This window comes from Myotis daubentonii, chromosome 2 (genome assembly GCF_963259705.1).
Source record: "Myotis daubentonii chromosome 2, mMyoDau2.1, whole genome shotgun sequence".
In the NCBI taxonomy this organism is placed as follows: domain Eukaryota; kingdom Metazoa; phylum Chordata; class Mammalia; order Chiroptera; family Vespertilionidae; genus Myotis; species Myotis daubentonii.
In genome coordinates, this window is record NC_081841.1 from 208,808,863 (window position 1) to 208,953,041 (window position 144,179).

The window sequence follows — 144,179 nt, forward strand, 5'->3', positions numbered from 1 at the left end:
TCCCTCAGCCCGGCCTGTGCCCTCTCGCAGTCTGGGACCCCTCGGGGAATGACCACCTGCTGGCTTAGGTCTGCTCCTCGGGGGATTGGGCCTAAGCTGGCAGTCAGACATCCCTCTGGCAGCCCAGGAGCCCTCAGGGGATGTCCACTTGCCAGCAGGGAGCAGGCCTAGCTGCAGTCGGACATCCTTAGCGCTGCTGAGGAGACGGGAAAGACTCCCGCCACCACCGCTGTACTGGCAGCCATCAGCCTGGCTTGTGGCTGAGCAGAGCTCCCCCTGTGGGAGCACACTAACCACCATTTAGAACCTCCTGCATTGAGCATCTGCCCCCTGGTGGTCAGTGTGTGTCATAGTGACCAGTGATTCCCAGTCGCTCTGCTGTTAGGGTCAATTTGCATATTACCCTTTTATTATATAGGAGGATTTCTATGCTTGAAAGTCATTTATTGATTTTTTTTAGTGCTTGCAAACAATTTTTCCCTGGCAAAAAGGTGTGTAAATTGATATTTGATTTAAACAAACTACTGTGATCATAAGGTTATATGAAAATTTCTTTTTGCACTGATTTATCATTGGTTATTTATTAGTACTACCCAATTGATAAAAATAACATATTATGACTTTGAGAAAATATTAATGAGCTAAATTTTATTATGACATTACTTTTAGAAATGATTTAGGTTTTTAAAAATCATTTTATATATCTATGGATCAATATTATTTATTGCTCAAATGAGATAATATTCAGCATCACTTTATATTATCATTTTTTATTTTTCTTATATGCTAAGAAACTATTCACAATGAGTAGACAGGAATAGGAGTCTATTATTAAAATATCACTCAATCCTTTGAATTCCTTTTGAGTAATGTGCCAAAAATTACATAGCATTTTATGCCCCAAATGATTTTTAAACTGTCTATAGGACCACAGGATTATGTCCTCCAGTTGGAGGCAAAATATTGAAAACCTCTGATTAGCAAAAAGGTTTTTGCTAAGTCACTAGAATCACTCACTTTTTCAACATCTATGCAAACATGTAGACTGTCCTCTTGTCTGCTGCCCTGGATTGGTATTATTATTTTTATCACTAGTGGGGACAGCACACCTCAGCTCACCACTCAGGCTGGGTGGAGAAAAGAGAGAAAAGGCAATTGCCCTAAGAAAGGTGTGGGCAAAGAGAACAATTCATAGCCTTTGCCTCAGGTACTTTCCTAAATCCACCAATTTCAGGAAAGTACACATGACAGTTGAGATTTTGGAAATTAATTCTGGTAAAACCAATTGTCTGTATGGTTCCTGGTGCACACTCCAGTTTGAAGGCTGCTGTGCTAGAGCAGGAATAAAGGGTTGGATGTGGCTATGAGCCACGACCTATAGTTTAGAGCTCCATTTGAATCTAGTGAAGAGCGACGGAAAGTCTGTGGACTGAAAATAGTGACTCAATCAGTGCTGTACTATAGCGAATGAACTCGCCCAATCATTCAACAAATGCACCATTCTGTGTAGTGTGGATTCAAAAATGAAGAAAAGAAAGCCCCTGCCTTCCTGTAGTTTACATCCTAATGGGAAAGGACCGGAAAATGAATACAAAAGCATAATGTCAGTGAGTGATGGAAACTATAAAAAACAAAAAACAGGGATGATTCTGGACAGTGTGCATACACAGCCCCTGTCTCATGGAGAGTAATTCCTAATGAGGGAGACTGGGAATAATGAAAGCAACAGCATAATTTCAGGTAGTGATAAGTTATATAAAAAAATTAAAGGAGTATGTGTATTTTTTTTGTATTTTTTTTCTCGAAAGGGTAAAGAGTTTTTTTAAAAAGAGCGAATAGGAGATGACATTTTAGGAAATCTGGGGCTGGACTTGAATAAAATGATCAAGTATGCCATGGGAAATCTAAGTAAAGAGTTTCACCAATTAGAACAGGATAGAGGCAGAATATACTTGACATACTTGAGGAAAACAAGAAAGCTAGCCTGGCTGGAGTGGTTAGAATGTGCAAGAAAAGTAGGAAATGAAGTTGGAAAGGGAGCCAGTGGCAAAGTAATGTAGGATCCTGAGGGCATGGAAAAGACTTTGCTTTTTATGCTTAAGGACAGATAAAATACTTTGCACTGATTTATATATTAAAAGTATCATTAGCTGCTCTACCAAGAATAGAATGTAAAGAAGCAGGATTAAGAAGTCTTGGATTAGGCTGGTAGAGAAGGGTAAGATTATAAACAAGGGGAGGAAGAAGACAGACTAATAATGATGTCTGATGTCTTTTTAATGAATGGTGGAGTTACAAAGTGAGGACAGGAGGTCATATTCCTAAGACACTGGAGTTGGAGTAACTTCAAAACCAAATACAGGTGGCAGCATGACTGGAGAGAATGGGGAAAATGGAAGGCATCTCTGAGGCTCCGAAAATTGGTAGTTAGGGGACGGTGGTACCCTTACTAGTAATTACAATAAAGAGATTAAGACCAGTTTGGGAGAGAAAGGGGCTGATGGTACATTTTGATTATGGTAAGTATATATCAATGAAGATGTTTAGCTGATATAGATCATACATTTACTGTTGTCTTCAAATAGAGAAAATTTGAGGCCACTTTTAAAGGCCCAAGGAAAAAGCAAGAAGCTATTCTTTGGGCAGTAATAATTATTATGGACAAAAATGCTCACTGACGAGTGGGAAATTAAAAGCCTGGGAGATAGAGAAGAGACATTTACAGTGGAACCTCAGTTCTCGTACTTAATTCATTCTGGAAGGCTGTTCGAGAAGCAATTTGTTTGAAAACCAAGTCATTTTTACCCAGTAGAAATAATATGAATTGAATTAATCTGTTCCAGACGCCCAAAGATGCCATTTTAAAAGTTCTTATATACTAGTACAGCGCATGTCCAATGTACTGTTTAATCTATAAATAAACACTTCTTTCCTTAAATTTATTGAACCACCCCCTACTACTCTTAAACAAGTCTCTTTCAAGCATTCAGTCCAGAATGTCTTTCAGGTCAGCATGCAACATCTTTGCTTATTTATACCAGATATATCCCTGCTTCCAAAATGGCTGTCGCTGCCTGCTTTTCCTTTATCCAAATCAAGTTTTTCTACCTCTTCAATTGTCTGTGATCATTGTTTCTTTCACACCCTTAACAACATTAGCACCATTGACGGCCTCTTTGTTTTAAAATTATGCTACAAAAGCATTCTCTCCTTTGTTGCCTCAGAGATGCTTTTCTTCCCGCTGAGGTATCAGCTTGAAAGGGTTGTCAGTTTGAAAACCAAGTCTGGTTCCACAGCGGAGATATTTTTCTGTGAACAACTTGGTAGAGAATCGAATTGTTTGAGATGGGAGACGTTTGAGAAAGGAAGTTTGACTGTATTTGTAAATTCCTTTTACAAAGGTGGCATAGCACAGTCTGTAAGAATGGCAATGGGGCTAGGCTGCCAACGTTCAAATTCCTACTCTCCTCTTTTCTAGTTATATGACTTTGAGTTACATCTTCTGACCTTGATTTCTTTATCTGAAAATTGCTATGATAAGACCTATCTGATGGGGTGGTTGTGGAGCAGGAGTTGCTAATCTGGAGTTCATGAAATTTCAGAGCATCTGTGAACCTTGAATTTTTTTAAAAAAACTTTTTTTCTATTAATCTTTCATGAAAATCTTTTCTTCAATCATGAAGTTAGGCAATAAAACATAGTAGTATTAGAAGTGCATATGGCTTTGTTTCTTGTAGAAAATGACAGATATTTTCATGTTACAGTACAATGGTAGCAGATATTTCAAAATATCATCATCACTGCTTCAAAATTACTGTTTCTATTAAAATTGCTGTTAGGTAGGCTGCTAGATTACACATCTTAATCACAGTGTGAACTTTGAATGTTTATACATCGGTTCTCACATCTACATTGCTTTCCAGGATTTCCAAAATACAAATGTTGGTTGACTACCAGTTGGAAGAACTGTTTCAATTTTGATAATGGTATTTAATGATAATTGATTCCTTTGGAATGCTCTGTATTTAACTTATGCATTTAGAAGTACTATTTTAAGACCGGGTCAGTTGGCTTCCTCAGACTATCAAGATGTGTTCATGATCCAAATGAAAACCTCTTGAGACAGACCAGAGGAATACAGGGTACCTAGGAAGCATTGCAACAGTACTTGATTCACAGCACACATTCATGAACAGTCTGCTGCCCTTGTTCTTGGAGCGTTAGGGAGCAGGAACTGAATTACGTCCTATTCCCTTCCGCATTGCAAGTGTCCAGTACAGGGCCCTGCAGCTTGGCGCTCCACGAGCGCTTAATGAGCGAATTAGAGGAAGGTGTGCAGCCTGGCCCCTCATTTGGAGGTGCAAGGAAGGGCTGTGCAGTTGGGGGCGCCTCCTGGGCCTCCAGGTGCTCCGGCTGAGGGCAGAGGCGGTTCAGAGGGCGCCTAGGTGAGCCACAGCTGTGTCCCTACAAAAGGCATCGGGAGCCCAGCTGGCGCCTTTGCCTCGAGTGGCCAGGTCCCGACTAATTATCCTAAAGGCTCTGCCACGCCATCCGATGGGACGGGTCCGTCCGTGGGTCCAGGTAGTGCTGGGCGCCCGGGCCCGGCGGACCCCTAGGACTAGCGTGGGACTCAGTGACCGGACGGCCCCGGCGCGGGTCCCGGAGCCAGAGACGCACGCTCCTCGCGGAGCGGGTCTCCATGGAAACGGCGGGGCGCGGGACCCGCCCCCTCGCCACGCCCACTTCCTGCCCCATCCCCGGCGCCCGGGCCCCTCTCCCCGTGAACCGGATGCTCTGTCAGTTTCCTCCTCCGCGTCCTCGGCCGCCGCACGGTCCCCGGCGAAGCCGCAGGCACCCCGGAGGGCACAGGCGGGAGGCCCCCGGCGGCTGGCGGGGCCGCTGTCGGGCGCCGGTCGGAGCTGGGCGCGCACGGTTACCGAGCGTGGAGGAGACCCCCCGCGGCGATGGGTGCCAGGGGCGCTCCTTCACGCCGCAGGCCGGCGGGGCGGCGGCTGTGGCACCTGCCCACCGGGAGCTTCCCCTTCCTCCTCCTCCTGCTGCTCCTGTGCATCCAGCTCGGGGGAGGACAGAAGAAAAAAGAGGTAGATGGGCTCCGCCGGCTCGGGCGGGCGCGCGCGCGCGTTGCTAGGCAACCCAGCCGCCAGGCCTGGGTGATGTTGGCCTTGGGGTGGGCCCCGGGGCGGGGAGCCTGGGGCCCAGGCCTTTGGGTCCCACCGGCTCCGAGGTGGGGTTGGCCCCGCGCTTTCTCAGGAGAGGAAGCCTCCGTGGACGATGCCCCTCGGCGTCTCACGCCTCCCAGACCCCGGGCGCCTTTGACCCCAAATTGGAGAAGGACCTTGAGGCCCTGGCGCCACGCACTGTAGTGTTTGGGACGTGAACACACTCTTGGGGATGCATTTGTGCTTATGCCCCTGCTCCCTTCCTTATCCCCTTCAAGAGGCCACGGAGCATAATGAGGATGTACGCTCTTCTGTATTCTTCATTATACATTTTTATAGCTGTATGTCTGTTTATTTTTTTGTATGTTGAACTCACTGTATAATTAATTGTGAGAGTAACCTCACATTACGTTATGCAGATTTCTTTGTAAAGGTCAGATCACCTGATTTCAGTCTTAGGCCTCTTAATAACTTGGATGAGGGCGAGGGTTGAAGTTAACTGGTTTTGTTTCTAGTGGAGTCATTTGCAAACTTCAGTCACCCTTCTTTACCTGGGATCTAGCAGGATCAGACAAATATTTATTTTTGGAAATGTGAGTAAGGCCTCTAATTGTACATCACTGGAGTAAGAGCATTTTCTTTTACATAACTCAAGATGGTTTTTCCTGGTGAAGTTTTACACGTGGCTCCAAAGATAATTCGGGTTTAAAATATTACACAACTTCCTTGATAGCTGGGTAGAGAGAGTGAAAAACAAACAAACAAAAACAAAAAAACAGCCACACACAGAAAATAATTCTGATTCTCTTTCGCTTTGCCTGAAACAACTCTGAACTCAAGCTTAACTTCTTCCCTTTAACTTCTTTAAAAAATATATTTCATTGATTTTTTACAGAGAAGAAGGGAGAGGGATAGAGAGTTAGAAACATGGATGAGAGAGAAATATCGATCAGCTGCCTCCTGCACACCCCCCACTGGGGATGTGCCCGCAACCCAAGGTACATGCCCTTGATCGGAATCGAACCTGGGACCCTTCAGTCCGCAGGCCAACGCTCTATCCACTGAGCCAAACCGGTTAGGGCTCCCTTTAACTTTTTTATTTTAACTTGAAAGTGGTCCCTAAAAAATTCTTGGTGTAGTTCTGGTGAGAGGTTTAGAAAAGAACCGTTGTTAAATTAAAACTGTACTTACATATAAATTAAAGATATATCTCCTAGCATTTGGTATTTATATGCCATGGTTCAAGAGTTTTAGATTCCATAGTCAGTCTTAAGAAAGTAGTATTTTTGTGTGTGTGTGTGTGTGTCTGTGTGTATTACCACAGCAGACGACAATTAAACGATGAGGAAATTCTGTTTTATCTCCTAGAAAGAACACTGTGATCACAGTAATTTTCAGTTGAAAGAAAAACTTTAAAAGAGGCCTAAAAAGTGTACATCCTCAAAACATCTTAGCATCTCCAATTATGCATACTTATATGAAAGATGTTGTGAATCTAACATAGTTATACATTACAATAACATCTCAATTAAAAATATTTTTAAATGAAAAATTAGGGAGAAAATTGTTGAGGATTAAAAACAGTTGTCTTCCACAACTGCTTTTATTTATTTTAGACAGGAGAGTCTAATACAGACATACCTCATTGTATTGCACTTCACAGATGTTGCATTTTTTACAAATTGAGGGCAAGCCCCTCCACCAGCAAAAAGTTTAGAATGTGCTTTCTTGCAGTAGTCTGGAACCAAACCATCAATATCTCTGAGGTATGCCTGCATTATATGATTGCAGAATGCACTTGTTTTATTTAAGGGAAAAGTAGAGCAACATAACAACTTAAGTAGTTGACGTTTTAATACTCATTGAGCACCCGTATCTCTGAAATCTTGTTCAGTTCTCTATCTGGTACTCAGTTAAAAAACTGATCTCTTCCAATGGTGGAAGAAGAACATTTTTTATTGGAAATGTTGGGAAATGGTTGGTTACCAATGTGGTACTTTTTTGACCATATGTCTGTCTTTGCTGAGTTTAGAACCGCATGCCCAGTGTAAAGTTTGACACCATTGAACCAGAAAGTAAGGCAGTTAGAATTTCATTTACTACATTACGTATTACTGACTTATGTGCCAGAGTGGACTTGGCATGAATGATGTATTCCTTTGTTCTGGGGAAGCCAAACTGATGTCTGAAGTTGAACCTGGAATCAAGAATGGACCGTAGTCACATTTATTTATTTATTTATTTAATATATTTTATTGATTTCAGAGAGGAAGGGAGAGACAGAGAGAGATAGAAACATCAATAATGAGAGAGAAAATCATCAATCGGCTGCCTCCTGCATGCCCCACAGGGGGAGAAGTGGGAATAGGGAAGGGGGGAATAGTAGTGCACCAAGTCTTATATACAGATATAAGACTATCTAAAGTGCTTAGTGCAATGTCTAGAACATGATGATTAATAATTGGTAGCTAATATTATATGTTCCACATTTCAATGAAAGCATTATACATGATGAGGTCCTAAAATGTGATAATATTCTTAAAAATTATTTTGCTAAATACACTGACTTTATAATAATTGTAAATTATATAGTTACTGGAATAAATTGTCTAGTATGCTATCCTATATAATAAAACCCTAATATGCAAATCAACCAAACAGTGAAATGACTGGTCGCTCTGACATGCACTGACCACCAGGGGACAGACGCTCAATGCGGGAGCTGCCCCCTGGTGGTCAGTGCGCTCCCACAGGGGGAGCACTGCTCTTCCAGAAGCCAGTCTCATGGCTGGCGAGTGCAGCGGTGCTGGCAGGAGCCTCTCCCGTCTCTACTGCAGGTGGGCAGTAAGAAGTGAGGGGTCCCAGACTGCGAGAGGGCACAGGACAGGCTGAAGGACCACCTTCCAGTGCAAGAAATTTGTGCACCAGGCCTCTAGTTTTATTATAAAACAATGAGAATTCCAAGCTCTTGCATTGTTTGAGAACTTCCCAGTTGGAGATTTTGCACTTTGCATCATGAAAGAATTGGTGGCATGTATGGATTTTTGTATATATATATATACTAGGGGCCCGGTGCACGAAATTCGTGCACTGGGTGTGTGGGGGGGAGTGTCCCTCAGCCCAGCCTGCCCCCTCTCACATACTGGGAAGCCCTCAGGCATTGACCCCCATCACCCTCCAATCGCAGGATCGGCCCCTTGCCCAGGCCTGACGCCTCTGGCCTAGGCGTCCGGCCCGGGCAGCGGGGACCTGCACTGGCAGCGGGTGGCGCCGCGATTGCGCGGGCTCCGCCTCTGCCCCTGCAGGATGCCTCTGGCTGAGGCGTCCGGCCCGGGCAGCGGGGACCCGCAGCTGCAGCGGCCCCGCGATCGTGGGCTTCGCTTTAGGCCCAGGCAAGGGGCCCCTAGCTCCTGAGACTGCCAGCTTCGACCGTGCCCAGCTCCCATCGCTGGCTCCACCCCTACTTCCTGCTATCACTGGCCAGGGCGGCAAAGGCACCTGATTCTCCGATCATGGCTGGGGGGCAGGGCAAAGGCGGTCCCAGGGCCGCCTTTGCCCTGCCCCCCAGCTCTTAGCTCCCCCCTGGGTTTCCGATCACTGTCAGTGGCAGGGGGCTTCTTCCTGCTTTCCCTTTCACCTCCCTGCATTGTGCCTACATATGCAAATTAACCGCCATCTTGTTGACAGTTAACTGCCAATCTTAGTTGGCAGTTAATTTGCATATAGCCCTGATTAGCCAATGAAAAGGGTATCGTCGTACGCCAATTACCATTTTTCTCTTTTATTAGTGTTGATATGTGTGTGTGTGTGTGTGTGTTGATGGAGATATTTACATTCATTAAAAAATAATTAGTTTTTTTATATTCTCTAAGAATATAGTCAAGAGAAATAGTTAAGTGAACAGGCAAAGATAATTGACTAGAGATTTTTATAGTCACTTTCCTTAATTATGTTGAATACAGTCATTAAAAACTAATTTTTGAGTCCTTACTCATGTTGTCATATGACTGTGGGAGACTAGCCTCTTAGTGGTATGCCATTTGCTCTTCTGGTATGTCGTGGAGTTTCTTTATTTTGATGGTGTTTCTATTTCTTATGTCATTAACACTTATCACCTAATCAACTTCATTTAGAATTGTTTTAATCTGTCATGACCACTTCTGATAATATAAAAAGAGCTCAAATCCTGTAATTATTTCCAGTGGACTTACTGACTTTGCCATCATCAAAAGCAGCTATTATAATAATTTATCCTTTTTTTTCAAGAAAATGATCAGTTACATCAATTAAGAAAGTATTAAAGTAAGTTTCTGTTTCATCTTTACCCCCCTCCCAAGTTGTGCCTCCTACAGTTCCTAACACTAGCTAAAGCGTTTGTATGCATCTATTTGCCAAAGCCAAAAATGTGGGCGCATTTCACTTAGTCTTAAGCCTTTACTCACTTGTGCCTTTCTTTTTACCACCCGTACCCCCACCTCAGCTAAAGATACCCCCTGCGACTTCTCTGACCAGTGCTGTCTTTGAGGAGTACTGTTTAAATTTGGTTGAAATGCCTGTAGGGTGCAATCCAAGCTCTTTGCTTGCCTTTTAGTGCTTTTCCTGAGTGCGCCTTTGTGTAACTCGCCTGTTTCATATCTCACGACTCCTACATGCTTCCCTCCAACCTCACCTCAGGCAGGTTACTACCCCTTCCTCCTGTTTCGGATGGGGATTCCTCCTCAGTGCCCACGTGGCGGGATCTCTGTGCTTCTTTAGAGTGTAGACTAGAGCACTGATGTGAATTTGCGTCCATTGTTAGTGCCGGTGAGACCCTGGGAGTGGGTGGCTGAGGTGGTGGGGACGTGCACTGTGGGAACTGATGGGGACATGGAGCTGAAAGGGTGGGTTTATGTGGACTTTACTCAACACTCGGAATAATGGGATGGTGAAGGGTAGTGACCAAGAGTTCATTAGATGACAGTGTCTGAACAAGGTTAGATAATGGTATGTTCTTCAGGTATGATTCCTAAAGGAGCAGGAGTTTTTATGGGACGATACATAAGGAATTAGTTGTGATTTTGAAAATTTTACATAAGTTTTCCCCTTTGATATGATGTCAGTATTGCAGTCTGAAAATGAGAAATTGGTAGCAGTTAATGGTAACCTTCATTTTTTTTATATCTTGCTTTCAAGGCCTCAAACCAATTTTCTGATGTTATGACATTTTTATGAATCAGATAAACTTTTTGCCTTTGCAATATTTCATAGATATATGGAATATTGCTTCTGTTTAAATGATCTTGTAGAAATTTGGTAACATGATATTTTACAAATTGCAGCCTTTTGTTTAGCAGTATCAACATTAGCTAAATTTCTTACAGACTGTTTCAGCTGTGGATCATTTTATAAGCTATAAGCCAGTATGAATTTAAATAATTCATAGTTCTCTGATTAAAAATGTATTAATACTGTATGATTCCGGCATATAAATGATCAAAACCATTAACAAAGAGAGGTAATAATAAACTTTTCAGTAAGCTTTCATATCTAAGAAGCAACTGGAAAAAACAGAAGTAACAATGAGGCAGGAGTCTCTGGCTTCAGAGATTTTTGAAGAGAAAAACTCTTCTAAGCATTTTCTTATTATCAAGGTGTCCAGAATTACTGCCTGAAGTTAAGAACTGCAGTGATTTACCAACCACTGTAATCTCATGGATTTCTTCTGAGATGTTATTTGTAGATTGTACATAAAATGTCCTGGTCTAAAATAATCTCATCTCTTAGAGAGTGTGGTATATATAGCTAGCAATAGAACCAATAGAACTGCTTAGCAATTTATCTCTCCATCACTCTTATATGCTCCTTTTAAGATGAATAATCCATGTGAGCATTTAAGAAATGGGATATAAATACAAAGATGGTTTGTATGTTAGCTTTCTATCAATGCATCACAAATTACTTCAAATTTAGTGACTTAAAATACGCCCCACCCCCCACCCCCTTTTTTTAATCTCCTCATTTCTATAGGTCAGAAGCATGGCCTAGCTAGGTTATCCATTCAGGGCCTCACAGGCTGAAAGTAAGGTGTGGCTAGGCTGATTCTCATTTGGACCTCTAGGTCCGCATCATAGCTCATTCAGGTTGTGGCAGAATTTAGTTTCTGGCAGTCATAGGACCAAGTTTCTTATTTTCTTGCTGGCTATGCTCTCTAGGCTCTTTGACCCACCCTCCATAGGCAGTTTAAAACATGGTGACTTGCTTCCTTCCAGGCCAGCAGGATCGCCTCTCTGACTTTTTTAATTGCTTTGAAAATGCCCATTAGGTTAGGCCCACATGATTAGGTTAGGCCCACCCAATATAATTCCCCTTTTGAATAGCTCAACTGATTAGGGACTTGACATTTGCAGATCTTTGCCATATAAGGTAACATAATTATGGGAGTGCTATTCTGTCATATTCACAATCTTGTCCATGCTCACCAAGAGGGAATTACTTAAGGGTCATTGGGATTATTTTAGAATTCTACCTACTAAAGTGGGTAAGCTCACATTTTTGAGATTTTTCTATATATTTAAATGGTAGTTTACAAAGTTCAACATAAACAGGTATGATAGTGTATAAAGCTTATAATTCTGAAATTGCATAGTACTAAGAAATAGTTATTCACAAAAATAAGTAGTTAGAAATGATAAGAATTATTTTATTATTTTAAAATATGTTTTTATTGATTTCAGACAGAGGAAAGGAGAGGGAGAGAGAGATGGAAACATCAATAATGAGAGAGAATCATCCATTGGCTGCCTCCTGCATGCCTCCTACTGGGGATTGAGCCCACAACCCAGGCATGTGCCTGGCCAATGTGGCTCAGTGATTGAGCATCAACCCATGAAACAGCTTTTCTCAAGATACCAATTAAACTGTTAAAGAAGTTTGGAATAGTAATTATATTTTCTTTTTCACAGGGGAAACTAGCAATTATACATTAAAAAGGAATTAATAATTTTATAGAAATGCTCCCTCCTCCCACCCATTATAGCATAAACCACTACCGTTCTATCAGATATTTACTTGCGGTTTCAAAATAGCAAAATTATTTATTTTGAATAGTAAGTTCAGATGTTTTCTCATTTTTATGGATCGTTGTAAACCTCATAGCAATGAACCCTACATTTCCAAGTTGTGCTCACTAATATTACAGAGAATATTAGGAGCATACCTAAGTTGAGACAACTATATTATTTTTGAGCTCACATTGCTCTATCAGCTAAAATAAAAAGTGATTTCTTGTCTCCTTTAAAATATTCGTTGTAGCACCTTACCTCATTCACCTGCCAACAGACTGATAGTATAAAAAGTAAATTATGAAATCCATTGTTCACATTCTCATTACTAAGTCTGAATAGTGTAAGATTTAAATATAATGCCATAGTAAAATTGACACTGTATATGGCATTATTCTATAGTAGTTTGAAAGATGCATACATCTTTTTAATAGCCACTTTTGTTAGTGCATGCACAGTGACTCTGGACTTATTTGTCAACAGCTTCTAGAGAGCTACTTCTGTTGCTTTCCGGCTGTGGCTTTAATATTTTTTATCAGACTTTTATTTTTTCTACATTCTTTGATGGTGTGCCAGAGTTGTTTACTACATAAGTTTTTTCTTCTTCATAGACACAAGCTAGACTACACTCCCAGCTTCCTCCACATTCATGTAGGGCCATGTGACCAAGTTCTGGGCAAGGGAATGTGACTGGAAGTGATTCGAGACATCTCCAGCCCGGCCCGTAACGATTTGTCTGGTCTTCTGCCACCTGCTCAGAGGACTCCTCTGCATTGACTCATCCCCAGCTTCCCTGCGAGGGTCTGTGCCAGGGTGCCCCTGAGGTTGAGAAGGCAGGAAAGGAGGAGAAAGCCACCGCGCTTCAGCAATAGGAGAGGTGGATTCAGGAGATCACTGTATTAGTTTTCTGTGGTTGCTGTAACAGGTTAGCACAGATGTACTGGCTTAAAACCGCACATTTATCTTCCCTTTAGAGATCAAAAGTCCAAAGTCAGCCTTACTGGGCTGGAAGTTCCTTGTGTTTGTCAACTTGGAGAGGCTGCCTCAGTTCTTCCTGATTCCTCACCTGCATCACTCCGGCCCCTTGCTTGCACCCTCACATCTACTATTGACTGATCCTCCCTCTTCTGAATCCCCACTTGGCTAATGTAGGCTAATCTTATTTCAAGATCCTTAGTCACATCTCCACAGTTTCTTTTAGCATATACTGTAATATGCTCCAAGTTTCTGGGGATTAGGATGTGAACATGTGGGGTGGGGCATTGTTTAGCCTATCACAACTACCCAGCAGTTGTAGACCAGGATACTTGGTGGAAGTCTTTAAGATCTATAAGAGGTCCAGGTGAGCTCGTGAGAATCACCTACTTTGGTGATGTATGCTGAGATTGTGGGTAGCTGCTTTCCTTATCTTTGTTTTTCCTGTCTCCCCAATGATGTTCTAAGCTTCCCCTATTTTTTTGCTACAGTACTATAGTCTGGTTTACCCTTCATAATTAGAGATGCTAAAACTAAATACTAAAATAAGTCTCGTCTCCTTCTGTGTATTTGAACACTTGATTTAGGGCAGTACTTGTTCCTTGTATTTATGTTTATGAATATACTAGAGGCCCGGTGCATGGAATTCATGCAAGAGTAGGCCTGCTTTCCCTGGCTTCCGGCACCGGCTTCCCTCTGGCACCCAGGACCTGGGTTTCCCTCTGGCCGCAGGCAGCCACCCTGGACCCTGGCTTCCCTCTGGCCCTGGCTTCGTCCGGAACGATGTCTGGTCTAATTAGCATATTAACCATTTATTATTATAGGTTATACAAAGAAAACAGACTCCTAACATTTTGTCCATCACTTCTTAAGAAATTACTATCTCTCCCTAACCCAGTGGTCGGCAAACTCATTAGTCAACAGAGCCAAATATCAACAGTACTTCTTCAAAATAGATTTGCCCAGGCCTAAAACCGACTTCTGTGCATGGGCCATGAAGTTTCAATCGCACTGTACACACGCCTGCACATGGTATTTTGTGGAAGAGCCATACGCAAGGGGCCAAAGAGCCGCATGTGGCTCGTGAGCCGCAGTTTGCAACTGGTTTGGCTCAGTGGATAGAGCGTCGTCCTGTGGACTGAATGGTCCCAGGTTCGATTCCGGCCAAGGGCATGTACCTTGGTTGCGGGCACATCCCCAGTAGGGGGAGTGCAGGAGGCAGCTGATCGATGTTTCTCTCTCATCAATGTTTCTAACTCTCTATCCCTCTCCCTTCCTCTCTGTAAAAAATCAGTAAAATATATTTAAAAAAAAAGAAATCACTATCTCATCCTCTGAACTAACTCATTAGTATGCATCCTCATTTGCTTCCATCGTCTACATTATCAGATGCTGCTGCTGTTTTCATATTTAGAACAGTCTGCTCATGTAATATACTACTTGCAAGGTCTAGACTTGCATTGAATTCAGTAGCTATTCTTTGATAGTATACCCTGTCTCTTATGGGATGCAGCAGTTGGATTACTGGTATATTTCCACCAGATTTAAAATGTTTCTAGAGCTCAGAAGCAAATGTCAGTGGCTGGTGTCTCTTGGAACATAGCTTTAAAACCACATCATCATCTAATTTATTTTTCATAGGATTATTTTGAATAAGTGGTATTATTATCTCTTCAAGATGAGAACCTCACAAAGTTCAAGGTAGCACAGTTGGTAAGGGACAGAGCTGTGTCTCAAATACTGGCCTCTTTTTCCATCAGGTATGCCTCAGTGGAGGCATATGTACTTGTTTACCTTGCCTCACAAAAGATACATTTTCCTGAAAGTTGTAGCATGCATCATAGTTTGTTTTAATTTGGATCGTGTCCTCTTTTGGTCTTCAGTTTGTAATGGCTACCATCAGGGGCTTTAATGAGTCTGCTCTTGGCACGGCCAATTGGGGACCCACAACAAAGGTTCTAGTCCATAGCTGCTTTATCTTTTACTCTGTCCTCTTGGTTAAGCCAAGCCATTCCATCTTTTTGCCACAATACCTTGGTAGCTAAAAAAAAAAAAAAAAAAAATCAGAGTTGAGCTAGATCAAAGATGGCTTTCAACCCTCACATCTTAGCATACATTTTAAGGAAAGAGTTGAAAACGCTATGACAATAGAAAGTGCTTTATTTTCAAAAGAGCACAAAAGTTAATATTTTTTCAATTAAAAATATGCTCTTACTGTTTTTTGTTGTTTTTTAATTAGTCACCATCAATCACTCTCTGGATGTTTTCATAGCACATTTTAATCCTCTCAAATCCTATGTAATAAGAGATGAATATGCTAATTAGCACGTCACAACCAGATCACAGATCAGCAGGAGGGTGGGCCAGTGAGGTACAAGCTTCAGGAGGGGGCAGGGCAGCAAGCTATGAGGCGGGGGAGGAAACGGGGGAGCTACAGGAAGGCGGAGCAGCCAGTAGAGAGCTATAGGAGGGCTGAGGTGACCTGGCGCACAGATTCATGCGCAGGGATACTAGTAGCATAATGTCTACTAGTATATTATTATTATATACTATTCATCTTTATATTATTCATCTTCAAATCTTAGAACTTAGTCCAGTGTCTTGCTCAGATTAGATACTTAAGTTGTTTTTTTTAATACTTAGAGTAGTAGCAAACATTTCTGAAATGTACACGCTCCCTCAACCCCCTTTTAACGCAAATAAATAGTACTTGGAAAGAGGCCAGTCTATGAATCTAGTTAAAATGATGAACAGTATTTCACAGAAATGAAAAAAAAGCTTTGAGGTCATCTATACAAAATTAAGTCAGAATGATAAAAATTCAGTCAGTTGCTTATATGCTACAATTTAACTTTTAATTTCAAGTAGTCATAATCTGTTAGAATGAATAATGAATGAATACGTGATGGTTTTGTGATTTTTCTCAATAAAATCATAGCATGATGGACATCTTCAGTTAATGCTTGACCTTTGAGCATAATTCTGGAGGTCATTTTCACGAAAATATTCTTAGGTTTACCAGTTTTTTCAGTGGGCATCTTTCAGTTCTTGCATATTTATATCATTCTTTTTTGAAGTACCTACTGCCATTTTGTCTTTCTCTTTTCATATGTTAATTGTAATAATTCTTACAGGTCCTCATTTGTCATTGGTTTGGCATATAATTTGAGCAGTTCTCCTGTATCAGTTTTAAAAAATAAAATTGTTGAAAACCTTTCTTATTTACAAGATTGCAGTCAAATGCAAGAATGACCAAAAAATAGTGTGACATGGTGTGTAGGGATAGATGCTTGGGTGAAATAAGAATGGATGTCTGCATAGGTATTACTTTCATAAGTGGTTGGACATTAGTGACTATAACATAAAGAGCTTTTGCCTCTCTGTGCATCTTTGTATTTTTGCTGGGCACATACTGAATACTTAGATAAGGAGGGTCTACTATGGCTGAAACCTTTGATGAAATGCTGAGTTGAGTGGCTTGTTGGTGTTCCGGTTGCTGGTAAGGAAGGTCTCATTAAATAGAGGTGCAGTCGTACTTTCCACTTTTGTTCTCTGTAGGCCTCCCTCCTTTCCCTCTTTGTTTTTTTCTTAACAGCCCCTCCTTTATGACCACACAGGTGAGTCTGTTACCAGTCCAGGCTACTCATACTGCGTATTCCACTTGTCATATTTGGTACACCGTTGGGCAGGTGACTGAGAGTCATTCATTGGGATTTTTCTCGGTGGAACCCGCAGCAAGGGTATCTTACTGCTAATTGGCGCATGAAATTGGAAGGATGTGATTTTAGGTTGCCTGTCACTTCTGGCATGAAAAACTCTGATGTACAGAAGCTAAGCCGATAAACAGAGATTTTCACTGATTCAGTAAATGTTTGAGCGCTGACTCTCTTGTCAGTCTTTGTTCTAGGTGCTACTGATTCAGAAAATAAATCAAGCTCTTGGATCTAGTCTTCCCTGAAACCAGATCTCCCTCCTTCCTTCCTTGTTGTATGTTCATATACAGTTCCTTTTCAACCAAGCTAGATTGAACCAGGCTTATGTCATTTTTAATTAAAGGAGTTTTGATAAATATGAAATCCTTTTATCATTTTTTCAGCTTTGATTAAGAAGGTAATACAGAATTTAATATATATATATAATATATATATATATTTATATATTCAAATATTTATATATTTGAATATATAAATACATTCAAATTGGTGAAATACACACTTATCTTCATAGTACAGGTACAGAACGAAGAAGCTGGCTAAGCTAATCCTTTCCTTAGGTGATTTTAGCTTTTTCCATTGCTACTTTGCGGTGATATTTTGTTCCTGGAGTTTTCCTGTCTTTTTTTTTTTTTTTTTAATCCTTTATCAGGCTTAGGTGGACAGAGTAAGGAAATTAAGCATTTTCCTGTTAAGGGAGCCTAACTGGCATTCAAATCCTTAATCCACTTCTTAGTAACTTATTAATTTTTGCCACTGGATAGCTTCTTCCATCCCTCCATCCATCCTTCCATCCTCCACCACCACACTCCTGCTGCATTCCTCATTGTTGTTACTAAAATGGTATAACTATGATTCTAAGTATAAATACAGGACATGAGGATGGGGAAATTGCATAGGAGGCATCATTCTTTCCCTAGTGGTCAACTTCCTTTTTTCTATGCTTAGTTGTCGCCTGCCCTGCTCTCATCTCTTCCTTTAGGCAGTTAGAGGTCATCAGGTAGTCTCTTTTGCTCAGGTCCTTTTATTTTTTTAAATCTTATTTTATTCATTTCTGAGAGGAAAGGAGAGGGAGAGAAACATCAATGATGAGAGAGAATCATTCATCAGCTGCCTCCCCTTACTGGGGATGGAGCCCGAAACCCTGGCATGTGCCCTTGACCGGGAAGGAACCGGGACCCTTCAGTCTGCAGGCCAACACTCTGTCTGTTGAGCCAAACCGGCCATGGCTGCTCAGGGCCTTTCTTAAAACTGGAGCTTCTTTTCCTCGTTGAGCAGCTAGAATAAGGTGGGTGTGGAAAATAGATGGGGCTTAGGAAACCATTGGCTGCCTCTTAACTCCAGGAGAATAATGTCTGTGTTGGTTATTTCCTCTGGTAACTGCCTCTTAAAGCTTGCTTCAGGGTTTTGAGTCACAGTTGTTTCTCTCAGAGCTAGAGCTCATGTTGTAACTAATGTCTCAATCCTCTTGAGAATTTGGGAGGGTTTACCTCATTGTCTCAATCAGTTTGGACTGCTACAACAAAGCACCATGGCCTGGATGACTTACAAGCAACAGAAACTGATTTTTCTCATTTCTGGAGGCTGGAGGCCCAATCAGGGTGCCGGCAGAGTTGGGTTCTGGAAGAGCCTCTACCAGGTTGCAGATGGCTGATTTCTCCTTTAATCCTACAGGGTGCATAAAGGGCAAGCGAACTCTGGGGTTCTTTTCATAAGGCATTAATCCAGTTCACCCTCATGACCTAATCACCTCCCAAAGGCCCTACCTGTCAGTACCATCACAGTGGGAGTTAGGATTTCAACATGTGAATTTTGGGGAGACACAAATATTCAGTCTACTGCAACCCCTGAGAGAAGTAGGTCAGTAAAACATTATTGTAAGCTAGATGTTACACTTTGTGTTCAAACGGGTTTTCATGTAGGTGTAAATCACTTGGAAAACATTTAGAGGGATCAGCCAATTAGAAGCTAATAAGCATGTCTAAACTCATACTTAGAGTTGGAAGGGATGTTTCCAGCTGTGGAACTAACTATCCTGGTGTTATTATGTGTTAAGATTTTTTTGAAGGAGCAAAGGTAGTTTAACTTTTGGGATTTTTTTTTTTACTGAGCATTTAGTTCTTATTTAAATTTTCCTTCATTTGTTGTTTTGAAAAATTTTATACTTACTGTAGGCTTAGTCATCAAAAGCAATGAGCATTTTTTAAAAATATAATATACTATCATCTAAAGTATACATTTTATGGGACATATTCAATCAACTGAATAATTTTTGCATATATACATATTTTTGTATATAAATATATTCTGTATTGAGAAACAATAGTTGTGTAAAGTTCATTTTTTGTGTGTTTGATACTTCACCTGTTCTTAGCCAGAAGGCCAAGAAGCAATGTGTTTGATTTTTAACACTTTGTTTTAAAGACGACAGAGGCTCCCTTGTAAAGTGGCCAGTATGTTATTAAAAGGCTACTGAGCTGTAATAATTTGATTTCATTTTGCAGTGATTATTTAAAATTGTCATTTTTTTTTCAATGAAATGGAATCTCTTCATGGAAACTAATTTTAATATTAAGAAGTTAAATATATTATGTATGCATATACATATATTGTTTCCTTAATTATGAGACATATATATATATATATATGTATATATATATATATATATACACACACACACACATTTAAATTTCTTTGAGGCATACTTCTTTCACAAATACATAATTTACTAGGCGCCCAGTGCATGAATTTGCACCTTGAAAGGAATTGGGGGCTGCAAGGGTGTGGTGGGCACAGGGGCAGGTCTCGGCCCATCCTCTGTGCCCCCAGTGTTCTGTCTTCCAGCAGCTCTGCTCCCGCCATCACCACTCCCACGCGCTGACGGCACTGGCCCTGCTTGCACCCGCTAACCGCATGGAGCAATTGGGGCTGGCGCCAGCAGTAGATGCGAGTGGGGCCGGCAGCGGGTGCGAGCAGCAGGCGGGACCGCAGTGCACAAGAGCAAAGAATTTCAGTAACCACCAGAGGCTCAGCCCGATGACAGCGACCAGCACCCTGCCTTGGTCTGGTGCCCCCTCTCACCTGCTCCACCATCCGAACGTGGCCGACACCCGCCATGTTCTCTGCTCTGCCGCCTGCTGCCAATGCCCGCCATGTTTCGCATTCCCCTGGTGGTCAGCGCACGTCATAGTGACCGGTTGTTCGGTGGTTCTGCTGTTCGGTCTATTTGCATATTAGGGTTTTATATATAGAAGATATTTTTGGTAGAAATGATACATATTTTAGACTTTTAAAAGATACTTTTAAACCCTAGATCAGTGATGGTGAACCTTTTGAGCTCGGTGTATCAGCATTTTGAAAAACCCTCACTTAACTCCGATGCCGTGTCACATATAGAAATTTTTTGATATTTGCAACCATAGTAAAACAAAGATTTATATTTTTGATATTTATTTTATATATTTAAATGCCATTTAACAAAGAAAAATCAACCAAAGAAATGAGTTCACGTGTCACCTCTGAAACGCGTGTCATAGGTTCGCCATCACTGCCCTAGATTAATGTGAATTTTAAATCTAGGGAAGGGTTATAAAAGTGAATCAGAAATTTATGATTTATATCCTATATAATAAAAGGCTAATATGCAAATCAACTGAAGGCAGAATGACCGGTCGCTATGACGTGCACTGACCACCAGGAGGCAGATGCTCAACACAGGAGCTGCCCTCTGGTGGTCAGTGCGCTCCCACAGGCATAGTGCTGCTCAGTCAGAAGCCCTGAGCCTCTCCCAGAGGGGATCGGGCCTAAGCCATCTTTCGGACATCCCCCGAGGGTTCCCTTACTGCTAGAGGGCCAGGCTGAGGGCCTTCCCCCACCCCCAGTGCACGAATTTCATGCACCAGGCCTCTAGTATTAAAATAATTATTAATTGCAAATGGATATAATAGCAACTGAAAATGATTACCAGTTTTGGATTTTGAGACTGATCTTAGTATTCTTGTTGAAATTTAAAAGTAAGTATGCTTTGGTTCTCTATTTATTTGCTGCTACTTAGCACAAAAGTTGTCTTTTTAATTTTTCTTTTAAATTTTCTATTTGTGTAGTGGCTTGCCTGGATTAATTCTGCAGTGATCTGTTTTTTCCTGCAGGGATCAACCTCTGATTTTAAGGCTTAGTTTTTTTCCTCCTTGTTTTTATTTTCAAGCCTAGTTCCCTAGGAATCGCCAGGTTTTGGTTAGAGGTTGTGATTAAGAGCCCAGACCCACTCAGTCTTCCATGCTTGCCAGTGATCTGTGTGGGGTTTGAGGGATGTCTTCGAATCTTGGAGTTTTCATGTCTGCCCTGCGTTTAGCCAGGGCTTAGCAGCTGGCAGGCACTTTTTCTAGTTGTTCCTGAGCAGGTGCAGTGTTCCAGACCACGAGGGGTGCGTGTAATCTGTGCAGGGCTCTTTTCGCCCTTTTCTTTCCCTGAATCCCTCAGTTAAGTTTATGTGGAGGACATCATTTTGCTTGCCGTTTCTAGTGTTTATTTTTTCTCCAATTGTTTGCCATTATGCTCTCTCTTGTTTTGCATAATACCTCAGGCAGTGCTGTGGAGCACTGGTTCTCTCTGTCTTGCTTCTCTTCCCGAGGGCCTTTGCTGAACTGTCTTGGAGCTGGGGATGGGGGAGATAGGTGGTGGCCTGTCTCTCCCTGAGCAACATCTCCCCTCTGGGAGTGGAGTTAGAAGAAATGGTAGCCCCTAGTCTTCTCAGCTTGCCCCTCCAATTGTGGAACCCCCACCTTCTGCCCTATGAACAGGGGCTGGGTGAGGGGAGGGAGTCTCCTCTCTTAGATGCTTTGCCCAGAATAGAAAGTCTGCAAAACAAAGCATTTCTGGCTTACATGCCATGGGTTCCTGCTGTTCTGACCAAGATTCCTTGGATTCTCTTGAGTAAAGGCTTCTCAAGTTTTGCATGCCCTTACGTTCCAGAGAGTCGGAAGGATTGTTCTTGGTAACTTTCACCAGTTTCCTTCTGTTTTGCTGAGGAAGAGGAGCTGCCCAGCACCTCTCAAGGCCATTTTGGAAATCTGACTCCAGAAAACATCTTAGAGATACTTTATGCACCTGACAGATGATGAAATTAATACATGGTAGGCTAAGAGACTTCATACTATGAACTATTTGATGAAGAATCTGACCCTTTTTTTATCTTTCTTCCTAATTTTAGATTCCACACATTCTACAATTCCAGTGGCTTCTAAACTGTTATTAACTTGGTATAAAAATTTAATTTTGAGATAGTATGACATGTTTTGAAACCAAACTAGCTAGGATGTGGTTGACACGGCCGTGAAATCTTTCTCTCCACTGATACCAGGGTTGATCTGTGTGAGAGATTGATGAGTCCTCCTCCCAGATTGTTCCATGTGTGTCTGTAGCTCCTAGATGAATTCCCTTCCAGGTAGGAGGTCAGTTCTTTTGTGAAGAATATGTACATATGGAAGTTGTTCTGCCCCACTAAAATTGGTAGTACTTATTAATTAAAGTTATTTGTTTAATAAATGACAAAATATTTGTAGTGATTTCAAATAGGAAAAGTAACAACTAATGTGTACCCTCTTACAGTTGCTCTTTTTTTACATATTATTTCTTAGGTTTAAGGCATACACAGTTGACAGGCTGTAGTTAAGGTTTTTACTGGTTCTTGAAATTAAATGTAATAATGTTTGAAAGACAAGCAATATTACTTTACCTTCTCAGATTGATTTGACTGTGGTTTCTGTGCTTCTGTATTAATTGTAGAGTTTTGTGTTTTTTTCTTTCTATTTCTAGAAAAGAATGCCATTGGGGTTTTGATAGGGATTGCACTGATTCTGTAGATCACTTTAGGTATTATGGACATTTTAAAAATATTAAGTCTTCCAGTCCATGAACAAGATTCTTTCCATTTGTTTGTGTCTTCTTTAACTTATTTCTTCAACGTTTTGTAGTTTTCATTATGCAAATCTTTCACCTCCTTAGTTTTGTTTTTGTTTTTCCGTAAGTATTCTGTTATTTTTGGTGCTGTTGTAAAATGGGATTAAATTTATTTTTTACATGGTGTGTTGTTAATGTGCAGAAATGCATACTGCTGATGTGAATGCAATATGGTGCAGCCACTATGGGAAACAGTGTGGAGGTTCCTCAAAAAACATTAAAAATGGAACTGCCTTATAACCCAGAGATTCCGCTTCTGGGTATTTATCAAAAAGCAATTAAAATAAACATTTTGAGGAGATAACTGCACCCTCATGTTCATTGCAGCACTATTCCCAATAGCCAATATGCAAAAACAGTACGTGTCCATCAGTTGATGACTGGATATAGAAAATGGAGTATATACAGCCAGCCATAGAAAGGAAGGAGTATGTGACAACATGAATAAACGTTGAGAATACTATGCTAAGTGAAATGCAAGTCACCAAGAGAAAATACTGCATGGTTACACTTACATGAGGCATGGAAAATAGTTAAATTCATTGAATCAAAGAGTGAAATGGTAGTTGCTGGGCACTGAGGTGGGGAATTGGGGAGTTACTACTAATCAACGGCTATGAAGTTTCAGTTAAGCAAGTTGAGTGAGTTCTAGAGATGTGCTATCCCACATTGCAGCTATGGTCAACAATAATTCAGGTGACTTAACATTTTATTAAGAAGGTAGATCTCATGTTAAGTTCTTACTAAACTAAACTAAAATTTTAAAGAATTATCCCCCCCCCCCAGGTCATTTTAAACACCAGTTGCAAATAATTATGAATGAAACAAAAGGTGGCAATGATACTGCATTAAGATACATCCTAAGGTACATGTACTCCCTCACATCCCCGAAAATTTCTGACTTCTAGCCAGGGAGCGTTTGAAATGTCAGTTGAATAAGTTCATGGCTTTGAACATTTCTGGGAGGAGGAGGAGTCACTGCTGATGGGGTCTCCCTTCTCCTGCCACCTGCACTACACTCCATCCCATGCTGGGAAAATAGGAGAATTTTTTTTCTGAAGACGGCATGGCTTCTCTTGTTTCTAATGGTTTACTGATCCTAATTTGGGTTCTAACTACAGATTGGGAATAGTGCTCTATAATTTTTGGCAGGTTTTTAGATTTCAGTTTTTGGCAATTTGATGTTGAAAAAAGTAAAAATGTTTTTAAAAACTCGAGTATTGAATAGGTTAACTATTTTTACATGTGATCTTACACATTTCATATATAGGGTTGGAAAAAGTAGGTTTACAGTTGTGAGTATGCAAAACTTTATTCTTGCATTATTATTTATTAATTATTGTATTATTCTCCATACAAACAAATGTATCAGTATAAGTATAATGAACAATGGATCAGTTAATGTTATTTGTCAAACACTTGTTTACCACTACTATGTGAAAGATGCTGTTTTCAGGACTTTACAGATAGAAACTTAGTGTTGTGATTTTCTACTCATTGTAGGGCATTAAACATTTAGTATTTAATCACAATAATTATAGGATTCAGTACTATTTTGGATTATTTTCTAAGGTGTGTTATAAATTCCTGGTCACTTTGTAATAACATCAAGAATGAATACAATTCACTTTAGATGTGAAAGCGAGAGCCAATGCAGAGATTGACAGAGATCGACAGGGATGTTAGAGGTGAAAGCAATGTCACATGGGGGATGATGGAAGTACTAATTTGACAAGTTTAGCTTAGAAAGATAAAGGCTCGTTGTTGTTCCCTCTGAATTTTTTAATGTATCTTCTATGGTTAATACTTAGGCTCCAGAGGGCAAAAGTAGTTCCAGTAGATGGGTGTTACATGTGTAAACATGTACTCACTAAAAGGAAGAAATGTAAAATATTATCACAGTTTTGAAATGAAATTGGCCACCTGGTGAGATAGCAAACTAATTTTTACCAGAAGTGTTCACCTTTGGTCACCAACTGTCAGGATATTGTACATGCCATATTGTGTGGGAGATTTAATTAAATTACATCCACTCCAACTCCAAGTACATTCTTTAGGGAAAGGAATGGTAATGGATTTTCAAAAAAAAAAAAAAAAAAGAGGGGGTGGATTTTTTTTGTTTGTTTCCTTTCTTGGACAATTCCTAAAAGAGTACATTTGTAAGAAGCATGGACCATTTATCTATTCTAAACAACAAAAACATCCCTCTTATTTGATAAGAGACTCTCTTCAATGAGGATATAGTTTTAGGATGAAAAACCAGGAGAGGGAAGAAGGAAGGGGAACATCACCTCAGTAAGCAGATTGCTGAATCAGGGCTGAAGACAGATGGTATAAGGAGATTGCCCTCTACTAATGGGGCCATATTTTGCAAGAAACTGTTAAAAACAGCTACTCATGGGAAGTATGATCAAACACAGTAGTATAACTGCTTAATGTTTTTATGGAAATTAAAAATATTTAGATCTTAGTCGATGTTAAATTTATTTAATATTTCTTGAACATATTCTACATTTTGAACCTCATAGACATAGTTAATTTGAGTAATTAGGTAGAGGACAATGTATTGATGTGTCAGTGAATAGCTGTAAGATTGTTCACCTCAGCAAAGCATTGACTTAAAGGCAGACGGGTCAAGGAGGATGGGAGTGTCTTGTTTAATTTCTCTTTGTATTTTAAAGTGTGGGAAAATTCAACTGGCAAATAAGAAAGTTTTAATAGTATTTTCTCTGTTTTGATTATTTATTGATAATTTTATCAAATGTGTACTAGCACTCTAGCAGGTGTTTACAGTTTTAGGGGAAATTTGAAGCATATCCTATTCAGAGACTCTGTTTAGTGATGGAGATGTATATAAAAACCAACAAAAATAATATAAGTATAGGTAGGTTCACTTTATGATCTATAAGGGTATGTCCATGCCTCTGTATGGTAAAAACTGGAAAGGTTTCAGAGTTAGGTAATTGACCGAACTGAGTCTTGACCAATGAGGAGTTATACATGTTGATGAAGGCTGTGTGCTGGAATATGGAGTGTGTGTGTGTGTGTGTGTGTGTGTGTGTGTGTGTGTGTGTGTGTTTTGTGGGATTGTGATGGTGATGGTGGTGGTGGGGAAGGGAGATGAATGGAGAACCCCAGGTGGTACAACAATCTGAAAATATAATGCATTCAGGGACTGTCAAGTAGTGGGTCCTTTTGCATTTGCAGGATTCTGTTGGGATTAACATGAGTGAGGCTGGACAGCTATAAATGGAAGCCAAGGCTTGAAGGTTCTGAAATGCTATTCAAAGCATTTGAAATTCATATTGTAGGAGATGTGCAGATATTGAATTATAAAATACAGATATGTGAATCACTGCATATCTGCATTTAGAAAGATAACAGTAGAATTTTAAAAAAGAGGGGGGCATATGTACTACTTTCAACAATAAAGATAAATTTTAAAAAAATATATTCATAGCAGCACAATTTACCATAGCTAAGATTTTTAAACAGCCTAAATGCCCATCAGCAAATGAGTAGATTAGAAAACTGTGGTACGTCTACACAATGGAATACTATGCTGCTATAAAAAAGAAGGAATTCTTACCATTTGCAGCAGCATGGATGGAACTGGAGAGCATTATGCTAAGTGAAATAAGCCAGTCAGTGAAAGAAAAATACCACATGATCTCACTCATTTATGGATAATAAAGACCATTATAAACTGATGAACAAAAATAGATACAGAGGCAGAGCAGCATCAAACAGACTGTTAAATGACAGCGGGAAGGCCGGGGAGGGTTGGGGGGCAGGAGTGGGTGGGGGTAAGAGATCAACCGAAGGACTTGTATGCATGCATATAAGCATAACCAATGGACTCAACACACGGGGGTGGGGTGGTAGGGGAGCCTGGGGGAAGGACAAGGGGGGGAAAAGGAGACATATTTGTAATACTTTAAGCAATAAAATAAAATTTTTAAAACTACAAATGGGAAAAACCTGTATGACCATTGTTAAGAGAAATAGAAAATAATATGAAGGGGTTCTCTACAGCAATGGAAATGAATGCAGAGGTTTTAAAAATTATGATGTAAAAGTTTCAATATGGTATTGGAGGAGGACATTAGACTTTAGGAGTTGTTTCTGTTTGCTTTTCTATTGGGATTGTGAAAGTAAGCCTTTGAATAGTGGTTGATGTTTATGGTGGCAGAATGGGAACTCCATTAATGTGGTTAAAACTGTATTACTCTGCAATATTTAATTTGCTCATTTCTGGCATGTTTATAACCAGAAAAACTCAAAACTGTATTTTGCTAGAGCCAGGAAAATAGTTTTAGTTTTTGGGCTTATATTGATTTCTTCTATCCCTTTACCTTACTGTTTCACTAAATTAGCCTTGAAAAATCTGGGATTGCTTTCTTCAGTTTCTTAGTAAAGAGATACATAAAGCCCTGGTTATTGAAGAATTTTTTTTATACATACTCCCTTTTTCTGAAATGAGGGTGTTCATTACTAAAGATTAATGTGGTAGTAACTGCACGTTAGAATATAATGGAAGAGTCTCATTTTCTCACATACCAACCTGACCAAAAGTAAGGATTATATTGAAGTGAAGTGAGTGTAGATTTCAAAATACTCATCGAATCAATCAATAGACGGGAAGATGAGTGTAGGAGCAATCAGTAGATGGGAAGAGTAGTATAGGAACAGCAAGGAGGCATAGGGTAACTGATGCACCCCTGGCTGGTTAAACATTTCTTCCTACAGGAATCACAGTATCTTATCTTTTAGCTGCTCTTTTTTGAAGATTTTTCACTGTCTTTGTCCAGGGGGCAATGACTGTTCTGTTGTTTACAGAGTAATATAGGTAAAAATTTAAAACAACATGGGAATTTATGAAGTAATCTTCTCTAGAGATAAACCATTAGCAGTTTGCTGTATGTCCTTGCAGATATTCAGCATGTATATAAAATAAGTTGAACAAATAGTCACACACATCTATTTTGAAATATGAATTAGTACTTTACACAGTATTCTGAAAAGTAATCCTTTTGAATTACGTAAAGGTAAATTGTGGCTATCCTTTTCGGTAAGTCTGTCTCATCTTGTTATTGCCTATGATCCTGTTCTTTTCCATGCCATGTTATGATCTAAGCCATCTTCTCTTTATGGCACACATAAGATTAACAGGCATTTGCAGTTACTAACAGTGCTGCAGTGAATGTCCTTATACCTAAGCACATGTGCCTTGGCTGATGATTTCCTCAGACACACTGTTAGACATGTTATTGGTGTAGAAAGGGTGTACGCATTAAAATGTTATGTCTTTTTAGGGTGATTTTGAAAGATTTACCATTGTATAACATATTACCCTTAACATTTTATGTTGGTATTTTTAATATAGCATATTACATGTATGTGTTAAATGAAGCAAAATATTTATATAATATTTTTAGCAAATGAATATTCGCACTAAACATGGGACCTGATGTACAGACTACTTCCAAGTTTTCATGATGAACTTTAGCCCTGGACCGCTCTCTCTGATCATAATAGCAAATGTTCTAAGACAGCGGTTCTCAACCTGTGGGTCGCCAACCTATGGGTCCTGACCCCTTTGGGGGTCGAACGACCCTTTCACAGGGGTCGCCTAAGACCATCGGGAAACACACATACAATTACATATTGTTTTGTGATTAATCACTATGCTTTAATTATGTTCAATTTGCAACATTGAAAATACATCCTGCATATCAGATATTTACATTACGATTTATAACAGTAGCAAAATTACAGTTATGAAGTAGCAACGAAAATAATTTTATGGTTGGAGGTCACCACAACATGAGGAACTGTATTAATGGGTCGCGACATTAGGAAGGTTGAGAACCACTGCTCTTAAGAAGAGGAATTCTTGCCACAGTGGATGGGGAACGGGGTCTGGACCAAGAACTATGTGAGCCATGAGAGTGCTTTGGTAAATCTGTTTCTGAATTTGCAATGAAATGGAATTTTACCCATAGATTCTCCCTTCCTGAGTTCTTTATTTTGATTTATCTCTTGAGTTCATACTCAAGTAGTCCTGCCCCCTGCTAAGAGGGTCTACTCCAGGGGTGGGCAAACTTTTTGACTCGAGGGCCACAATGGGTTCTTAAACTGGACCGGAGGGCCGGAACAAAAGCATGGATGGAGTGTTTGTATGAACTAATATAAATTCAAAGTAAACATCATTACATAAAAGGGCACGGTCTTTTTTTTTTTTTTTTTTTTTAGTTTTATTCATTTCAAACAGGCCGGATCCGGCCCGCAGGCCGTAGTTTGCCCACGGCTGGTCTACTCTGTACTAAATTCACTTTTTTGCTTGCTTTGCTACCTTACATTACTTTTGTGCTTTTAATAAGTAATACATTTCAATTACGATCCATTCTTTATATTGTAGGGATAAATGGAACAAGCAGGGGCATCTCATTTTATTCTGGGGCCGGGTGTAAACTTAGGATATTTTCTCTAATATTATGCAACTAGAGACCTGGTGCATGAAAATTCTGCACTCGGGGGGTCCCTCTCACAGTCCGGGACACATCACGAGATGTCCACCTGCTGGCAGTCAGACATCCCTCTGGCAGCTCAGGAGACCCTTGGGGGATGTCCACCTGCCAGTGGGGAGTGTGCTAAGCTGCAGTCGGACATCCTTAGCGCTGCCGAGGAGGTGAGGCGGGAGAGGCTCCCACCACCACCACTGTGCTTGCAGCCGTCAGCCTGGTTTGTGGTTGAGCAGAGCTCCCCCTGTGGAAGCACACTGACCACCAGTGGTCAGCTCCTGCATTGAGCGTCTGTCCTCTGGTGGTCAGTGCGCATGATAGCAACTGGTCTTTCCCAGTTGTTCCGCCATTAGGGTCAATTTGCATATTACCCTTTTATTATATAGGAGTTTCTTTGGAGACTTGGGGCCACAAATCGTTGGGCCTCTGCTGGTAATACAGATTTGAATTAGTAGGTAGCTGTGATCATTTTAATACCTTTTACCCAAAATAACTAAAGGAAATCTTTTGCTCTACCCCAAATATTTTACTTCTCCTATCATTTGGAAGTAGTTCAGTAAACCAAATCTTATTTTGGTTGATGAAAGGCATTGGAAAACATTTAAAGTACATTTAAAGCTTTGCTCTTGGCTTGTTTGCTGTTAGATTCCATATAGGTTTTCTTGGTTTTAATAATTTAACCATCACAGATCTTACTGATCAGTTTCTGTGACTTAAGAATAAACTTGCTAAGAAAAATCATCTCTCAATTTTGCAATTAATAGTTGATGTTTTTGTTTTTACATATTTTTGTAGTAAACATTTTCTTTAGCTATAACACATTATATGTTGCTATTATTACTGAAGAGTTATATACAAACCTGGCTTCTAAAATAATGTATTATTTTGTGCTGTACTGTATTATTATAATAGGATTTCTGCTATTCTCGTTAACACTGGTAATGGCCACCTTGCCTGGATCTGGGCCCCCAGGAGAGTAAGGCCAGATGGCTGTGTACAGCTGTAGGAAGGGTTTCTTCTCTCCTCTTGCCGCTGCTGTGAGGCTTTGTCGCTGGTACCTGTTTTTAAAATGGAATATTTATTTATCTAACAGAAAGATACAGAGTTCAATAAATATGGTGACTGAAACTAATGCAGGGGAATAAAAACGGATGCTCACTTAGCCCCTTTCATGACTGTCCCTTATTAAAATGATATCATATTTTGATCCTTCAGGGATCAAAATTCTAATGATGCTATCTCTTGACAGGAGAGTATTGTATTTAAGCAATTTACTGTGAAAAATTGTCACGAAGACAGCCCACATGAATTAAATAAAAACCCAAAACAATAAAATAACTGTCTTCACTTTGTAGTAAAAAATAAAACAGAATAACTCCCAATTCTGGTAAAGCCATTAATTACATGAGTGTCACTAAAAATATTTTTACTGCCTCTTAGAAATAGTTCACTTAACGAAATATTGCAGTGTTGCAAGGTTTTTCTTTTCTAAAAAAGACATGAATATTTGAATGAATGTTTTATCAAATAACTATTTCTATATTTTTTATTCAGATGTGAGTTGAATTAGGTACTACTATTTTTGACATGTTGGTCTTAGGAAATGTGTGTAAGGCTATTCCCACTTGTAGATACCCCACTCCCTGTCACAAATGCTGATTCCCTTTGATGTCCTTCACGCGGACCAGGTCACCTTTAGTGTCTTCTCTGAGGAGGAATTGTCTGAGGATTTCCACTGTTCCTCTCTAAATTTAAAGAGCTTGATATTAAATACATAAAAAACTTTCAGGATGATTTATTTAAAGTCTTCTGAATCTCTTACTTTTGCATCTTTGAAGTAATGATAGTTGAGTTTTCCAATAGAGTGTTATATTTCCTGCAGAAATACCATAATTTGCTGAGTTCTTAATTGATTGAACGGACTGTTTGAATCCTTGCCCTCTTTGGGCATATGTATTATTTGCATTTAATATATTTTTAATCAAAATAGTCTATTTTCTTATTTATTATGTGGTCTTCTGAGTGCCCTTAAGGCTCCTGGTGGTTGTTAGTGGTCAGTTTGTAATGTACATGGGGTGATGGAGTGCCTGGTCTCTGTATTTTGATTTCTGGAAGTATTAATTGCCCTTTGTATTGTATTAAAACCTGAGAGGAATTGTATAATATTAAGGAAAATGAATAAGGATTTGTAGGAACAAATAATTTCAGGAGTTGAAGATAAGTTTTTTCCCAAATGCAAAACAACACCCATCTGGCTACTTCTGTTTGATTTATCAGTGGGCTTTGAGTGAACCTCTTAGATACTAAAGTCTTAAAAAGTAAAGACTCCCCCAAAATACGGAGAGACAGAAGGGGTCATGGTTTCTATGTGTCATCAACAGATACCTTCAACATGTACTTCTTATTCTCACTCCAAATCTATATCCTGTGAATTACTGTAAGCCAGTGGTTCTCAACCTTCCTAATGCCCCAACCCTTTAATACAGTTCCTCATGTTGTGGTGACCCCCAACCATAAAATTATTTTTGTTGCTACTTCATAAGTGTAATTTTGCTACTGTAAACAAAATGTAATTATATATGTGTTTTCCAATGGTCTTAGGTGACCCCTGTGAAAGAGTCTTTAGACCCCCAAAGGGGTCGCGACCCACAGGTTGAGAACCGCTGCTATAAGCACATTATATTATGGCTATTTTAATGATAGCGAGTATCTGAGTAAATACTGTGTAGGTGACTGGTACACAGGCACTTGAATGGCTATTCCTCTGGTAGACGTCTCTTAAGACATGAGACCACATGTGTATCTTTGTTTAGGTGGATCTGATCATCATTAAAATGTACCTAGGGATAAAATGCTGGAAACAACATATGAATATAAAAGTATTAGATTAGTGAGATTTTTTTCCCTATGTAAGTTTCACTTTAGAATGAACAATTTTATTCCATGATGCTTAGTGAAATGTACCACTTACTTGTATTTTTGTTAGGAATTGATTTGTAGAAACAAGAATTGAGAACAGTTTGAGTAATATCATGCTGAGGATTGGCATATAGATTATGCCAGTTCATTTATTATAGTGACTTGCCTTAAAATTCAGTTTTCATAAAAAACATTAAGATAAAAATATAGACTGGGCACCTGTAGTTAATATGACTGACTACCTTAACTTCATTAATATGTGGAACCTGCTAGCCCTTGCTTTTTACAATGTAACAGGCGAGGACAGGGTTTCTTCTTTAAAGATTCTAAATATTAGATTCCTTTTGTCTTTTCTGATCTGGTAGATTTATGGCACTCCTGTTCCTATTTCCTGGCCTTAGCCTACAGAATCCAACTGATCACACACTCTTTTCATAGCCCCTGTCAAGGTTTCAGAATTTTCCCCTGTACTAAATTTAAATTAGCCATTACCAACCAGTTAGTGTTCACAGACATGAGATCTTATATGCCATCTTGCCCTGATGGCAATAAGGCATTTACTTAACACCAAAGCCACAGTGTAATACCAATATAAGCTATACTTTTAATGCTAGAGCTTCTTTGCCATAAGGCCTTGAGAGGAGGACCTGCTGTACTCCTTCCTCTTTCATTTTCCATAGATTTAACACAATGCTTGTCATTTATCAGTAATCCACAGTGTTCATTTATAAATTTAGCATAGTGCTTGTCATTTACTAAGTACTGAGAAAACATTAGATTTAAGATAGTAATTAGATTATTTTTTTTTTAAAAAAAATTTCCACTTAGATATTCCTTCAGAAGCCACTGTTCCTCTGTGTTGCTGATAGACATTAACCTGAGCAGAAGGGAACACAATTTGAGTGCCTATCCTGCATTAAGTCATTTAATTTTATCAACATAGTTGTGAGGTATTATTTGTTTTAGAAATAAAGAAACTGAGATTCAGAGAAATAATTCGGTCAGGTCACATCCTATCTTAATAATAGACAAAGATTGAAATTAACCGTACCTCCGCTACGCTTCCCATTGGCTAATCAGCGAGATATGCAAATTAACCGCCAACCAAGATGGCGGCCGGCAGCCATGCAGCTGAAGCGAGCAGGAGGCTTGCTTGCTCCAGTGATGAAGGAAGCCAAGCTTCCTCCCTGCTGGGGCCGGGCTCTGAGCTCCACTCTAAGTAACAAAGTTGCAATTATAGACGCTAAACAAACCCCAGATACCTTCTTTCAGCAGGCCATGGCCTCGGAGCTGGAGCGGCAACAAAGTTTCAATTATAGAAGGTAAATAAATCCCAGAATAAAAAAAGAAAAAAAAGGGAGAGGCTGGAAGCTTCAGTTGCCGGTGGGCTTGGCCAGACTGAAAACCCTAAGCCCCTCATCCAGGCTGGCCAGGCACCCCAGTGGGGAACCCCACCCTGACGGGGGTGTGACCAGCTGCAAACAGCCATCAGTCTCTCACCCAGGCTGGCCAGGCACCCAAGCAGGACCCCAACCCTGATCCGGGACACCCTTCAGGGCAAACCAGCCGGCCCTCACCTGTGCACCAGGCCTTTATCCTATATAGTAAAAGGGTAATATGCAAACTGACCCTAACAGCGAAGAGACTGGGAATGACTGGTCACTATGACACACACTGACCATCAGGGGGCAGACGCTCAATGCAGGAGCTGCCCTCTGGTGGTCAGTGAGCTCCCACATGGAGGAGCTCTGCTCAGCCACAATCCAGGCTGATGGCTGCCAGTACAGCGGTGGTGGTGGGAGCCTCTCCTGCCTCCTCAGCAGCACTAAGGATGTCCGACTGCAGCTTAGGTCTGCTCCCCGCTGGCAAATGGACATCCCCCGAGGGCTGCCGGGCTGCCAGAGGGATGTCTGATTGCCATCTTAGGCCCAATCCCCTGGGGAGCAGGCCTAAGCCAGCAGGTGGTCGTCCCCCGAGGGGTCCCAGACTGTGAGAGGGCATAGGCCGGGCTGAGGGACCGCCCCCCCCCCCCCCCCAGTGCACAAATTTTTGTGCACCGGGCCTGTAGTTGCATATAAATACAGAACCATCATTCGGACTTGAGCTATTGAATTCTTTTCTAATTTAAAAATAGACATATGGTGCTTTCTCAGTTTTAAAGGTTACATTATATTCCATCTTATGGATGTGTCTGTGTTCCCTGAAATAGACAAAGTTCCCCCAGAAATTATTATTTTTTTACTTGTTCCCTTGAGAATAGGGAATCAAGGTTCCTGAGTATTACTCTCTTTAAGAGACCAAAACGGACACCCAAACAGAGAAGGTGGTGAAGTCTGAAAGCAGTTCTGCAGAAATGAAATGGTAGCAGAAGGAAAACAATTCCAACAGAAAGGAGCACAGATGGCCCTGAAATGGAAATACATATGTCAAAGGGACAAATTCACCCTTGCCCTTAAATAGGACTACAGTCCTGTCCCAGAGAAATGCAACAGTGGAATAAACTTGTTTGGAGGCTGTAGCTCAACCTGTGATTCTTTCTTAGGTCATTGAACTCACATTGACCAGTTTCTGTTCCTTACTGAAAGTTTCTACTATATCACCTTGCAATACTTTCTTTGGAGAATTAGCTCAACCTTCTTTATAATAGACTAGAGGCCCGGTGCACAAAATTGGTGCACGGTAGGGTCCCTAGGCCTGACCGGCAATCAGGGCCAATCTGTGGGGCGACTGGTGGGACGATCGGGGGCCCTGCTGGCACGCGCCTTGGCTGGCCTGGTGCTGCCCACTTGCCGGCCCCACCCCCTGCCGCCGCCATCGTTCACCTCCCTCTGCAAGGTGACTAGTGGGGCAATCAGGCGACCCCACTGGCACCCGCCTCGGAGGCAATTGCAGGGCGATCAGGGGGTGGTGGTGCCAGCCCACTCGCTGGCTGTCCCTGTCCCCTGATTGCCCTGCCACCGCCGCTACCGGTGGCCTCCCTCTGCGGGGCAACTGGCCGAGTGATCGGGGGATCCCCCGCTGGCACCTGCCTTGGGTGGCCTGGGGGCTGGGGGGAGCTCCTGCATTCAGCATCTGCCCCCTGGTGGTCAGCGCACATCATAGCGATAGTAACTGACCGTTCCATTGGTCATTCGGCCATTCGGTCAATTTGCATATTAGGCTTTTATTATATAGGATGCTCTTGAAATTGTGAGTCAACCATGATGCCCTTCCCTTCCCAGACCTTTTTTTTCTGTATGAAGAAGACAGCTAATCAAACGGCTCACTTCTGCACACTACTTCCTCAATAGAGAATCTGGGACTCGGCTCTCTTTAATTATGTGTTCTAAATCCATACTTAATGCTCAATATTTTTGCTATTATTTTCTTCAAGTGTATTGGTACTTTAAAAATACATCTTTCTATATTATCTTAAAACCTTTAAACATCTGTAAACTACATGTTAACTTATTTACCTGGCCTAGTTTTTACCATAAAGAATGCATGCTTACAAAGAATTATTTTCTAGGCCTAATCAGGGAATTACATTAGAGCAGCAGTTCTCAACCTGTGAGTCGCGACCATTGGAAAACACATATAGCATCTCAGATATTTACATTACGATCCATAACAGTAGCAAAATTACTGTTATGAAGTAGCAACGAAAATAATTTTATGCTTGGGGGTCACCACAACATGAGGAACTGTATTAAAGGGTCGTGGCATTAGGAAGATTGAGAACCACTGCATTAGAGGAACTTTCATAATAAACTGTCTCACTGTGTAGAAAAGTCTACTTTTGTTTATATGGTTCCCCAGATTTTTTTAAAGACTGTGTGTGTGTATATAGAGATATCTCATACATGAACGTATAACATACATACACACACACACACACACACACCACTATTACATGGATAAACAGCCTAGGAATTAACAGTAGAAAAGCCAAGTTTGAATACAGGCTTAACCACTTAGTAATTTGATCTTGAGTAAGTTAGGTTTTCTGAACCTGAATTTTTTTCTCTGTGGAATAGGGATGTTGGTTGGCACCTGACATGTTGTATGCCTAGTATGGTAACTGATACATTGGAAGTACTCTTTAAGCATGTCTTTTTGGTTGTTTTAAGCCTTATATTAAAGTATGGGTGATAATGCTACATTTAAAAAATAAGCTTAATTTTTTATAATTTCTGAAATGAGTGTGGCTAATTGTCATTGGCTCTGTATCAGTGACGAATGTTCAGAGAGCATTCTGAAACGATGATCAAAGCCATATATCTGATAGCAATTTCAGGTGCTTCTGGCTCTTGGATTGTTGACTCTAAAATGGGAAAGTTGCTTGAGGCAAGAGATATAAAAACTGAACACTCTGCTCCTTGTGGGTGGAAAGTGGAACAAAAGTTAACAACCTTGTGTGAATACTCAAAAAAAAGAGAGATCTTGTACTTTCTTGATTAATGTTTATTTTAGAAGTTTATAAATAACAACGTGTATTTCTATGTAAAAACCTAAGCAACCGATTGTCTGGTAGCTATGATGCGCACTGACCACCAGGGGGCAGACACTCAACGCACAGGCATGGAAACATGGAACAGACTGATGAATCTTAGAGGGAAGGGGGGAGGGTGGGAAGAGATTAACCAAAGATCTTATATGCATACCAGAGGTCCGGTGCATGGATTCGTGCACCTGTGGGGTCCCTAGGCCTGGCCTGTGGGGATCGTGCCAAAACGGCTGTCCAACATCCCCCGAGGGGTCCCGGATTGTGAGAGGTTCCATATTACATTTAGTTTTCATCTCTCCCTCTTCTCCATGTTACTGTTCCTCAGCCTTTCCTGGTCTTTCATGAACTTGACACCTTTGAAGAGCACTGGTTAGTTATTTTATAGACTGTTACTAAACTTCTGTCAGTGTAATGTTTTCTCATGATTAGATTGAGGTTTACCTTTTTGCTAAGAATACCATGGAGGTGATGTGCTCTTATCTGCGGATCTCAGGGAATACATGATGTTGATGTGTCTTATTACTTCTGGTATTGTTCACCAAAACAAGGACTTTTAACAGAAAATAACATTGGCTAAAATATAATCTCATGTAATCTGCTTATATGAAATACAAACTGAAGGACTTTAACCTTGTGTAAATTTAAATTCCTATATTTAATTGCAGAATCTGTTAGCCGAAAAAGTAGAACAGTTGATGGAATGGAGTTCCAGGCGCTCAATCTTCCGAATGAATGGCGACAAATTCCGAAAATTTATAAAGGCACCACCTCGAAACTATTCTATGATTGTTATGTTCACGGCTCTTCAGCCTCAGCGGCAGTGTTCTGTGTGCAGGTAATCAAGCATTTAAAATTTTAAAAAACTACTATCCCGTGCTTATATATTTACTTTATTATATGAAAGGTAAATGTACATAATAGAATAAAACAGTTGTTCAATGTTTTATTCATATATAACTATGAGCATTTAAAAGTAAGCTAAAATCATTGTATTCTAGGAAATGACATTGATAGGCCAATATTATTTTATTATGTAACATAGTTATTGACCATTTTCATATATAATCATGAAAAATATTTATTAGTATGTCCTATCTAAAGGTAAGAATATGATAGAATTTGGTTTGAATAATGCCTTGTAGGTCACCTAATTATATCTTGTAGACAGTGAAGTAGTCCCTTTAGACTAATCTATTCTAACAGTTTTATAGAGAGGACACACTTACTAGGGAAGTCCATTTAGTTTTCAATCTCTCCAATGACTAGAACTTGCTTCCTGTGAAACAGAAGTAAACAATTTGAAATGCATGAAGTATTTTTCAGTAGAAATAGCCTAAAGAAAATTTTGGACAAGTACAAATGTAATACATATGTAGCAAATGCTGTTTTTTAATGGAACTTTTTATTTTGAGATAATTGTAGGTTCATGTGCAATTGTAAAAAAAATAATGCAAACAAATCATATACCTTTTACCTGTTGGCCCTCAGTGGTAACATCTTGCAGAACTATATGCACTCTCACCAGCAGGGTGTTGGTATTGATACAGTCACGATACAAAGTCCATCCATCCCCATAAGAATCTCTCTTGCTGTCCTTTATTGCCACCCCCACGTCCATTCCACTCCCAACCTCCAAAATTCGTTCTCTATTTCTGTATTTTGTCAAGACTGTTATGTAAATGGAATCATACAGTATATGACCTTTTTGGTTTGCTTTTCATTCACTTACTATAATTCCCTCAAAATCCATCCAAGTTGTTGCATTTATCAATAGTTTAATCTTTTTTTTACTGAGTAATATTTTATGATACGGAAATACACACTTTAACCACCCATCTGTTAAAGGACATCAGTGTTGTTTCTAGTTTTTGGCCATGATATATACAACTGCTGTGAAACTTCTTATACAGGTTTTTGTGTGAACTTAAGTTTTTGTTTCTCGGGGATAAACACCAGACAGTATAGTGCTTGGGTTGTATGGTGGTTGCCTGCTCAGCTTTACAAGAAACTGTCTAAATGTTTTCCAGAGTGGCTGTGTCAGTCTACACATCCACCAGCAGGGTGTAAATGAGGTCGTTTTTCCATCTCCTCACCAGCACTGCTGTTGTCACTTAGATAGAGATGGAGTGCTGTCTCATTGTGGTTTGATTTTGCATTTCTCTAATGGCTAATGGTTGAACATATTTTTTATGTGCTTATTTCTCTTGTCGAATATTGTTTTGCATGCTTATTTATCATCCATATATCTTCAGTGAAATACATATGTTTTTTGCCCATTTCTAATTGGAGTTCTCGGAGTTTTTTATATATTATAGATGCTAGTTCTTTGTCAGATATGTGATTTTCAAATATTTTCTTCCAGTCCATGGCTTTCTTTTCATGCTCATAATGGAATCCTTTGCAGATTTTAATTTTGGTGAGCTTCAATTTATAACTTTCTCCTCTTACAGTCTTACTTTCCTTGTAAAATTGAAGAACTCTTTGCGTAGCCCTAGATCCCCAGAGTTTTTCCCCATTTTTTTTCTAAAAGTTTAGTCTTAAATTTTGATCTGATCTTTGAGAGAAAGCATTCAGTCTTTCATCATTAAGTATGATATAGCAATAGGATTTTTATTGATGGCCTTTATCAAGTTGAGGAAGTTCTTTATTTGTAGTTTGCTGAGCGTTTTTATCCTGAATGGGTGTTGGATTTTGTTAAATTTTTATTGATGTGAATTAATGTGATTTTGCTTCTTTAGCCTGTTGATATGGTGAATTACTTTGATTTTCCAATGTTGGTCCAGTCTTATAATTTGGAATAAATCCCACTTAATTGTGGAATATTATTCTTTTTATGCATTGCCGGATTCCCTTTGCTAATATTTTGTTGAAAATTTTCACATCTAACTTTATGATAGATATTGATCTGGGTCACTTTTTATATCATTTTAATGCTGTTTTGTCTAGTTTTGGTACCAGGGTAATATTGGCCTCATAAAGTGAATCGGGAAATGTTATCTCCTCATTTATTATTCTGGAAGAGATTGTGAAAACTTACACAATTTTAGAAGATTGTGTTACTACTTCTTTAAATGTTTGATAGAATTCTTCAGCAAAACCATTCAGGCCTAGAGATTTTTTTTTCAGGAGACTTTAAATTGAATACTCCATTTCTTCAATGGTTAAGGACAGCTGTTGTTTGTCCTTATCCATTGTCTGTTTCTTCTTAGCTGACCACTTGACCACTGTTTTCTGAAAAACAATTGCTTTTTGTGTGGTAACTCCACATCCAAACTCTGCACATTGTATATTCATCTGTAGACTTTTTAAAAATGTCTGAGGCATTGTTAGCTGTAGTAGACATGGATGTTATTAGTGACATGGTCAATGAAAAAGACAAAACGGTTCTGTTCATAGGAGTTTGCAGAAAGAGAATTTCAGTGTTCTGAAATTTTCAAGGATCTCATCACAACCTGATAGTGAGTATATAATAGGGCATGGCTCACTGTGGGCAGAGAGGATAGTGAACAAAAGTATTTTGAAAAACAGCACTTCAGATGATTCCGAGTTTCTCTCCTATCAAATTTGAGGACCAGTACTCAAGTGAGCATTAATACTGCTCTCAGAATTGGGCTAGCACGTATGGATAGGGAAGGTATGTATATCTTAAGGGATGCTGTGCAGCCCTAGGCAGGAAAAATACCACCTTAATTGACATTTTTGTATAAGAGATATTTCCCCTAAAACTACAAAATGTCTTTTGACATGCTGTAATGCCAAATATGTTTTAGGAAAATCATTTTCTTGTACCTAAAAGTTGAATTAACTGAATTCCTATATTCACTACTATGTGGAAAAATATATTTATTTGATCATTGTATTTCTGGCAGGTATAGTCTAAAAATACCTTATTACCAAAGTATTTATTTCACAGTTACATATACTTGAATATATTCTAATAACATTAACCATAATTAATGGTTACTATTAAATGATTTTACGTAACATTATGTTGTTAAATGAATTGTTAAATATGGACTCTTAATTTTGTTTGTTTATTGATCCTAGAGAGAGGAAGGGAGGGAGAGAGAAAGAAACATCAATTGGTTGCCTCCCACATGCACCCTGACTGAAGATTGAACCTGCAAACTGGGTATGTTTTTGGTGTATGTATGGGATGACACCCAACCAACCGCGCCACACTGGTCAGGGTTGGACCCTTAATTTTTTTAAATAACAGAGCTCAAAGTAACCTTTATTTATTTGTTTGCTTATTATAGCCTATCTGTATAATAAAAGCCTAAGCGACCATTGTGGTGGAACGACCAGAACAACCAGTCACTATGATGCGCACTGACCAGCAGGGAGCAGACGGTCGATGCAGGAGCTGCCCCCTGGCGGTCGTTGCACTCCCACAGGGTGAGCACTGCTCATCCAGAAGCCGGCTCATGACCGACCTGTGAGCACAGCACCGGTGGCAGGAGCCTCTCCCGCCTCCACAGCAGAGCTAAGGAGCAGCGAGCAGGCAGGCGTTAAGGAGCGAGGGGTCCCGGGCTGCAAGAGGGATGCCCGCCCCCACGAATTTTGTGCACTGGGCCTCTAGTTTTGTAATGCAAGTTTATATTTTAGAATAATTTTAGATTTATGAGAGAAAATGTATGCAGTAACTATAAAAAATTAAGATAATTTGTAAATGGGTGGTAGGTTGTTAGAGAAGCGAGAAAGAACGGGTGAAGCTTTGGAAAGGAATGAAAAATGTAGAGTCAATATATGGTTCCCATACCCAGACATTCTGATTTGCTTTGGGATAGGCCCAAGGCATTGACATTTACACAAACATGATCTAGGTAATTCCAGTATGACCAGTAGTGAGAAAGGGAAGATAAAAAGCAAGTTCATGAGTCATAGTTTTTGTTTTCCTTGAGGAGCAATGGGATTGAGAAGACTAGTTGGATGAGCTTTGAGGATCCTTTGAAACCAGAATACCCAACTTCTTAGTGAGGAATCTATAGAGTTAAACCATTTTCTGCCCCAATACTCAGCAGCTTAGGAGCAAGAACACCTTCCTTAGTGGTCAGCATGTTTGGCTTATGGCGTAAAGGGGGTTAGGCAAGTGCTTTGAGAGTGCTAGTGAGACAGTATTACTATTTGAAATGTGTGGTCATGGGTTCAAAGTTGGATAGGGGATCAAAAGAAGCCAGGGATCAGCTGATAAATTAGGTGTGAAAGAATTAAGTTCTATTTTAATGAGAGTGAAGAACAGATTTTGTGTAAAAATAGGATGGGGTTGAAAATTAAGATGATGTCATACAGGGTTTACTTAATAAATAAATTGTAAGTAATTTACTGAAGTGTATAATATAGGTGATTGTTGATGTTGTAGAGAAACTTATAGGGCTGTGATAATGTCTAGATTAAATCTTGTGTGCTGAAGTTGTTCAGGGTGATAATGGAGTTGGAGAGGAAGAAAGTTAAGTGAGCTGATAGAGGGATGCCTTGGCATTTGTTAGATGAGGATGATACATTGATATTATAGAGTCATAGAAATGTCAGAGGAAGATTTGTTAAATAATTGTGGATGAGCAGTGTTCTGAGATTTACTGTTATGGAGCCAAGAGAGGACTGTGACCCATAGGGAAGTTGGCAGAGTAGATCAAAGAGATCTCAACTAAGTAAAGGTAAAGTGTTGAGAAAAATTATTCAATTATATTCTCATATTCTAAATTTAGCCTCAAAGGGAGTTGTAGATTCATTGAAAGAGACATCCTATCATAAGCAGTCATTTTTTTTTTTTAACATGAATTAAATTCTAGGTTCTTCTGTGTCAGTGAAATTTTGGGCCATTTTTAATAAAACTGCTATAATTTTTATACTGTAGAATATTTGTAAAAATTTATAGTTATAATTTTAAAATGTTTGTGCTTTCATTTGTGAGACTTTCTGCTTTTTCTTTAAGATATTTTCTTCTAAAGTTAACGCACACTGAGATTCTTCAGTTGCTTTAGGCTGATGAATGAGCTGTTGGCTTCCTTGTGAGCCCTCTGAGCAAATCATGCTGCTCTTCCTTCACACAGCCAGTTTATTCACAAATTTCAGAGTTCAATTCTCACCTTCTTCAGTGCTAACATTGAACTCCTGGGCCAAATAAAGTTGTTAATTAAGACTACTCAATACAATTCTCACCTCTCTCCCCTAAGTGTTAACTCCAACTTCCTTTATCAAATTGTATTAAAGGGAATATTACCCATAATTGCTAAATCTTTTAAATGTATCCTACCACAAAGTTACTCATCTCTTACAGAAGTCACAAAAAATTCTAAGAACAAAATATTCTCTTCTAAGGTTATTACTATGGATCAGTAGGTATAAGAAGAAAACGTCCAGATGAAGGAAAATAAAAATGTACATGTAGAGTCATGCAGGATGCATGTATAACCAAAGTTTTGTCATGTCTTGGAGATTAATATATTATTAGACTCAAAAGAAATGACAATTTTAGTGATTAAAAAGATATTTTATAAGTGAGTGGAATAAATTGTTACATTTACATATTAAATGTTAAGTGGCTAACATCCATCTCATCTGATGAAATAAAATTATTGTTTACTATGTATAAACTATTAGAGTTATATGTTGTCATATATATTAATATGTGATACCTATGAAAAAAAATATATATACACATACTGTGGCCTGGTGCACATATTTGTGCACATTGAAAGGAAATTAATTAGAAGAAATATTTTAATATCTCTATTTGCCCTTTCTCTATAATAGAAGTGTCAATTAAATTCACGATTGACAATGACTGATTGAAACACACACATTGCAATTGGTGCCCACGAGAGCTTTATATGTATCATGCATGTGCGAGTCAACATTTATTTTTATTTATTTATTTTTAAATATATCTTTATTGATTTCAGAGAGGAAGGGAGAGGGAAAGAGAGATAGAAACATCAATGATGAGAGAGAATCATTGATTGGCTGCCTCCTGCACATCCCCTACTGGGGATCAAGCCCACAACCTAGGCATGTGCCCTTGACCAGGATCGAACCTGGGCTCTTCAGTCCACAGGCTGACGCTCTATCCACTGAGCCAAACCAGCTAGGGCTCAACATTTATTTTTAAATTGCCAGTGTGCGCCATATGTACCTGCAGGTCAGTTGGACATACATACGTACAGTCTGTCACTTAGCCTTTTATATATAACTAGGGGCCCGGTGCACGAAATTCGTGCACTGGGTGTGTGTGTGGGGGGGGGGGGGAGTGTCCCTCAGCCCAGCCTGCCCCCTCTCACATACTGGGAGCCCTCAGGCATTGACCCCCATCACCCTCCAATCGCAGGATCGGCCCCTTGCCCAGGCCTGATGCCTCTGGCCCAGGTGTCAGGCCTGGGCAGGGGACCCCCAGACCCCTCCGATTGCTGGCTCTGCCCCTTGCCCAGGCCTAATGCCTCGGCCAGAGGCGTAGACCCTCATCACCCTCCGATCACCAATCACCAGATCGGCCCCTTGACCAGGCCTGAGGCCTCCGGAAGAGGTGTCAGGCCTGGACAGGGGACCCCCAGCTCCCCGCGGTTGCAGGCTCTGCCCCTTGCCCAGGCCTGACGCCTCCGCCAGAGGAGTTGACCCTCATCACCCTCCGATCACCAATCACCAGATCGGCCCCTTGACCAGGCCTGAGGCCTCCGGAAGAGGTGTCAGGCCTGGGCAGGGGACCCCCAGCTCCCCGCGGTTGCAGGCTCCGCCCCTGCCCAGGCCTAACGCCTCTGGCTGAGGCGTCCGGCTCGGGCAGCGGGGACCCACAGCTGCAGCGGCCCCGCGATCGTGGGCTCCGCTTTAGGCCCAGGCAAGGGACCCCTAGCTCCCGGGACTGCCAGCTTCGACTGTGTCCAGCTCCCATCGCTGGCTCCACCCCTACTTCCTGCTATCACTGGCCAGGGCGGCAAAGGCACCTGATTCTCTGATCATGGCTGGGGGGCCAGGGCCCTGCCCCCCAGCTCTTAGCTCCCCCCTGGGTTTCTGATCACTGTCAGTGGCAGGGGGCTTCTTCCTGCTTTCCCTTTCGCCTCCCTGCATTGTGCCTACATATGCAAATTAGCCGCCATCTTGTTGGCAGTTAACTGCCAATCTTAGTTGGCAGTTAATTTGCATATAGCCCTGATTAGCCAATGAAAAGGGTATCGTCGTACGCCAATTACCATTTTTCTCTTTTATTAGATAGGATAGATAGACTAGAAGCCCAGTGCATGAAATTCATGCACTCGGGGAGGGTCCCTCAGCCCCGCCTGCGCCCTCGCGCAGTCTGGGAGCTCTCAGGGGATGTCCGACTGCCAGCTTAGGCCTGCTCCCCATCGGCATCCTCAGTGCTGCTGCGGAGGCGTGAGCCTGGCTTCTGGGTGAGCGGTACTCCCCCTGTGGGAACACACTGACCACCAGGGGATAGCTCCTGCATTGAGTGTGCCCCCTGGTGGTCAGTGTATGTCATAGCAACCACTCTTTCCACCATTTGTTAGATTTGCATATTAGGCTTTTATTATATAGGGTATATATGAATATATATATATATATATATATATATATATATATATATATACACACACACACACACACACACACACATATGTACATGTGTGTGTATATATTTACTACTATAAAGGTTAGGTCTGAAAAAATTCATTTTATAGATGAGAACCTCAAAGCTGAGCGATATGATTTACCCAGTCACACAGCTAATACCTGTCAGTGTTGGGATTTGTGGCTCTGGAGCTAATAGAGTTTAATGCTTTTTTAAAGTGTACACATTTATCATTGCCTTTATCCTGTGAACTGTAATTTGCATTTTGCTTTTGTGTTTCCAATTAAGGTTACTAATTTTTTAGGGCAGGAATCCATCGCCAGCATTTATTAAACTCATTAGATCATGAAAAGCTTTTATTCAGGGTAACATCTCATAACAGGAACAGGCACGTTGGAGATAGCTGGCCAAAACTGCGCAGAAAGAGCTATCAGCCTTTTGTTTCATTAAAGCGAGGTCGCGTCTCTTATGAGATTAGATTTTAAAGTGAGCACAGAAGGTGAAAATTGTGTATAGATAAAATTACCCTTGTACATCACTTAATGCTCTTGTAATGCTTGGTAAATGGTTTGGGGACTATAGTCCTTATCATTTCCTCTGTTTCTTAGATAATATTTCTCTATGGCCTTAATTATTGTCACCCTAATATGCTTGACTACAAGAACAAAAGGTTTCACTTCTTTGTCAAAGACTGGCAAACCCTCATGGTATTCACACATTTTTTGCCTGGTTTGGCTAATACATAAGAACTGTTTCAAGCTTGATTGAATCCAAGACCAGTTTAATATAAAGGATTTTCTAGGGTTATTGCTGAGCTCAATCTAGTTTATTATTTTTTAAGTTAAGGCATATGATATAACTTAACCATATTAAATTTATTCGTTGGTGTTTCTTGCTGAGAATGGATAACCCCAACTCTTTTCAGTGACCTTTCAGTTGTCTGTGTTCCTTGGTAGCAGTCTCTGAGCTCCTTCTGTTTTCTATATTATTGGTATATTAAGTCCAGCATTAGTCCCCTATCTTAATTTCAAACGATAGAAAATTGAAACAGTAGTGCAAGGACACAGTCTACCTTTTACCAAGATTTACGAATTATTAACATTTTGACACATTTGATTTTGCTCTTCTAAGTATACGTCAAACATGAGTCACATATCAGCAAATGTACATATAATTTTTGGACGTCATGAAATATACCTGCTAGGTACTGAAGTATGCATCTATTAAGAAAAGGGAATTCTTACCTTACCATTACTATTTTTAAGTGAATTGACTTATTTCAATAAAATCTTACTGTACTGTCTATATTTAAATTTTATATTTGTCTCCAAATATTTTTTATAGCCTTTTCTTCCTATTTGGGATGTTGTCAAAGTTCATAAATTGCACTTGAATGTTATACTTCTTTATTTTCTTTTCACTTTTAAAATTCTTGTTTTAAAAAAGAATCCAGGCCAGTTGCCCTGGTTTGGTGTCCCATGCTCTGGATCTGTCTGTTGTTTGTTTCCTTGTGATTAAATGCAGTTATTACTTTTTTGCAGGAGTCCTATTGCAATTATTTGTGTACTTATATTGCATCATCTCAAGAGGCACCTAATGTTAGGTTCTTCAAACACCAGTGATGAAATCTATCGCCTCATTAGGGTGACGATCTCCACATTTTGTGTTGTTTAAACATGTCCTTTTTCCCGTGTAATAAGTAATTGGGGCGGGGGATACTTTGAGATCTTGTAATTATCCTGTTTCTTAGTACCGTTTCACCCAGTGATTGTAGCATCCGTTGATAATCTTTGCCTAAATTTGCTACTGGTGATTGTGAAGTGATTTGTTTTTTAAATTCTGTTAGTCCTTCTATATTAATTCCTTGAGCTGCTCAAAAAAGGAAAGAGGTGTAGGTAAAGCTCACCTTTATAGGCATAGTATCTCTAAGGTTCTTATTTTATTCACTAATTCATTACTATGGTTATTCTTCTTCATTGTTCAATTTACCCTAAATTTGACCTGCATGATGCTTCTCTATTGGTCTTTGCTTTCTGGCTTAACAAGATACTCTAAGCCTACTTTATAGTTTATCTGCAACAGTGACATCTTAGTTGGGAATGGTGTTGACAGTGGTAGATGCCAGTAGTAGCCCTGAGAGGAGTCATAGGGTAATATAGTCAGTTTGCTAGAAATGGATGGGGACAATCCCTGAGTAATATGGTCTCCTCCACAAAGTAAACAGGCCAAGTTCGGGTAAGAGTCCCAAGTCCAGTTAGCACTGCATCTTCTGCTTGAAATGGTACTCAGTTCCAGGTGGGTGCCTTGCACTGTTAATTACAGTAGTGGAGTCAGGTAGCAGTAGTGGTGATCTGTGTCTATGACTCTGTTTCTATTCTGCTTGTTCATTGTTTGTAGATATGTATACATTGCCATGTTATTGTTTATAGTTTGATCTTCTTTTCTTCTTCTTAAATAAGACCATTTAACATTTCATATCATACTGGTTTGGTTGTGATGAACTCTTTTAGCTTTTTCTTGTCTGGGAAGGTCTTTATCTGTCTTTTTATTCTAAATTTGCAGGGTAGAGTAATCTTGGTTGTAGGTCCTTTCTGTTCATCACTTTGAACATGTTAGAGTTGTTTCCTAAGGAAAGGTAAGTACTTAGGTCGGAGGAAAATATAGATGCATAGGAAATACAGAGCGTAATGAGCACAACCAACCTCTTGAATTTATCTTACCAAATAGTGAATTAAGCAGTCTATTGCAGGATGATAGGGAACTGTTGATTTCTCAGCTCTTCAGAGGCATTGGGTCTATTTACTAGTAATATATTCCATTGTATTCAGTAGGGTCCTGGGCATGTGTAGCACAACCAGAGAGAAATCACTCTGTTAAAATCTTCCTGTATGGTGCTGTTTGCAGCAGTTAGTTTGTTTTTTTCTTCAGGACCATAATTAATAGGTTGTTCTGCTCACACTAGATCTCTCTTTATATCTATCACTGCCTATAGAAATTGATTAATGTGGGGTTTCATGAAGACATACTTTGGAATTACCATGCAATACGTATTTATATACATATATACTTCATTATAAAATATGAGTATAAAAAGGATACTTTGGGATTTTTTATATAAATCTGTTATCTTATAGGGCATTAAAGATAAAAATTGATGTCATGGGGAATATATTAAATATATGCAGCTACAGATGAGTTAATTCTTTTTAGTTTTACATAACCTTTAAAATGATTATAATATAAAAAGTTATAGCATTTGGATTAAATGATTTTTTATTCCTTTTTCCCATAATAAAAATGGAGAAGATTTTCTAGAACAAATTGATCAGAACTGTGCCCTGCAGTCATTGCTTAAACCTTCCCTAATGTTTCAGTGCAACTTGACTGCCCTCTTCAGGTTGCATGCGAACATGTTAGAACAATTTACTGAAGTAATAAAATTAGGCCTAATAATCCTGTGAATTCCCAAAACAGAAAATATTTGTTTTAATTAACAATGTTGGAAATATACTTACTTGACTGAAACATTGGGAGCATTTGTGGTTTTCAGATTTCAATTTAGATGGCAGTGAAGTTTGAAGTGTGCTAATAAGCCTAGTGATGCCTTCCTTTGCTCGTTATAACGTCCAAGCTGACACCAACATGTGCAAGAATCCACTGAATTTCTTATTTGTCGTTAGTTAGGATTCTTCTGTCCCCTACTAGTCAGTAAGAAGTTGGACTGAGGGGATAAGTGTAATGGAGTTAAGTTTAGAAAACAGAGTTTATGTTATTGGGGCACATTCTTTCTAATTAGTCTTTTATACTCTGAATAGATTTCATCAACATGGAATTCGTATTTCTCAGGTTCAATGAATTGTTTTTAATGACAAACAAATCTGTTCAGTGACCATATTGCTAGTGAATTACACCCAACAGAAGCAAGCCCCCATTTTCCTTGTCAGTATTCAGTTTTCTATAAGTATTTTATTTGTGTTGAAAAATGTAATTTGCTTGGCTCCCCTAAATTCTCTATTCAAGGTAGATATATTCCTAAGTAGAGAAACTTGTGTAGAAAATTTTGCTGGTTACTTTGGTGCTCTAGTTTCTAAAGGAGAATATGTAAGAAATAGGTCATATCTTCATTTGTAGTCTATCTAAATAGCTTCATATGTTTTCCCAATTAGACCCTTATAATAACACTAGAGGCTCAGTGGGGTCTGGCCCACCTGGCTGGCCAGGGGGAGGAGCCCGGGGGGTTGGTTGGTCGGCCCTATCTCCTGGTTGAACTCCCGGTTGAACTCGAGGTCAAGGGGACAATTTGCATATTAGCCTTTTATTGTATAGGATTCTGAGTGGTTTCCAAACATTTATTTTCTCTTCCTCCAATACATTATACACACTGTTGCCAGATACAGCTTTCCTCATTAGCATTTTGCATAATCCCCTTCATTCAAAGCACTCCTCATTGTTCACTGTTTACAGAATGAAGGCAAGGTCCTATTTATCTCTCCACCAGAAGAGAGCTTCCAGTCTTTTATTTTCTAACAGTGAACACTAATACATATTTCAGACGTGGCAGTCTTTGTTTACACTAATTCTGTTACCTTATAATATTCTTTCTGTTCTTTCTTATAATTTTAGTCCCTCCATTCTTTTGAGTAGTTTTACATTTTATATTCACCTTGTCCAACTGCCCAAGTCCTCCTCTATATTTCACATAGCACCTCTGATTTGCAACCTTTTAAAATATCTGTATCATATGTATGTATTAGTGTGTGTCTATTCCTTTCTATAACAAGCTTCTTACAGGTGGGGACCTGAGATATACTTCTTTATTATTGCAGCATATATTAAAATGCTGAATAAATAGCACTGATAATTAAGATCTAGATTCTGTATTTGCATATGACATTGACATGAAGAACATGATTGATAGTCATTACAACCTTTTAAGTCATGACCACTGGTCTTGACAAAGAGCATTTATTTTTGATGGTACATAGATTTAAAGTGTTTATTTTTTTCTCCCTAAGACCACCAATAAAGTAAAGCAAATTAGTCTTACAAGAGACATTATTGTGGGACTTAAATCCGACTAAGTGGACTTTAGTCAGACTCTCCAGAGTTCAGAGTCTCTAATGATTCATTAGCTTTAGGGTAGAAATGATACATTGACTATTTAGGAAAGGATATTATTCACCATCACCATCCTCAAACCTTTATTAAATGCCTGTTCTTTACTGGGTCCCAGCCATTGAACAGTCAATATGTAAACATAATATGCATAATATGATACAGATATATACTTAAAATAAGTAGCACTGCACAGTAACAGAGAATTTTCATTTCAGATAGTTACCTGAACAAATATGGTAGGGGTAGAGATGGGAATGACTTCTGAGGGAGAGGCAGCTTTTGAAAGAAGTGAGGGCATTCCAAACAAAGGATTTAATTCTTAAAGAATGAGCATAGGACATCATACAGCAGAGAGGCCCTTTGAGTATGGTATGTTCATAGAGACATAGATAGTAGACGTGAGCTGTGCCCCGGGGATGGAGGATCTTGTCTTCTACTCTGCCTGTTGTCTTTATGATGCAGGCGTCGGGACACTTTCAGGATTTGGGAACAGATGATAGATTGATCATTGAGAAGTCAAGCTGAAAAAGTAGATGATAGAGTTTGAAGGCAAAATGAAGTCATTCTCTTTGACTCATCAATATTCCTTATCACATTTTATTATTTTCCTCAGAGTACTTGGGACTATCTGAAATTTTGTGTTTCCTTTTCTCACTGGCATATTTTCTCCCGGAGATCAGGGACCTTGTATACACTATTCACTCCTGCATCAGCTGACAGGTTGTTGGCACTCCTGTGTATCTGTGGACTGAATTAACGAGTGAATGAATGTATGCTTAGTAGAGTCTAGTAGGTCTGTGTTAGGTTCAGACCTTATGAGGAAAAGAAATTGAACATTATCTCTGTTTTATGTAATTCCATTAGATACTATACACAGATGTTGAATACTAAAATTTGATTCTCCCTGCGTATTTTTTTCAGAACAAAGCATTTTCGTTTCTTAGAATATCATAAAAATGCCATTTTTTTGCTGATTTGCTATTTCCGTAAGTTAAATTTAAAAAAAAAATAGTTTGGTGTAAAATTATATGGATTTTTATTATAATTCCATTCTTCTAATGCTTTTTTTAAGGTAGCATTGGTCTCTTAAAGGTTTATTAGTGTGCAAAGAGGCTCAGACCTACTCCATTGTCAGGGTCAAGTCACTGTATGGTTATTATACATTTTTTCTTTGAAAATCAGTGATGAGTACTTACCAGTAATATTGTATGTATTCCACGTGACACAAAAATCAGATCAGATTTTAGGGCACCTGTTGCTTTTAGCTCATTTTTATTTTAGTGTTGGAAGAGGAGGGAGGCCCTGTTTTATGTGGAGTGAGAGAGACTGTAGGCTGTGCATTCCTCCAGTAGACGGAGGTGTTCTCATTCATACCCAGCATCAGTTGCCAGCATCTGAAGTGCTTTCCCTCTGCAGGCTTCTGGGCTTAGTTCCTGCTCTCTGAACTGTCCATTCTCTAGCTTTCAGTCCGTGGGATTTGAGCTTTACTGTCACTTCATGTGAGCAAACTTTTATGACCATACCATGTAAGTAGGTCCTCCTTATTTCCTGTAATGTCATTCACTGCATTTTCTCCTCAGTGGATATTTTAGCTTTTAATTATTTGTATGTATTTTATTTTGGTTGTTTATTATGTCTTCCCGCTAAAAAAAAAAAAAAAAAAAAACAACTCTTTGAGAGCAGACCTTGAAGATTAGCTCACTTTCTGCTCAATAAATGCTTTTTCAGTGAATTACAATTAAATCTTATTTAACAACCAAAACTTTAAAAGTTTGTAACTATTTTCATTGTACATATTCTAAAAATATACTATATAATTTTCTGCCTACTGATTACAATGCAGTCCTAAGCTAATCATTACAATGGTCAATTTTTAGACTATGCTCTAATAAAATGATGCCCTTAAGGTAAATGACCTCAGATTATAGCCCTGTTCATATGTAGCCATTTTAAATATATCTTTTAATCACAGAATTACTATGTGCTCCTTTTAATGGAAAAAGGGCCTACAGTGAACTACATTCCCTAGCCCTTGTGCTCATCTGCAGTCTTGGCCACAGGCAATCACTAGTATCCCTCTGTATTTCCTTCTGGTGATTTATTTCATATCTCTAAAAGTTATTCTTATAACAGTATTTCATAATACTCATATTAATTTCCTGCAAAGACTTGATCTTTACATTTCTTGCTGTGATGGGTGAGGATTTAACTTATTTCACCCCTTGTCATTTTTGTAGCTTTTTATTTTTTTTACTATTATATTCTTCCTTTCTTGTCCATTAACTATAAGTGATATCTCTTGATTCCTTCATAACATGAAGATTAGCAGGTGAACCCTTTCCCATCACCTCCCCTTCTTCCCTTTTATCTTCCAAGTTGTGATCACTGTATTTACATGTTGTCATAGTTGATAGCATTTACTTTCTGTACTGTAACTGTAATTATGTCTGTACTCTGTGTATAGGTTTATTTAGAAAGTTAAAAGGTAATAGGCAGCATTTATATTATTTGTACAAAAATAGCATTGTCTGCAAAGTAGTAGGTTATGATTAGGATTCCTTTTCTACAGCACCATTGTTTATGTCCCCTGTTCCACTGAAAAGAAATTGTTCGAAATAATTAACCTTTTTTCATCAGTTAATCAAAATTATGATACATTTTAATTTGCTTTACATTTATTTATTTTTTATTTTTTAATTGAATCTTTATTGTTCAGATTATTACATTTGTTCCTCTTTTTTTCCCCCCATCCTCCCAGCTCTCACCCCACCCTCCGCCCTCACTCCCCACCCACTGTCCTCATCCATAGGTGCATGATTATTGTCCAGTCTCTTTTCGCATCTCCCACACCTCTTTCCCCCCCAAGAATAGTCAGTGCATTCCCTTTCTATGTCCCTGATTCTATTATGATCACCAGATTTATTCACTTGATTCTTAGATTCACTTGTTGATAGATGCATATTTGTTGTTCATAATTTTTATCTTTACCTTTTTCTTCTTCCTCTTCTTAAAGGATACCTTTCAGCATTTCATATAATGCTGGTTTGGTGGTGATGAACTCCTTTAGCTTTTCCTTATCTGTGAAGCTCTTTATCTGACCTTCCGTTCTGAATGATAGCTTTGCTGGATAAAGTAATCTTGGTTGTAGGTTCTTGGTATTCATCACTTTGAATATTTCTTGCCATTCCCTTCTGGCCTGCAAAGTTTCTGTTGAGAAATCAGCTGACAGTTGTATGGGTATTCCCTTGTAGGTAACTGGGTTTCTTTCTCTTGCTGCTTTTAAGATTCTCTCTTTGTCTTTTGCTCTTGGCATTTTAATTATGATGTGTCTTGGTGTGGTCCTCTTTGGATTCCTTTTGTTTGGGGTTCTCTGCGCTTCCTGGACCTGTAGGTCTATTTCTTTCACCAGGTGGGGGAAGTTTTCTGTCATTATTTCTTCAAATAGGTTTTCAATATCTTGCTCTCTCTCATCTTCTGGCACCCCTATAATTCTGATGTTGGTGCGCTTGAAGCTGTCCCAGAGGCTCCTTACACTATCTTCGTATTTTCAGATTCCTTTTTCATTTTGCTTTTCCGGTTGGGTGTTTTTTGCTTCTTTGCATTTTGAATCTTTGACTTGATTCTTGCGCTCCTCTGGTCTGCTGTTGGGTGTCTGTATAATATTCTTTATTTCAGTCAGTGTATGCTTAATTTCTAGTTGGTTCTTTATCACAACATCGAGGGTCTCATTAGATTTCTTGAGGATCTCACTACATTTATCGGCGGCTTCTAGACAGTTCTTAAGAGACCTTAAAAGTGTGGTTCTGAACTCAATATCCTCCATTGACAGTTTTGTCCTGTTTCTTTGTCTCCACATTTTTTATGCTTTCTTGGTACACCCCCAAGTGGTCTTTGTGCGCAGTCTTGTTGCCTTTAAGCCTTGATTGATGTCGGCAATACTGGGGGTGATTTGACCTCCGGGCTAACTGGCTATGAGAGTCAGCTGTGTCTGCAGTGGGAGAGCTTCTGTGCTGGATCTCTAGGGTGGTGCTAATCTAGCGTTTGCCTGAGGCTATCCGGCAAATGGTTCTGTGCATGGCTTGGGCGGGGTGGGTCCCCGGGGATCTACAGGGCGGGTGGAGCGAGCAGTTATGGCTGCTCTCAGTTCCTTCCCCAGGGGCTCTGCCTCTCAGAGTCCCAGCAATGGCTGCAAAACTCGGAGAGAAAGCTGCCTTCGAGTCCGCACCTGAGTATTTCACTTCAGCACTGTGCCTCCTCTGAGTCTGGGTATGTTATTCTCTTTCCTCCTAGTTGTAGAATTTCCACTCAGCCAGCCTTCCTGTGGTTCTGGATGCTGTCTGTTCTGTCCTTTAGTTATATTTCTGAAGTGGTTGTTCGAGAGCAGCAATCTCCGGCGTTAACCTATGCCGCCATCTTGGTTTCTCCTCTGCTTTACATTTAGATCTTACCTTTTATGTTCATTCCACTGTTGTTTTTCTTGTTGTGGGGCCAAATGTCTTACTATAGTCTTAGTATCTTCCAGCTCTTTCTGATTCTAATGATTGCTTAGAATCTATTCTCTTCATCTTGAAGGCCAAGTAAAGGCCTGTTCTAATTTGTACTTCAGAGCCTTCTTATATATCTTCCACTCTTCCTACCTGACCATACTTCTAGCTGCTCTATTCCCTACCTTTTAGAGCTTCTGACATAGTCTCAGGCTTTCTTCTTTTCTTTTTATTCATGTTACCTTTTTCATCAATTATATGCTAAGGTGATCTCACATTTCTTAGATTCCTTACAACATATTTATTTCAAACTTAATTATTTTTATATAGAATTTAAGATTGAAAAAAAACATGCCCTCAGAACTTTGAAGGAATTGTCCTGTTATCTAGTGTTGCTAATAACCAGTCCAATCCCATTCTCCTTGGTAGCTTTTGTTACATATGTTTTATTTTGAAAACGTTTAGAATCTTCTTTTTTATCCATAATGTTCTGAAATGTCATAATATATATAGGTGTTGGTCTTTTCTTATTCCTCTTACTCAGAACCTGGGAAATAATTTTAATTTGAAGACTTAGTCTCCTTGAATTGTGTTATGTCTCCAGAAATATTCCCTTTAATTTGTCTCTCTTTTCACTCTCGGCCTCTTTCTGCTTGAAAATTGTCTTTATTGGATTAAATCTCTAGGTCCCTTCCTCTCCCTACCCTCAATAGAGTCCACCTGTGTCACTTTTTGTTCTGTGAATTTTACTGATCTCCATCTTCTGATGTTCGTATTTAGGTTGAACAGTCATATTTAAAATTTGTAAGTACTCTCTTATTTTCTTTGTTCCCTCTTTACATTATATTGTTCTTTGTGTGTGTGGCTACATTTGGGAGAAGCAGTCTGCAGTGGGCCCCAGCATCCTTGCATGTTCTCACTGCATAGACCAATAATTCGTGTTGTGTGTGCAGGGACAAGCCTTAAGGAGTGAGCTCATGTCTCCCCTGTTATCACTCGCTATAAAAACAGTAAGTCCCTCAAACTCAGCATTCCTCTCAGGTAACACTGTCTTTGGTGTGTGCAGGCATCCACAAATATCCTTTTGTGTCACTCTGTGAGGCGTGGGGGCACAGGGAATTGATGCAAATAACATGAAGTAATAATGTCCTTTGTCTCTGACCCAGGAGTCTCATGTGTTCTACCAGCATCCATGAAATAGTCTACAGGCTAGCTTGTTAATTATCGAGATAACATCTCAGACCCTGTCTCTGCTGCTTCTGATCCTGTATTTTCCTAGCTTGGTCATGCACCTCAGTGTCCTTGGAGAGTGTGGCTTTCTCCATCAGAACTTTTACTAGTACATTAACTTGTTTCCAGATATTTTTGAAATCTCTTATCTGCTGCTGACTGTTATTTGAAGGCTTATTGTTATTGTGAAAGTATACTTTTTTATTTCTTTACTTCCATTTTTAGGAGAGGGACTCCCCAAAACTCCTCTGAGAAATCAGCTACTACTGTATGGAAGAAGAACTCTTTTTATTAACATTTTAGCAATCACTTACTTTTTATTCAATGACTATGCTTACATCCTTCCAACACCATTTCAGTTTCCATCCCTACACCTAAATATAGAGCTTTATTACCTGGAAAATCAACAAAATGTCCAATAGAAATTAATTGAAAATAGAAGTAAATACGCTCTTAGAGGAGGCTTGTTTGTGTCATTGGCTTCTTTGTGCCTTTTTTTTTATTTACTTTTAGGTTTGAATGTAAATGCATTTTTAGATAAATGGGATATAAAAAGGTGTAGTATAACTGTTTACAGTTTTAAAGTGTTCTCATGTTTATTGTTTTTCTGTTAAAGTGAATTGAAAATATTCTTATATTCTTAAAAATAGCTTTATGCCTTTTACTAAAAGTTATCAGAAAATTTAAATATATATAGGAGATGCCACAAAATGATTTTACCCTCTAGACGTCTAGAGTAAGAGATGTTAACCTTGTTTTTGAAAGTGCCAGGATGAGCTTTGGCCATGCGGTTTTGGTTACAATTATTATACTCCAGCAGCCAGAAGAAAATATGTCCATTACTCATGTGGCTCTATAGCAGTAAACCTTTATTAATGAACAATAAAATTTGAATTTTATGTAATTTTCACATCATGGAATATTTCACCTTTTTATTTTCTACGACCAATTAAAAATATAAAATACAGTCTTAGCTTGCTTCTCATACAAAAACTGGCCACCTCTTTCCCTAGAATTGCCTGTTTTATTAACAGCTTTGTTACTGCTTGAATACTAATGTTTCTGCTCTGCTCCGCTGTTCTTATCAGGCAAGCTAATGAAGAGTATCAAATCCTGGCTAATTCCTGGCGCTATTCATCTGCTTTCTGTAACAAACTCTTCTTCAGTATGGTGGACTATGATGAGGGGACGGATGTTTTTCAACAGGTAAAAGTTTTATTTTCGTTTGCTAACATCTTTAATAGAGTCGGTTATGGTTGATACGTTTTGTTTGCCCGATAAACATACCATTTATTAAGTAAGTTAATAAATACAGTAGCGGTTATAATGAATTGTTTGTTGGGATTAAAATACAGCTAATGTTATTTTTATCTTTGAGTAGTGTTTGCCATTAGCAAGTATGGTAAAAGCATTTTAACTTTTGGATTGTGGAGGAAATGTGTTTTGTCAGCATACAATGGCAGTTTACATGCATTAACCTTATTTTGATATTTAATTGTATGTAGTTTAAGGTAATATTGTGCATAAAAGTATGAAATTTTATCTAAAATTCAATGTTTTAATCTTTACTTCTTTCCATATGGCAGATAGTTTTATATACAAAATATTAAATATTTTTTGAAAAGCAGACCGAGTAGTGTCCCTCCCAAATTCATATGCTGAAGCCCTCACCCCAATGTGACCATCTTTTGGAGACAGGGACCTTACAGAGGAAATTAAACATAAAATGAGGTCATAAAGATGGGACCCCAATCCAGTAGGTCCTCATTTAACCCTAATTACCTCCTTAAACTGGTGTCTAAGGAGGACACCACTTCCTGGACCTGGTTGTGAGGAAGACATGAGGAGTGTGTGCACAGAGATAAAGCCATGTGAGGACATAAAGAAGGTGACCATCTTCCAACCAGGAAGACAGGTCTGACTAGCAACAGACCTTCCTGGAGCCTCGATCTTAGACTTTCAGCCTTCAGAACTGTGGGGAAATATGCTTCTGTTATTTAGGCCACCCCATCTCTGTGTGTTACAGCAACCTGCGCAGACAAATAGGTTGTCATCCAGTCTTCTCCATAGAGCAAGGCACAGAATTGTGGTATAAGTATGCTAGTTGTCATCAATTTGTGTCATTGTCATTGCTAACATCGAGTACTTATGTTCCAAGGACTCTTTTTAGTGCTTCACATATATTCTTTCATTTAGCTTCCCAATGACCCACTGAGAAAGGTATTGTTATCTGTATTTCACAGATCAGGAACTTAAGGTATGGCAAGGTGCAGTCACTTGTTGGAGGTTATAAAGCTAGTGTCATATGGAGCTAGAATTTAAGTGCTGAACTCGTTCCCAGAGTTCCTCTTACCCTGCAGTTATTAATGCTTTATGTTTATCACTGCTTGATCGGTGCCTTTCAAATATAAAACTTCTTGCAGTGCCAGGCATTGATTAGTTTGGGTATCTTGGACTATTTTATTTTCCTCATATTTATTTTCCTCAATATTTATTGTCATATATTTACATATGACACGCCGGCGTAATGCTTTGCCAGGTCATGGGACAGCATTTAGTTTTGTAAGGAGTCTAGTTCACTAACTGTAAAGGGTCATTAGTGAGTTTTTTTGCTCATTTGCTCCGAGGTTGATTAATTAATTATTCATCTTTGCCAGTTTCTAGTTGAATAAGATAAATTTCCTCTTTTGCCTTGATCTTTCTTTAGTATTCTTTACTTATTTCTTTCTCCGTAAGCTTATTTTGCAGATATTTACTTTTGTTCATATATCCAATCAAATATTGAGCAATGAATTTCCTTATAAAGGAAAATTACAATCCTATAAGAGCCAAATATTCTTTCCTGTAATTTATAGGTCTCTATAGAATCTCATAATTGTTCTTAGAGGTCGTCAGATGGAAGTGCTCTTCATTATATACATGACTCCTCTCTACCATATATAGGCAATAGTCATCCAGGCCTAATCTAACTGCTAGAGCAAAAGCTTTAAGCCCAAATGTCTGTCCTGGACAGGCTGTAAACTAAGCAAAGAGAGTAGGTTGGGTTAGTGTCATTTTGTTATGGTATCTTTGTTTATGTACATACTTAGCATATTTAACACATTAGTTCTTCACTTGCACGAGTAAATATGCTCTCTCCTGTATTTATTTCAACAAAGCCTTTCTTGGTCTTTTAAAAAAAATAGATCTTTAATGGAGCCAGATATTTCACTGTTGTCTTAATTACTGTAAGAAATAAAATCAGCTACAGGCCAAGCAGCTGATTCTTGGGCTCAGTGTTGAGGAAAGAGTGTGTTGTGGGTGGGGACTGCAGCAAACGGAGGAGACACAGCCCAGCTCCAGGACTGAAGAAATGCAAGCCACATCTAGATGTGGTTTTCAAGAAGAGATCCAAATACAATCTCTCTATCTTTAAAATATTGGCAGCTAATTCAGATTAAACAAAACTGTGAGACCAAGTCAGCCTATTTTTGTGCTGGTACTGACTATAGGCTGCCAGTATATAACCAGATGGCTGTGTGGTTAGAGATAATCATTGAAATCTTTTATATTATATGCTTTACACTTTAAGTTTGGCATAGATATGAGAGCTGAAGTCAAGATTGTTTTAAATTGCAAAATTTCCTGAGGCTAATTTTGATTCAGCAGAATTACGAATATAGAACCGCTTTGTCTTTTCCAAAACCTAGCCCCTGGCTTAGCAATGAGTTTTCATGTTTAAATGCAGAAATGCATAAAAGTTATAGCAGTTAATGATTTTTATGGGTAATTATAATCCACACAAAAACAGAATTATATATTTTGTTTGACATGAGAACCACTAAAAGATTTTTAATGCTTATGTTTCTTTTTCTCATCGATTATTGAGTCACATTTTGTTGAAGTACTTTCTCTAAACTGATGCTTTAAAGCACTGTCAGCAGTATTGTGGTGTTGGAATACAATATTAATAACAAGTGCAGAAATTTGGCAATTTTTGGCACGACGGGGACTTGCTGGGCAAGTAACTTCAATTATATGTGATTCCCGTGCAATGGCTGGGCTAAGTGCCTGACAACAGGCCATGGAGTATGAATATGGTGTGTTAGGAGGAGCTCTGCACTAGAAATCAGGCCTGTGTTGTAACCTGTTTTATTGTAGCCTTGGGGAATTTGTACATTTTAATTAAGATGAAAACTTTGAATTATATGATTTTTTTTTAACTCTGAAATTCTAGGATGTTAAGCCTTAGCTTGGGTTTTGTGATTGTTCCACTGCCAGGAATTTCTTCCTTGAAATCATATATTTCCACGTGTATTTCCATGTTGGCTGTAGCTATCTCTTGTGCATCTCTTTGTCAGGGAAACACACGTGAACACAGTCAGGAGTGGGAGAAAACGGGGAAGAAAGGAACCTGTGACTGTGTTTTGTTCCACTTAACAGACATTAAATGTCCACAGCATGCATCCCACTGCTGACTCTTTACCTCAGTGTGAACTGTGATCTATGGGCAATGCAGATCTACAGTTCAAGTCATGGCCCCAAATCCCTTGGCTTTTAATTTGTGACATTTTTCATAATTCCTGGGCAGCAAGAATTTAATCTGTATATATTTTTGCAGTTTGTTCCTCAATGCAAATTCATCTAATATTTGTTTTTAGATATTCTATTGTTAATAAGCACCATTTATACTGTACTAGTATCTTACTCAGTACACTTTTCAAATAGAAATTGCCTTTAGAAAATAATGAGATATAACCATTTTTAAGACAGTTGAATTAATAGAGAAGTTAAACAGAAAAAGACTATCATTGTGGATTTCTGCTTCAGTCTGGTAAATTCAGATTGTTTAGAGCAAAAATGTTGGTTTCTGTGACAATCATCAGCATTTTTTAAGTTTAATAGAGTCAATCTACTTATAATTTGTTTGAAATTAATTCCATAATCTATATATATAAAGCCTAAGTGACCATCCGACCAGTAGCTATAATGGGCAGTGACCACCAGGGGGCAGGAGCTGCTGCGGTGACTTGGCAGCTCTGGTTCTCAGGTGAAGCGCCTGGAACCAGAGAGGAGGAAGCCCGATTCCAGGGTGCATCACCTGAGAACTGCCCTCTCGCAATCCAGGATCCCTCAGGAAATGTTGGAGAGCTGGTTTCGGTCCAATCCCCGTAGGCCAGACCATGCACCAGGCCTCTAGTATATTTATATTGTTCATCAAATGCCAGTACTTTTTCTCAAGTCAAATAGTCCATGCACTGCCAAATTGCAATATTTCTATTTTACACTTTGAATTACTTCATATTTTACTCTAATTATAGAATTTAAGGTAGGAAAAGAATGAAATAGCTGATAGAATATGAATGATGCCTGTTGAATGTGGAGGTTCAGCACACAGCCTAATTTATAAGTTTTTTTTACTCAGGAGTGCATTAAGGTGAATAAAATAGTGATTAAGTTCTGGAAAGCCACTGGGTTTTCAAATAAATGCTATCTTTCCAAAACTCAAGGAGGAAAAAACATGAGCTGTTAGATGAACGCTATATAAAGATGTTCTATTTAATTTTATTTTCTGTCTTATAGCTCAACATGAACTCTGCTCCTACATTCATGCATTTCCCTCCAAAGGGCAGACCCAAGAGAGCTGATACTTTTGACCTTCAAAGAATCGGATTTGCAGCTGAACAGCTCGCAAAGTGGATTGCTGACAGAACGGATGTTCATGTATGTATTTCTCCTCCATAGTTTTAAATAATAGGCTAATTAGCTTGGTTTGTTAGGGCATTGTAATAAGGCCACCGGATTTTTAAAATTTCCCTATGCAGCATTTTCCCTTACTTAGAGAAAACTGTCTGATAACTATAAGCTATAAATTAGGTGAATTTAAAATATCATTATTCTAAAAATCATTTAAGAACTATTAAACTGTATGTGAGGCAAAAAGTAATTTCAGAGGCTAAAAAAATATACTGAATATTACTCAGTGGTATTAATAATCAATTTCTAATTAAAAAGCTAGATGTATAATTTTTATCTATTATTTGGGCAGGTACAAAGGCGATAACACCTTCTTTTCATGAGCCATGTGAGAAAATGCCACACATAAACTGTTCTTGGCACTGTAAGGTGGTGTAACTATTCTACATCATATCTTTATTTTATGTCATTTACCTTAAGGAAATAATCGAGGATGATTTAAACCTGCAGTCGCCAATCTTTCGGACCTCAGGGACCACCAGTGGTTGGCGGACCATGGGTTGGCTACCACTGAGAAACTCTTAGCCATAAACATTTTTTAAAAGAGGAAATCACTGTATAAGTTGCAGGCATACAGTTTTATAATACATCCCTTGTATATTGCATTGTGAGCACACCATCCAAAATCTAGTCTCCTTCTGCATCTTATGTATGACCCTTCCCTTCTGGGAACCACCGTGCTATTGTCTGTGTCATGAGTTTGTTCCTTCATTTTATATCCCCCATATGAATAAAATCCTTTTCCACCTGACATACTTGGCATAATATACACAAGATCCATCTGTTTGTTGCAAATGGCATTATTTAATCCTTTCTATGACTGAATAGTGCTCCATTTATAAATGTACCACATCCAGTCATCAGTTGCAGGACACTTAGGTTATTTCCATGGCTTTGCTGTTGTAAATAATGCTGCAATGAATATGGGTATGTATATCTCTATAGAGTGTTTTCAAATTTTTTCAGGTAGATACCCAGAAGAGGGATTGCTGGGTCATATGGTAACTTGATTCTTATTTTAGGAACTTCTGGACTCTTTTCCATAGAGGCTGCACCAGCTTACATTCCTACCAGCCCTTTTTCTCTATATCATTTCCAACACTTACTTCTTGTCTTGAGAATAGTCATTCCAGCAGTCATTCAGTGAAGTGGTATCTCATTGTGATTTTAATTTTTATTTCCCTTGTAGCTATTGAAGTTAAGCATCTTTTCATATATCTATATGTCTTCATGGGAAAAGTGTGTGTTCAGGTCCTCTGTGCATTGTTTAATTGGATGGGTTGTTTGGTGTTGAGCTGTATGAGTTCTTTATATATTTTAGAGATTAGACTCTTATCGGAGTTATCATTTGCAAATATCTTCTCCCTTTTGGTTTGTTGCCTTATTTAGTTGATGGTTTCTGTTGCTGTACAGAGATTTTTAAATTTGATCTAGTCCCATTCATGAATTTTTGCCTCTACTTCCCTTGCTTTGAAGTTCACAAAAACCCCTTTGAGACCAAGGTGTGTAAGTTTAGTACCAATGTTTTTTTTTCCTATATGTTTTATTGTTGCAGGTCTTATTTAGTTAATTTTTCAGTTTGGTGTAAGCATTCTAGTTTTATTCTTTTGCATGTGGCTTTCCTTTCTTCACTGTATGTTTTTGCCTCCATTATCAAAAAACATTTTTTTGTCCATGTATGTGTGGGTTTATCCAGTTTTGTTCCTTGTTCTGTTTTTCTGCCAAAACTATGCTGTTTTGATTATTGTAGGTTTGTAGTAAAATTTGAGGTCAGGGAGTGTGATACCTCCAGCTGATCTAATTCAGGCTCATCTTGCATCTGCCTACCTCCCCTACCCAGCACTCAGTTAGCCATTTCTCCTAAGAGCCTTGTTTTCTTTTAGTGGTGAATGTTAGTAGAACCAAGACCTATACATACTGTGAAATTATGAGTTCATACCAATTATGTCTACTTATGAAATATAGTCTTGATGTTCATTAAAGCACAATCATGAAAGTGAAAAGACAGCCCACAGAATGGAAGAAAATATTTGCAAATCATTTTTCTTAGATGGGACTTACATCTATTATACAGGGCTCTTACAACTCAGTAACATAAAGATCACTTAAACAGTGGGTAAAGGATCTGAATAAACATTTCTGCAAGGAAAGTATACAAATGTCCAATAAGCACATGAAAAGATGGCTTGTCATCAGGGCACTGCAATTCAAACTCACAATGAGATACCCATTCACCCCCACAAAGGTGGCTAAATCATTGAGATAATAAATGTTGGTAAGTGGAGAATTGGAACCCTCATACACCACTAGTGGGAATGCAAAATAACACAGCCACTTTCGAAAACAGTTTCTCAAACTATTAAACATAGTTACCACATGACCCAGCAATTCCGCTCCTACATATATACCTAAGAGAAATGTAAACATATGCCCACACAAAAAATTGTACAAGAGTGTTTATAGCAGCATTACCCATAATATCTGTCAACTGGTTAATGAATGAATAAAATGTGGTATATGCATACAATGGAGTATTCACCCTTAAATGAAGTATGGGCACATGCTACAAGGGTGAACCTTGAAAACGTTATGCTACGGGAAAGAAACCAATAACAAAAGACCACATACAGTGGGGCCTTGACTTACGAGTGTCCCGACTAACGAGTTTTTCGAGATACGAGCCGTCTCTCGGCCGGTTTTTTGCTTTGAGTTGTGAGCTAAAATTCGGGTTACAAGCCAGCTTCAGATACCCCACCGCTAGTTGGCGCAGTGAATGTCACAGTGAACGCCACATCAGCCCAGCATCACGTGTCTCACTCGTTCACTTTTTGATTTGACATACGAGTAATTTGAGTTACGAGCTCCATCACAGAATGAATTAAACTCGTAAGTCAAGGCCCCACTGTATTATGTGAAAGTCCAGAATAGGTAAATCTATGGTGATAGAAAGTATACTAGTGGTTGCTTAGGGTTAGAGGGGGGAGGGTAAAGGGAATAAACGCTAAAGGGTATGGGACTTCCTGTTGAAATTATTGTAATTTTCTGATTCTGACTTATGGTTGCATATATCAATAAATATGCTAAACTGAATTGTACAGTTTGAGTAGTGAATTGTATGCTATGTGGATTATTTCTCAATAAAACCGTTTTTAAGAAGCCTTTTTCAAAGGTCCCAATTTGAAATAATACAAATATTATGCCCCTATCTCACCTTTACTCTTTGCCAGATGATCCCATGTTCTCTGGATTAATCAGAACAGAATTAATCTGGGTTGACTATGCAAAGGTAGTTTTGCATATGTTTAACTGTAGTTACCTAAAATGAGCAAGACTTTTTACATTGTCATGATGTTTCAAGGTATATATTTTTGATTTGTAAGGAGTGAAAAGAATGTTAGTGCAAGGTCTGAAAGTGAGGTGTCCCCTTTCTAAATTGTTTGTATTGATGATTGGAAGGACTTAGAATGTGGTCAGGAGAAAAAATTGGTTTTTTCCTTTCACATAAAGTTTTCATTGCATTTTTGCAGATTCGAGTCTTCAGACCACCCAACTACTCTGGCACCATCGCTTTGGCCCTGTTAGTGTCGCTTGTTGGTGGTTTGCTCTATTTAAGAAGGAACAACTTGGAGTTCATCTATAACAAGACTGGTTGGGCCATGGTATCTCTGGTATGTTATCACATTGTACTTCCCCCCCTGTATTTTGTAAAATAGCATAAGTTGTATAATATGAACAGAATGAGCCAGATTGTTACATAATGGAAACACATTGCACCCTGTCTTTCAGTGTATAGTCTTTGCAATGACTTCTGGTCAGATGTGGAATCATATCCGTGGACCTCCCTATGCTCATAAGAACCCGCACAATGGACAAGTGGTAGGTGCACTTCCTAAGCATCCATAGTCTGAACTGCAATTCTGTTCATATAGGAACCAGAAATTAGTGTTAGGAAGAAAGGGTTGTATATGTGAATCTGTGTTCTTTCTCTTCTCATTTGCTACCTCTGCCATGTACATGCACATAACATACAATATATATTGGGTTTTCCTTTTTTTAGTGTCAGGACTGCTTTAATTTTGATTAAAAAATTAGCCATGTACCTACATCAAATTTATATGCATAAACTACTTTTTCTACTTATTTTTTATTATCGCCACAGCTGTATAGATGCTCACAAGAGGAAGTAGGATTAGATGTAGGCAAATTGGTGAAAACCTAAAGTGAACTTCAAAGTTCATAAGCATGAAAGTGGTGCGCCAGTGTCCATTTCAATTGATCTGGGTGTTAATGGAGTTCTGTGCTTTGGCATTTGGGCTTAATAGTTGTACTTTGTAATTTTGTTGCCTGTTTTGCATTTTGATGAATCCCTGTCTGCGTTTAACAAGGCATGGCATCTCTCTTTTTTCCTTTTCTTACCAGAGCCTTTTGTGTCCTGCCTCATGCCTTCGTGGCTCTATCAAGCTACTAATAGGGGACACGGGCTGATCAGAGAGTCCGCTGCTGGGCTAAAGCATGAAAAACCTGGGCTCTTTCTGTATAACACCATTAAGTCATGTTTTAGAAACGTAAGATTCACAGCCACTGTTATTTCTTCCACACGTTTAACTTTGGAACCCTGTAGCATTACGTGCAACGTTTCTTCATTTGTAAAATATCAAACTAGATATAGTTTCTGTTCCAAGGCCACATTAAAAGTTACTGCCCTCGTAGATTGGCTGTCTTTCAGGAAGAAGTGAAGGCATGTTTGGGCTGTAAAACTCGCGTTACGCAACCAAGGATGAACCACCCCCCCTCCTTCCCAAGGTGTCACAGCTGTGGGGCAAGTACCCACTATGGGAGCTAATGGGAGGACCAGGGGCACTGCCAAATGCTCTGCCATGCAAAGGTCAGCCCCCAACAAAGGGTCATCAGGCACAAAGTGTCAGAGTGTTAAAGAGGAGAGACCTTGGTTCAGGGCTATAGAGAACCTTAGTATAATTTTGTCATACGTGTTTGGCAGCCAAGGATATTATCTCATCTAGCATATATACCCCAGGATGACTTTATAAAAGTGTTTTTAGATGGAAGTAACCAGTGCTTAGGATCACAATGACCTATATATAGTTTAATGAATGATTGTAGATATTGAATGTCATCAGTAAATATGACTGATATGTAAATAGTTTGGGTGTAATAGTGTTTTTTAATATACCTTAGTAAACATGATTTAATCTGTGCCATTTTACACGCTTAGAAGAGGTTTATGTGAAGAGCAAACTCTTTGCCTTTATTCTGAAGTATTCAGGCAAAGAGAAACAGGGAAAGAAAACAAGGTTGAGTTTCTCCCAAGCTCTGCCTCTTCCAGGTATGTTATTTGGGGGAAGTTTGTCTGTTTTTCTATAAAATGAGTCTAATACTGCTTGTCTTACCTTGCAGTTGTCTGAGATAAAATATGATATTACGTGTATTAGAATTTTTAAAAGTCTTAATTAGGGTTCTTCTCAAAGACAGTGATTCAAAGCACAGTAGTTTATATCAGAGGAGACGGAAACATGGGGTAGAAGAGGAAAACTGGGAAGGCAGTCAAAAAAGTGTCCGTTAGTGTTGGGGGGTCTCCGGGAGCCAGTGCAGGACAAGTGGCGAGAGCAGCTGGGTTATTATATGCCACCTCTTCTCAGCCACTTGCTGAGTGCTCTTTCCCTGGAAGGCATTACTCCCCACACTGGTGGCCTTCAGCCCTGAAAGAAATCCAACAGGCAGTGCCATGCTGGTGGCGGGAGTCAGGCTGAAGGTGTAGGGGCCAGAGAACACACAGGGCACGCACAGACAGTGTACACTCCAACCCTCAGTGATGTGCCAGCTTTATTCTTTTCTAGTTGATTCCAAAGCAAAGGAAAGACATTGTGAAGAACTATACTTCTGAAGTGGTATTTTTCAGGTATCATGCTCAGCTAGAAATAGCAACAAATAGTACTCAAAATGTCTCAGCAGTTGTGGGTAATTTTTTAAGCCAATGTCATATGTCTTGTAAACAATCCTGCAAGGGAAGTGTAAAAACATGTATATATAGTTAAGAGTGTCTGTATCGATCAGAAATGATATTATTCTTATTACACATTGTAACAATTCTTATACAGATGAACACATTATGTATTTCCTTATAGTAGGTTTGTTATTGATGCTCCAGCAACAGGGCCTGTGTTTTGCATTGCATTTTCAAGAAGTGGTATGTATGGCAGTCCCCTGAGCTAGTCACCCCTACTGCCCACTCGCCTCAGAACCAGCAGTATACTCTCAGGGACACGTTGGTCAGAATGGGTAAGAGTTTTTGGTCATGCACTGAATTGATGTATAAAGAACCTGTGTCTTCTCTGGACTAGTGATTCTAGCTTGACTAGTTATGTTTTCTAACTAGACTGAACTACCTAGATGAGACAGGGTGGATAAGACTGTGGGGGATGTTGTTGGGTCTTCATTTAGCTATTTGTTTTTAAAATATTAACATATTCATATGTTAATTGTGGAATAAAACATGTCTAGATGAATCTAAAAATGCTACCAGAGTAAGTTTCACTGTATTGAGCTTAAAATCTAAATGAATACAGAGAAAGAAAAGGAATAGTGGAGGCAGTATGGTGCTGTGCTGATTGAAAGCTTATTTGTTTGTTCTTAATAAGATGCTACGAAATGACACAAGTACTAATGGTCCACTTAACAGCATGAAAGTCATCACAGAAGAAGCCATTACTGGGTAGCTAAAGGGAACCTATACAACTGTATAGTTCTGGGGCACAAAGACATTTTTTTTTGTTGTTAAAAAACCAATCATCTTAAATGAAATGCATTCATTGAGATCAAGCTTATACTTAGGTTATAACTCCCAACATAAGTAAATGCACTTTTTAAGATTTGGCCTTTATCTGCTGCCTAAAGATTGCTGTGAGTTTATCAGATACAATTCAAAACTTTCCACTGCATTGCAGTTCAGTTGTTAATAGAACTAAGAGCTGTGTTCTACGTGTACTGCAAAAGCATTTTATTGCAAAATGGCATGTAGCATACGCTAGAATTTATCATTAAGGAAGCACACTTTCTGTTTCAGGTAGCCTAACAGCCTTATGCTTTCATGCCTCAGGGATTTGCATAAGCTTGCTCTTTGAGGGACATATTTTAGTAACAAGTTGAAAATTATATAGGCTTATTCAAGCTAACTATAATTATTTTTGTATAAAGATATTTACAGGGAAGTTCACTACTTTTATTGTACTCTTCATACCACCAGAAAAGAGGTCAATATATAAAGAAAAAATTTAAACAAAAAATCAGAAACACAATATACTAAAGATATGCAGAAAGCTTATGGTAGATTTCATAAATGATATTCTGCCCTTTGATTTGTTATTTTTTCATCAAATCAGAATTTGTTGAGAGCCCATTAAATTCCAGGCAGTAGCCCGGCCAGTGTGTTCAGTGGTTCAATGTCAGACCTATGAGCCAGAAGGTCACAGTTCGATCCCCAGTTGGGGACGTGCAGGAGGCAGCCGATCAATGATTCTCTCTCTCTCCCTCTTCCTCTCTGAAATCAATAAAAATATCTTTTAAAAAAATTCCAGGCACTACGTTTTCTCTAGTAGTACAGCTACATCATGAAGCTCACAGATATTATATATGGATTTTCCCACATCTCAGTCATTAAAGCCTTCCTTGCTGCTTACTGCATTGCTGGTACTAGAAGCTGGAATTGTTTTAGAATTTTGTTCAATACCATGATCACTTTGTTGCTGTGACTCTGCATTTAACTTCTTTTGCCTTTTTATTCTTTTGATTTTCATAGTTTTTGTCTGCCTACTTGGCCTTTGGTAAAACTCCTTGCCTTGATGGCCACCTAGTTTGACTTCCATCTTCACAGTTAGCTCTATGCACTCTTGATTCTGGCCTCTGACTGATCTTGATTACCAATTTTTGTAGCCAACCCGAACTGCTGCTATCCTTCCTTTCAACTGTTGTTACCTAGGATAGACCACAGGATTTGTATTCTGCCTCCTAGCAAGCATTTCACACAGGACATATATTAAATAAATAATAGCTGAATAGATGAATATATATTTCTTTGCAAATAGGAATTCAAGTTATATTTTCAGCATTTCAAAAACGTTAAGTATATCAGGGGAAAAATTGTTTTTCCCTCCTAAGGTTTGTTTGTACTTTGTAATTAAAATTTTGAAAGCATATACACAGAGGGATTATACAACTACAAAATGAGAATGTGTTTAATATGTCACACTTATTCTCTCTGAGAATCCAGAATAAATGTGATTTCAGAGGAAAAAAACGGAAAACAAAGAGAAGAAAAGAAGAATTGACTCTCCTGCAGAGAAAGGGATAAATTACTTGTTAACTGGTTCATATTGTTCAAACTTTTTCCAATTTTGGAAAGAATAATGTACTACATAGACCCCTGTGGTCCTTAAAACCAAGGAAATTATTCTCATCCTGTCAAGATTAATTTAATTATCTGAACATAATTCATAATAAGCATATTCAGTCTAGTTTTTAAAAAGCATTTTAAAGTTATATTTGCTGCAACTTCAAAATATGACACTGAAAAGTTTGACTCACAGTATTTCTCATTCAATGCACTTTTTTCAAGCATCATAATATTTCAAGTCTAACAATTATGATTTAAATACAATATTCAGAAACTTGATGGAATTAGCATTAAAACTATGACATCAGTGTTCATATTATCTGTTTATATTAAAAGATTAGAAGATTTGAGAAAATTTGTATAAAACTTAAAGATTATATTATATTAAAATATGTTTAGTAAAGTAAGGGGGGTCAAATATATGATGATAGAAGAAGATTTGACTTTGAGTGGTGGGCACACAATGCCAGTCAGCCATGAGCTGGCTTCTGGCTGAGCGGCCCTCCCGCTGGGGAAGCACACTGACCACCAGGAGGCAGCTCCTACATTGAGCATCTGCCCCCTGGTGGTCAGTGCGCATCATAGGAACCAGGCGTTCCGCCATTAGGGTCAATTTGCATATTACCCTTTTATTATATAGGATGTCTGTCACCCTAATAAATTTAATTAAAAAGAAAAAGGTTAAATTAAATGTCATTAAGAAAACATGTTTATGTTTTAGTGTTTCTATATGTTTAAGGAAGTTTTTCCCCCCATAAAGTCTTAAACACTGCATATCTTGTATGTCACATACATTTGTCAAAACAGAATGAGAATGTATTGTGTCTTCTATTTAAAAAATGCCACAGTATAGTTTTGTCATGTTGTAGACCAAATTATGCTTTAGTATAAATGACTTCTAAAATTTCAGAATAATTAATAACCCTTAAGGAAAGAAATGATAGATATGGCTTAGAGAAATTTCTCATTATTTTGCATAAATCATGCTAAATACTTTAAAATAACAGTACATCTATATTTGTCTATTGACATCTGCCTTTCTTTATTTCTCTTTCCCCTATTTCCTCCCTCTCCCCAAATATTTTCAACTTTTGAGGTCGTTTTGGCTAATAGCCTGAAGCATATATTAGAATGGTATGCAGGTAAAATGATGATCAGATTGTTTTATTCTCTGTGAATTTGGCTTTACAGTGAACACATAATACATTTCTTTTGTCATAAGTGATCTTGAAATGCCATTCCTCCTTTCTCTACACTTAAAACCCCTCTTCCTAGTTCAGGTGTCACTTTTTTGATGAAGTAGTTTCTTTATGACCTCGGGTGAACATGAAGTTCTCCTACTTTGAATGGCCATGGTAGGTATTTGCCTTATTTATTCCTTTCAATTTTGCATCATCTTTTTGCATAATCATGTCCACTAATAAAATGAAATGATCTTGACCACAGGATCAGAATATTCCTCAGCTTTATAGCTTCTTTATTATAGATTATTATTGATTTTCTCCAGAGAGGAAGGGAGAGGGACAGAAAGCTAGAAACAATGATGAGAGAGAAACATCGATCAGCTGCCTCCTGCACACTCCCCACTGAGGATGTGCCTGCAACCAAGGTACATGCCCTTGACCAGAATCGAACCCGGGACCCTTGAGTCCACAGGCCGACGCTCTATCCACTGAGCCAAACCGGTCAGGGCATATTATAGCTTCTTTATACTGTAAGACTATATAGACTTGGATAAGGACACATATGTAATACCTTAACCAGTGGTTCTCAACCTTCTGGCCCTTTAAATACAGTTCCTCATGTTGTGACCCAACCATAAAATTATTTTCATTGCTACTTCATAACTGTAATGTTGCTACTGTTATGAATCGTAATGTAAATACCTGACATGCAGGATGGTCTTAGGCGACCCCTATGAAAGGGTTGCGACCCACAGGTTGAGAACTGCTGCCTTAGTCAATATAGAAAAATAAATAAAAATAAAAAATAAAACTTAGGGTAAAAAAAATTTAGATGAAAAGACTATATAGATTTCCAAGTACATGTACTAAAGTTTTTTTTTTAATGTTTTTATTGATTTTTAGAAAGAGAGGAAGGGAAAGGGATAGTGAGATAGAAACATTGATGAGAGAGGAACATCATCAATTGGCTGCCTCTTGCAGACCCCCTACTGATTGAGCCCACAACCTGGGCATGTCCCCTGACTGGGAATCAAACCCGTGGCCTCTTGGTTCATGGGTTGACGCTTAACTACTGAGCATCACTGGCCAGGCCTAAAGTTTAATCTATTTGAAAAGATTTGCACTTATTCAGAGGATATTTCATTTGGACTTACCCCAAACTATGTGTTGAAATACAGAGTTAATATATACCATGGAATGTTCTGAAACAATTTTTAAGTACTACATGCATCTACTAAACTTACACTCTTTTATCCCTGAGTGTAAAAATAGTTTAAAAAAACTGTTGAAATTTATAATATTCTAAAATAAGCCTCATTCTTAAAATTAATTGTGTAATAGATGTACTAACAAAGCTGCCATTAATAATGCAAAACAGCTGTAATTATCTCCCAAGGAAGCAATTCCTTATGAAAAGCAACCATTTATTTCTGCCAAGAAATAAAATTATTGTATCCTACATCACATTTTGCAGGAATCAGTCAAAAGCCCTGAAAGTTAGGTAACATTACAGTTTTCTTTCATTGAAAGGATGAAAATAATGTTTTAGTAATAAAGGAAACATTATGGAATAAGTCATCACTAACTATATATTGTGTTTGAAATTTGATTTGCAGTTTATGTACTTATTAAGTCTTCAAGTTACAGGTTCAGATTCCAAATGTAAATTATAAATCTTCAGGAACGCTTTGCCCATTCTATGAGGTTACATCACACCACTGTACATACCTGTCTGGGTCAGTTTAATTGGATATGCACACTAATACCTACAACTTATTCTTATACACTCAATTACATGGGATCAACAATGGTACATGCTTTAAAAAACTTCACAGTATCTGGAATGTGAAAGAGTGTGAAAGACAGAGCAATACCACTCTCTATTGTCTTCCAGGAGCCCTGGCTATTACAGTCATACAAACTCTCGTAAGCCTTAGATGTAAAGAAGAAATATCTGTATTATTATTGTTTGAAAGTAATATGTCTTTAAAAAGCTTGTGCTGTTAGGTGATTATAGTATCTGACTGTATATTTTGATACTAAAGGTATTTCTCCTGTGCCACTCCTCATTTTTATGTAAAAATGAAGTGTTTTCCATCCCTTTCATTGAAATGTCTTCACGGTGTTCTTGTATTGTTTCATTTTCGGTTTTGATCACTAGAACGCATTATTTTTCTCCAGTTTGCTTATTAGTTAATATATTAAGTTCTGAAAACATGGATCATCTTCAACATATTTTAAACTACCCAGTTTATTAAAATAATAACCTGTAATTTACCTGTAATAACCTTTTAAGTTGTGATTTAGATTTCATTACTGATTAAGATATCACTGAAGGTATTCTCATTTTATAGAAAATTTTTTACTTTGCATTTTTCTCCTAGCATTTCTTTCATTCTAGAAACTTTCAAATCGTTATGCCTCTCTTTCTCTCTTTCTCTTTCTCCTATTTTATTAATGCTAGTAAATGCCAGTCAACCTGGATTTAAGTGTTCAGCTATCTGTAATTAAAATCTGGTATTAATAAGGGTAGAGTGGTCTGAGATAACTAATGTGAGTTTTGAAATTGCTATATTTGCAAAAAATGGTGACATGAGAGAACGCAGCCTCCCTGGCCCCCACAATGATCAGCGATTGGATAGATAGCTATCCACAGATATAAACAGCTCTGGGAGACCTACTGAGTCCACTTAGGAAGTTTTAGCAACACAGTGGAACAAAAAACCAAACCTGAGAGGAGTTGCACAAAAAGAGAAGGAATTTGGCTTCATTTTGCCTATGTTATCCCATCGCATTGTGGGTATTGCCCAGCCCTGGAAGAGCTCCCAGCTGGAAAGAATTCCCCTGTCCAGCATTTCGAGGAACCTTGTGACAGGTGCTTCCATTTCCCTCCACCGAGACCAACAAAGCTGAGCTGTCCGGAGCCAGCCAGGATCAAGAAAGAAAAGCGGGACTGTTATTAAACACAGTGGGAGTGATTGATTTTTATAGAGATCAGCTCTGGGGAAAACACATCCGGTTTCATCACTGTGGAAGCCAACAGCCGGCACAGGGATCCATGGACCCCTTGCACATTTTGCCAGCTTTCACCCCGTAGGTATTTTCATGAGCTGATGCCAGCTGCCTAAGTTCCTCCCACTCCACTGAAGCCTGGGACTGCACCTGCAGCCACCCCTGGCCTCTGGTGCTGCACATGGGTCAGACACCAACCGCCTAAGTCTGTCCCACCCTCAGAGGGGCCCAGGAGCAATTCTGGCTGCCAGTTTGGGGTGCTGCAGTGCACGGTGCAAGCCCGGACACGCTGTGGCCTGAGCTGAAGACACATAATCCCCCCCCCCCCCCACCTAGTGGTACCACATATCCCACACCTGGTGCCCTGGACCACTAGACTCCAGTGACAGCAGACTCCATGTGCACCCGCCCACAGGTGAAAAACTTTCCTTACCAAAGTCAGCCCATGAAATCGGGAAGAGGTGACTGCTTCTTAAGTGCTGACACACCTACACATCTCTACAGCAATCACACAGACTCAGAAACATGACACCACCAAAGGAATACAGGAAACCTGCTGTAACTGGCCCCAAGGGAATGGAGAACCAGGTATTGCCCCACAACAAAACCATTTTTTTATTGTTCTGAAAAGAATTCAGAACTGAAGAATAAGATACACTGAACTACAGAATCTTATAGAGAACTTTCACAGCAGACTTGACTATACAGAAAAATCAGTGAGCTACAAACATTAAACGAAATTACCCAATCAGAGGAACAAAATAAAAATAGAATAAAAAGGAAGGAAGAAATCCTGCAAAACCTATGGATCACCATCAAAAGAAATAATGTATAGATCATTGGAGCCTCAGAAGGAGAAGAGAGGAATAGAGGAGGTAGAAAGTTTATATAAGCAAATACTGAAAACTTCCTAAACATGGGAGATATGTGGATATCCAGGTTCTGAAGCTAGTAGGTAACCCCAGAATTTCAATAAGAAAGATCATTTTTAAGACATGTAATAATAAAATGTCTAAAACGAAAGACAGAGGATTTTAAAAGCAACAACAACAAAGTCTCACAAGGTAATCCCCGGCAGGCTATCAGCAAATGTGTGAGCAAAGACCCTGCAGGCCAAGAAGGAGGGAGGATGTATTCACGTGCAGAAAAGAAATGCCCAGGAAGGCTGCTTAACCACCACAGTTGTCCTTTGAAATGGGAGGGAGAGAGAGACTCCTTAGTAAATAGCTGAGTATGTAGAGTAGTGCGGCCACTATGGAAAACAATATGGAGGTTCCTGAAAAGATTAAAGATAGAACCATGTGATGCAAATACCTTAATTCTGTGTCTATATCCAAAAGAATTGAAAACAGAATCTCACCCCGCCCCCATGTTCATTGCACTGTTATTCACAATAGCCTAGAAATAGAAACAAACTCCTGCCTCTCAATGAATAAGTGATTTCATATATAGATATATATCAGTATTGCTAATCCATGGAAAGAAAGAAATCCTGCCATTTTGGAAACTTAAATGAACCTTGAGGGCATTGTGCTTAGTTAAGTAAGCCAGACAAAGACAAATAGATTGTGATAGTATGCTACAACATATATGTCGGATTAAAAAGGAACAAAGTTACAGAAACAGAGTAGAGTGATGGTTATCAGAGGTTGTGGGTAGGGAAAATGGGAAGATATTGGTCAAAGGGTAATGACTTCCAGATATAAGATCTATAAGTTATATGCTGGAAAGTTTATAAGAGTAGATCTTAAATGTACTTAACTGCAAAAAAAAGAACTGGTAATTATGTGACTGGATGGTGGTAATTAACACTGGACTATAGTGTTAATCAGTTTTCAATATATGTTTATCAAATCAATAGGTTGTACATATTAAACTTATACAATGTTATATATCAATCATATCTCAATAAAGCTGGAAAAATACACAAACACTTTATTAAAAAGTGCTACTTGCTCCAGAAAACAGCCTAAATGCAGAATGAAGTTTACTGCTTTGTTAATTATGGTTGGATTTCCTAATGAATTTTAGATCTTGATAGTGCATGCCATTTTTCCTTCCATAAGAGTTTGGACAAGAGGGACACGCCACTGAAATACTTTGTGGTTTATTAGAGTTAGTGCAGGTCACAAAGAGAACAGCCTTTCTATTAGGTCATAACGAAGGCTCTGGAAGAAGCTAATTTAATGTTAAGTAAAAAGCACTTAGAGTTGTAATAGAACTTTAAAATATTTTTGACCAAATGGCTGTCCTTACAACAAATGTCATAGAAGCAAGGGGATAATGAAAGACATGCAGCCGACGGTGGACTGATCCATAGAGCCCACATTGTGAATGCAGTCTCCCTTAGTGTCGGAGCGCATGACTCGCAAAGGCCTGGTTCTGCTACCTGACAGTAGCTCCCTTGTCCATAGTTCTCTGTGGCCCTCTGGGAGATTCTTCATTTTCTCGTGATTCCTTGTGAGCACATCTGAAAAATTGGTGTAGAAGTGTATGCTGTCTTTCAGGCCTGAGCAGCTTCCTACGTCCACTTTCTGTCTGCAGATGATTGACAGTTCAAGGATCGACTTAAGCCTAGATCAGTGGCAGTCTTTTTCAGTCCAGAGTGGTGATTATTAATGCCAATAAAATTCTCAGAAAACTTTGTACCTACTTGATTCCAATCAGCCCATTGTGCTAGCAATCCCACCCACAGTTCTTTGTAAAACATGGTATTAGGGCAGCTATATTTTTTAACTTTCCCATCCACAGATCTCTAAATTTTGACTTTCACCAAGAAGGTGAAAGACCTGTATACTAAAAATTGTAAACACTGATAAAAAAAGTTGTGAAAGATGTAAATAAATGGAAAGATATTGTGTGTTTAAAAAAAAGTTAAACAACAAAAACCCATATAAAACATCTTGCTAGCTCATTCTTTATAAGCAGGATTAGGGTCAACATTAAGGATATTCTAACATTGCAATCTACTTACGGCATATATTTGAATGTAAGCTATTATTAGTTGTAGAGATTGCGTATACCTGTCCTAAACAGCAGTCAGCCTCACCGATGAGATACAGTTTTCCAAATCCAAATAATCTGAGTATAGGAAGCCAGAGGCACTGACTCAGAAAAAATGAAGTTCATCATGCTACGCCACCAACAGTATTTACATTTCAAATCAGTTCTGTTCAATTCAGTGAATAACGGCTGTGCACCTTTCACTCTGCGTTGCGCTGGCATTATGCCAATATTCTGGGCTTAATTCTTGCATCCATGAATTTCATACTTTAGTAGAGATATAAATATACAGTTCACTTCTTATCAGCATAACAAGAGCTGTAATCATGATAAAAAAAACACACAAGTATGTGAGCACAGAGTAAGGAGGATTGAAAGACTGTTTTTCTCAGGGTGAGTTTGTAGGAAAACGAATAGTCTACCACTTAAAGGACAAGTGGAAAGTATATTCAAGATAGAGAGGACAGGTTGGAGAGAAAGTCATTTAACGTGACTCATGCCTGTGGGTGTTGAATTGAGGCCATGAAGAAGACTTGGTGCTGGATTATGAAGGGCCTTGAAGCCCTTTTGGAAATTTTCTCTCAATCATATGAGTAGGAAATTGTGGGATCATATGGAAAAGAGTGACCTGAGAGAATGTTTGCCTAAAAGTGTTTTTTTTGTTTTTGTTTTTTTGGTTTTTTTTCCCTTGTAATGGTCCTTTGGCCAGAAAGAGCAGGCCTTTGTTGGAGTTTTTTAAAAATCTGTTCCCATTGATGTTTGTGGCATACTGGCTTCTCCAATATCATCCAGTCCAGGACATATGAAGTGCAAAAAAAATGCAGAGAATCATTGTTCCTTGGTTCCTAAGATGCCCAACTTGTGTGCTTTCTCTCTACCTTACAGAATCTCATGTTTGTTTTATGTGTAACATCCAGGGTTTGGGCAGTGCTTAACATCTGTTCAGAGTCAGAAGTCTTAAATTGACTTTTAACCAAGGCGGGGGGCGGGGGCTGGGTGGACATGGGCAAAGGGGGGGAGGTGATGAGAGACATCTGCAATAGTGTCAACAGTAAAAAATTTAAATTGAAAATTTTTCTGGAAGTAAAATGTACAAACAGTGTAATATTTGTATCCCCCTGGGGGTTTCTTTAGGCCCTTTTCCATTTACATTCCTCTCCATCAAGGTAGCCACTAGATTTCTGTCATCATAGGTTAATTTTCCTGTGTTTGAAAAGGGAATGATAGTATGTGTCTGGATACCTTTACCTAACAGTGTTTTTGAGATTGAAGATGATTTGTAAAATGTGAATATATGTTTTACTACTGAAAATTTTAAGCCAGAGAACAGTATATTACAAGTAATGTTTTAGGAAGGAAGTTAATGTTGCAGTAGGTAAGTAGGTGTTTGGGGGGTAGAGGGGGTAGACAGTGGTTCAGTGCAGATGTTGGTGCGTGGAGATGCTGAACTCTCCTGTGTCACCAGGCAACCTGTTAGTCAAGCAAAGCTAAATGCACTAGAATTCACTGCAGGAGGAAAGGCTTTGCAGTTTCTCAGAAGGAGGAAAAAGAAGGAGGTGGCTATTTATAGGCTCTTGGGATCTGGACTTAAATGGTTTAAAGGTGGGCTTTTCAAGACAGGCAGTTAGATATATTTATCAGAATAGCTTAGGATTCCTGGACATGGTGAGGCAAGAATCTTAAAGTAAGCTGTTTGTTGCAGGTGTGTGGACTGTCTCTGATAAATTGATCTGTAAGAATTTCTGGAAGCAAACAGTAAGGTTATTTTATTTTTTTTTTCTTTACAATCTTATCTTTACCAAGCGAAGATTTCTTTGAAGAAACTATTAAGTCATGTTGACACAGATGGTCTCAGTTCTCAGAGATAAGTTAAAAGGTTGTTGATGAATTTCAAGTTATTAAGGCTGCGACCGAGGTAATAGCAATGGGGTGAGAATGAAAGAGCCATTATATAAGGAAACAACACTGTGTGTGGAGTGAAAAAAAAGAGGTTCTGTTTTCAGGTCCAGATGGGGCTCATTTTTGAACTTTGGCATTTATTCTTTAGAGACTTTTCATAGATCTTCTAGTTGGAGGAGACTCTAGAACAGCCGTGGGCAAACTACGGCCTGCGAGCCGGATCCGGCCCGTTTGAAATGAATAAAACTAAAAAAAAAAAAGACCGTACCCTTTTATGTAATGATGTTTACTTTGAATTTGTATTAGTTCACACAAACACTCCATCCATGCTTTTGTTCCGGCCCTCCGGTCCAGTTTAAAAACCCATTGTGGCCCTTGAGTCAAAAAGTTTGCCCACCCTTGCTCTAGAAGTTATCAAAGCCAGAATCCTCTAGTTGAGTTAGAAACCCTTTTACAACATCCACAGTAAATAATAGTTGTTGAGCCTCTTATTAAACAATTTAGATGAGAACTGTTTTCCTAATGAGCCAGCTAGTTTTAGCTTTATTTATAGGGAAGATGTTTCTTGTATTGAGTTGAAAACTGTTCCTTGGAAATGCATAATGCTAGTAATCTCCCCCTCCCCCCCAGTCTCCTACAGTGATGCCTTCTAAGAGCCACAGGTCAGCTGCACAAACATTTGAGGCTGGTTATCATTCTGGACTCTTTTCTAGGCAACCTATTTCCAGTTCCTTCACCTGCTGTCACAGGCAGATCTGTAACTCCCCCAGCCTGGTCACTGTTCTCTGTCCTGCTCTGCAGTGAGTCAGCGTCCCCCGGTGTAACTGCTCTTGCTCAAGTTTGCATACTGCCCTCCAGATGTGTTCTGAACAGGGAGGGGCAGAAGTATGACCTTTATTTCTAGGTAATTTATATTGCTCAAATAAACAAATAAATAACAGTAACACAGACAAAGGTAACTTTCTCTTAGCTTTTTCCAGTAGCTACATCAGACTGTTAAACCTGAGGTTCATTTGGTTTCAGCATTACTAGTCCCACTTGAAAATGACAGGCAACTGTGGTCCACAGAGGGGAGTTAAAACCACCAGAATTATGTGCACATGTCTTGGAACTGTATTGTCCAAGAATTGTCATTCTATTGTAGCTTAGAAATGAACACCTGCTCTCTGTTTCAAAGCTGTCCTTTCTGAAAGTGAATGGGGGAAGAGAGTATTTGTCATGTGTTCCCACAAGTAAAAACCACAATTCAAGTTAACACAGAAAAGCTAGTGGTATTTCTGAAGTAATCCCTCCTCAAAGAGTTAGTGGTTTCCAAAACAAGATTAGAAAAATATTGCCGGCGGAAGCTCAGATAACAGAGAGCTTTTGGATTTCCTATTTTCTGAAATAAGCCCGTGTCCTTGGGTAGTTAGCACTTAGGCAGGGAGAGGTCAGGACACTTAGCTCTACAAGGCCTTTCTAGAAGCTGAAACAGCTACGCAAAGGAGGCCGCACAGAGGCCATCTTGTTACTGTTTAATTTAGACCCTGGGCCAGGGAAGACCTGCTGAGATTCTTGCCTGTTGATTCTCCACTTTTAGAAATCTGGATGAACATAATGTTTGCTAAATAGGATTTGATTACCTAACAATAATACTGTATGTGTTAATTAACATACACACTGAATAAAATCTTTATGTAACCAAGTTTTATAATAGGATAGAGCTACCAAACTACTTTTAAAATGACTCTTGCTTACGTATTGACAGCTTGTTGTGATAAAACTTTCTCAGCAGACTGCATTCTGTCCCTGAGGTGACTATGTTATGGATGAGAAGAGGGCCCTCCTGCATCTCCTTAGTACTCTCCCGCCAGTGGGGATGGCAGGTGGGGCTGTTCCGTTAGCACATTTCTTAGACACAGAATTAGTTTTATGGTGTCATCTATTGCCTCACGCTCAAAGCCTTATTTATAATCAGGTAAAATTCCGTATTCCCCTTCCTGCTCATAAAGCTTGAATCTTTGTGCTGTGACTCAACAGAGATCAAATTCAAGGCATCCATTTTCCACTACTTGTTTTCTTATATGTTGTAAATTCAGATATTTAGATGCTAGTTAAATACAGTTTTGTAAGATACTCATATTGTGCCTGGTTGAATCTCTCTCAGATTTCAACAGAGTCTAAGAGAAACAGTTTCGTTTTGTACGTAATTGAACTAGATTGTAATCTAGAGACAGTCACTGTACCTTTTATTGTCTCAGTACCCTGATCTAGCATAGTGCTCCTTTGAATAATGAATGGCTATTAAGGCATATATTTATGCTATCTTTATGTATCTGGTGCTTATTTTCATTTTAGAGCCTAGAACTATTCTTTGTATTTATTTTAAAATAGTTTATTGATTTTTAAGAGAGAGAAACTGATGTGAGAGCACAGCATAGATTGGCTGCCTCCTGCCCACCACCTACCCGGGATCGAGCCCACAACCAGGGCATGTGCTCTTGACTGGGAATCGAATCAGCAACCTCCTGGTGCATGGGACAGTGTCCACCCTACTGAGCCACACTGGCCAGGGCTCTTTGTATTTATTTTTACCAATAGGAAGCAATGAAAAGAAGAAAATATTATCTCTCTTAACAATATTCTATTTGAAGTGCTTCCCCAGGAAATAGAACAAAGATTTTCTATAATGTATAATCTAACAAAGTCATTCAATTAGGTATTAAAATAGTAATTCTTAAGCTAATTAAGAAAGTACCCTTCAGTTCAAACTTTCCTTATGATTTTGCACTCATCAAACAGATGTCAAAGTCATAATGTGAATACTTAAAAAGCATTTGAAATGTCAATAGAAGAAACCTTTATCCTAAAATAATGTTTGCAAGAGTGGAAAAAGATAACACTATTATCAGTGTTTTTATAGTTTAGCCAACTTATATTAAAATGTGGTCTGTAATACAAGATAGATACTAATACAAAGATAAATATTTCATAACTTGATAATCAAATAATAATTATGCAGACTTCCAGTAAAGATAGTAGAGTAAGTAAATGCTGTGCTTGCCTCCTCCCACAACCACATCAAACTTTCAACCGAATTATGGAACACTATCATGGAGTCTAGCTGAAGAGATATAAAAAACGCACGACACTGGGAGGGGCACGGATGGAAAGAGGCTGGCCCCACACCCACGTGTGGCAATTAAGAATCTGGAAAGAGCCGAAACCGGTTTGGCTCAGTGGATAGAGCGTCGGCCTGCGGACTGAAGGGTCCCGGGTTCCATTCCGGTCAAGGGCATGTACCTGGGTTGCGGGTGCATCCCCAGTGGGGGATGTGCAGGAGGCAGCTGGTCGATGTTTCTCTCTCATCGATGTTTCTGGCTCTCTGTCTCTCTCCCTTCCTCTCTGTAAAAAATCAATAAAATAAATATTAAAAAAAAAAGAATCTGGAAAGATATCTGGGCAATGGGGGTCACACCTAAGGAGCCAGGAGTCCTAACTCCATCCCCAGGTATTAGTGCTGGGAAGAGGAGTCCCCATAACTACAGGCTGTGAAAACCAGCAGAGATTGCATCCAAGTGGGACAAGAACTACTGGATTTCCAAGCATTTCTCTTGAGGAGCCGAGCCAGACTCGTTCACATACTCACTCACTCACTCTGGGCTCCAGGGAGGGAGCAGCAGCTTAAGATCACCAGGGACGCACAGCAAGGAACTGAATTTATTGGCGTCAGGGTGAAAGCTGGAGGAGGAGCAGGGTCGGGATGGCTCTCTGGGGATAGGCACCATTGCTTTTTTGTTGAGCCCTTATCTCACCCAGCCCTCAGCTGCAGATGGGCATCAAATCATTAACCCAGCTAACAGTGTTCACCCAACCCTGGTGATTCCCTGAGAATCCACCTCACCCAACCAGCAGGCCTGGCCTGAGCGTTTTCCAGGACCCCTCCTGCCTCAGCTCACGCTGTGGACTTTTCTGCAATACCTCATACAGGTCTGGAAACCTCAGACTACCAGGGGTTTGCGTCAGTGGGCTCTGTACATCGTGCTAAGTGGCCCTAAGCCCAGCACAAGGGGCAACCAGTCTCGGTTCACATTGTAGTTCCCATCAGGTGGCCATCTGAGCTGACCTAAGCTGTGACCAGCGTTAGCCTGAACATAACTACAAATAAACAATCATAAACACAGCTCAAGAAGCAGTTGGCCTCAGTTAACGATGTGGGTCCCACTAAAGCAAGCATGTCAAACTGGCAGCTGGCAGGTATTAAGTCCGACACTAGTGGGAGCATGGTCTCTCCCGAGCACCTCCAAGGCCAGCACAAGTGGCAACCAGCAGCACATCACTTGGTAGTTCCCAGTAGGTGGCCTCCAAGCTGGGCACAATTGACAGCCTGCACTGGAACCCCTCCTCAGTCTCCAGAACCAACATACTTGGTGGCTGCTTCAGACCAGAGCACCACTCAACCAACTCCACAAATAATACACCCGAAGGGTGAACTCACCTGCCACCGGAGCCCTGCTAAAGTAACTCCAGTGGGGTTAGCCCCACTAACAGCTTTCCCCTATAGACACACCCATCCCTCACAGCCAGCCAGCCTGATGTCAGTTCCTCCCACTGACATGCCCAAAACAACCAAGGCTCAAGTACAACAGCAGGGCACTACAAAATCCATTGAAGTATCCTATTTACAAGTAACCATCTTTGGAGTCTCTTCCTTCTATTGCAACCTACAGTAACTTCACCTTTTATATTTCCCTTGAACACATAGCTAAATTCATAGACAACATTATAACCTTTATTAAATATCATGCAGTTTAGTACCTATTAATTATGATGTTTAATTCTATAGCACTTCTCAGTAAAAAGGATCGTAGTAGTATTTTACAAAGGAGGCAACTCCAGCACAGACTCAAATCTTGGTCTACGAAATCTGGAGCATTCACCATAGTGGCCTCTTTGTACTTGGCCTTTGTGATTAGATGGCTTTTCATGCACATAGGCTGTTTCTCATTGAGAAGAAACACCATGTTTTATATTTACCTGTTTTTCTCATTGTATGGAGTGCAGTATCTCCTCTTCTTAAGTACCAAATAGATATTTCTTGGATTTATTTATTGGTTGTTGGACTGATTGATTCAAAGGCATTTGACTTATATTGCCAAGGGATTTGACTGGCCTAGAGGCAATTTTAAATTTTCAAAGGTTTGTGAGCAGCAGACTGACAAGAGCTTTTAGAAGATTTAGCTAGAATAGGCAGGGATTTCCAAGTGGAAACTTAGATCATTAGAAGAACGGTTGTGTTATTGACAGTAGCATGGAAGCCCGACAAAGATAAGTTAGTTGTTATGGGGAATATTGACATTTAAAAGAATTTGATTTTATAGTGTTAGTGCCATTCATGTAGGATATTTCAGTAGAAATATGCAAGTAGTAGTTACCCTACAAGATGTGAAAACATGCCCCTGGTTGGGAATAGGTCTTTGCTACAGAAGAGCTGTTGACTATAAAAGTATGAATCTTCCAAAGGAGAAAATGTACAGAAATAATAGAACTTTCACAGACAAATGAGGTAAGATATTTTCTTTATAATTAAAGTATATGCTACTTTATGGTGACCTCTTTTCTTTAATAAACCTAAATGTAACTGATTATGCAGATTTTACTTAAACTCATGTACCCCCCATTGAATGTAAGTGTTCTAGATTTGTAGTAGTATAAATACTGCAATATATATTTACTATGAATTTGGACCTTACCTAAATTTTTACTACAAATTCTGTTACCTATAAAGTTAATGCCCTTTTGCATAAAACACACAGGAAACGAAAAATACTGTTCTTCCTTCACAATATATCCAGGATTCAATAACTTCTTGCCACCTGCCATGAACATACTTCAAACTACCAACACCGTCTGTCTGGATTATTGTAGTAACCTCTTTTTGCTTCTATCCTTGCTCCACCATAACCTATTCTCAACATAGATCACGCTACTCTTCTGCTCAGAACCTTCCTATTATGGTTTCTCATGTGACTCAGTGAAATCTAAGTCTTCACCAATATGTTTGCTGAAAACATTTCAACCTTAAGGACTTTGCGTTGGTCCTTATTCCCACTGCCTTGTCTGTACTCCCCCAAAAATCAGTGTGTCTACCTAATGTCCTTAGTGTACAATGTATTTTACATTATACATATATATATATATATATATATATTATATATATTATATATCCATATATTCATTTATTTTTTTTCTCTCTGCCCTCACTCCACACACACACACACCCACACCGGCACACACACAAAGCCAGAGATATTTGCTTTGTTCACTTTTATTTCAAGGCTCTATACAGGTAACCTCTCACATTAGATGTTCAATGAATATTTGTGGAAGAAATAAATATAAGAATACCAATAAAGCTAACACTTACTGTAGGCTTACTTCATGGCATGCCTTTCTAAAAGCTTTGTACTGTTATAACAGCCTGATCTCACAGATGAGGAAACTGAGCCATCAGTTGGTTAAGTGATGTGCCCACTTCCACACAGCTAGAATTCAACCCTAGAGGCCTGGCTTGGAGCCAGAGTCCTCAACCATTAGAGCGCGGTGCTTTTGTTGAAGATGACAGCTGTGTTTGGGTTATAAGCTGTTATAGTAGAACCAGAAGTTGTGTATCAGCCTATTACATATAAAATAGTTCTCATATACCTGGATTCACATGGGTGGTATACTGATGAAATATAATGATGAATGTTGTTCATTTGTAGCCTTGAAATAGTAAGCTGAAAGAAGTAGAAAATTACCCCCAAGAACTTGATGTCATATTTGGAAGATTAGCAGGTTCAGCCAGTAACATCCATCATTAGTTAAACCCATTCTCAAGGCCTGCAAAGCCATGGTACTGTCAGCTGTGCTATATGGGTCTAATATCTGAATCCTGATCAGTGTCATTTTTATTTCTGGGACAGGTTTCATTTATCGTGCCATTGCACTACATTTCACACTGGATGTCAGGATGAAGCCTCTGATCAGATGTCAGAGACTTAGAGGCAGTGATTTTCCACACTGCTCTGCAGGATGCGGTGGTCTGGACATGCGGGGAAGTGCATGATTCTGGGCTTGCAAAGCAGTGGCATTAGGTGAACTTTAGAGAAAGTGTCATTTTTAGCACAATATAAGAGAAGTGTTAAGGATGTAAACTAAAGCTGTCTGAAGAACTGGACTGGAAACACTGTTGTAGCAGACAGTCCAGTGTGCTGCAATGGGACTCAGACTCAGCAATATTGTGCTCAACTTGCAATCGATGTCAATGATTTGAATAAGTACAAAGTACAAATAATGATCAGAAGATGATCTAGCATATGCTAAAAGGTTTATTATGAAGAATTAATGGCCTGGCCACCTAGGGTATTTGTCATCTATGTGAATATGCCTACATATACAGAATTACCAAAGCATTTACTGAGAATTGGCAATGTGAACTTCCATTTTTATAGCTATAACAAAAAAGGAAGAAAAATGTTAGAGACTAAGCTTTGAAAGAAACAGAGTGGTTCTTGTTTATTTTTAGTGTCAATGCATTTCATAGAGTTTGCTTGATAAGATCTTTTTATCACCTAATAGTCCTATAAATAACAAAAACTATCTGTACCAGGCACATGAATTACAGAGGTAAATAGCTTTCCAGGGGAAATAATTCAAATATTGGCAAAGCTGGATTAGGGCACAAAGAAATTATGTTCCTAATGTATTTCTAGATAAGTCATAGATGCAAAAACTGGGTGATATGAAATGAGTGATTTTATTTGTAACAGAATGATATAACTTTTATGCTGCATTAGTTTTTTGTTGTCATTGTTCTTGCATTTTGGATTTAAATTTATAATAATGACAGAATATGAATCTTCCTTGATTTTTTTTTTCTTTCTGGAAATTAAAAGAGGGGAAAAAAACCCTCATACATTTTGATTATATTATCCTTTTTATATATACCTGATGTGACAGTTAGCAAAGCTTTAAAGCATTATAGATTTACATATTCAGTATCTCTCACATTAAAACCTATTCAGTTGGATGTTAAAAATGTTGTAGAATATAACAAACAGCTTTTCATTTTGATATTATTACTTTAGTTACAAAAGAAAATTCTGTGGAGAGCAATTATACAACACGTTTCAAGTTTTCTTTTGTTACTGAATGAAACAAAATCGATAAAGTCTAGAAATCTGTTGTCAACAAAATATTACTAAATTACCTCGAAGGTGAAGCATGGGGCCTTTTAAATGTTTGCTGTAGACTTGGAAGAAACTTAGTCTAATTATGTTGTCATATTTTTATTCTCTTAGCATTTTGAAGGTGCAGTCGGCACGAGAAGCTCTCTCATTCGCCATATTATCACTTTTGTGCTTCTTCAAATGGTGTCTGTGACTAGTGTCTGGGCCTTGAGGGGGTTTTCTGGTACCCTGCAAGTGTTCCAGCCCGCACTCTGTTCTCACTGGGCTTTTAGGTAGGGACAACTATATTGAACTATTTCAGCGAATTCTGCTTAAGATTTCTCTAGTACTGATGGGAGGTTTTGATGTTGTCTATTTTGTTGTTACTTCCCCCCCCCCCCCGCCTTAAAATACATGGACCACCAGTCTACAGCCACTGTAACTCAGGTAAAGCTCATGGGAGAGATCTCTCTCCTTTATGATCAGGACTGACAACACTTTGGGGAGAAGGGCTTGAATAAGACCAAGCATACCTACCTCGGCTGGAGCCACGCTGTCCAAACACTGCCCTGCTCCATGTCACTGGTCAGGAGCTACCAGCCGTTTGGGTCTCGCATTTCCAATAGCTCAGCGTCTGCCTCTGTAACTTCACCATGGGTCTTGCAGTATTCTATAGAACCGCCCCTTACTGGACAGGAGGGTTGAAATTGGAGTTCTCAAACATATGCTGTGATGCCAGCTGCTGTCCCCGCTGATAGCATCTTGTACTTTCTTCTGTTGTTTGAGCCTAATTTGCAGGCAGCGCTTTTCATAGGCCTGCAACCATGGAGCTCTAAGCTACTACACCTGGAATAGGAAGTCATCAGGTTTTTTTTTGTTTGTTTGTTTTTTGTTTTTTGTTTTTTTTTAAGTTTTGCTAGTAAGATGCTTTCTCTGAATATGGAACAATTCTTTTATTGTTAAAAACACTTCTTATTAGAAATACTAGGGGCCCGGTGCACGAAATTCGTGCACTGGGTGTGGGGCGGGGGGGAGTGTCCCTCAGCCCAGCCTGCCCCCTCTCACATACTGGGAGCCCTCAGGCGTTGACCCCCATCACTCTCCAATCGCAGGATCGGCCCCTTGCCCAGGCCTGACGCCTCTGGCCTAGGCGTCCGGCCCGGGCAGCTGGGACCCACAGCTGCAGCGGCCCCGCGATCGTGGGCTTCGCTTTAGGCCCAGGCAAGGGGCCCCTAGCTCCTGGGACTGCCAGCTTCGACCGTGCCCAGCTCCCATCGCTGGCTCCACCCCTACTTCCTGCTATCACTGGCCAGGGCGGAAAAGGCACCTGCTTTCCCTTTTGCCTCCCTGCATTGTGCCTACATATGCAAATTAACCGCCATCTTGTTGGCAGTTAACTGCCAATCTTAGTTGGCAGTTAATTTGCATATAGCCCTGATTAGCCAATGAAAAGGGTATCGTCGTACGCCAATTACCATTTTTCTCTTTTATTAGTGTAGATATTTTTCTCTGGATATGTAGCCTTTCTAACAGCTGTTAAAGAATTACACATTCCCTCTCCCCATACTGCCTCTTGTAAAATGTAGGTAGATAGAAATGGCTTTCAGCTCTAAATAGGGTAAATTTCTGGTCCTGCCACAGACCTACTGTATGAGAATCTCCAAAGATGGAGTCTAAGAATCTGTTGTTGTTTTTTAAACAAACACCCCATTTTTGAGTGGTCAACCTTTTAATGCTCAAGTGGGATAAGTCAAATTGAAGAGTATGGCTGGGGTAGGTAAGGGTACCTCACTCCACATTTCAGGGTCTTATTGCTGACAGCTGACAGACAAAATATCCTGAGTGGCAAGCGATCCGATTTATCAGTGTTTTCACGAAGACCTGTGTCATGTGTACTGTAATCATTTTCTTGTTCAAGCCAAATATTTAATGAGGTACTTAGGAACTTCAAGCATGAGGTACATATAGCCTCTGGGAAATCAAACATAGTGGCAGTCTTTGCCACGTAGATGTAGGTAATACCTATTCATATCTCTTCTTTCAGGCAAACCCAGAAGGCCTGGCCCAGCTGTTGTCTGATATCTTGTCACTTCTGCCACTGGTGTAGAGGCCTAGCAAGGAATAGTGCCGACTCTGAGGAGCTGATGCAGGTTGATGAATGAAAAGACCCATAAGGAAAGGGCTGGAAATGTATGACTAACAAGAAATAGAGGAATCTTTTATTAGAATGTCAGAGTGACAAGTACCTTGGTATTTCCACTTGTTTTGTTCAGGAGCAGCATGACCCAGGATACCTCCTTTTGCCATCAGCTCAACAGAAGCCTTCTCCACTCTTTTTTTTGGTTTGTTTTATCAGTATATATATGTGTGTGTGTGTGTGTGTGTGTGTATGTATATATATGTGTACATACATATATACACACACACACACGTATTTCATAGTTGGAGTTACAATCTATACTACTTTAGTTTTTGGCTTAAATCTAATCCAGCTTTGATTCTTTGGAGCACTTTCACTTGGCTCTGAAATATGTTTATTCTAGTTTTGTTTCTTTATTGTTTAAAGTATTACATAGGTCTCCTTTTTCCCCCAATTGACACCCCCCCCCCTCCACTCCCGCTCCCCAGGACAAGCCCCCACTGCCCCAGTGTCTGTGTCCATTGGTTATGCTAATATGCATGCATAGAAGTCCTTTGGTTGATCTCTTACCACCACCCCACCTGCCTTCCCTCTGAGGTTGGATGGTCTATTCAGTGTTTCTTTGTCTCTGAATCTATTTTTGTTCATCAGTATATGTTGTTCATTATATTCCACAAATGAGTGAGATCATGTGATATTTATCTTTCTCTCACTGGCTTATTTTGCTTAGCATAATGATCTGTAGGTCCATCCATCCTGTTCAGATGGTAAGAGTTCCTTTTTTATAGCAGTACTAGGGGCCTGGTGCACGAAATTCGTGCACTGGGTGTGTGTGTGGGAGGGAGTGTCCCTCAGCCCAGCCTGCCCCCTCTCACATACTGGGAGCCCTCAGGCGTTGACCCCAGCCCAGGCCTGACGCCTCTGACAGAGGCGTCAGGCCTGGGCTGGGGGCAGAACCAATGATGGGGGGAAATGAGGGTCCCCTGCTGGGTGGGAGAGCGGGTTGGGGGCGAGTCGCCCTGCCGGCCCACGTGATCGGGTCCCGGGCGACCACCGGCACTCACACCCCCAACCCGCTCTCCCGGGTTGAGGGCGTGAGTGCAGGCAGACGCCGCAGCCGCCCCGCCGGCTCGTGTGCGGGTTTGCCGGCCGGATCGGGTCCCGGGCGACCACTGGCACTCACGCCCCCTACCCGCTCTCGCGGGTTGGCGGTGTGAGTGTGGGCGGACGCCGCAGCCGCCTCGCCGGCCCGCGTCCAGGTCTACCGGCGGGATCAGGTCTCGGGCGACTGCTGGCACTCACACCCCCAACCCGCTCTCTGATGGCGCTGTACCATCCTGCCTGCAATATGCAAATTAGCCACCATCATTTTTGGCGGTTAACTGCCATCTTAGTTGGCAGTTAATTTGCATATCTCACTGATTAGCTAATGAAAAAGGTATCGGTCGTACGCCAATTACCATTTTTCTCTTTTCTTAGTATAGGATAGTATTCCATTGTGTAGATGTACCACAGTTTTTTAATCCACTCATCTGCTGGTGGGCATGTAGGCTGTTTCCAAATCTTAGCTGTGGTAAATTGTGCTGCTATGGACATAGAGGTGCATAAACCCTTTCTGATTTGTGTTTCTGGTTTCTTGGGATATATTCCTAGAAGTGGGATTACTGGGTGGAATGGGAGGAAAAAATGGAATAATGACACTTTAGTTCCGAGTCTGCTTTCTGCACTAAGGTACCCAGAACACTAAAATAAAATCGTCTCTATTCTCTCCTTTTAAGTTTCTTTCTGGGAATACTACTGCCCAGGAAAGGATTCATTTGAACTGTTGAGATATGCTGTCTTATTTAGTGTTAAAATTAATAGAAATACTTAAAGGCATCCTAGGATCTTCCCACTGTATGATGCTTTAATACTGCTTAAGATGGAACCAATCAATTGGGTCTTTATTAAAAACACAATTCAAATGAATCCTTTCCTGGACAGTGGATTTGATCTTGGACTAAGACAAATTGTCATTTACGTAACACCCACAATATCTAATCCTTGTTTTATTCGTTTGCTATTTTGTTGGTGTCAGAAATAATTTTAAAATATTTTACAGCTTTTAAAATGATCAAGATCACTTACATCTCTCTAGGATTGGCGTAAGCACACTTTTTATTTATTTAAAAAACTTATACCAAAGCAAATAGATGCCAATATATATTTTGTCAGTGAATAAGGAAGAAATAAGAACTAATTTGAGTCCTATAATATCATTGTCTTCAAAAGAGTTATTTCCTGGCATATATATATCTATCTCACTGAACAACATGTACTCTGCTTATGGTACTATTTGATTTTACTTGAAAGCCCCTTTAACTACAACAGTCTTTATTAAGGTTTATCAAATGGGTTGGTTGTTTATATCTTGCTTTTGCTCCATAGGTGGTAATGTTAATATTAGCTTGGTATGTCAGGGATTTGAATAAGAAGTTTAAAAACAATTATTCACTGGCAGGAGAATTTAACCCAGGCATATAGAAGATTCTTGGTTAACGATAGTCATAAACCAGAGGACATTACGCTTATCTATGAGTCAAGTGACTAATAGTAATAACATTGACTACTTGTGGGTTTTCAGCCTGATACGAAATTTTTTTTACGTGTATTATCTAAGTCACTTTTCACATTTAGTTTATTCCGTTATTCGGTTGAACAGTTTGAGGCTTAGAGTAATCTTGTTCCAGGTCACACTTGCAGCAGTTCCAGAATAGGCAGGCCCACTCAGACAGTGTGATTAAAATCCATTTTAGTAACTGCTATACGACCCTGTTTTCTTGGTAAAATCAATCTCAGTGTTTTTATTTCATACATTAGGAGACTTAGGCTCCAGTGATTGAACGGACCAAGATTAACGACTAGTTTCTCAAATTGAATGCATAGCGTCAGCACTAGAAACCAGGATCCTGCCTGTCCAGCTCAGTGTGCTCTTCATCACGGCGGCCGCCTTCCCAGGCAGCAGCCCGGTGGGCAGCATGGCCATTCCTATTTTAGAACATTCAGTGCATAAAAGGACTCCTCACTGATGACTCACTGCCCACACACTTAATATTGAAAAAGCAGAACGTAATGGTTTTACCTTCCAAGAATTGAGGAATAAAGGGAATGAGGTTTCTTTTATCTTCTGACATGTACTACATTTTGCTTAATTTCCATTTCCTTTTCTGTTATGTAAAAGGTATTAGGACCATTGTAGTAAACAAAATATACTAATTTATTTTCAAGGAGGTCACTTGAAATTAAGTGTATTTTTCATATATATTATTTATATTATGCTCTGCAAACTTCAAGTCATCTAATATTTCTTCTGTATAAAATTGGCTTTTAAGTAAGTTGTGGTAATGAACTTTCTGATAAAGTATTTATTAATCATTCTTTTATTTGATTCTAATCCATATGCTTTATGAAGTGTTCAGTGTACACAAGTAAAGAACATTTATATTAATGGTTTGTCAAGCCAGTTGTCTCCATGGAAAAATAGATATGTATCTAATATCAAAGGACATGCAAATTTTTTTCTTGATAAGTCATCTGATCTGCAAATGCACTGTGGTTATAAAAGCAAGTTAAATATGTATGTATTTAGGATTAAATTACCATTTTACCAATATCCCCCTTACCTGAATTAGTAAAAAATCAGAGGGAGAAAGAATATAAATAAACATCATGCTCAAGCTATAAAGGAATTTCATTGCTTTACATATTACTTCAAACTGCATGCATCAGTTAAATACAAAATTTTAAGAGCAGCTTAAAATTGTAGACCTCGGTTAAATCTTAATTAGATTAAGCCATTGCAGTAGGTGGCCCCTGAATGAAAGGTAGCTTCCTAAGGTCAATACTTAAGGCCTCTGGGATGTTTATTGCCCTTTTATTCTTGTATTTGCTCGTGGCTTTTAGTATGTGCCAATAATCTCTTTGTTTCACTTTGATAGACAAAATGTGTTCTCACAGTTTGGATGTATATACTTGTTAGAATATAGTATTTTTGAGTTTTTTGTTTGTTTTCTGTTTTTTGTTATGCTGCATCTCCATTGTCTAAATCAGACATAATAATTGCCTGATAGAAATATATTAAATGAATTCTACTTTATTAAATCCTTAAGTCTTTTGAGTATCTGGTCTTAATGTGATTTTGATAACTGAAGAAGATGGACAACAGCCAAATGTTAGTACAGGTTCCTGAGTATCATCTTTAAAAAATACCAGTTTAACACACTATATTCACCAGTTAAAATAAAATGAATTTCTGAATGTCATTTAGGCATCCTTGTCTAATGTTTAGAAAATAGAAATAGCTTGTTTGGAATCGACTTTAAAATGATTTATCCTTGGTTATTTTTCATTACTCACTATAGAAAAACAAACAAACAGGTACTGTGCTGATTATTTAACATGACTTCATCTTACTTGATTTTTAGGATAATATTGTGAGGGACATCTTCCTATTCCTATTAAGGATGAGATCATTGATGCTAAGGAACTTATTCATGATTACACAGCTAGTAGGTAGTGAACTCAGGAGTCTGTGCAAGCCTTTACTCTGTACTGCCGCATGTATACAAGAAATAAGCCACAATTGTTGTAGATTTGTTAGAGTGAAGTAGGCCTTTAAGGACAAAACGTGAATTCTTTTTTAACCTACTGTATTTTTTAATTAGTTAGAAATATGTAAGTTCTCTAGTATTGTGTCTTGAAGCAAAAGAATATATATATATTTAATGATATATTTTTCTCACACATTTGAGAAAGAATTGAAGGGTTCTAGTAGGGTAATGATGGTAATAATAGAATCTGATTAGTTCTATCAGGATTAATCTAACAATTAGACTATAGGGTAGAGGCAGGTAGAACAAAGGAGGCTGCTACAGTGATGTAGGGAAGAGATGACTGCTCGGGCCAGATGGTGAGGCTGGACTAACCCGTGGCTCCTCTGCCAGTGCTCCCTGGAAGTGTAACAGGTGGCTGAATTTGGAATGGATTTTGAACATAGAATTAACATTTTTTTCTCAACGATTGGAAATATGTAAAGGGAGAGAGGAGAGAACAGACAAGAACAATTTCAAAGTTTGGGCCTAAATAACTGGAAAAAGCAAGTTGATATTTCTGGGATTGAAAGGGGGGTGGACATATCAAAAGTTTGTTTTGACCATTTTAGCTTTCGAAGTAGTCTATTAATGAAGACTATTAGATGACCAAGCGGAACTGGATATATATCAGGCCATATGCAAGGCTGAAGGACTGGCCTAGGGGTAGAAATGGAGGAATCACGGCTGTGGAAAGGATCGGTAAAGTCATGGGGCTGGGGGAGGACACCTGGGAAGGCTGACTACAGAGAAAGGGCTTAAGTCTCCGCATCTCTGAGTTACTCCAGAATGTATTGTGCGGATGATGAAAGGGAACAGCCAGAGTGCCTGGGGGAGAGGAGCCAGGAAAGTAGGAGAATCTAGAGTGGCATCTTAGAAGTCAAGGGAAGGAAGTAGTACAAAAAAGTAGAGGGACCCCATGCCGTGGACTTAACAGTTCAAGCCCAGTCAGAATTGGAAGTGGAAGTCTGTTGATGACTTTGACCAGAGAAGATTCTACTACTAAAAAAAGTTTTGAAATCACTCACCTAGAAAATATCTCAAGTTCTTGCTTCTCTAAATTTGTGATTCTAATATAGGCAAACTACCTTCTAGTCATTATATAAATCTAGGTATAATATCCAGTGTTGTTATGTTTAAATATTTAAGTCATACAAATGTTGACTTTAATGATCATTGTTTAATTATGTGATTGCCAGATAAAGCTTTTGTAAAATGTTTCATTTGATTGCCTTCTTGTCTTTTGATATCATTAATTTGTTGTGGAAAAGATATGAACTTTGGAAGTAGACACATGTTTCAGTCCAAATTCTACCAATTACTAGTCAAGTCATGCAATCTTAAGCAACTTAACTTTTCTAAATCCCAGTTTCTTTATTTGGAAGATGACTTGATGATACTTGTTTTATACTAGAGGCCCAGTGCACAAAATTTGTGCACTCGGGGGGGGGGGCATTCCTCAGCCCAGCCTGTGCCGTCTCACAGTCCAGGAGCCCTTGGGGGATGTCAGACAGCCTCAGAGGCGGGAGAGGCTCCTGCCACCACCTGCGCTCGCCAGCCGTGAGTCTGGCTCAGGGCTTCTGCCTGAGCAGCTCTCCCCCTGTGGGAGTGCACTGACCACCAGGGTGCAGCTCCTGCATTAAGTGTCTTTCCCCTGGTGGTCAGTGCATGTCATAGCGACCTGTAGTTTCACCATTTGGCTGATTTGCATATTAGCCTTTTATTATATAGGATGGTTATCCTATATAATAAAAGCCTAATATGCTAAGTGTCCGGTCGGCCATTCAACCAATCAAAGCGTAATATGCTAATGATATGCTAAGGCTGCTCAACCGCTTTCTATGAAGTGCACTGACCACCAAGGGGCAGACAGTCAACTGGTCGACTAGTCGCCATGACATGACAACCAGGGGGCAGGCTCTCCAACTGGTAGTTTAGCTTCCTGCCAGAGTCTGGCTGATTGGGACTGAGCAAGACGGGCCGGACATGCCGTGGAGCCCTCCCATGGTCCTTCCCCAGCTGGCCAACCTCCCATGTCCCTCCCTGGCCCCAATCATGCACCAGTGGGGTCCCTCAGCCTGGCCTGCGCCCGCTTGCAATCTGGGACCTTTCAGGGGATGTCAGAGAGCCGGTTTCAGCCTGATCCCACAGGCCAGACTGAGGGACCCCACTGGTGCATGAATTCATGCACTAGGCCTCTAGTTATGAAGATAAAATGGGATAATATATATGAAGCATCCAGTAAACAACAAGGTAGCATAATGAATAAGAGCTCAGAATCTGAAATCAGAGACCTACATTCAAATCCCAGCATTTACACACACTAGATATGAAAATCTGGGCAAGTTTCTCTTAAACCTCAGTTACCTTATCTATATCATGACTATAATAAAAATGCCTACCCTGTAGGATTAGTAGAATTAAATGAGATAGTGCATGAAAAACTTACATAAAATGAGTGCTAGATAACTGGTAGATATTACTATTAGTAGTATTTGGTACAATTCTACTTAACTGTTATTCTTGCTGTTACAACTAATTAGAATAAAACCTTTGTTCCTTAGTATTGAGGGTCTTATTTTCCAACCAGACATAAATTGCTGTTAGTATTTGTTTTGGTTCATTATTGTCATTCATTACTAATGTTAAAAGTCTTAAATGATTAACTACCTAGTTTGACTTTCAAAACTGTGCTTATCTCCATATAGGGACATTTAAATGGATAGAGTCAGAAGAAAACACATATGGTAGGATTCCTCAGAAGTTATAATGTGAATGCCCAGGAACGGCTCTCTTTTAGCCAGTTTGCTTGAAGCTGTGCTTATACGTCTAAATACCTCTTTGGATGAGGCAGTTGCACTATGAAATATTGAGAATTTTTAGATGGAAGCAAAGACAGTTTAGATCAGAGTATAAAGTATAAAGAACAACTTTTACGTGAAAATACCAAGACAGAATTAAAAAAAAGACTTTATATACTTCAAAGAGATAGTAGGAATCATCTGATTTTGTTCCTAATTTTATAAATGAGGGGCTATTGAATATCTGACACATTTGGTGATGTGTTTAGGGTTAAGGCCAAAAAGGAGTAATTTCTAACTTTTTTGTTTTTAGCCTAAAATAGCCTGCTTTATTCACTTTTTTCTTTTTCTCTCTTTTTAAAAATAATTCTTTATTGTTGAAAGTATTACACATGTCCCCTATTGATCCTCTCCAGCTGCACCTGCCCTCCCGCGCCCCAGGCCTTCAGCACCCTATTGTCTGGGCCCATGGGTTATGCATATATGCATACATGGTCTTTGGTTGATTACCGCCCACCTACCCACCCCTTTTCCCCGCCCTCCCTCTGAGATTCCACACTCTGTTCCAGCGTCCAGAAATACTGTCTCCAGTAAAGCAGAATGCGTCCACCCATACGTGTTGTCAAAATAAAAACAAAGGAAATTTTTGAGAGGACTAAGTGGTTCTTCTCGAATGATACAATTACTCTTCAAATGTGATGTAAAACTGAGGCTATCAATTTTATGCCGTAAGAGGTTTTTTTTTCTCGAATATTTTTTATGAACAGAAAACCTAGACAAGTATTTTTATTTAAAACAACTGCAAAGCAACTAATTTTCATGAGAGATTAACAGCTAAAATGGAGATGTCAGATTTTTTAGAAGCAAAATATCTTAGATGATTTTTGTCAGATTTTCTGTAATCTACTGGATATCAACTAATACAGTTCTTACTAAGTATGAAAAACTGTACATTTCTCAGTGAGCTAAAACAGTTTTAATATTTATATTTTAAAAATCAATTAAAATGTTCTAATGAAATGAGTGCACTAATAAAGCTACCTTATTTTGATAATGTGGAAAAGAGTGATTTAATATTTGATAGGTTATTGTTGACTTATTTTAATGGACTCAGTAAACTTGGTAAACTTACTTGCTCTTATTTGTAACTTTTGCGATTACATTGTGTGTGTTTGTGGTAAACCTTTGAACAAGATATAAGTTCACATTGATATTAAGTTGCTGCCTACAGTTTACAGTAATATCAGCCCCTAACATTTACATCTATTATTTCGAGTTAACAAGTAATTATTTCACTTAAAAAACTCCAAATGGAGCTTATTTAATAGACTTTTCCATTATCTTCATGGTATAAATCTACAATGTACCAAAAAATCCCTAACTCCTCAGATTGTAATATTTGCTTCTTTGTCTTGTTTTTCTAGAGCTACATTCATGGAAGCAGCCAGGCCCAGTTCGTGGCTGAGTCCCACATTATTCTGGTACTGAGTATCCTTTAAAGGACTGATGATTGGAAAAGGAAAACCATGTTCTGTCAAATTAATTCTCTCCTGATAATAAATACCAAGACTTGTAAAAGACATTATATTTTAAATTGGCTATGTCTAATTTTCTGATTTCTATGCTAATTATTTCCTATTATACTTTTGGCTTTTATTCTGAATCATTAACAGTCTCTTAATTTTCTCTTTTTTACTGAGTAATGAAGTTAGAGCTTTTGCTCTGCCTCGGTTATCTCTGGCTAACGGTTATTTGTGAAACTTGTATGGTTTTCGCATAGGATCTTAATGGTGGGGGCCGGGGGGAAAGCATCCTCTAATGTAAAAAGCAAGATGAAAAACATTATTTTAGTACTGGTCCCCTTAAATATTATGATCAGTCAGAAGAGGGAGACGTAGGGCAGTTAGAAACCTCTTTTTGGAACATACCAGACCCATTGTTTTGAATCAGGTAATTCTGCCCAGTTTGGGGTCAAGAAGATAGCAGGATAGGAAGGAAGGAAGTTCAAGTATTTAAGACAAACTGAATATTCTCTGAGTGGGGAGTTACTTTTTAGGCAAACAACTGTATTTGGGGGAAACACTGAGGTTTGTGTGAGTCATGTGACATTTTGACTTTGGAAATGAAGCTGGAGGAGAGATTATGACTCCATTTTATATTCCAGTGTCTTCCTAAAGCTCACTGAGCAGCACTGACCCTCTTCTTCCTCGTACCAGTTCTCAACCTTTTCATTCCTCCCACACGTGACCACACATACTTGGCGCATACATGGAACTGTGCATATCTGTAGTCCGTTTCTTGCTTGCATTTATTTAATTACCTCTATCTTTTATGGCTTCAAATTTAAGAAATGACTAAGATGAGTATTTTTGTGTGTGTTGTACTTTGCTTCTTAGATTGGACTTGGAAATAACCTACATTTTAGTAAACATTCTCAAATTTTGTGATTTTTCATCAGTAACTACAGGTTTCTGTGTTCCGACTTTAATATGGTAAGATATTAATCCTTTCTGCATATCAGAAGGGTTTTTAGTGAGAAAAGGATATATTTGCAAACATGTTTATAGGAACATCTCCATATCTAAAAATGTGGGTAAGATCATATTTACTCTTACTTAATCTCTTAATTGCATGTTTATGAAGCAAAATACATTTGTGTTCAAGTATAATAGTAAGAAAAAATACTTCTTGCAGGTCACTTTTTAGCTTTTATATATACACATTTTTTCTACCCTATTTCAACCCTTGATGTAGCATTTTAGCAGCATACTTTATTCAAAGCAGCTAGTCTATTAAACACATCAGGAGTACCTCACAAAAGAAATGAAAGTTCCATTATATGGCAGGAATTCTCCAAGGTTCCATTTCATGGCTCATTGACATGAAGCTGAGATTTAGGATGCAAAGAAATTTCATAAGCAGTGTGAAGTCTTCCATATAGAGTTCTAACAGGAATACCTAAAAGAACTAGAAGTCCCTGTTCTCTTTCTGTTACCAGTGATTATTTACTGCTTTATTTCTTTTATTTCATAGATATTTATGAAAAAGAAAATTTCTTTTAAAATGATAGACTCAATAAAATTATCAGTAAAAGTTAAGAAGCCATTATGTAATAATTTGTGATTTTACTTTTATTTGGCAGTCTGCTAATTTTTTAACACTATATATTTTTCTCTTGCAATTTATGTGTGTTATTTTTTCCCTTATGGGAAAAAAAAAGTAAATTCCAGATGGTTACTTTTTGTTTATCTGTAGAGACCATTTCTGCCTTTTGTTTTTCTCCTCTTAATTTAGTAAGCCAGGTGATTAGATGCAGTGGCTATGTACAAACGTTTGTTGGAAAAAACCTAAGGAAGAACAGATGGAGTTGGTTGTTGTCATAGGTTATATACTTATATTTACTACAAATGTTTTTCTCCCTATTAGTAGTGTTTTATTTTCTCTGTTTCTTATTTAGGGAAGAAAAAGCAAGAATCCTCAGTAGTCTATGAGAGAAAACTATCTAAAAAGTTTAAGAAATATTATGGCATTTTAATACAGATATGGGAACCAAGAAGAATTTATATAATCCTTTATGTTCTCCCAGTAAAAATTTATTTTTCTTTCATTTACTTTTCATTCAGTTATGTTTCAGTACCTGATGCAAATAAGATATTTGCTATTTACAAGAAGGTAGACAGATAGAAAAAGAATTATCCTGCTGTGTGGCCAGTGCTAAAATCAGTGCTCGGACACAGCAAGAAAGCAGAGAGCACCTGGATGCCCAGGTAGTTCAACTGACTGTTGGGTTCATTTTGCTACAGTAGCCAAAGAAGTTTCCCTGTCGGAGAATAAGTGAGGGAGAATATTCCAGTAGGAGGCACAACAGGTACAAAAACATAACATGAGAATATTCACAAATTGTGAAGAGATTTGGTTGGGTAATGAAAATGTACACATGCCTTGCTAAGAAACTTGAACCTTATCTGAATTCACCAAGCTACATTCAATGTGTGCCAGTGGGTACAGGACTCACGAGATATTGTATTGGCTTTACTGCCAACTATACAAACTCTGACCTGTCCCATGATTCCCCATGCCCTTTAAGTTCTGAGATCTAAAGAAGATGGCATAGATAAGTATCAGTTGGAAGTAAAAGTGCTAATATAAAAGGCAAAGGCTATACTAGCGATATATATTCTTATAAATATCACATTTGTTTTTCATTTGAGAAAAACATTTGTTTTCCATTTATCATGAAAGTTTGATTCTGCATTTATTTTCAATCTGTGATAGAGAAAAATGTTTATTTTAATGTGTTATATCGAAGAAAAAAACATTATAGGAGAAAATTAATGATGGATGCAAGTTGAAGATAATTTTAGATTTAGATCCCTTTAAGTCTTCTGTAATGTGCTCATATATTTTTCAACTTCTGTTCTCATTCATCTTTAAATTGGCAATCGTGATTCTCTTCCTGGAGCAACAGTGAACCTAACATCATGTGCAATTGAGAATGAATTATAATGCAATACAAATGCATTTGTTATTAGTTCAGTAGGATGCCCAGTGCCTTTGGTTATTATATATAATTTACACAAATAGCAGCTTCTAGTGTATGTGGGATGTCAGTGTTTTGACTTTTTAAGCAATAAGGTGATGATTGGCAGGCTCAGAAAAGAAACTGTGGAGTCTGCAAGTAGTTGAAATACTAGTATATATTGCTACAATGTTAATACAAATGTGCAAAATAATACATGAGCCAGACCGTGTGTGTGTGTGTGTGTGTGTGTGTGTGTGTGTGTGTGTGTGTGTGTGTAGGCATTAACTATCTCAGAACAATAGAACAAGTCTCAGAAACATTATAGTTTATCCACTATATACTTACATCTCATATACTCTTTTAATGTTGTGCCAAAATGGCCCCAGCCATAATTTTAAAGGCAGAAAAGCATCTGTTATCCCAGAGTTAGACATAGAATCTCCCCAATATCTAGGGGCTTTCCTTAATTATTCAACCTCCCACCCAATGAAGGAAGCTCTACATATCAACTCTGACAGATGAACATCTAGCTTCTTCCTCTGTTTAAAAATTAATCCTTCGTGTACAAATGTTCGTTACAAATGTGAATTATTTTTCTCAAATGACAAGTATTATGTAGACTCTTTTTTCTTAATCCAAAACTTTTGTTTCCTTGGATACTATGGAACTTAAGCCCAATTAATTCTCAATAATCAAAGATCTTACATTCAAAAAATATTTTTAAATAAAAGAGGGAGAGTTGGTGAGTTTAAAGCCATTTTAGTTTAATTCTTATATCTTAATTTTAACCATCAAGTTTAAAGTAGATTCACAGCTCATTTCTCAATACTTTTGCAGGAAACATTCTGAGAATGAGATCATACTTATTTCCTGACCCTACTGCTTTCGAATAAGATATTTTACTTGGGTGTTATACACAGCCTGTATCTAGGCACCTCTTTGCTTTAAAATTCGTATTTTAGGGTTATATGTACAAAGGTTTACAAAGTTTTGCATTTCTTTATATATGCATTTATGAATATGAACTTTCCTTTCAGAAGGGATTCATAGAAATCAGAGCAGGAATAAATGAAATATAAACCAGAAAAACAATTAAAAAAAAAGATCAAGGAAACTAAGAACAAGTTCTTTGAGAAGATAAAATTGCCAAACCTTTAGCTAGCCTAACAAAACAAAAAAACACCCTAGAACAGCCGTGGGCAAACTACGGCCCGTGGGCCGGATCCAGCCCGTTTGAAATGAATAAAACTAAAAAAAAAAAAAAGACCGTACCCTTTTATGTAATGATGTTTACTTTGAATTTATCTTAGTTCACACAAACACTCCATCCATGCTTTTGTTCCAGCCCTCCGGTCCAGTTTAAGAACCCATTGTGGCCCTCAAGTCAAAAAGTTTGCCCACCCCTGCCCTAGAAGATCAACTGATACTGCAGATATAAAGAGGATTATAAGACACTCTAGGAACAATTATATGCCACATAACCTAGAAGTGGATACATTGCTAGAAACACACACTCTACCAAGTCCAAATCAGGAAGAAATAGAAAAATCTGAACAGGCCAATAATGAGTAAAGATACTGAATTTGTAATAAAAAATCTCCCAACACAGATTTCCAGGACCAGATAGCTTCACTGGAGAACTCTACCAAACTTTTAAAGAAGAATTAACACCAATCTTTCTTAAATTCTTCTAAAACTAAGGAGTAAGGAACACTTCCAAACTCATTCTAGGAGGCCAGCATTACCCTGCTACCAAAGCCATATAGGGTACCACAAGAAAATTATACTAGTAGACCAGTATCCCTGATGTATATAGATGCAAAAGTTCTCAACAAAATATTAGCAAACCAAATTCAAGAACACATACATAGGATTGTACACCATCCACCAAGTAAGATTTGTCCCTGGGATGCAAGCAGGGCTCAACATATGAAAATCAATAAATGTAATATATAATACTAGAGGCCCGGTGCATGGATTCATGCATGAGTGAGGTCCCTCAGCCTCCCCAGCAATTGGGGCTGGCCAGGGGGAGGGACCATGGGAGGTTGGCTGGCCATGGGATTTGGCTGTGGGAGCACACTGACCATCAGAGGGCAGCTCCTGCATCAAGCGTCTGCCCCTCTGGTGATCTGTGCACGTCATAGCTACTGGCTGGTCATCAGGTCATAAAACCCTGTCGACCAAACAACCAGCCACTATGACGTGCATGGACCACCAGGGTGCAGACGCTCAATGCAGAAGCTGCCTCCCGATGGTCAGTGCAGTCCCACAGCCAACCTCCCACGGTCCCCCATCCCCCCTCATACCCCTCCTGGCCGGCCAGGCTGAGGGACCCCACCTGTGCACGAAATTGTGCACTGGGCCTCTAGTATATAGATAAGTTATAAATTCAACAATACAATGTTGTTTTTGATTTAAATAGCTACCTTTTAAAAATATTAAGAGGCAAGAGAAAAATTATATATTTTAAATTTACCCTGATGCTTTTCATTTTTTTCTATAGATCTCTGTTCCTATCTGGTATCATTTCCTCAGACATAAGTACCTTCTTAAGCATTGTTGTAGCTGAGATATTCTCTCAGCTTTTGCTTATATTAAAATGACTTTATTTCACCCTCATTTGGAAGAATATATTAGATGTTGAATTCTGGGTTCACAATTTTGTTAGCACTTTAAATATATAATTTCTTTTGTGTTGTTGTTTCGTTGATTTGGATGAGAAGTTGGCCAAAACACAACACTTTCTCTATATGTAATACTTTTTATTTTTCTGCTGCTTTCAATATTATCAATATTAAATCTTTATCTTTGGCTGTGGTGTGCCTAGATGGGGCTTCTTTGAATTTATCTTACTTTGGGCTTGCTAAGCTTCCTGAATCTGTGAGGTGTGTGTGTGTGTGTGTGTGTGTGTGTGTGTGTGTGTGTGTGTTTTAAACTAAATTTGTGCTAACATAAAAACATTCAAACCTGTAAAAAAAAAAAAAAAGAAGAAGAAAAGAGCAAATGGGCTTTGTGCTCAGATAGCTGCCTTGAATTCTGGCTCCAGCACTATTAACACCTTGTTCTAGTTATTAGACCTCTCTGTAAGTTGCGTTATCACAATGTACAAGCAAGAATTAAAACAGTACCCACCTCACAGCATTGCTAAGGGGCTGAATGAGAGGAATCCCTGTATGGTGTTCAGCCCAGTTGCCTGCATACAGTTGCTTCTTCCGTGTGTTTCCTTCTAGCAGTTTTACAGTATCAGATCTATGGTTAAGTCTTCGATCCATTTAATTTTGTAAATCATATTTTCCCCAGGAATAGAAATCATGCCACTTCCCCCAAGATTTTATTAATGAAATTTCAGCAACTAGTTAGCAGATGAAATCATAAAATGAGTATTTTATTTATAATACCTACATAAGGTCATTTTAAAACATTTCATATATTTGCAAATATGTGTGATAGTAACTATGTATAATCATATGTGTAGATTAAAATTTATACATGAATAAAAAGGGTGTTTCCAGAGATTGATGAAAGGAGAATCCTAACTTGACTCCTTAATAAGGACTTACATAGTCATATCCGTCTGCTCCAAAGCACTAAGCAGTAGAAATTACCCACATAGGAACAAGTTGAATGATACAAGCTTTTAATTTTTTCTCTCATTACTAGCAATGCCCTATGACTATGGACTCAAGGGAATTTACATCAGTAGACTGTCTAAAACACCTTAAGAATAATGAACCCTTAAAATCCACAGATTTATATTGGTAGCATGAAACATTCATTCTCTTACACGATTCTTTCAGGCCATCACTACATGATTGAAACCCAAGGAATTTAGTAATTATCTAAATTTCATTGGTTTTCAAACTGTGTATAATGGACCCCTAAAAGTTTAATGGTAGTATGTGATGTATATACATGTATTGGGTGAGGAGGCCGAAGTGAGGGTGGGAGGGTGATGCTATTGCACAGGGCTGATAGCAGCTTTTTCTCTTGTTACTTTAGACTTCTGACCAAACTTGGTTGGTTTTATGCTGAATATATTTTAATCTTCTATGACTGCCAATGTAATGTATCATTGTGATTCTATATTATCTATGTATAATGTGAAATGTCATTATTGGTTTTCAGAGTCCACATAAAGCATACGTGCTGTGAAGGTCCTGGAATTTAAGAGCATTTCAATTACTTGCAAAATCTCACAAGGTTTAAGGTTATATATTTTAAAAATCAAGTTAGCCCTAGCTGGTTTGGCTCAGTGGGTAGAGTGTCAGCCTGCAGACTGAAGGGTCCCAGGTTCGATTCCAGTCAAGGGTAAATGCAGGCTCGATCCCCAATAGGGGGCATGCAGGGGCAGCCAGTCAGTGATTCTCTCCCATTGATGTTTCTATCTCTCCCTCTCCCTTCATCTCTGAAATTAATATTTTTTTAAAAAAAATCAAGGTAGATTTAAATACACAAAGAATGATAATTTTATTTTTTCTGCATAGAATAAATTGTATTTACCTCTGTGTGCATTTGTAATTTAAGTATTCCACTACCGAAAACTTTGTGTTCAGATCCAAAAAAATAATATGTTTTATTTGCATCCATTGCTACTGTTTCCTTGACAATTACTATAGATGCTGCTATCACCATGGGGATGGTTCTTCTAAATGAAGCGGCAACATCCAAAGGGGATGTTGGAAAAAGACGAAGTAATTCTCTGTTGTTGTTTTTTTGTGTGTGTGATTTTGTTTCAGACTTAAGATTCATTTAAATCAAATGAGGAATATAAAAGTTCTTTGTAAACATAAACTAAAGAAATGTTCTGGTTGAGGAACGTTGCAATGTTTTTTACTCTTCTATTCTTAGATGTCCTCAAATAATTAAAAATATATCCCTTCCGAATGGGTTTGGGTGACTTTCTGTGGAACTGCAGAGAAAGGAGAAATTCTCTCCACTCTCGTCAGGGGTGCTCTGCCCAGCTCCATGGAGGATCTAGTCCTGGAGTACCATGCATCCTGCAGGGAGAGGTGGGGATGCTGGGGGGAGCCTGAGAGGTGTATTGGCAAATGGTAGGTCCTCAATGCCATGGGAATCAGGTGTGCATTTCTGAGCCCTTTTTTTTTTTTTTAATATATTTTATTGATTTTTTACAGAGAGGAAGGGAGAGAGATAGAGAGTTAGAAACATCGATGAGAGAGAAACACCGATCAGCTGCCTCCTGCACATCTCCTACTGGGGATGTGCCGCAACCCAGGTACATGCCCTTGACCAGAATCGAACCTGGGACCCCTCAGTCCGCAAGCCGACGCTCTATCCACTGAGCCAAACCGGTTTCGGCTCTGAGCCCTTTTTAAATCCAGAATTTATGTATGAGGAGCACAGGTGCCTGAAAAAGGCTAACATTTTATTAAGAAGTTTAAAGATGAATAATTTATTTAAAATAAAAGACTTATTTCCTTTATGGGATAATAGCTAGGGTAATATGATTGTTAGTACATCATAGTGATTTCTGAACACTTAGGTATCATAAGTGTTGAAATGTATTGGGTGAAATGTACAGTTGAGTTTACCTTTTCCCATGATGTTCTCAACACACCAGTTTGAGGAAATATAGAGGAAATAAACATGTTACTTTGTTTAGCTAAGCATTGTTCAGATATATCACTTCATGATATATCTTTTAAATAAACAATGTGCTGCTCTTTGGATTGATAAATAACATGAGGCAAATTCTTATGTGATGATATATTACCATATATCCTATCATATCAGGCTAAATAATAGTAATAAGTGTGTATTAATATTTTAATCACAATGTCTATGAAATCATTAATTCCCACTTTTCTCTTGGTCGATTTTATATATATATATATATATATATATATATATATATGTATATGTATATGTATATATATATATATATATATATATATATTTCTCCAACCCCCACTGCCAAATTATTTGTGTGTGTGTGTGTGTGTGTGTGTGTGTGTGTGAGAGAGAGAGAGAGAGAGAGAGAGAGAGAGAGAGAGAGAGAGAGATATTATATTTTTAAATTATTTCCCTTATTCTGGTAGAATTGATATAATACAACAACTGTGATTATCATTGACCAGGTCAGAATGTTTCTGTGTCATAGCATTTGCTTCTTACAAGTATGTTATCTGGGATGGGCTACAGTGATTCATTTAGTAATTACTAACTCCTCACCAACCATTTAATTCCTCTCCCTATCCATATACAAATATTTGGTTGCATTATTTTATTCCACTGCAGGAAATCAAGTAAATATGTATTCACATATTTTGAGCCTCATTTCCCACTGAGCATAATAACCAAACAAGGCTACTAAGAGTGACAAAGGGAGTGAAAAGTTTTATTCAGCGTCTGAAAAGTTTTTTAAAATAAAAAATAAAAAAGGAAAAGAAGTGTTTGATAAAAGTACTACATGTAGGAAGATATAAAGTAAAACATCATACAGTTAAGTCTGGGTTTAGTAAGGCTGTTGTAAGCTATGTTGTTACATGCTCCATCTAGTGCCTGGTGTCCAGCATACTTGGATATTCTACACTATTTTTAAAAGTGTTTTTCAGTTTGTGATATTGAGTACCTTTTTTTTTCTTCCTTTGAAGTTCACCTATATGGCCTTGTCTGAAATGAAATGTCACAGAGACTACAATTGAATGCTATTAAGCACTTATGACTTAATTTGTACTCAAATCAGAATGATATTCCTACAAAGTTGAATGAGAACTGACTAACAGATTCCTAGGCCATTATTTTGAGAATACTATACCATATATACTCCCTTTTACTCTCCAAGCTTTTATTCTTAGCTGTCTATACATCATAATGAATTGTCAGTAACAGGCTTTTACTGATGCAATAATCTAAAATTATTTTCATAAATACTGCATGGCCCTGAGAATAAAATTATATTTAGTATTCCAATAATGCAGATGTCTTTGCTAATTGAGCTAATGCTTCATAATACAGGGATAGTTTCATCTGTGGTTTATCACATATTTTGTTTGTTTTTATCCCCTGGGGCATTTTAGTACTTGTAGGAACTCTGTAAGAGAGGAAAACTATCAGAAGATTTAAGTCAGTCACTTTGGTTATTTTCATACCCAAAACATACCCGCTCATTGGGAAGAATGTGTAAAATAGTGAATCCATTGTATTTTGGATTATCTGATTTGTTGTATCTGTATGTGCCATGAACTATTGATATAAGTACACTGCAATTACTGAATGCATTTTTAAATGTAGATACTTGGGTTGCAGTGTCTAGACATTAATGGTATTTTCTGTCTCTCTAGTCATTTGCCTGGTGGGATTGGGCCTGGTGGTCTTCTTCTTCAGCTTCCTTCTTTCGATATTTCGTTCCAAGTACCACGGCTATCCTTACAGGTAATATCATTATACTAACGTGACTGTTTTCATTCTTAATAGAATAAACAGAATTTCAATGGTTAATTTATATTCAAGGGTTGATGTAAATAACTAGCTCATTTTCCCAGAGATTTTAAACTCAGTTAAGCAAGTGTGAGCACCTCCTATGTGTTCAGCATAGATTGTACAAAGGAGATAGAAGACATGGTCCCTGCTCCCAAGCAGAGTATAATTTATTATATATAATATAATATAATATAATAAATATAATATAATATAATATAATATAATATAATATAAATATAATATATTCTCCTATATAATAAAAGGCTAATATGCAGATTGTCCCCTTGGGCGGTCATCCAACCGAGAGTTCGACCGCTCGCTATGACATGCACTGACCACCAGGGGGTGGCACAGAACATGGTGAGTGTCGGCGATGTGGCACTGGCAGTGGGCAGCAGTGAAGGCTCTGCTGGCCCTGATGGGCCCCAATGAGAGCAGGACCACGGCAGGATAGCGGAGCAGGTGAGCAGGCGGCACCAGGCCATGCTGGGTGTGAGTGGGGGCCTGATCGCCCCACTGATCACCCTGAAGACGGCAACCAGCAGTGGTGGTGGGGGCCTGGCCCTGATCAATGGTCCCACAAGCAGATGGTGGAGCAGGTGAGGGGGTGGTGCCAGGCCAAGGCAGAGCGCCAGGTGGGGCTATGGGGCTGGGGGGCACAAGCTGGGGCCTGATCCCTGCAGGTCATAGCATTTGCTTCTTATAAGTATGTTATCTGGGATGGGCTGCAGTGATTCATTTAGTAATTATTATATGTGTGTGTGTGTGTGTGTGTGTGTGTGTGTGCGTGCATACATACACACACACACGTGCATATTACAAAATGGGTTTTAAGCTTTGTTGAATTCATCAAAATTACTTTTTCTTTTAGATTATCTATCATGGCTTTGACTGCATTTTCAGTTTTTTTCTCATATAATCTACTGTTAAGTTTTTACTAAACTTTGCGTCATCTTTTGAATTCTGCAAAGTTTTAGCTTTTTCAAATAAGAAAAGCCAACATGAAAGGAAAATTAAATGATAAAATAATCTCTGGTGACTAGAGTTGTCATAATGAATATCTCATACAATTTCCACCAACATATTGTCATGATTGGAGGTAGGAAGTTGTTGAAAATTAATTCTCATATCACCTCATTATAACCAAACTTTAGACTTTACTAGAACCTAATACATTTGGTGGGGAAGATTATACTTGGTCATTTCATGAACTAGGTACAAATTTACTTCTTGAGCATATTCCTTCTTCAGCTTCTCTTAGAGAATAAATGTTTTACTTTCTCTACAGAGTCCTTCTAATAGCTTAATCCATCCTTCTCTTAATTAGGGAGTAAAGGGCCTATATTTCCTTTTGCAGTTAAAACTGCTGAGTCAGTGCAACTAGTGATACATTGATAGAAAGTAAAATCTCGTCAGTCCTTACATCTCTTCCACGTGAACTGTGCAGTTATCTTAGGATGGTTTATGTGGATGATGGCAACAGTACACGGCTTTATCTGAGGGACAAAACTAACCCCGTAACGGGGAGATCTGCCTGTGGTGCTTTAGTGGAGGAGTAAGCCTCTTCAACCCCACCTGGCAGAGGCTCGATTCAGTTCTCTTCTTCCCACACAGAAAAGATAAATGTACTCAAGGAGTGGAGAAATGTAACATATCTGAGCTGTGGGATCATCTGCCTTAAATCCTGACTGCAGTGTAAATGAGTTATCAGACACATTAGCTCCCAGGGCAACTAGAGTAATAAAAAGGGCAAGTAAAGTCTCCAGTTTCTTCATTTTGTTCTTAACATGATTTAGCCGGCCAATTTTGGTTTTGAAAATGTGATCAGGCTAATCAAATCTAAAGTTAAGTATGTCCAAGAAAGAGAAAGCTGCATTTTTCTCTTTCCCCTACCCTAGGATTGAGAATCATGGCTCTGTATGATTTGAGTCTTAGTTTGTAAATGAGTATTTGTATTCCCTTTAATTTCTTTTTTAATCTACGATGCCAAAAACACTGAAAAAAATTAACTCATTTCAATCTGCAGCACTTACAATATGCCAAAGAAAAGGCGTCTCTTTTTATTAAAGGTAAAAGACAGAAAGGGGTGGTGTTAGGAGATTTTTTAAACCCTATTTAGTTGACAGTCAGGAAATGGGGAAGGTGAGGAGCAAATTCTGGCTTTCCTTGTGTACCAGGTACCTACTTATGCTCCATCTACACTGTTCTCTGACGTGGCAGAGTAATGTGTAGGGAAAATAGAGAAAATTCAGTTTTTACTAGTTTCATTGCATAGTATTACATTTGACGGCACTGATTTTGTTAGGCTGTGAAGAATTTTCTTCAAGTCGGTACTTTTTCCCACGGAGTAGATGTCATTTAACAGAATTCTCTCCATTCCTCTAGATCTTCACCAAGAGAGGACATATAAATCCTCAGGAAGTTTTCAAATCCATATTCCAGGCCTCCCCCTAGGTACACAGAGTGAGCATTTCTGACCCGCAGCCCGTGCTTGCTAATGCGATGTCTCCATGAGTGTGGCACTGAGCCTCCTGACTATGTGACCAGTCCTACTCCCTGGTCAAGGCCCCACCAGGTTAAGCAAGGGACAGGCCTGCCCTCAGCGGGCCTCCTGGGGCTGGAAATGGAAATGACATCTCCTGTGAGAGTCGGAGATGGAAGTCATGCCCAGGAGTGGCTGTGGATGTGCAGTTGCACCTGATTCAGATGAAAACCCTAAGGAGGAGCTGCCGAGAAACAGTCAGACAGAGCCTAGCAGAGAAGCTGGGGAAGTGGAGGCAGATCCTGGCACTGCAGCCGCTTCTCCAAGCCCTGGCATTTCCTGTGCCAAGAAATACCCGATTCACAGAACTACGACCGCCATTATTTGTAAACTAATTTTTCACTTTCCTCACAATTTTGGATTCTGTTAAATCTACAATCTTTAGTTTCTTTTATATAGAGTGATCTTTTTACTTCATTTTTATTTTCTCTTAAACCTCACAAAACCTTAAACATTTATACCATTCATATTTTCTCAGTACTTCATACTGCTATTTTTTTTTTTTTTGTCAGTCTATATGCTGAAGAGGATAAAAGTCTACTGTAAATTTATCCTATGTCCATAAATCTTCCCCAGATTTTTAGTCTTCAAGGTTTTTTTCCTACAGTAATAATGTTTCATACCATCACTCAGTTCTCCCAGATTGTCTTTTAAGTTTTTAAACTTCCTGATTTAAATCCCTGATCTGCTTGTTACTAGCTGTGTCCTTTGACAAGTTACTTAACTTAAACCTTGGTTTCTCGTTTATAAATGGAAAAATTTTACATATTTCTTTTGCTTAGCGTAAGGATTGCATGAGAGAATGCATGTAAGATCAATGGCACATTGCCATTATTAATTACTCAGTGGCACATATTAATTACTCAATAAATGTTTGAAGCTAATTATTATAATTAATTCTGATGTAAATATTTTAAACTCATTTATATCTAATCTACCTTTTTCTAACCAGGATTTCTCGTTACAGTGAAGATTAAGTAACTTGTTTGCATGATTGAGTCGAGTGAAGTACAGATTTTCCCTGAACCTTTTGATGAATATAATCGGACTCCTGAGTCTCTTGAAACTACCAGTGAAACATCAATCTTAAGAATTTGATCTAATTACCATCTGAACCATAGTTCAAAAAAAAATTTTATTGCAGTGGTAGCACTGAATTTATTTTGGATATTAAATAAAGATTAACTTAAGGGTTTGTCCAATTTACTAATAAGAGCAAAATGCTAATAGCAATACATGATAGTGTTCACTTATGGGTAATTACTTTCCCAATATTTTCCACTGCTGTTTTCACTCACGGTGAAGTTTTCTTCAAAATATTTTTGTAAAAATATTTATGACATATCAAGTCTCAAGTAGGAAAATAACATGAATCATCCTCCTAATTCTATCACGTTGCTTCCTGTTTTTAAGACTCATAGGAAATAATATTTAGAACCAGAAGATCTCAGCTCAAGTTCAATATATAATTTTGTATATTAGTTAATATACAAACGAGAGGTTGGATCTAAGAACCTCTCTTTGCTAACATTGGCACTTAGAGTTAATTGTACTCTTTAATTAGAGTCTGATGATGTCTTTATTATACAGTCTTTCTGGTTCAATATAATGAAGTTATGCATTTCATAAAAATCATCAATTGTTTATATTATGTAAGTAAATGAATTGTAAACTGAATGATAAAAATATTTAGGACATTGAAATTACCCACTTTAAATGTTTATTTCAGTCCATTCCTTTATTTCCCCTGTATTACCAGTTTAAGTGATTAACTATTGGTCTAGCCAACAATGAGAGTGGCCCACAGAAATAGTGTGTTTTACCCAAACTTCACCACACAAGTTTAAGTTCTTATCAGCATCTTCGCCCACCACTGACCTACATTGAATCCCAGCCTGACCCCATTACTGGAACTAATTCAGCACAGTTACCCTCATATAACTATTAAAATGAGATGAATTAATGTAATGATGACATTTTTTGTTATGTTTATAGGTACTAATTTAGAACGGGATAAACAGCTATTGTGTTTTTCTTACTTCCACTCATCATAATTTTTCTTTTTCAGCTTTTTAATTAAATGAAGCCAAGTGGGATTTCCATAAAGTGAAAGTTTACCATGAAGATGAAGTGATCCTGACACTTTACTTTGAATTCTTCAGTACATTTCCATGTTGATTGTGATAATGTAGCTTATTCTTGTGTAATTTTATAAATGTGAGATTTCCCAGTGAATTTAATTTATAGAAATGTGTGGTTAAATTTAATATTAGCACTGGAAAGAACAAAGTAAACACTGACGTGTTTTTCAAGCATATCATCATATTCAGTGTGTGCTCCAGGACTGAAATAAATGACAATGTGTCAATTCATGCTTAAATGTTCACTTATTAGTAAGGAAAACCACCGCGTTACTAAGGGAAAACGTAAGATGTGTGTGTTAATAAATTCCTAGGGCTGTGCAGAGATAAGATATGTGCATGAAAATATGTCATGTTCTGAAAAATTATATTTATTGCAGTTTCAAGTTAAAGGATATGTATGGCTATATAGTGTTTTGTTCTAATTAGTCCTAACTAGAGGAAGGTGTGCAGGACAGGGAGCTGGGTAACTAGTACCTACAACTTGGATGCCTAACCTGGGAAAGATAGGTTCTTTCCATTTATAAATCTAAAGCAAACGTGACTAAAGCAACATGCCTCAAAGGCACCGGCAATGGAAGCGGCACCCGAACTAAGAATTCGTTCCTCTCCCACTTCAGAGGTGTCATCTAGGAATCCAGACTTAGAACCACAGAACTCACCCTTATTTCCCCCGCGTGGCCATCAAAACCTCATTCCCTGAATTACCCTGATATGAGTGAGTGACTCAGGGAAGCTGTTTTGAAACCAAATGTTATGTTTGCATATCCTGTTTCTGATTGTTTAGACAGCACCTTCTCATATGTTACGGAGTTTTTTCCTTCACAGCAATTCTGTATATTAGACAGGAAATGAAAATTTTGCCTGACTTATAGAAGTATTACAAGCTGACAGCCAAAAAGAATAAAAAACAGAGCTTGTAGCTAGACTTTTACACCTCAAACCTGAATTTTTACTTCTGTGGTGCTACCCAAAGAAGGAATTGGAAACAGTCCAATAAACTTTCTGTTTTTCCTCATTAGGCTTTGTTATCTAATTTTCATTGAGACCCAAATAATAGACCACAAGCAACTTTGTTAGCTATATTCTCAAACAGGAACCAGTGTACATCCACAGAATTTACTTATTTTGTACGTATGAAATTCAGTAAAGAATGGAAAATATAAAAGCATGCAGGAGCATATTAAGTTCAATCCGGGGCAATATCTGTGCTAGCAGAATGAAACCTCTCTTTTCAAAACATGATGATATTCAATAGTGAAAAGTTATGTAATTCAGAACTATGTTAAACTTATCGCCAAATCTATTATTAAAAACCATATTAATTCCCCTAGTTCCTGTTCAAATATTGATAAATTTAGTATTGGACAGCATTTATGGAAGGGCAGTAAGGGAACGCAGTTATTGATTTAATGCCTATCACTAGGTAGCACTTGACCTGTGAATCTCAATCCATTGAGCATTTGCATGTTCTAAAGTTCATGCAGAACAGACGTATAGTTGGAGTTTGCCAAATTTTATGAACACATATATTAAGTATAATTACGCGTATTTGTCCTTTTAAAGCTCTCAATTCTTCCAGTTAGTGTGCAATGGACTAAATGATATTAACACATGTTTATTCACTCTATAAAACTTAGTAGTGTGTAATCATGAGCAAAGTCAGTTCTCAGATACTGTGATCCAGGTGAAAAGAACCTACCTGCCCCATATTAGCAAAAGTTTTCCAGCCTAAATTATATAATTTCCTTTGAACATTAAATACCTGCCACTATAGAAACAGTGGGGTTTTTGTTTGTTTGTTTGTTTTCAGAATTCTATCATTTCAAAAGCTATTGATTCTCCATAGGCAATAGTTCCTTGAGGGAAGTGATTCTAAAGGGAAATAGACTGCCTCGAGATTAGTCATTATTGTTAAGTTCTACGGGCAAAAATTCCAAAAACATATTGGCTCAAATGTAGTTTGCTTTCAGAATGTAATGTGCAAAGTCACATCCATGATATATGATATCATTACCTTTGCCAAACAATTTAAATTGAAAAGTTAATTTGTGTGTGGTAGGTTATATCCTCTAAAGTCACTTTTCAACCAGATGCACTGTATTAAAGATTCCCTTAAAAATATGTTTAACAATCGCCAGATAGGGTTAAAAAATTTCTCTTCTACTAAGTTTTAGAGAAAAATCCTAATATAAAATTCCATCAAAGAGAGTTTCATTTTATAATAGCATATGATCAATAACGTGTTGCATTTTTCTCAGCACACTGTTCCTTGCATTAGGTATTCACGTGAGTAAGCCCAATACTGTTGTGTGTTTACTGTAATTTTCTTTTGCATATAAAGTATTATTCCGTGTCAGCAAGCATGGTGATTTGGGGAGATTAGATTTTGTAACTACAGATATTGACAAGTATTTCCTTTCTTGCTATCATGAGAACCATCCTAAGGGTACATGAAGGGAATGGTTATTCTAAGTAAGGCACGACATATTGTCGAGGTCAGTGACATTAAACATTGTGTTTTAACGTCGTGATAGGGGCAAACACATTAGCTAGAGCATCTAGGGACAAAACATTTCAATGAACTCTTTGAGGTTTAATGTTCCTCAGAGTCCACAGAGCTCATTACCTTTAAAATATGAAAACGAGATGTTTTTCATCTTCCAGCAAGAAGCTATATTGAGTCAGACCAATAACATAGCTAATAATGTGTTTTTCTAGTAGTAGGAAAGGGTCAGCATAGTAGCTAGTTACATTTAAACATTACAAATATGTGCATATTAGCCCCTAAATTCTCTTATTTAATTCACGAGCACCTAACGTGAATTTTGCATATTCCTTTTGTTAATCTTAAATGCCTGAAATATATACAAATGTTTATATCATGTAACTGTAGAGTCCTTATTTACAGCTAATAAAACATCACAATTTTAGACTGTAATAGGAAAATGTCACTTTCACCTAAATGTTGGTGTATGTATTTACTTACATTAAAAATTATGCATATGGCTTTAGCCGGTTTTGCTCAGTGGATAGAGCGTCAGCCTGCGGACTGAAGGGTCCCAGGTTTGATTCCAGTCAAGGGCACATGCCTGGGTGATGGGCTCCATCCCCAGTGGTGGGTGTGCAGGTGGCAGCCGCTCAATGATTCTGATCATTGATGTTTCTATCTCTCCCTCTCCCTTCTTCTCTGAAATCAATAAAAATATATTGTAAAAATAAAAAAATATTATGCATATGTGTCAATGAAAATGGTAGAATGAGGAACTCTGGGGACCACCCCCCTCCATATAAAACACTGGGGAGGGGGGACTAGCAAAAACGGTCAGAATCCATTTCGTTGAAAGTCCAAAAAATAGTGCAAGGTGTATATAGCAACATAGTGAATACTTAGCAATAAAAAAGATGACTGAAACCCAGTGGTATAGCTTAATGGCATTTTTATTATTTTCATCTCCTCCATGGTCAGCGGTGGTCTTGAAAAATGGCAGCCTGTATTACTAGCATGGGTGTCTAATTCTACAGGGAACAGAATGGACCTTCTTCCCATGGATGGTATTTGTTGTGGCCTGTTCAGAGATTCCCAGTAGTTCTGATGCAAGGGGCTTGCCTTTATTTCACCTAACTCAGGAAGATGAAAAAGTAGCTGTGCAGAGAGAGTATGTGCCTAAAACATTAACGGTAACTGAACATGCTGCTGCCTGTTCAGGGCGAAAGATAACAGTTGGGACAAACAGGCAGCTGAGGTCGGGGAGGGAAAGCTGGGGAGGGAAATGCTTTGGGCAATAAGGGCTTTAGAAAGCGCCCACATAGTCTAAGAGGAATCTAGAAGGACATGCCCATATCCAGGACAGGATGCATGCTCAGAAAAGACTAGAGAAGACCCTAAGCTTTTACCCCTTGCTGATCTGTACCCCCAGTCCAAGCAGAAATGAAGGCTAAAGTAGACATAAACACCATGGGTAAGTGTAGATTGGCCCCACACAGCCAATCTAGAAAGATCAGGAGAATATTTTCTTTTGTTTTCCTTTTTCCTTTCTGTCTCCAGGCTTTTCAGGAAAGCTCTGTCAAACCACGAGGTGACCACTGAACCAACAATGTGGAATTGGAAACTTTATAGATCACGCATGACTATAGTTTATAAAAGCAGTTTAGGACAGTCACTCAACAGCCACAACCCAGAACAAGCAACAAAAGCTAACTCTGGAGAGGGAGCAGAATCCATTTTCCAGAGCTGCCATGATATTCAGAATGGCCAGTTTACAAAGAAAAGGGGGCAACATACAAAGAGGAATTCAAACAAGAAAGCATTGTTCATTCACAGGAAAGAAAGAAATGAAGAGAAACTGTTCTTGAGGAAGCAGACAGTGGACTCGCTAAATCAACACCGTAGCTGTGCGTAATGTACTCAAAGAGCTAAAAGAAACCACAGACAACTAAAGGAAAAACATGTACAATGTATCTCCAAATAAAGAATATTAATAAATAAATAACTGAGTCATACAAATTCTGATGTTGGACAACAGCATAGAGATGAAAATTTCACTAAAGGGATTCAAGAGTAGAACAGGCAAAATAAAGAACCAGTGAACTTGAAGCTAGGTTAATTGAAATGGTACAGTCCAGCCTGGTCAGTTTGGCTCAGTTGCTATTAAACTTACCTACAATAAATGCTAAAAAAGTTATTCATGATGAAATGAAATGACAGTAGACAAGAACTCAAAGCCAAATGAAGAAATAAAAAGGAAATGATGGCAACAAAATGGTGGAATAGGAGTTTTACCATCATTCTCCAACAGATAAAAGGGTTCAAAACACTGATAAAGCTAAAATTGAAAGATAAATTATTCATTAATTGAAAGAACTTGTTATTTAAAAGATGATACTACCCAAAGCAATCTACAAATATAATGCATTTCCTATTAAAATTCCAATGGCATTTATCACAGACATGGGAAAAACAATCTTAAAACTTGTGTGGAAGTACATAATGTCCCAAATACTCAAAACAATTTTGAAGAAAAATAAAGCTGGAAGCATACACTTTCTGATATTAATCTATATTATAAAACTACAGTAAATTAAGCCATATAGCATTGCCATAAAAACATTGAAAAAAAAGGAATAAACTTAGGAGACTCAAACATCCCAATTTTATAACTTACTACAATGCTACAGTAATAGAATAATCGGTAATGACTACTACAAAGCACCAAATATAGAGACTTAGCATAAGGATAAATGTATAGTTTAATGGAAGGAAACATGCATAATTCTCCATAACCTTTATTTGGTAATGGTTTCTTATATATGACACCAAAACCACAAGCAATGAAAGAAAGTAAATTGGGCTTATCAAAATTAAAAACTAAAATCAGAGGACATTACTGAGAAAATGAGAAGATATTTCTTAGAAAGAAATATTTGCAAAGCAAATCTGATGAGGATCTAATATCCAGTATATAAAATATGTTATACAAATCAACAACAAAAGAGGCAAAGTCCCATTAAAAAAAAAAAAAAGATGTTAATGGCTTGAATTGTATTCCCCCAAGGGAGGTATGTTGAAGTTCTAATACCAGTACCTCAGAATGGCTCATTTGGAAATAGAGTTGTTGCAGATGTAATTAGTGAGATGAGGTCATACTGGAATAGGGTGGGCCCAAATCTAATATGAGCAGTCCTTATGTAAATGCAGCTGTGTGAAGCAGACACAGGAAGAGCCCATATGAAAAGAGGATTGGCATGATATGTCTACAAGCTAAGGAACACCAAAGGTTGCCAGTAAAACACCAGAATCTAGGAAAAGACCAGGAAGGATTCCCATGAAGATTTCAGAGGGAGCTTGGCCCTGCCAACACCTTGATTTTGGACTTATAACCTCCAAAATGTGACCATGAATTTTTGTTCTATGTCATCCAGTTTGTAGCACTTTGTTATAGCATCACTAATAAACTAATACAGTGGGCACAGGACTTGAATTGGTATGAGGCCAAAGATACACAAATGGCCATCAAAGATGCTCAATATCACTAGTTATTAGGAAAATGCTCATCAAAAATCACCAGATACCACTTCATCCCCCCAGAATGGACATAATTTAATAAAGAAAATAATAGTCATTGACCAGAATGCAGGGAAAAGGGGAGCCCTTATTGCTGGTTGGAATATCAAGTTAATAATCTACTTTGGAAACAGCTTGTTTAGCAATAAATTAAAAATGTAAATTACCATATGACCCAGCAATTCCACTCCTAGGTGTATACCTCAAAGAACTGAAGGCTGGTGGTCAAACAAAGAGAATATACTTAAATTTACATAGCAGTACTATGTATAATCGCCAACATGTGAAACAACCAAAATGACCATCAGCTGATGAATGGAATCAACAAGGAATAAATTGCTGATAGATGCTACAATATGTCTGAACCTAGAAAATGTGCTAAGTGAAAAGAGGTAGACAAAAAAAACAATATTGTATGATTTCATTTATATAAAACAATAGGACAATCCATACAGATTGAAAGCAGATTAGTGGTTGCCAGAGGCTGAGGACAGGAGGAGGAGAAATGACTACTTAATAGGTTCAGGGTTTTCTTTGGGGGTGACAAAAATATTCTGGAACTTGATAGTATTAATTGTTGCACAATATTGTGAATATTCTTAATGCTGCTGAATTACTGTTGAGTAAAGTGGTTTAAATGATGATAGATTTTGTATGTATTTTACCACCACCAAGAAATTATGTATATAGCTATTTAAAAATATTTGGCTCCCTATAACCAATGTTATTCAAGAAAACATGGTCCTCTCATCTGGACCTCTAGAGGCTAAATTGGGTACATAATGATGAATATGTAGATTTACAGATATGTACATAAAGATGTATACATAAATATATTTAATGGTGAAAAGGCAACATTTAATTCTTTTAAAGAAGGGGGCATGACTCCTGAATGTGCCTTTTTATGGTTGTACTAGAGGCCCAATGCATGAAATTTATGAAAAAGTAGGCCTTCCATCCCCCAGCACTGGCTTCCCTCTGGCACCTGGGACCTGAGCTGGCTTCCCGCTGGCCCCAGCTTTGTCCGGAAGGACATCCAGAATGACATCAGATCTAATTAGCATATTACCCTTTTATTACTATAGATTATGCCTTTGTGTAGGAGTAAAGAAAATGATTTGTGTGGAAAGCAAGAGAAAATGGATAGAAAACAAAATAAGCCAATGCAAAGAAAGGGAGCCAAATTAAAATGATAGGAGATGAGGTTAATTAATGGTCCTTCACTTCTTAAATTTTATAGTTTTTAGATATAGAAAAGATGTGCTTATCCAAGTCTCTTTCAAACGCGCAGTGGTTTCTGAGTGGTGAAGCGCTTTCAGCTTATCACCATGCAAAGGGCAATAGCCTTGAAGAACATCTTACCTGGTGATGGCTTTGATGTCAGCAGCTTTTTTGCTGATAGTGAAGCAAGATTTACTCTCATTTTAAAGCTTTTTTCCCCTCCTTTTAAAAAATTTATGGTGCCAAATTTTTACCTCTGAGCATGTAGCTACACTTCCTTTCTATGACTCCTCAGGGAAGAAGGCATTTCGATCTTTAGCATATTTTTAGTTACCATTATGAAAGAATGGATATCCTAAAAATGTGAGCACATGGCCTCCCATTCCTTTGGGAGAGACAAAAATATTCTGGACCTATATAGGTAGTATTGATTGTTGCACAACATTGTGAATGTACTTAATGCTGCTTGAAACCTAGGCAATACTATTTTTGAAGTATCTTTGCAATACTTGATCCATCAATATGCTCTTTTCAAGGTTCAATCTGATTGCATCTCAAATTGCATGATTTAGATTTCCTATTTGCCCATGCATAGTTATTTATATTTGTTTCAGCCTAATTAACTTTTTTTTAACTTTCTCTGTATTACCATTATTTATGTTTAAGAAGTATTAAAATGTAGTATCACTACACTAGGTAATCAAATCAATTTTTACCATTGAGAGATTTTTAGTACTATTTTTGTCTCATCTCTTGTCTATAATTTGTCAGTGAGCTATATTATCATTTAAATATTTCTTCATAATTTATTTTTCATTCTACCATTGCAAAACAAATGTTACAGCCTTCTTTAGATATTATAATCATAGTGGTATCTTATATAATAAAAGCTTAATATGCTAAGTCTCCAGTCATCTGTTCAACCAATCAAAGTGTAATATGCTAATGATATGCTAAGACCACGCAATCATTCACTATGACATGCACTGACCACCAAGTGGTAGATGCTCCAACCAGTAGGTTAGCTTGCTGCTGGGGTCCGGCCAATCAGGACTGAGCAAGATAGGCGAGGTCCCTAGAGCCCTCCTAAGGTCCCTCCCCAGCTGGCCAATCTCCTGCGTCCCTCCCCAGCCTCAATTATGCACCAGTGGGGTCCCTAGGCCTGGCCTGCACCCTCTCACAATCCAGGACCTCTTGGGGGATATCAGAGAGCCTGTTTCGGCCCAATCCCGCAGGCCAGGCCAAGGAACCCCCCTGGTGCACGAATTTGTGCACCAGGCCTCCGGTTTCTGCATAAATCTCTATATGATTAAACCTTCTACTACTATGTGAAAAGGACAGAGTACCATGGAAAAACTTGAGGCAGAAATTTTAGTTATTAGTTTTAGTTATTCTTTTACATTCATTATACAATTTAGCTTCTGGGTGTCACTATATCTGCCTTTACAATAATGTGGTGCCACTGTGTGTACCACCAGTCAGTCATGAAGTCCACAAAATATATTTTCCACGTTTGTTTAAAGTCTCACAAAGTTTTTCTAGTTCAAGTCTTAGAAGAAAGAAGGCACCAAAGCAGAGACTTTTTCTGGCCCTGTCTTGCTTAAAATCTCCAACCTCTAGCCCTAACAGCAAAACAACTAGGAGAAAATGTACCAACAACCCCGAAAATGCAAACTATCATGATTACCTTCACCTGCTTTTTGTGGGGTAAGAGTTGTTACCCGGTTGTTCCAAAGATGGAAAAAAAGGCACAAGTTGCCTTTGACTCTCCTGTCGTCCACACGTCCTTGACCTCAGCCCTCATTACCCATGAAGGGGGATTTCATTTTATCACATGTTGCTGCCAGTGCACAAAGGTTAAGGGGAAGAAGATACACATCTCAACATACGTTACTTAAGTATAAATTGAAAATATAATTCAGTTTTGCATTCTGCTAGTTGTTAATGGGGACAAAGAGGAAAAACAATCCCAGAGTTCATTTCCTTTCTACATGGCACCTCTACTTTAAGTGTTGATGCGTAAGTTATCTCATTTCATCCTTACAGTTTTGTGTAGTGGATGTGGCAAGTGTAACTATATATTTTGTAGATGTCTAAGGCACAGAGAGGAAAAGAGAACAGCTCAAAGATTAATGCACTGTGATGCCCGTTAACTAACTGTTACAGATTCATCCTTTTTTCTCTTTGAAATACTCTTGTAAAATATCACATACACAGAAGCACACACAAAAAGTATAAATGCATAGTTCTTAAAAATTAAGGCTATGCCCTAGCTGGTTTTTCTCAGTGGTTAGAGCGCCGGCTGCAGATTGAAGGGTCCCAGGTTCAATTCCTGGTTGGGGCACATGCTCGGGTTGCAGGCTCGATCCCCATTGAGGGCTTTGCAGGAGGCAGCTGATCAATGATTCTCTATCATCATTGGTGTTTCTCTCTCTCCCTCTCCCTTCTTCTTTGAAACCAATAAAAATATACTTTAAAGAAATTGAGGCTATCGATAACCAGTTTTGTCAGTCTCTTGAAAGAATTAGCATAGCTTCAGTACAGATGGACCGGATGAGGAAAGAACCAATAATCTTTGAACCAGATCTTTGAAACAAAGAGCATTAGAGAACATCTTTTCCCTCCCATGGCCCCTACCAATGCCAACGGGCTCTCCCACCAGAGATGCGGAGCCCAGACTGCCAGGTGGAGAAACCAACTAACACCACTCTGGCTCCCACCTATGGAATTAGGAGTTGCTTCTCCCACCTGATCTCCCCAAGGACCTGATGATTACATTTACTCTGGAAACTATAATTAGCATGAAGGCAACAACCTAAAGTGATAAAGTGTTATGAGTAGCAGAAACCATTTCCCCAACAATGGTGTCTTTTTAGGGCCCTGGGGCTAATGTAGACAAGAAGACAAGGCAGGGACCTTTGGGCTCTAATATTAGATGTTATTGACTAATCAGCGTCCACTATGCCAAGGGACTAAATTCAAGCCCAACTCAAAGAAGAAAATTATTGACCAGGATTTTATAAATGCAAGCATCTTTCCTCTTTCTTTCTGTTGCACTCGTTTGTCACCAGGCAGAGCACAGTATAAAAGGTTCCTTGTGCCATTCATCTAAAAATCATCATTTGCCTAGATTTTACACCAAATAAGGGAAGTGTAAATTTCCAAATACACTTTTGCCAAAATGTACCCTTCCTTATAGAACAGGGACTATAAATTGCTCACCAGTAGTCTTGCTTGATTATCTGGGAATGAAGGTTACAGGAAGAAACTTTATGCAAATCATCCTGCCTTGAGTTGTTAGACATAGAACAAGGAGTACAGAATGAGGTCATTTAAAATTTTTCTGTCTTTCTGAGTTTACATTAATTCTATTTGAACAAACTTCTATTTGAAAGTTATTAAACCTCAAACATTCTTTAATTCACTATAATGTCATCTCTACTAGGTGTACCAGTTAATAATGGCAGATTTTGTAATCAAAGAAAACATGATAATTTCAAGAGAAACATCAAAAGTACTTTAATAAAATACTTCAGTGTTAGGGCTGGAGCTGAAATATTGTTTCACTTATTTTCAAATACATCCTGGAAAAGTACTAGGAGTAGTTCACCCTTAGCATTATCTTGTTTTACAATACTTCTCACAAAAGAGAAATGGTATACAGCTTTAGGTTATGCAGAAATGCTGTGATGCATGGGATCATAGGAAACCCAACATGAGAAACCAGGGCCTTGATGGTTTTAAGGATGGAGAGAAATTGGGTAGCATTCCTAGCAAACCCTGACATTAGAACATGCACTGTCCATAAAGAACCCTGATTTACATTATCTAGTGAATAGTCATTTAATAAAGAGAAGAAATATCACAGAGCCTATGAATAGCTTCTGTTATACACACACACACACACACACACACACACACAAACACACACACACACAAAGATACCAAATTTGCAAAGAAAAACCAGCCATTGTATATTTATCACGTAAAAAAGTAAAAAGACATTGGAACATTGGGAATAGTAGTTTACATAAGGTGTTATTAATTGACCTTTAGATGCCAAACACAATGCCAAAAATAACTATCATCTATTTTTAAAGATATTCAGAGGAGAGTCACTATATGCTTAAGAGTTGTAACAAAAGCCACACATCAAAAAGTATGTTATAACATTTAAACAAAATGTTTCATTCTCTAAGCCAATTTCTTTTATCCTTGCTTTCATTGGCAAGAAAGAAAACATTATTTATTTTTAATTATTAAATTCCCTACAGTCTTTCCTTATCCACGTAATATGTATAATCTTAATTTTCCTTAATAAAGTTTGCTTTCCAGATTTAAAAAATAATTTGTTGAATGCTCTGGCTTCTTTTATCTCCTATCCCTATACACACCTGACATGAATCCAAGTATTTAGGGAGCACCACCTTTGCTTTGAAATTCATTACCTCTATAGGTCCAAGAGTTTGTCTCAGGTGTTGCATGGGGAACTTTCTGGAAAAGTTGAATGAAATACAAGAAGTACCTTTAGCTTCCATATGTTTCCATCAGTCCCGGACTTCTGCCACTGTTTTTCCTACACCGATGAGCATCAGCGACTATGAACCTGGAATCTCGGCCTCCCCTAGAGAGATTGTGAAACAGAGAGATCAGGGGTTTAAAGAATGGAAGTAGTGATGCTCATTCTTGGACAGGGAATCCATTATTTCAGTGACATGCTGGTGGGTCTTCTGGAAGTTAGAGTGGGAATCAAGTCCTTAGGGAGCTCTTGAGAGTGTTCTCTGACACTAGCAAGACTTGACATACTCAAGGAATGTGCCCAAAGGTCTACACAAATGTCCCCCATGTCAATCGAAAAGTCATTGATTTATTAATTGAACTGTGATTCTGTGTAGTTAAGTCCTCACTTAACGTCATCCATAGCTTCTTGGAAACTGCTACGTTAAGCAAAAGCAATAGATAAGAACACTGATTTTACCGTCAGCTAATAGATATAAGCAGGAGTTAAGTTCCTATGACATATTTCTGGTCACAGAAACATCAGTAAACTTTTAGTAATGACCCCAAATGCTTCTAATATTAAACTTTGAAATTAATGTGAGCTATAAATACATTTAGGGAAGATTAGTAAAAACAAGAATTATTTTTAACCCCTTATTCCAGTCCTGAGCAGTGGCAGCTCAGGGTGCAATGCCGGACCCCAGGATCCCGTCCCCAGGCACACTCACATCCACACCCACTCAGACTGGGACAGTGAAGAGACTCCGGCTCACTTCACGGGCACAGCTTGGGGATGTGGGAACTGGAGACCCAGAGAAAACCCACACGGACACGGGGAGAGCATGCAAACCCCCCACAGAGAGTGGCCATGGCCGGGAATCAATCTGTTTTTTTTTTCATCTGTGTTCTAACAAAATGAAATGACATAATTTAAAGTGCTGCTCAACTGTCCGATAGGCTCACTAGTTAAGAGTAAAAATGGGAAAATTAAAGCTACTTTGTGTTTTCAATAAATTTAGACCAAAACAACAACAACAACAACAAAAATCATTAGGCCTAGAGCTGTGTAAAAGAAGATGAAAGGGGACATAGGATTAAAAAGAGAGAGTACTGGTGAGACAATTCAGAGAAAAGAAAAAAAAAATAGCAGTTGAGGTGGAAAGCTGTGAGTATTAAGATGGTGGACTAAACACGTGTGTTTTCCACACCTCTCAAGAAATTGCTGAAACTTCATTACATACAAAAATAAATAAATAAGTCTGACACAGGCTTCATAACCACAAATTATGTCATCCACAGCAGAGAATTTTTAAAAAATTTATTTCAACAGAAAGTCATTGGGATCTTATTAGCAGACTAACAAGAGCATAGAGTTGGAAGGAGGGAGAGGTTACTCTGTTGATTACTTCAAGTTGACCAATCAAGAAATAAGAAATTTTAAAAACTCATTTAGAAACAAGACGGCAATCAAAAACTAAGCCACCAAGCAATGAGTGACGTTATTTGCCTATGGGGATGACACTTGGGACACAGGGTAGAGGTTTACAGGGAAAAGAGGATAGGAGACACAACATTTTTTATAGCATTATATATTGTTTCATTGTGTGTTTTTTGCCAAATTCTAGAAATCTAGAGTAACAACTGAAATATTATACACGAATATATTTTCCAAAGGTCCAGGGGTGTACGCCCACTAGTTGTTCAAGTTTAGTGGAATCTATTTCTCTATTGGCTGAGATTTTTGCCAGGAAAGGAATTTTTATTTATTTACCTAGCTATCTATCTTCCTCTTTGCAGAGGAACTGAGAGCGGGGAGTCAAGTTTCCTCTGCTTATCGCTCCACTTCACTCAGTGGCCTTTGTTGATCATTTGGTGGGTATCCTACCAGGTTTTCTTCAATGCAAATTCATATTACTTTTATTTTTTTAAAAAATATATTTTATTGATTTTTTACAGAGAGGAAGGGAGAGAGATAGAGAGTTAGAAACATCGATGAGAGAGAAACATCGATCAGCTGCCTCCTGCACATCTCCTACTGGGGATGTGCCTGCAACCCAGGTACATGCCCTTGACCGGAATCGAACCTGGGACCTTTCAGTCCGCAGGCCGACGCTCTATCCACTGAGCCAAACCGGTTTCGGCTCATATTACTTTTATAATGCCTATCAAAATATATATCTCATTGAAAAAGAGAAAACCTCATAATGACAAAAAGATATAGAATGTGCTCATGTAACTGTTAGGTTAAAAATATTAAATGAAAAATTATATATGTGTTATTATTATAGCCAAGAACACAGAAAATAAACCTCTATGCAAAGAAAGTTGATAAGGAAATATTCCAAAATTCTCAGTGTATTTTACTGGACAATATCTTTAAAGTAATAAAAACAAGAAATACCATTACCACCATTACTTTAGTTCTAGACTAGAACTTTAAGAACCTTAATGATATGTCTGACATAACTAGACATAGGTGATCTTGGAAAGAGTAACATTGCATCTCATTTAAATCCTGAATTAGAAAATATTTGTATCTCCTTCATACCATGTCTGAAATATTCCTTCATGCATATATTTTTGGGCCAGGTTTTAGCAAGATCCCAGTAGGCTCTATAAATGTGAACTACCTTTGGAAATAAAACTTACTCAGAATTTATGACACTACCATAATGAAGTAGTAAGTTACCTAATGTCACCCACCCCAAAATGTTTACAAGTTGAAAAATATGTATCTTAAAGGGATAACATAATCCTGTAGGGATCTTTAAGATCAAAGATAAAAGAGTGTGAAACTTTTAAAAAGAATATAGAGGAAGCACTCAAAAGAAAAGGAATAAAATTGGTGATTCATGTTTCATCCCAAGTATTTATAAAAGCAATGGTTCTTCCCGTTTGTTAACCCAGAATTAATCAGGGAGGTTGAATAGAGGGAATAAAATGCATGATGCATTTCTAATATACAAAGACACGCACACAAATACACACAAAACGTACTGAAAACTAGTTAGAGGTGAGACTAGGGTAGAACAAAATGATATAGGATAAGAAGGAAGTGGTAGGGGAATCATGAAACTTAATGGCTTTTAGTCAATATTGTTATTTGCTATATTCTTATTTTTTGTCTTCTTTTTATTCCTTCACCCTACCATACTGCACTTCAAGAATTGAGAACTTTGTCATTCTGCAGCTGTTTCTGACATATAATTATAAATTTATTTCATTTTCCTATCACTTTATAAATTTTTTGTGGCCATAATTAGGCTATCAATTTTTCAGAAACATATATTATCCTAGAAATTCAATAGTGTTTTAGTACAGAGAGTATTAAATTCTGAGATTGTTTTTCAACCTGGTTTCAAAAGCAAGTAAACAAGTTATCAGCACCATATACATTCGTTATAGAATAATAAAAATAACAATGCACTGGCTAATAATGGATTAAAACCAACCATCAACAATATTATTTAAGAATTATGAAAGGCAAAGAACAAGGTGGATGGCGATTGGGTCTATGTGCAGTCCTGCCAAAAGATCATATAATTATTATTGAAGCATTTGGGTCAAATTCTTGTAAGAGCTGTCAAGAAAATGCATTATTTGAAAGGATTTTACATTGCCAATAAAAACCTTTCTTATAATAATAAGACCGATATTAGTCACTGCTGTGTATTCTCACTAAAACCATTCACTTCTTCCTCTTGTGAGAGGTATTTCTAAAAGATTAGCATTTGATGCTTTCATCTCCTAAGAGCTGTTTTCTGTTTGGATCTTAATGCACAGCAAAAGTCAATCTGACCAGCTGATGTCTGTTGCTAGACCCCTCGTTCTCCTTTGTCCTACATTGAGGGTGTCTTTGAAAATGGAACCTACTTCCCAAGGTTAATAGTAACAGCATAGATCATATAAATCCTTCTCATTCTTCAAAGAATGAGTGCTCGCAAAAATGAATGCTTGCTCGGTTGAACTTTACTCATAAGCCCCAGTATTTAAGGAGAGTCACCATTTATTATTTGGAGAGATGAATGAAGTTATTTAGTCACAACAGGTAAGTTATTATTTCTCAGATGTTCCTTTTATTTATTTATTTATTTAAAAAAGGATTCAGGACGGGTATGCAATTCTCAGGAGAATACTTTCAACCTCCCCTGTCCTGTCAGCCTGACCCCCTCTCCATCTATATCTCTCGCCTTCAAGGGGAGACCAGGGCTTCAACAGACCACGGCGGTATGGACCTTTGAAAACCAGCCAAGAATAATTGGGAGAAAGTTCTCATTCGAAAGAATTTGGCCTAAACTAACAAACCTAAACCTAAGTAAACTAGACTAAACTGAGTCATGGTAACTTTACATCAGAAAACGGGTATTTGTTTCTTCTTTGGGGGAGGCAGGTGCTTATCTCACAATTAAAATTTAAAGAAAATGAGGCTTTCTCCAGGCTCCCTGTTTGGTGGAAATGTTGGTAAATCGTCCAACTGGATGAAGGCTTTGTTTGTCTCAGATGCCCACTATTTAATCAGCCTCTTAGTTCAGAGTGCGCCAGGATGCAGGAGGCAGGCAGGAAGCAGGCCCTAGTGGCAGCGAGGATGTCCCTGAGAGCCACCAGCCTCCTCCTCATCACAGAGCAAATAGGGAAGCTGAGGCCACGCTCCTGCTCACCGGAGCGAGGCCCTTGAACGAGCTTGTGGTGCTTCTGTAATTCTCGGCCATTTTGAGACACAGGATGCGTCTCCTTGGCAGGTGTTAGATTATTAGGAAAATGAAGCAGATGGAGTTGGCAAACCATTCCGCCTCTCTCCCCGAGCTGCCAGGAATTCCTACCCTCGGGCTCAGCTTCCCATATGCTTGTGTAATGAAGCTCCTGCCATTTCACGGAAACAGAACTGGCATCGCCACTCAAGCAGGCCCAGAACTCTGCACAGAGAGCATCACCCACGTTTGCCTGGAGTGTAAGGCGAAAGCCTCCTTGCATTCTCTGCGTCACTCAGACCTGCCAGGATGGAGGCCACTGAGGCACCTCATGTCACCGGCTCAGGGGGAGGGAGTGAGTGCCTCTCCGTGGAGTTTGTGGGTGTTCAGTTCACTGTCAAATGGATCTGATACCCTCTGTCGCCACATGAGCAAGGACAGCCAAGCCTCAAGTATCCGCACAAAGAACTAACAGAAAACACCATTTCCAAAAGCAGTGCATCTTGTTGTCTAAACCCCGGCCACACTGTCAACATTATGTTTGCCTTTTAATCGCAGGCTCTTTTGATTTATCGTGCAGTCTTAAGAGACAGCTCACAAGTGTATTGACAGAGGATCTCATACAGATGCTTAATTGAGGCCATTAACATAATGAGGCCATGCAGTTTGAGGAATTAAAACCATTCTCAAAGTTTAAATCATCCTAACAAAACCCAAAATGAAGATCACCTGTGTATGTATCAATTATATATTGTGCAGGCAAATATACAATTAAAACACAATCAATTCCAAATCTATTATAATGAGGAAAAACGTATTTATTCAGCAAAGATGCATTGAACTTTTACCACAAGTCTAGCAGTATGACATACATGGGGGCTACAACAGAGAACAAGACAAAACCAGTCCCTGCTCTTAATGAGCTTACATAGGACGAGAGAGAAAAGCAGATGGCAATGAGAAAGAAAGCTGTGGGCCACTGTGAGTACATGGGAAGGACACCCAACCTCCAGAGAGACAGAGCTACCAGTTAGGGAACCACCTGTGATACCTGAAGACAGAAGGCATCTCCCAGGCAAATGCACAAAGGAGAGAACTTCTGGCAGAAACCCAAACCTGAGGACAATCAAGGTCTATTTGAAGACATGAGGTTAGTTCAATGGGGCTAAGATGTCATGTGTGAGAAGAGGAGGGGACAGAGTTGTGACAGGACATTCTATGGGTTCATCTCACGAAAGAGCTGGAGAGCCTTCTGAGGACTTGGCCCTGAGTCCATCAAAAGCCCCTGGAGGGAGTGCAACAGGGGAGTGGTTCACGTGCATGTACATTTACAGAAACAGCACTGTGACCACCATGTAGAGAATGGGTTGAATTGGGCATGTGTAGAGGAAGTTGCAATGCGCAAAGCACACAAATGGTGCTGGGAAATGGAACTGAGGGTGGAAAGAATAGAGATTTTATTTTAGAAAAAAAAATCCACCTTTTTTCAATGAAATGTTTTATTAAGAATTACCTTCAACATATGGCTTTCTCCTTAAGTTTTTGTATTGACTTTTTTTTAAATCTGGCCTAAAGCATTAATCCAAGTACAACAGGATGGATTAGCACTTGCATACTGCTTTGGCCTGCAAGCTCAAGTAGAGGGCAAGTCTCATTTACAACACTCTGGCCGGTGAGCTGAACGTGAGCTGACAGTCTTCCAGGGACACACTGGCATCACTCATCACTTTAGCTAAAGTCTAGGACAAAGTCTACCTTTTCTCACTGGAGGATTCTCAATGTATAGACAACTGCCTGTGGTTTGCAAGTAAATAATGTATTTGTTATTCCTTCAGGAAGCTCCTTGATTAACCCACAACAGCCTCATTTCAGAGAGAGCTGAGGTCCTGTGAGAGCTGGCATGTCTACCTCTAGGACACCAGTCCCCATGTCTTCAGGAGGGAGGTGAGAAATGCTCATCTTCACACAGACGCACAGAGTAGGGAGGACATGGTGCCTCTGGAACAGAGGTGGGCAAATTTTTTGACTCGAGGGCCACAATGGGTTCTTAAACTGGACCGGAGGGCCGGAACAAAAGCATGGATGGAGTGTTTGTGTGAACTAATATAAATTCAAAGTAAACATCATTACACAAAAGGGTACGGTCTTTTTTTTTTTTTTTTTTTTTTTTTAGTTTTATTCATTTCAAACGGGCTGGATCCGGCCCACGGGCCGTAGTTTGCCCACGGCTGCTCTGGAAGGAGAGTGTGGTTTGCATTGCTCAGATGCCCCAAGTGTTGATGCAAAGGGTGCCGGGTCTCCACCATGGCCTCCCAGCTGGCTGGTGAAAGCTGTATTCAGTTCAGTTTGAAGAATGTGATCAGTCCCTGTTTTGGAGGGATTGCTTGAAGTCAGTGGGCCCAGCCCACTGTTCTCTAGGTTCATACCACCAGACCAATGGCTATTTGTCTACCCCACAGAATGCCCCAGAGTCAGAGGAACAGACTGTAACAGCAACAATGCAACCCTCAAATGGGTCAACAGTACTGGGTCACCAATACAGTGGGGCCTTGACTAACGAGTGTCCCAACTAACGAGTTTTTTGAGATACCAGCTGTCTCTCGGCGATTTTTTGCATTGAGTTGATAGAGTAATTTGAGTTAACGAGCTCCTTAACGAGCTCGGTCTCGGAACAAATTAAACTCATAAGTCAAGGCCCCACTGTAGTCCTGAGAAGCGATCAAAAGTTCAATGCCATCAGTCTGCCAGGAGTGGATTGGACCAACACTCCAAACAGTGTGACTTCCCTCACCTTGACACAAACTATTTTCCTTTTAGAGGAGTCATAATCATGCTGTATTCCTTGCCTCTGCAGTCCTTTGCCCCGTACCCTGTCTATATTGGTAGATGTGTTACCATGCCCGGCACCATGAGGGATCCAGGAACAGCGGTAACACTCTGGTGTTTCACTGCAGTTTGGTCTCAGAGAGCAGGCTGTCCTGTGTATCTGCATGAGTGACCCAGACAATTTTGTTAGCAGCCATGAATTATTTCCCCACTAGATAGTTTTCCAAGTGGCATACCAAAAACAGTGATGCTATTGGGAACAGCCTAAGAGTCAGTAAAAATATAACAAAGTTCTCCCCCAGTTCTTGTGGCCAGAACTATAAGAATGGCCTTGAGTTATGGCCACTGACTGGAGGGAACCACACTATTTTCTGAAAGATGCAGCTGAGATAAAACAGCCCCAGCAGTGCAGTGATGCTAGTGGGTTTCAGCTTAGCCAAAGCATCAGTGAACCAGGCTGAGACGTTGAGGGGGCAAGACACACAACGGCAATCAATTTGGAGAATGGATTCAGCTCCTCTGACGATGTCGGCCACAGCTCAGCTGAGACTATGGCAGGAACAACTGAATTCAATTGGCAATAATCTGCTGCAAACCTCCAGCTCCTGGTAGCTTTTTCTGCTGATCCCGTAAGGCTGTTGTGTTGAGCTATTGCATCTCTCACCACCCTTAATCAAGCCAAAAACTTTCCTTTCTCTTTCTGAGATGCTGCACTATTTCTGTTAGACCAACAAGGGATGCATGGTGGGGGTGGGGAGCAATCTTCATGTCCCACTAGCCGTTCTCAATATGTGGCCCTTCTCAACCAAGAGAATTGCCCCTGCACCATGTGACAGGGAAGGACAATGGTCACACATCACTTTCCACTAAACACTCAGATGGAGAATCATCCACAGGACACAGACTAGGCACACAAATCACATTAGCTCCCCTTCCCCACTGTGAACTCCTTCCAAACCCAATGAGCTGAATCCAGGCACCTTTTCTTTCAGGGTTTTGTGCAGGTTATCGCCTGTGGCCCCCTATATCCAAAAAGCCATAAGACTTTTAATTCCTCCCCTTTCCAAGTCCCCAAGCACACTAGTACTCATAGTCTTTGATTCCCCTTTGGGGACAGGGAAACCTGTCCCCAAAATTTTAGCTCTCACCATTTTTTCTACTTAAAGTAGCTGAGGAAGAAGAGTGGAGGATGGGGGGAGGGGAGTGGAAGGAGAGAAAGGCAGAGACCCAGAGAGAGACAGACAAGAGAGACAGAGAGACAGACAGACAGAGACAGAGATACAGAAAGTGAGAGACACACACAGAGTGAGACACAGAGACAGAGAGATACAGAGAGACACAGAGAAACAGGAAGAGAGAGACACAGAGACAGAAAGACAGAGACACAGAAAGAGAGATACACAGAAAGAGACACAGAGAGACAGAGATGTGAAGAGAAACACAAAGAAAGAGACACATAGGAAGAGAGACAGAAAGACACACACAGAGTCAGGGAGGAACTCTATGCCATTGAACAAGTCTTCACTTACCTTCCCGTTGGAGCAGCGTGGCAGCAGTTCTGCTTCAGGAAAATGAATTTCGGATGTTTTCACCCACCCAGCACTCTGTATTGGTGATAAGACCCTCTTCCTTGTCTGTGGGGCCCCTTGACTCAATGGCACAGTCACACTGCTTTCCTGCGGGGACCGCTAGGTTTGCACCCTCCCACCGACTCACACTCCGACTGACTCAGGTGTGGCTCCAACAGCAGCAACTCTTTAAAGGAATCCACTTTAACATGGGACACCTGTGGCCCTGTTGCTCCGCTAACTTCTCTTGACCCCTTGCCTCATTTCAGCATAAGGACTAGGGAACGTCCCCCTGCTGGTGGGGCTGACCACAGGAATTTATCTCAATTGCTTCAGGTCAGTTTCTCATTCTCCAGGGAGGTCTCCTTTATCCACATTGTACATCCAATCTGGGGCAGGAAGGTTGAGAATACTAGTCAATGTCTCACCTGTGGTTTCCCCAAGAATCTTATTGTCTCAGGGAAATCTGGCTGAGAGGGCTAACACTTTCTTACCACAGCCAGGCTCCACAGAAAACTAAAAATAAAAACAACCAAAAAGTAAACCGTGAGTCCTTATACAATTGTCTTCAAATGCATCTACAGCTGTCTTCATGGGTTGCAGGGGATTAAGCTGCAAGAGGGCCAACTGAGGACAGTCTTCCTTCACCAGCCCTACCCCCACCATCCCAAGGAACCAGCCACATGTTGACAATTAGCTTGGTTTCTCCAACGAGTAGTCCCAGATTTCCCTCCTTTCATACTCACTGTGTACACACACACACACACACACGCCCGCCCCTTGTAACTGTTGTCTGAAAGGGCCAGGAGACGTTTGCCTGCTGTGGATGCATCTCAGCGCTCATTGCTACAATGCAATTCCTCTGCCCCTAGGAGAGTTAACAGCAAGCTCATACCACTTAGGCAGCGGTTTTTCATCCTGCTTCCTGGTACTACCAGCTTGTGGCCACATTCCTTCATGAATGGACAATGCTAAAGGACCATTTTGTCTACATGTTCACTACCAATCCCCACGGACTCCCATCCAATAGGGTTAATCAGCCCATGAGGTCCTCATTCCAGAGAGGCATGTCTTGGTCAGCATCCCACCCTCACGGCCAGAGCTGTCAAACATTGTGAAGGGTCTGAAATTTTACCCTACCTGCAAGCTAATAAGTTCACGTGCCATAGTTTCGCAGATGGTGGGAGATGACATGGAAATCCAGGTAGAGATGAAAGACAGTGTATTACTTAAAGCGATGGCAGTAGCAAGAGTGCCTGCATTTTTGTGACTTTCCTGCGCTCCTTTTCTGGGAGAGCCAAAACTGTAGTTAAGTCTCGGTTTGGTGATGTGGGGCTTAGCATAAACAACTCTATTTTGGGCCTAATGTCTTGTTTTTAATAAGTATGTTTTTCCAAAATACTAATGTCAGTAACAAGTTAGACTTAGGCCATGGCTCACTTTTAGGAGCATCTAACGCTAGCATTTCTCATTCTTCTAATATACAGCTGATTTGGTTTCCATACAACTTCACAGTCCTGTTGTCCTGATAGTAAACACAGGGTTGTATTTACATGTTGCAGAAAAGACATAGTTTGCTTCTGCTCTATGGGGAAATAACTCCCCCCCACCACCAACATTTACTCGCATTCCCACTTGAGGCTTGGGTGTCTTTTAAAAATTCCAGTGCTTGAGAGATGTGTAAGATACGCCATTCACATGTTTGGAATCCCACCAGGAGAGGCCCAGAATGAAGGTGGAAAACTCACCGGTGAGAAGAAAAGAACAGGCAGGAGAAGTTAACAGCGATAAAGACATACTTGCCCAAATCACGAATCTGAAATGCACAGTTATGCAAGCGTTCATTTTAAGTAAGAACATTTCTGTCTTTCCAGGTTATGTTTCCTGGGTGAGGGCAATAAAAAAGTAACGAAATGTAAATATTTGCATTGAAGGGTATGGCACACAAAGGCCTGTCAGGTCTTTGACTAGAAGCATGGAGGGCAGATGAAGGGTGTTTTGTAAATAACACCAGGAAGACAGGTATGCCCTCCGAGGTGCAGAATGGCAATAGTGCGCTCTAAGTTCATGTCCTAATTCAGATGCAGACAAGTCCACAGGAAAGTTGCCTGAAAATGAAAATGGGAGGAAATATAAATATATCCCCCAGCTACTAATAAAATTATAACTACAATTATTCCTGATGGGCCACAAAACAGTCATAGACTCCCAGATTGCTGCAAAGAGAGGCATTTAGTGAGGATAGCAAATCAATCTCTCTGTCCATTAAACCCTTTAATGAGACTGATGCTTGATGTGTTTCTCAACTTCTCAGGGATAAAGTTTTTATGCTGTTTAGTGCTCTAAAGCCGGGCAGTACAGAGTTGTGGGGAGTGAGAGGGACAGTTTAAAGAAGAGTTCAATCATGCATATGCTCGTCCATAGCATGTTTACTGAAGAAATCACACTTGTGTGTTAAAGGAGCGTCACAGATTTTATTGTAGGAATAAGCAAGCTCGGCTATTATTCCTTATTAAGCCTAGAATTCATGAGGCGAACAAACAAATTAACCTATCCATTTTGTCACCTTGTAGTTTTTAGTAAATGTGACGGCTCAGGGTCTGCAAATGGCAGGATGACTTGGCAAATTGGCGGCAGGGAACTTGATACAAACCAAGAGAGCCACAGGAGTTAAAATGACAATGAGGTTATAAGCGTTGTGGAAGGCAGGGTGGCTGGTCCATGAAGGGGGAACCCTCTCTGTGACTGAGATAGTTTGAGAGCTACAAGAGGAGCCCCTGATAAAAAGTGGGATAATATTCACCACAAGGAACCTCCAGACACTGGGGGAACAGTTTCCTCTCCGTGGAAGGCACCTGAGCAAGCCTCTGATAGATAATGCTGCTCTGTCCAGGAACTGAATAAACGCCTCTGAGGAAGGTGACGGCTGGGGTGAGATGGGGGAGAGGACGCAGGGGACGTGGGAAAAGACATTGCCAACTGAAATTAGATTTGCTTTTAGTCTCTTAGCAATTCTCTTGTGTCCCCTAAACATTCAGCTCAGATTAGCTAGTCTCCTTAGAGAAGAATCTTGAATAAATTCCATGGTATTAGAGCCTCAAAACAGCAGTGCTGTTAAACACAGACACTTGCCTGTCCATACTATTTTTAAAAATATGTTTTACTTGATTTTTAGAGAGACAGGGATAGAGAGATAGAAACATCGATGAGCGAGGAACATCATCGATTGGCTGCCTCCTGCACGGCCCCCACTGGGGATTGAGCCTGAAACCTGGGTATGTGCCGTGACCCGGAATTGAACAGATGCCCTCTTGGTTCCTGGGTTGATGGTCAACCACTGAGCCAGGTCAGCTGGGCCATCCTGTTTTTTGAAGCTTCATCACCCAGGAATAGAATGAAGAATGCCTGAGACCTCAGTTAAAGTACAACATCCACTAAGCATATGTTAACCCACAATAGAGAGAAGCAGGCTGCTATGGGAGACAGTCTGAAATCCCACATTGCAGTCATGGAAAGCCACAGAAATCGCCAGGTATTTAACACGTTCCTTCTTTCTTGCCAAAATACACAGGATTAATAAATTGTGTTGGTTGTCTGTGGTCCTCAAATAAATTTCATTAAAATCCAGGTGCCTCCTTTCAAATATTTTAAGATATATTGTAATATGGAAAGAAATATAAATTGCAAAATTCCTATAAAAGATTTTTCTTTGCCTAGAAATGGATTGTTTATTTGGCATTTAGTATCTCCGTTAGGTTATAGAGAGGAACTGGTCCTTCACGCTTCAGATGAAATTAAAAAATTTGTTTGGGATTGGACATCTTCACTGAACTTCAAAAGAAAATGTTTGGGTTTGGACATCTTCAATGAACTTCAAATTTGCTACGAGAGTTTAGACTAGACAGTGTCTGAGTCAACTCAGGCTGCCATAGCAAAATACAACACACTGGGGGGTATAAGCAGGGGTGATTTTCCTTCAGTTCTGAAGGCTGAAGTGGGAGACCAGGTGCCCGGCTGGCTGGGTTCTGTGAGAGCTCACTTTCTTGTAGGCGGCTGCCTTCTTGCTGTGTCCTCACATGCCCTTTCCTTGGTGGGTGCTTGGACTGTTCAAAGGAACAGTGAAGTTTGACAGAGCAGAAGCCGAAAGACTAAGAGTGGGCCATCCAGTGAGGATGAAGAGGAGAAAGGAAGACCGTGAGGCTGGGGCAGGAAAAATGCTGGTTTCTATGCAGCTGTGTAGACTGACATCTGTGTGATTTCCTAGTGAGAAGAATGTTAGGACATCCTTGGAAATGGTGTTTTCTTTATTTGTAGATCTACATGGAAAATCCAATTTTCCCGCACATGAAGTATGGCTATAATTGTATCTATTGAATAGACAGAGGTTAATCACTTTATTAGAAACCAGAAATATATCCCTACTAGTCATAGAATCCACACTGGGGTCTGCCTGAGAAACATTAATCAGCAGACAGAACTCTTGGGTAGTTCAAATGAAGCATAGCTTCTCAAAAGAAAAGTTATTTGTGTAACCATATACCCAGGCTTTGGCTAAATGTAGCAGAAAATTGCTAATTGTAGTCAGGCTCAGTGGTCATTCCAGCATTAACGTAAAAAAAAAAAAGAATAATCATATGCAATTATTTTATGTGTATTATGTTACCTGCCAATGATTGCTGGATAAAAACAGTATTCATTTTATCTTTAGGCAAATGTGTGATCCTTTTGAAGAAATCATAGAAATATTGGCTGTGAGAGGACAGAAAAAAACTAAATAAAAGAACCAGGTCAATGTTAATGTTCACTTCGTTCTTCTGTAAGTTTGCCCTCCTTAGGTCATCATAATCATGGCAGCAAGTGAACAATGAGGGGTGAGTCATTTTCAAATTGTTCAAAATGTGCTTCATTTCTGAAAATTGGATTTCTCTTTTAGGCAATGCATTTTTGTGCTATTTTTTATTCTTTTCCAGGAAAAAGTAGTAAAGTCTAATAAGAAATACTGCATTGAGATGCTTACATGATTAGTAAATTTAGTAAATTATTATCTGAATTAGACCCATAAAAGGCAGTTTAAATCACGATAAAATCTGTTATAGTTATTAGGTTATAAAATAACTTTAGATGTCTCCATAGAACTATAAAAAGCTGTAACTTCTTTCAATCTGCATTACAATTTCTAAAATCAAATATGACATTTCTAATTAAAGATAAGAAAGGCCACATTTAGCAATGTGAACTGGAGAATTGAATATGACAACAAAATATATTTCCTTATGCAAGATTGAAATAAAAATGGACAGGAAATTTCAGTAGCATAAAAGATTAAATAGATGTTTAAGAAATGTTTATACTACTATCCTTTTAAAGCCTCCTACATAAACTAGATTATCAATATATTGTTAAAGTTCTAGCCCATATCATTTTATGGATGCTCTATTTTCTGACCGGTGTTAGAAAAGATTTGACTGCCTAATAATTACCCACCATCTTTGGTACATACTTCTTTGTTCTGGTAAAACATATTCCCTAAGGAACATTGCAAAGACTTGTCACAGATTGCATTCCATTATCATTTTAATACTGAATTTTATTTTTAAGTGTTAAACATGAAACAACATAATTTTGAAAACACATAGTATCATGATCAGTAGGGGATAAAATAGATATATTTACTTTATAGATAATTAAGCCTTTCTTGATATTCCTTCTATAAATGAGGTTTTGATAGTGGACAAAGAAAAATTAAGGGGATAGAAATTTACTGCCTATATTTACCTTTTATGGGCCATTTCTGCACCCTAGCCCGAGTTTCGATTTTTCAGAATTACTTATTAACTTATCACAGTCAGGCCTGCCATTATTCTTTAAGTTAAGAACATGGAACATGGACACAGTCCATGCAAAAGTCATTCTATCCCCCAAGGGCAAAAGCGCCTGAGATGGTAGGTGGACACTTGCCTGAAGGCGTCTTCTTTTTTAACAATTTCTGGGCTCTAGTAAGTGGGTGTTGCTTTGGCCCGCTACTGCCCTGCAAACGCCGCCTTGTTTCTGTGTTGCTTGTCACCTGGGTTGCTAGGTGTGTAGTCACTGAATCTGAAGCTCCTCAACCTGCAACCAACGATCTTTTTTAAAGGATATTTTCATAGGCCGCAAACGTATATATTTTTACATAATGTGAGGCTTCTCACCATTTGGATTTCTCTACACCTGGCAATGTGGTGCTTTATCCAGCCTTAGGGAAATCATTCAACCCTGCTCCATCCTACTTTTGGGAACCTTGATTTTTGAAAACTCCAATAAGCATATGAATCATTGGGAGAATGCACCTGTTAAACCATCTAGTTAAAATGCACATTCTAATGACATAGCACTGGGAGGAGGCTGCTGAGATTCTGAATTTCTAACATGCCCCAGGTAACACCTATGCTTCTGGTCCGTGGGTCCAGGAGTAGAACACTGTTCTCAAGGTGTGGTCCTGGGACCAGGAGCAGCGTCACCTGAGTACTTGTTAGCAATGTAAATTATCAGCTCGCATCCCAGACCCACTGGGTCAGACCCAGGAACCTGTGGGGAGATATATAGATTATATATATACTAGGGGCCCGGTGCACGAAATTCGTGCACTGGGTGTGGGGCGGAGGGGGAGTGTCCCTCAGCCCAGCCTGCCCCCTCTCACATACTGGGAGCCCTCAGGCATTGACCCCCATCACTCTCCAATCGCAGGATCGGCCCCTTGCCCAGGCCTGACGCCTCTGGCTGAGGCGTCCGGCCCGGGCAGCGGGGACCCGCAGCTGCAGTGGCCCCACGATCGTGGGCTTCGCTTTAGGCCCAGGCAAGGGACCCCTAGCTCCTGGGACTGCCAGCTTCGACCGTGCCCAGCTCCCATCGCTGGCTCCACCCCTACTTCCTGCTATCACTGGCCAGGGCGGCAAAGGCGCCTGATTCTCCGATCATGGCTGGGGGGCAGGGCAAAGGCAGCCCCAGGGCCGCCTTTGCCCTGCCCCCCAGCTCTTAGCTCCCCCCTGGGTTTCCGATCACTGTCAGTGGCAGGGGGCTTCTTCCTGTTTTCCCTTTCACCTCCCTGCATTGTGCCTACATATGCAAATTAGCCGCCATCTTGTTGGCAGTTAACTGCCAATCTTAGTTGGCAGTTAATTTGCATATAGCCCTGATTAGCCAATGAAAAGGGTAGCTCGTACGCCAATTACCATTTTTCTCTTTTATTAGTGTTGATATATATATATATATATATATATATATATATATATATATATATATTTGATTTTTTACAGAGAGGAAGGGAGAGGGATAGAGAATTAGAAACATCGACCAGCTGCCTCCTGCACACCTTGTGCTGGGGATGTGCCCACAACCAAGGTAGATGCCCTTGACCAGAACTGAACCTGGGACCCTTCAGTCCACAGGCCAATGCTCTAGCCACTGAGCCAAACCGGTCAGGGCCAGGAACCTGTGTTTTAATAGGTCGTCCGGGTGATTCAGATGTGAAGTGTGAGAGATGACATGCCTGGAGCCAGGTGATAGCAGAGCGGGGGTAGCCGCTTCAGAGAAGCTGCCCTAAACGCCCTGTTTTATTTTCGCCTTCTGACTGGACCAGATGGCCAATGTTTCAAAACCTCAGTAGGAACAAGAATATCCTATGTGTAAGAATGTTGAACTTTGCCAGTGACCACATTGCTAACCAATCAATGAAGCGCAAATCTAGCCTTTGCCTGATGACCAAATCTCAAGTGAATCCCTGAAGAACAATTTAACCTTACTTCATCCAGCACCAGTGAGATTTTCTTTAATACGAATCATCTTCCTCCCTTTTCCCCATAAAAACTCTTAGCCCCTATTGTGTAGAAAGGGGGAGAAACACTATTTGGGCTTCTGCTTGAATTTGTTCTCCCCAAATTACAATTTTTGATCCCAAATATATACTGTTGCCTCTCATTTCAGCTTTTTAAAATTTGGGTTAACATAGATAACTGGCTTTTCTTTTTTTTAAAGTTTCATTTTATTGTTTAAAGTGTTCCATATAGCATTACATGTGTCTCCTTTTCCCCCATGGACCTCCCCCACAGATCAACCACCACCACCACCACCCCACAGCCCAGCACATGCCCTCACCCTCCTAGAGTCTGTACCCTTTCAAGTTTGAAAAGAAGGCAAGTGAGGAGGAGGAGGAATGGAGGAAATGAACAAGTGGATGGTCAATGGAATTTTTTTTTAAACATGTAGCTCTTTGATGATGTATTGAAGGTTAAAATAACTACCTGGGGTATTCTGTTCTCAGATTTCTTTGAGGACTGTCACATTTTGTCTGAATAGCAAAAGCCTGCAAAAGATGGCCATACCAGTTCTCCAGTTACTGATTTCAGCAAGATTGCAAATATAAAGAAATGAGAGGGGAGGAGGCAGTAATAGGTATTTGAAGAACAGAGGATTTTATATTCTCTTTGATGATGACACATTAAAATATTTTGCCCATGGTTTCTCATTGACTTATTTTGCATTTCTTTTATTCTCCAAAGAAATAGTACACAGGATGCAAGGCTACTTTTATTGATTTTGTTGTCAAGGTTTTGGGGACATCCAACCTCGATGAGAAGTTTTAACTGTATTGTCAGCAGGCATTAAAGTGCATTGTAAGTTGAAATGTACTTGCTGCCATGAATGTAAAGCTTATAAACAAATAAGTACTCGATGTGAAATAATCTTAGTTTCTCAGCTAGAGGACTGTGGACTAAAAGTTTCAAAAGAATCACAAACAGCAAACATTTAGAGAGTGTTGTGGGAAGTAGCAATGTTTAAAATAGGAGACTATTTTGTATGTTTTATCTATCTCTATGATAATCAAAATCTGAAGGAAATGGTAGTCTACACATTGATATAACTACTAGTGACACAATTTTGAAAATTTGTTTTTATTCTAATATATTAACTTTTTTTGTTAAAGACACAGTCTCAGAGATAACAACAGGTGGATCTGTGACTGCTGTAAAAATATGACTACCGTGGCACACGGTTGCAACTAGTTGGGTCATAGGCTTCATCGGCCTCAATCTTCTTATTGAGAAAATACATGTATTAATGCCCATCTGCACAGCAACAGGAGCCATTGAAACCAAGAAGGGCAGTTTATTGGGCACAGAAAAACAGTGGGTGTTCAAATCACTCCCAACAGTAGAAAAATCAAACTTGGCATTGTTTCCAGGGAACATTCCAGAATAAATTGTCTTATAGAACACTTAATAAGGAAAAAGTGCTCTTTGGGTACCAACATGGGCCCATAAATAGCAAATCATGGGACAAACCTCGTTTTATCCTCTGCAAAGTTGTCAGAAGGAGGAGGAAGAAGTATTAGATACACTGATTCCACATTTGAGTGAAGGTTTACCCCGTGTATCTGGGGAGCTTTCAACATGCAGGGCAGTTGGAATGAGTGACTGCATTTCCCATTAGAAGTGTCTCG

General features: G+C 39.0%; 1 protein-coding gene across 2 annotated transcripts; it reads left to right on the top strand.

Moving 5' to 3' along the window:
- The first annotated feature begins 4,778 nt into the window (after positions 1–4,778).
- Positions 4,779–115,008, top strand: TUSC3 (tumor suppressor candidate 3). 2 transcript variants are annotated; one of them, XM_059685553.1, is made up of 10 exons: positions 4,781–5,102; positions 37,461–37,630; positions 57,276–57,393; positions 61,750–61,890; positions 65,451–65,591; positions 65,710–65,799; positions 98,611–98,674; positions 106,328–106,402; positions 109,016–109,106; positions 113,765–115,008. In XM_059685553.1, exons 1-10 carry the CDS (start codon positions 4,965–4,967, stop codon positions 113,778–113,780), a joined length of 1,044 nt encoding a protein of 347 aa, XP_059541536.1. In that variant the 5' UTR covers positions 4,781–4,964; the 3' UTR covers positions 113,781–115,008. The 2 variants fall into 2 exon arrangements, with proteins under 2 accessions (XP_059541537.1, XP_059541536.1); XM_059685554.1 differs by lacking the exons at positions 98,611–98,674; positions 106,328–106,402 and having other exon boundaries at positions 4,779–5,102.
- The last annotated feature ends 29,171 nt before the right edge of the window (positions 115,009–144,179 follow it).

Bases quoted from the DNA above. Each gene is read 5' to 3' on its own strand.
- TUSC3 (XM_059685553.1), top strand. From the start codon at position 4,965: ATGGGTGCCAGGGGCGCTCCTTCACGCCGCAGGCCGGCGGGGCGGCGG. The intron at 37,631-57,275 runs GTAATCAAGCAT...TGTTCTTATCAG, and splicing joins CGGCAGTGTTCTGTGTGCAG to GCAAGCTAATGAAGAGTATC. The intron at 98,675-106,327 runs GTATCCTTTAAA...CAATTACTATAG, and splicing joins CCACATTATTCTGGTACTGA to ATGCTGCTATCACCATGGGG.